The 143,858-nt window shown below is 41.2% G+C and overlaps 1 protein-coding gene across 1 annotated transcript; it reads left to right on the top strand.

The window, feature by feature from the left end:
* Positions 1 to 31,086: 31,086 nt before the first annotated feature.
* unc5cb (unc-5 netrin receptor Cb) lies at positions 31,087 to 132,786 on the top strand. Its single transcript, XM_076086316.1, has 17 exons — positions 31,087 to 31,667; positions 88,697 to 88,927; positions 94,792 to 94,935; positions 99,946 to 100,049; positions 110,331 to 110,511; positions 112,048 to 112,215; positions 112,486 to 112,650; positions 116,342 to 116,398; positions 118,910 to 119,101; positions 120,887 to 121,249; positions 123,482 to 123,569; positions 123,723 to 123,894; positions 127,381 to 127,614; positions 128,247 to 128,396; positions 128,495 to 128,659; positions 129,734 to 129,912; positions 130,942 to 132,786. Exons 1-17 carry the CDS (start codon positions 31,550 to 31,552, stop codon positions 131,099 to 131,101), a joined length of 2,871 nt encoding a protein of 956 aa, XP_075942431.1. The 5' UTR covers positions 31,087 to 31,549; the 3' UTR covers positions 131,102 to 132,786.
* Positions 132,787 to 143,858: the final 11,072 nt, after the last annotated feature.

The raw sequence follows: 143,858 nt of genomic DNA, 5'->3' as shown, positions 1-143,858 counted from the left end.
CTACAGGTCAAGTGAGAAAATGTCGTTATTGTCTTTGTTAAGAAAGGTTGTATGAGATTCAACCTGCTCAGTTTGAAACAGTTTCTAACAGAGCGGACTTTCCAATATCGTACAAACTACAACTGGCTTAAAATGTGTTTTATGTATTTATTATGGTTTTACATGTGCACGCACGCACACATCCACCTTCCAATTGTCATATCAAATATGAGCTCAGGACTGCCCCACAAAATTGCATCTATAAATTATGTTGAAGGTAGTTTCATTTTATCTGCAAAGCTAAATGGTCTTTCTAGCCAATCAAAGTATGCCAATCCCAGGGACACAGTCATATAAAAGCTCTTTCTATTATTAAATAGGTATATCATCTCTGGCCAGCACTGACAGTTTAGATGACAATGGCTGCATCACTCACAAAACACCTTTAATTTCTAAGTGAAGAAGAGTTGCTTACTGCTAGCAGTGATAGAGCTTTGTGATGTTGTTAGACTGGAAGTTGGTTGGTTTTAGGAACCAAGCTGCCCATGGTCTATAGTAAATTAGCATTACCCTCTGAGTATCAATTATTATTCATCATTAGCTGTGATATGGACCAAACGTACATCAGCTGTGCACTAAGAGGATTTTAAAGAGCAACCAAGAGACTGTTAGGAATAAAGTTATGGTTGAGTGATTTTTCTCAACATCTGATTTTGTTCATCTCAAAGCTTTTTGATGCTCATCCGCTTCATTTGAATATCCACTTTACCATATATATACTGCAGTACACCTCAGTGTATTGATTGTAGCCTCGCTACACACCTTCTCGGGCCCTAAATGAAGCACGCCCTCCCCTCTACCATTGTATTAGGCTGTTCTGTAGAGCCTTACAGAATACAGGCATGGTGGACTGTGTCCTCCTCAGGCCATTTAACTCCTCAGGTACCACTCACTCTCCTCAGCCCGGGGGATGTACCAGTGCTCCATGGCTGCCCTCAGCTGAAAGGAGCATACTGTCGCACACACACGAACAATGAAAGGGCTGAAAGCTGATGATAATAATAATAATACATTTTATTTATATAGCGCTTTAAAAGGCACTCAAAGACACTTTACATGTTAAAAACAGAAACAATAGAAGCATTTATAATAAGAACAAAATATACGACATAACAGTAAGAAAAAAATAAATAAAATAAAATAAACATGAAAAGGAAGAACGAAAACATACATGACTGACTTTAGAGGTTAAAAGCAGATTTGAATAGGTGAGTTTTTAGTGCAGTTTTGAAAGTGGCAAGTGACGAAGAATATCTGAGGTGTTGGGGCAGGGAGTTCCAGAGGGAGGGGGCAGCAACGGAGAAGGCCCTGTCCCCCCAGGTTCGATGCTTGGACAGAGTAGGGGGGGTAAGGAGGTTGGCGTCAGCAGATCTGAGGTTGCGGTTGGGAATGTGATGGTACAGGAGGTCCGAAAGGTATGAAGGGGCAAGGTTGTGGAGGGCTTTGTAGGTGATGAGGAGGAGCTTGAACTGGATTCTTTGCTGTATGGGGAGCCAGTGGAGGTTTTGATGACCTATTTCCCTTTATATCTTACATAAATTACCCCATTAACATCTCTATAACAGCACCAGTAAAGACAGAGGATTCAACATCTACTTCTCAGGACTGACCAAGCGCAAAGGTTATGGCCCATCACGCAGCGACTGGGTCCACCTCTGCGTAGACTCTCTTCATTTTAGTATCTCCTCCGTGCCCAAGAGAATAGACTTTGTGCAGTAGCTGTGTGTGTGTGTGTGTGTGTGTGTGTGTGTGTGTGTGAGATAAACTGACTTTCCTTCAGAGAGAAATTAAATGATTCTCCGTCTGAAATGAATGTATATTATTAACACAAACCAAATAGAGCTGAGTTCAACAGAGAGAGATTTTGTCTGGTTTGCACCATAAAAGTCACACACTGCACTTAAGTAAAAGTAATTTATTGAGAGACGGGTTCAAAGTGAGAGGAAAAAGGTTTAGAAGTGAAGAGAACTGTGATGATTAGTATACAAGGCAAAGAGTTGAGAACGGTTGCCATAAACGGTTGAAAATCTAACTATTTGTTTGACTCACAGAGATTAAGAAAAGACCTGATGATACTCATTTAAAATGAATCACAGAGGGTAAACACGCATTTACAGAACTCTCTCTCTCTCTCTCTCTGTCTCTTCAATAATTCACAATAAATTCAGTCTTCATTATTTTGTCAATCAGAACTTTAGTATTTCATACTCATTTTGTATTTCATTGTAAAAATGCAATGTTGTTCTGTGTTTCATTTGAGTGAAAAACTGTAGAACAAAGAACAAAGGAGACAAACAAAAGAAAAGCCTGCCTATACATTTTTCTCCTCGACACTCCAAAGAATTAATCTCTCAAACTGTTTTGACAAGTGACCCTGTGGGGGGCTGCTAATGTTATGGCAAGGGACCCTATTTAAGTAGTCCACATCTACGCTTTTCCCCCCTCCAAACTGAGTGATCTAATTATTGCATGTTAAATGGGCATCTGGTAAATGGTGCATATAATGATGCGCTTCCACAGAATTAAGTGCCTGCCTGTCCTGCTTCTGGGGCTAACACACAAATTGGCCTTCTTCTGTTCTCTCCTCCCTTTTTCTCCTCCTCCTCCCATCCCTCATTTGAGTTCTGGGGGTAACCTCTCGCAGAGACATGCCTCAGGTTCTCCCTGGATTAATGAATGCAGACTGAGGTGATTTTTGGTCTACAAACCCCCATCACTATCTCTCGGGTAGAGGGGAAAAAGTGCAACAAAGTGCTAAAGATGGGTGAATTATAATTAAAAGGTGCATTTATATTTAACGCTTATTTTACAGTAAAAACAATTAGGTTATGATAAAGCCAAAAGAAGCGGCATTGCTTACTATAAACACTTTGGGTTCAGATAATCTTGATTGACATTTTAGGAGATTTGGTTGTCCGTCGCTGGACAAGAATTACTGTGAGATCCAATTTTGTCAGCAGGCCATGCCTTCCCCCATCCTTCAGACCTGGCTCTGCTGTGTAAATATCAGCAGCGAGCATCATGTCTGCTCTGTTTCAGTAAAGCCTCAGCTACGTTGCTGACATTTATCTATATCTGCTGCCAGAGAATAACCTTTCTGAGTTATGAGAGGCTGTCCAACTCTGCCTGTTCAAATGTCGTAACACATAAGTTCATTATCAGGCCTCCAAGGACGAAGCTTAAGGGCCCAATCTGTGATCCAAATGTAAACAAAAGGGTAGTCCCCACCACCGACATTCAAATCACAGGATTGGAACAAAATAGACTGACAATAAGAATATGTATGTTGTTAAAGGATCACTTCGCTAAAATCACAAAGAACATATTTTCACACTTAACCGTAGTGGTAATTTTGGCACCAAATAAATGGACACAGCTGTTTGTAATACTCAGTGAGTGGGTGTGCTGTTCTGTGGCTTTGTGTGGAGACAAGCTTTGTCTTTTTGATTTAGATTCATGATTCATCTTTGTGCCTTCAGAGGGAGCTATTTTACCAATCACTATACTATACAGTCAAAATGATGCCCTCTCCCGACATTTCAGGTTATATAAGTGACTGACAGTCAAACACAACATTTCAAATACCTCAGTAGGAATTTTTCCAAAACTGTTGTTCTCTGGATTATAGTACAATATGTCAGTGTTTCCTTTTGCATGCTCTGTCTGGGCCTCTCAGCTTTTCAGAATCAAATCAAATCACATGACCTTGGTCTTTGTGATTAATGACAGGCACTGAGGGATTTTGCGTATGCTTATTGTCTCATTAATGGACACGACCATTAGTCATAAGTCACACGCTCACATTAGACATCATTAACTATGACAAGATTAGAGGATAAAGAGGTTTTTGTAACGGTGCATAAGAGCATTTATTAACATGTTCAAAACAGATACGGTCTGTGTGCGGTTGATACGATAGATGACAGCTGCGTGCATATTTCAAAAAATGTATTGTATTTGATCTTTATGACAATTTGATATAAAAGGTGAGCAAATAATTCAAGTATATAGACTAAGCAATTACTTTATATTTCAATGAGAGTTTCATACATATCGGTAAATTCAAGCTCTTACAGCTGTGCCCATGGCAGATGGGCAATAAAACCTCCCATAAAACACTAAGCGTACTATAAATGTTTCACAGTTGTGTTTCTTAACCCACAGTATGCGTAGTGTATAACTTGGTGGTCTCATTTGCACAGTAAGCTCCAAACTGACCACTTTATGGACTAATTCGTATTTTGACTCGACGGCATCAATCATTTTCTTGCTCTATGAAACCTTTAGATATACCACTGAAATATCTGCATAGGAACAAGATGATCTCATCAACAGCAAATAGCTTCATTTTTTAGCAAAAGCATGAACATGTTTAGTTTTTGAACAAAAGCGAGAGCCGGGTGACCAAGCCTGAGTCGTGTGGCGCTTGTCTTCAGCCCTGTGCCATGTCTGGTCTGGTTGGCGGGCCCGGGAGCGACTGGGAAACAAGTGAGGCTGAGGATCAGCAGACTGGAGCTGTACACTCCAGTGCCTCTGCATGCTGAGGACAGCTGACACACGCTGGTATTAAGACAGACACACCAACGGTCTAAAGTTACAGAGAGGTGATGCTGCTCCAAAAAACCTGCCTGTCCCCGCTACATGTCTCACCTGTCTCCTGTGTGTGCAGCCAAGTCTCCTGGCAACATGCTGCACATGAGCATGCTTAAGTGCACAAAGACAAAGGATATACAAGCCTCAAACATACACACGAGGACGTATAGTCACCGACAAGCAGGCAGGGAGGCAGACAAACACACACTCTTACGGAATAAAGGGAGGCACACACCAAACAGCCTATCACAAAGTCTGTTAGTCATGGTCCAATAGAACTGTTGTCCTGACCACATGTTTCGACCACATGTATTGACCATATCTGTTGACCTGGAGTGCTGCTTGCACGGGGGTTCACCGACTGTGCTGCCACACTGGAATGGATTAGCAGACAGCAGGCCTAACAGCTTGGTTTGGTGCTATCCTGCCTGGCTGCCATCCTGCCTTGAGCACTGCAGATGCCACCTCACTAGTGGGTACTGGGAATGTGTTTTGAAAGGTGATGATACTTCGCTGCTAGTGGACCCCAGCTTTAGAATAAATTATAGCTATTCACAATAGCCTTTTATGATAATTGTAAAGTCTGAATGATACTGTACAGTTAAGGTTAAACAGGCCGGACAACACGGAGATCATGTGATGAATGTTTTATTATGTCACGGTTCATATGCCCCATGCAAAGAGCCAACTGGTTTAATAGATATAACGCAGGCACTATAGTCCACCAGGGAACGTCTTATGGAGAAATTTGCAGCTCAAGGTCCTTCAGGTTACACACAACAATAACCCACAGTAAACAAACAAAAGTCTGACATGGAAACCAATGCTCCACTCCTGCCTTTGATACTTCCTCATGGGAGTCTGTATGTTTGCACGCACGACCGGTAAAGATGCCTTAGCTGTGAAGGTCACCTTTAGAGGCTTCCCCGGGTTTTTACCTGCACTCTACTAGCGAACATGAAATCCATCACCTGGCACCACCATGGTAATAGACTCATTTCTTTCTGGCGGCTGGTTGTCGGGGAGATTCACGAGGGACACAGGTGTAGTTCCCGCGCAGTGAATAATTGACCCTATGCCGGGGGGGGGGGGGGGGGGGGGGGGAACGTGGAGGTCATAGCTTCCAATGACAAAGAGGACGCCCCTGAACCTGGACCTGCAACTCTTTGTGAATGGGAGGTAGAGACAAGAGGGCATGGGACAATGAGACGGAACGAGACGGAGAGATCATTAAAGTTAGTGAGGAGGGGAGAAATAAAGCTGGACGAAGTGGGATAACAGGAAAAGAGGTGGTTATTTGGAGGAAACCATGAATGGAAATGGAGAGATGACATAAAACAAGCTGAGCAGGAAAAGCGAGAGGCAGAAATGTTTTGGCCAGTTATCATGAACACCGTTTTTTAAATTTGATTGTTATTACAGTGAGCTGACTGCAAAGTCCCAGGCGTGTTACATTTGTGGTTATTTTAGGTATTTAAATGTGTGATGCCAGCATGTATAAAGACAGAAGGCAGAATCACTTGCCAAGCAGCATTACTTTATAATTGCCACTGCTATGAAAACCGAAAAAAAACGACTACTATCTACCATTTATTTTATTTAGCACACTATAGAAAATGGCAAAGGTTCGATTATGTGAAATGAAAACTTTCATCATTTCAATTATCCCTTTTAGCACACCAGTGATAAACATCAAGACCTTAGAATTGGTATTTTATGTTAGAATGTTTATTAAACAAGAATGTAATGGTTAACAGTATGCACCATTTAACCTCGTGCAGTAAAGGAGGGAGGGGGCACAAAGTCACAGCCAACTCCAAAGTAGAGAGTCAACGGTCTTATTTTCCCTGTCGACCAGAGAGCGGATATTACTCGATGTGTTGTGGATATTAACTTGCAGTCTGGTCTTATGGTGTATTTACCCACAGGGCACAGGGTCCTTGCATCTACACATGATGTTTGAGCTCCGGGGCCAGGCAGAAATCTGTGCATGGCAGCAGAGCTGGCACATCATCTGAAAATGATGTCAAAGCCATGGTGCTGTCCTTCTGTTCACATATCATACAGCCATACTTTCTCCTTTCTTCCTGTTCCTTCTGTCCTTAATACGGGTTTAAATAGATACATCCCTGTGACTTTTATGCAGATAAAGTTGCAAATATCAGAGAGTTTATACAATAGAAATGTATGTATTTATTGTAATTTTACTCCTGCAGTTTGTCTGGTTCATGATATAGAGCAAAATGTAATGATAATAACGCAGTTGTAATTACTTTGGAGCTTCAGGTTTATTGTCCTAGAGGGTATTTGTTGAATCATCTCCTTATCTAAGTCAGAGCAGGCCTCTTCTGCCCTTTAAAACCCAAACACCTGAGATGCCCCAGTGTGCACTTCAGCTACTGTAAGTAGATAACTGCTCACTATAAAAGGCCTTTTGGGGATAAATAGGAACTGTTCAAAAATAGGCTAATGACAGCAATTTTCTAAAAATTACCAAAGCCCAGAATTGCCTCTCTTGATTTAGGACCCACAATAAAACCTGTGATTAATTGCACCCCTAAATCCGTCTAGATTTTAAGTATTCTGCGACTATTAATCAGTCTAAGAGCCGAATAAAGAGACTCTCTTCCTTGTTGATCTACACCTTATGCTGCTTCTCCCGAAAGTGTTAAAAACTAACTCGATGTCCTTTCCTCTGTGTATTTTGTAATATGCTTTTAGTTTGTTTTGTCATGAAGAGTTCTGTCTTGGTTAAAGTACCAGTTACATCCCTGCCTTATTCATTCTCAGTGTTAAGTAACATGCTGCCCTAGGTAACAGAAACATTGCCAGGTAATTGCCTTTGATAAGGAACTTGTCTCGCCTGTAAGTATTGAAAGAAGACAGGTGTTTTACATTATAGTGAAGTGTTAGAGAATCACAGCTGAGTCTCAGAGGAAGAGCATGTTACTCATCTCGATATGGAGGAAAAGACTTGCTACGTTTATCTAGCACCGGAAGCCTTCAGGTATCTGAGTTATGATGATTAAAATGACACAGCGTTTGGATGTTTTCTTGTAAAAGCTGTGTTAATAGTGTTTTTTTTTTTTTACATGGTTGAGACCAAGGTCTGCAAAAAGTACGATGTATTCTTACAGAGAAAATGTTCTTCTGTAAAGTCATTGGCAATAATGTAAAACTAGAGAACATCTTGCGATGGGATCATGTCAGCTCCCCACTCCCTACTTCCGATGCCCTTGTTCGATCCACCCGTATCTTTGAATTCGGTCCATTTTAATCTCAACTACACATCTATCAAGTTTTGTGACTGCATCGTACACAGTTGCGACGCTCAGAGTGACAAAACTGCTCCACTTTCTGTGCCCCACTGGTTAGCTCGAACACTGTCCAGACATGGCCTGTTAGCGCTGTTAGCTGCAGGCCACCGGCTCAGCCGTCGCCATTTTGAGAGCCGTTGAGAGGCAATATAGCAATGCCTCCAATTTCGCATTCAGCACCCTTTAAAGGAATAATCTTTTCCCCATTTGAATAAATCTTTTTTTTTTTTTTTACTTTCCAGCAACCTGATTTCATTCCCCCGAGCTCACATGTCGCTGAGAAGATGCGCTACCATCCAGTGACTTTGTAATCCAAACATTCTTCCCATAACATATTTTATGATCTGTCAGGCTGAGCAGTTACAATAAGTCCAAAGCCACGTTTCAAGTCTCATAAATCCAATTAAATAATTACAGCCACATTATGGAGATTTTTCTCCCACTATTATCTATTTGTCACTTAACTGTCCCGGTTTTTGATTGATTAGCAAAGGAAAAATAATGGTTCAAAGGATGCTGAGCAGTTTTATACACATTTTTACACCTTATCACACCCTCCGCTGTCTGTATGATCACCAGCCACCATCTGCACAGATGTGTTGCGACACACACATTTGGCTCTCTTTCTGTGTGGAGCTGCAGCAGGGACCCCACACTGAGACAGCGTATGAAGAGCTCCATCTTAGCTCCCCACTTCCGCTGAGCCACCAGCTGTAGAAATGAGTGAGGCAGGCTCTTCTCAAAGGGTTATTCCACATGATTCTGTCAATCCAAGGCTGATAGTAATGCAATCTTTTTTAGAGGAGGATACTGAGCTGCTGCTCTGTGGGTATGCAGCTCACATGGGACAGACAGAACTGGCGCACTGTAAATTGGTCTGATCCTGGCTGCAGCTTTATCATGTTTGGCCACGAAAGCCGATTAGTGGATTTCACCCCGGTCGGGTAGAGCAGGGGGACAGTGAGGCTGCCTTAGCCCCGTTCCCCAAAGAACTTTCTTGAGGAATCCAAAGAGCCAGCACTCTGTAAAGGAACGGGGAACATGCGTGCAGTATCAATGTGTGTAGTATCAGGGAGAAACGACGAATGAGGGAAATTAATCATTCCAACCAAACGGATGAAAGTGTTACTCCTTCAAAGAGTTAACAATAAAGTGCCACAACTGATAAAAATAATTCGAATTTATAAAATCCAAATAGTGTCGGGGTGTATACAGATATGCACAATGCCACTTTTTTTCCTTTGACAATAGGCAGCCATGTGCCTCATACACATTCAATCACAATCAGTCTTTAGTGTCATGACTATTGATTGTGATAGGGAAGCATCACAGTGAATGTCATAATTACCTTCACTATTGTTACATTATTGCAGTGTAATAATACAGTATATACTTTTCAAATAAATCTACTCCTTTCAACAGTAGTGCCATATGATTTTAACAGGAAACACAGTAAATGTGTTTATGTTATTCCTTGTGATGGATTCCTCTAAGTTGCTGAGCCATTTCCTCACCATTAACATGTAGACTACACGCACACACACACACACACACACACACACACACACACACACACACACACACACACACACACACTTACTTCCCACTGGCGCCTAAGCACTTGCTTAATACCATACTTAATGGAATAAGAAATTAAGTAATTCATTTGTAAACTTTGTGAAATAGAGGTCATAAAACACTATCATAAAATCACTATTGATTTGCATCTTAATGGTAGGATAACAGCTCATGTCTATTTTTAACCTGTCTCCAAATATACAGGCCTCTATGGCCGCTCCGTGGCTCCAAACGCATCTCGGACTGTTACATCCGCACACAGTTTCTGCCCATGCGTTGTAAGTCCACATTATAATGACATTTTGAGTTGTTTATTACTGATTGTCTATGTGCTTAAATGTTCTTTCCTTGATCTAAATTTTAATGGGCAGAGCAGACGGTCTGAATAGTCTCAGACCTCTGTAATGGTGCAGCCTTATCTTGGTTGTGACTCAGACTAACATACCGGCTCTCTCTGCATGAACATGATAGTCAAAACAACAGAAACGACTCTCTAATCAATTGTGGAAATGAATACCAAAGAGAGAGAAAATTAATATTTCAGAGGACAGATAGATAGATATGCAGCTCTCTCATTCATATTGTGCATATTCTGTGAAACAATGAAAATGATATTGTTCACATGATCAGACTTAGTTTTGGGGGGTCTTATGTGTTGTGTACATCACAAGACCTGCGTCTGGCCTTCAGATCTTAATACTAATTAAAAAGATTATTTTCTGACTTTACACAGCTGTATTTCCATCTGCTTGTTCTCCCCAAAGAGGGCCTTTAATTGATAAATGCAATAAACACATTAGCTATTCAGACAGTAATGGCTCATCTGCATAAAGAAGCAATGGGAGTATATTTGACCTCATTATTTGATTGTCCGGACTGATGTCAAAGTCGCATAAACGTTACATTTTCTAGTGACCAGTCAAAGAGGAAAGATCATTTGTGTTTTTACCTTTTCTAATCTATTATAATTTCCAAATAATCTAATCTATTTTCTGTCCCGTACAAAATCTTGATTAAAAACTCCCATTTTCGTTGTTGCGCTTTAACAGAAATCAATATTTTTCTTGTTTACAAGCATCTTGCATTATTATTCCAAAAGGTATGTCAGTGCAGTCAATATAAACGACCATCTTTTACTGTCAGATCTGCCCAGCGAGGCACTTCCTGTCCACAACTCTTCTGCCAACACCTTCATTGGATCTTGCGAGCATCACTTACGGTTTAGCTCCCATCATCCTCATGTCATATCACGGCCATATACAGTAAATGATACTGTCTGTTTTCCTGTGCTGGTGCCACAACAGAGTGGAAAATCTGAAATATTCTCTTCATAACTGAAAAGATAGGAAGCATTCAAAGATGGATGATTTAAATGCAACTATGTGACGTTCACTTTAAAACAAAGATCACCTCCCTTCACGCTGATGCATGGTTACATATTATTTACAGGTCCATAATTGTATTAATTTGTGGTATAGGCAAGTATGATAACTTCAGACTGAAATATCTTATCAATTATTGGATGGACCAGCATGATTCTTATAAAGACATTTCCACAAGATGTTTCTTACTGGCTTTTCCTTTAGCACCATCACAAGGTTGACATTTGTGGTTTAAAGTGAAATATCTTGAGAACTATTCAATGGATTGCCATGAAATTTGGTATAGATGTCGTATAGAAGGTCCATTGAGGATAAATTGTAATTATGTAGTTGTTGCGCTGACTCTTCCTCCACCAGAGACTTTTCTTGATTTAACAACATACAGATTTGTTTTTACAAAATGAATTGTTGTTAATATAAAAATTGTTGCCTGCTATTACAATAAGAATTAGATCTATAGTCAAAGGCTAAAGGGTGTGTAAATTGCTGTGTGTGTGTGTGTGTGTGTGTGTGTGTGTGTGTGTGTGTGTGTGTGTGTGTGTGTGTGTGTGTGTGTGTGTGTGTGTGTGTGTGTGTGTGTGTGTGTTTGGATGCAAAAGGAGTACATCATTTTTACAACTGAAGAAATATACACATCATTTTATTATCAATTTGTCTTCCATAAAGATACAAACAGGCCTGTAGCTTTGAATGCTTTTATATGTTGATGAATTAGACTTTTGTTCAGTAAATAAAGAGAGCTATGGACTACAGTGTGACATGTATATGTGTGCGGTTTGGAGTCACTCTCTAATTTGTTTTTGTTTAAGTATTGATTTTTTCGTACTTTTTCATCTATTAAAGAGATTTACTGAGCAGTAAATGCTTTTATTGAGCCGCAGTGGGCAGCACATTACAATGTATCACATGATGGCCGTTCAGCATTTTGTCATCAACTGGAAATAAACACTTTTTCAAATTCATGTACAGCTAGCGGAGTGAATTATTTCGAACACTAATGCAGAGCGAATCACTAAAGGAGGTTGAGTGTTTCAGCATTGACACGTCCTTGAACTTGTGCACAATTTAATGTTTTGTTGAATATTGTTAAATTATTATTCAGTGCCAAGGTTGAACCTATTGATGTTTTCCAGATCATAGATCAGCCAAGTCCAGGACTGAATATAATGCTCATTGTAGCACATCCATTGACAGTGTACAGTGTAACCCAGGACCCAAGGACAAGTACAACTCCCATACATATCATGTATTTCTTATGTAGCATCTACATTGGTTAAAAAGAACAGAATCTCATTAAGCAAATCTCATTTTATTAAAGTCATAGACCTTTTTGTTTTATGCTAGTGTCTTTTATTTAGACTTTGGCAGGATCTTTTTAAAATATTGACATCATTTATATTTATCTCATTTGGTAGAGCAAAATAAGTTGATACATCTTACTTTGTCTGCATTCATCTCTTTTATTTCGACCCACTTTCTTTGACTTTATGTTGAATCTATTTTTCTTAATGTTCTGTCTCTCTTTTTGTTTTTTCATAAAAAAAAGTTGTACAACATGTTTTCGATCTGTTGAACCTGAGCTTCTTTTGCTTGTACAATAATATATAATATGACATCAATAAAAATAGTTATGTCAAAATAGAAACAACGTCACCATATCATGAAATCATCTTATTATAAAAGACACCTCATATCTCTATCCTCGATGCGTTTCTTCTACAAAATAATTCACCAAATAATTTCATCACCAACGAATTGTCTCTTCGTGCAGAGCAGCTACTTGCTGTTCCAAGAGAACTGTAGAAAAATGTGCACGTTAAAGATTTGTGACACTGGAATAGAGATACAAATCCATCTGATTGCCTTTATTTTTGCTTCACTGACAATTTCCGGAGAATACTCCAATCCCTCTTCTCTAAATCTACTCCATCCTTGCTGCCATTCAAACATATGGGCCACTAATTGATCCCCTCTTGCTTGCTGGTCCAATATCAGGCTGACTGGCAGCATGGGAGATGGGAAGTATTGAGAGGTGCACTGCTGCTTCAGCAGATCTGATTGAAAGCACAAGCTGTATCATCTTCTCCCATGCAGACGTGCAGGAGAGGAGAGCGCGTTTGACAAGGAACTTTTTTTCCTCACACTTTGCAATATTGTGTTACTCACAAAATGGCTTATTGGATGTAACGATTCAATTTACCTCGTCTTGTGTTCATGCTGTCCCATCTGAACTGTGGCCTGCAATTGAAGCCATCTTTCTATGTTGACAAAGATTCACACTAACAATACTTACTATGGAGAGGAAAGAGCATCTTTGGGATATTAATCACACAGCTCTATAGATTTGCAGGCTATCGTATTATGTGACTTTTCTGACCATATTAATGTACAGAAAATCAGCATCATCAAAGCAATCACACTCTTGGTTTTGATTGATTTTTATCTTTAATTTCAAATTAAACTGTTGACAGTTAATTTTCCCTTTAAAAACCACACTCTTGGAGCGCCTTCATAGCTGAGTTGCTGCATCATCCCGGGTTAGATTCCAGCCTTTGGACCTTTGCATGTCATACACCTTTCTCTCCTCCCATTTCCACACAGTGAAAGAAAGGCAAAAATGCCCAAAAAGCACATTCCATTATCTAATTTGGTTCGTAAAATTGGACTAAATGAAATGAGGAAATAAGCAGTAATTAATGTGCAGGAAGGAAAGTTGGTGCAGAACGATAACAGGTGCCTCTTTCTCCATCCTGAAGTTACTATGCAGTGTCACGTCTTGAATTTCCTTTTATATCTCCGTACATTATTTGTGGACAGGTGATTCACAGCAACTCAAGACAGTTCCAGCTCCTCATTGTCCCACACTTCCCAGAGCCTTTGCGTTGTAGCTGATGCACTGCAGAAACAATACAGTAAAGTTGCTATGCAGTCGGCCAAATATATTCTCATTCTGTGAGCTACAGAGCAATAAGCATCTTCAGAAAGCTTTACTGTACAGCCCTGGTGGCAGTAGATAAATTAGCATGAGAACGCAATGTTCACTTTCGGATATTATGCAGAGAAGGCGTCGTGGGCTGTCTCTACCGCCACTGCAGCAACATTACTGTGATTAATGTCGCGTTTCACCCATCCCAAAGAAGAAAAGTCCTGAAACTGCCTCTTGTCCTTCTGCTAATGCACCAGCCAGTTTGACCTAATTGTAGCTCATCTCAAGCTAGAAAGCTGCTCACTGAGACAGTTATTAACTATCCCATTCACCCCATCATGAAATCGCAATTGCATCAGAGCATTTAATGTTTAATACTTCCATAAATTTCCCAGCATGTGTCCTATTCGGTTGGAGGCTGAACCGGCGACGCATTTCCACTGTCTCTAACTGTGACATACAACCAGCCGTCTCCCATCAGCCCTCACTGTGTCTGGTACAGAGGACGGTGCAGTGCATCTATAGTGCATCTGGCCAAAACCATAAAGAGCAAAGTCACAGAGTTATTCAAGTTAGGAACGCTGGCCCCTTCCAAAGGCTTTCCCACTCTAAATGTGTGCAAATGTGAAGTTTAACAGCAAATGTATTCCAATGCAGAAATCTGAATTATTTGAGATGTGACGCGTTTTATCGTGTCTCAGTTTATAATGAAGATGTGCCAAACATGTCTTTTTTCCAGTTATTTCAACAAAATAAATTTAAGTACATCTGTAAACCTCAAGGTGGCAGCTCAGCCACTGCCTTACTGCCCACTGAGTACATCTCATAAACAGTCAAATCCCTATCTGCCATCACACGCTGAATCACTGCTCCTAACAAAACAGTTTGGTTGAGTACACGTCCTGGCCAAGTCTCTTTTGCTTTCCGGTTTGGAACAACAGCGTGTCCTTAAGCATCAGCTAGATTAGCTGTTGTATAATGTAGTCCTCAATGCTCTACACTGGCAATCAGTGGATCAAGTGAAGTGTTTTATTTTTGGACACTTCCTTCTCCGCATCTGAGTTCTCTTCAACGCAACACTCCCAGCCAAATACATCTTAATCTGTCCCCAAATGCAGTCCAGCTGCCTGTTGTCTCCTACACTGTTGTAAGAACTTTGTGATGACAACCTGCGCTGACATCTACATTTAAGATAGTTCAACAAAAACCTTGGTTGACGCTTGAGTGCACACTGAACAAAGACTGTGACTTGGCTCTCTTTAGACCTGTAGCTCAACGAATCATACATAGATTGATGTAAAGCACAGAAGAACATCTCATTTTATATATGCCCATGTCATCATCACATTTTCTCTTTCAAGCTTTGAAATAACATGATATTCTACCGTCTGTGGCTGCACATCCAGTCCAATACAGAGGGTGACAGATAGGCAATACACGCACTCCAAGAAATTTCACACTTTTTCCCCCCCAGAAAATCCAAGCTGGCCTCTCATCTCAATATTCAGGAGGGTCAGACTGCCAAAAAAGAAGAACACACAATGAGCCATCTGGTATATATCGTAGTCTTCTCATCAACTCTGGCCAATCTGGAATCTCTCAAAAAAATTGACATCAATAAGCTACTTTGACCTGAGGGTGAGATCCTGAAGTGATATTGAACAGATTGTAAATTAGATAGCTAGATAGATAAATAAATAACTATGAATATAATATAATAGAGGAATGGCAAAATCATTTAAAATATTAATTGTTGTATTTTTCTTTTGTTGTAATTGTGTGGAGGAAATACAAGCACTCTTTTAAATACTCTCTTAGGAAGCAAAAAAATGGGAAACATTTGACAATAGCTGCTAAACATGAAGCCAGTACGTGCTTGGATTCACTCCAGCGCTCAGATATCCAAACAGTGTGTGTGTGTCTGTCTATCAGTCTGCATTAGTTGGCCACCATCCTGGATTTCTCTGTTCTTGTTTTAGGGTTGGGAGATTTAAACATGACCCATAATTGAATGCAAAGGCTGCAGAACCACTGTTGTTTCCTCCAGCCAGAGCAGGAGGACTGGACAAACGAGGGGAGGGGGTCTTCTCAGTTCACCAGCATCCACAGGGTGGAAAAAGTGGGAGTACGGCGGATGCAGCTGATTTACATTTAGTGCTTTTAATTGCCCCCTTTTGAGTCCTATTACTGGGTGTTTTGTACCTGTTTATGTTGGCACCCCCGTATGTTCCACCAGGATTTGAAATTCATGTACTGTCTAAATTGTCAATCATACTGACAGCTTGAGAGAGAGTGCTCCAGCTGCCATGGAGGCCAAATGCTTTATAGTTCTAACTCTAAATATTGCTTAAATTACAAATAATAGTACGCTCGTAAAGAGGAGTTTATGAGCAAAGTCGATAACAGGAAATACATACAGTAGGGGGGAAAATACTGTATTTTGTATAAATAAATACTTTGTACTATTATTTCAGTTTTATTCACAGCATCAGGACAGGATACTATTTCCTTAACAAGATCACACACACACACACACACACACACACACACTTATTAAATACCCTCAACCGATACACTCAACTGCCTTAAGTCTCTACATGCTGTGTCATGAAATATACAGAAGTTTGGTCTCATAATAAAAATCACAACATTATTCAGATGCTTCTTCAACATAGAAGAACAATCTACCTCTGTGTCCTCTTTGTGACAGGGCCCAGTTATCACAGTGCAGAAGGCTGAGATGCTTCCCTTTGCTGTAGAAATAGTGCCTCAGGAGCTCGAACATGTAATGATCATTATCAAGATCTGCAGTGAATCCACTAAACTATGTAACATGGACAGAATATTCCAAACTACACTCTCGTAATAAAGACATTCACACCTTAACCTAATTTGGGCCATATTGCCAATACGATTTTACCACTGATATATTCTTAAGAAATTTAAAAACATTTACTTTTGACCATGTCATTAAATTAGCTGTTTTTAAACTTATGCATACATGCCTAAATAACCAGGCTGCTCCGTGACCTGATGTTACCTCTCAGGGTTTATGGCTCAGTAACACTGGGTGCATCTATGGGGAACTAAATCCTCCTTTTGACAGACGTTTGACTCCGTTAAGGGGATCAGTGTGTGGAGCTCCTTCCAGAACTCAAAATGGATCATAGAAACAGCTTTGAAAGTGGAACTCCTGAGTTTGCAGGTTGTTTACGGGTCTTTGAAAGTACTAATGTATATCTGAAAAACTACGCAGGGGCATAAATAATAGTAATAGCAATTTGGGGCTCAGTGTCTTGCACTTTGACACACAGTCAGGAGGATCAGGGATTGAGCCGCTGATTTTCTGGTTGGAAGACGACCCGTTGTACCTCTGAGACACAGCCGCCCAACGCCTTGTTGGTCAAATATATATATGCTTAATGGTGTGTGTGTGTGTGTGTGTGTGTGTATGCTTCCTTACTAGTGACTAGCGTACACTATGGTTCCGTCACAATACTGTGCCGGGAGGCCCTTCATAACAACCTAACGCCACTCAGACTACAAGTTTGCAAAGAATATACAGTAAAGAGCGATGTTATCCGCGTTTTGTTGCCCGCTGCTCATCTCTGCTTGAAGCTAGCAGTTCAAGGCTACATTAGCCGCTAGTATCACAACACGACAACAACTCTGACTGAACTGTCTGCGGTCGTGTTGCATTGTGGAGAATGTAGGTGCACGGTTTTGACAAGAAAGAAGAATAAGACATCTTTGGTTCTGCTGCATACATTTTTCTTACAACTACTTATCGTGAGTCCAACAATTGTGTAGGAGTGCAATGCTAAATCAGTGGAGTTGTCTTTCGGAGAGGGTTCAATTGTGTTTGCATGATCTGGTGCTAGTCATATTTTATGGTAACTTTATTGTATCATTGTTGCAGTTTTGTGTGTTTTTTGCTGTTGAGGGGATGATCATAAAGGTCGATTCAGGTCAGTGGTATAACCACAGTATACCAGACACATACATAGGCATGTATCCAGACCTCTTTTCAGTAAAGATCCTTGTGCTTTTGCACCTAAAACAATAGAGAGGAAAAAAGCTTTTTGGCCAAGTTGAGGTCAAACTTAGAGGCTGCTCTTATAAACATGACTGATGTCTCTAAATGCAGACTGCGAACAGCATGAAGGGCTTGGTGACTTTGGAGGTGGTTGTACACGTTGAATGACATACAGCAGATGAAGGGAAAATGTGACTGAACAGCGTTTCCCCCAGGACTTAACATCAAAGCCTCACCAACAGGAAACGTAGTTAATCTCCCTCGTCTTCTTCCCCAGTGGGATACTCACAGCACAATGAGGGAAAATGGGCCAAGTGCATGAGGCCTATAGAAGGATAAACACATGTGCACAAACAAAAGTGCACACTTTTGAATCCAAACACTCACACACCCAGGCCAAAAGTACAGTATTCTTTGATACGTGGATTGTGTTTACAGTGACTACTGCAGCCCAAGCCTTTCACACTGTATCGCTGCCTACGTTTTCTTTTGAAATTTCTACTTCAAAATGCTTGTCTCCATCCTTCGGGATAGTAGATCTCAGACTTACCCTCGAGAAGTGTTTACTGGCCCAGTGAAGAAGGAGAATAAATTTCACCTTTCCATATATCAGTGCAGTATCCAGCCATGACACAGTGCTCTACCCTGAGAGGAGAGAGAGTTAAGGACCCAACCCAGCTTAATGGCCTTCCTCCCCCGAAAGGAAGCTATAATTAAAGTTAAGTGAGCAGATGCTGAAAGAAAAGCTTTTTTTGTGATGATAAATGTGGTTTTGAATTCAACACCTCGGGGTAGAGGAACCCTATCTAAATGACCCTGGGGCCCCTGCCACTTCTACAGTACGGCACAATGCTGTAAAACACCCTCCTCCACTTCCACTCAGCTCTCCTCCCCTCCCTGCCCGCTGGCTAAGGTTGAAACCCTTCTGTTTCAGAAGGGATTAAGTTACTGCACTTAAGTGTAGCAACAATGTCGATGAAATTGAGACCAGTAATGTTTGCATTGTACCTACAAGACAGAAAGCCCCAACAGTAGAAAGAGGTGTGGGAAGAAAAAAAGAGCGTTAAAACTGCAACATGTTCGCTGTTGCTTTATAAAAAAAACATGTTTAGACTGTCAGAAGGCTAATTGTTTATTTGAAATACTTGCAAGTAAGCATAAATTTGCATTTTTAAAAAATGTGCAAAGAAATGGCACATTTTCGGAATGTGTGCTTTCAAATGGAAATAACTAATATCTATTTGCGGTTTAAAAAAGGAATAAATAGATATAATTATCATACTGTATTAGATAAGGCAGGATTTAGGTAGTAGGCCTATACACAATTTAGATGAAATCCAACTACTTTCTATCAGTTCATCTTTACTGTCCTTTTCAGGGCTGATGAGGTGAAGTGTTCAGTTTGACTTCAACCTTTTTTTTAATTGAAGTTCACCCAGAGGGTTAGGAGACCCTTCGGGGACTGGAAGGGGAGGACCCCCTGCTATAACCGGTGTAACCTGGAGCAGAAACAGAGCAGGGGTCCTGGGATATCATCCGCTCCCTGCCCAGGAGGGACCCCATCAGATCCTGTCTCCTCTGTTTCTCAGCCTGAAGTGAAGTCTGCCTGAAAGCCGTGACTCTTTCGCCACAGCCCATCTCAGCAGGGGTCTGGTGGAAAGCTCTCCGGGCTCCAGTCTGGTGGAGAGAAACAACAGAAATGCAATTAAAGCCCTCTTTTGGTTTTTCATCAACACCCCCTCAATGTCTGGTTTCTACTACCAATCAATAACGGGATCTTCTGGTAGCTGTTATTTTCTGTTCAATATAGTCTACAAAGTAATGACTGCAGGTGCAATTCTTCTGCAGCAGTTTGAAATATGCTGCTCTGAAACATTCTGCCTAATGGTTTAGGCATATGGGATTTAGGAACAGTTGCGTTTGATCTTTTATGTCTTTTTTTAATTTGTTCATTGTCACAGTGAGTGTGAGCATTGTGTTTACTCATTGCTGTGCATTAAAGCGCACTACTAAAACTGATTTGTGGCACAATATACTGTGTATACAAAGTGAAAAAATGAATTCCTGCCTAATACATAAGATACAAAATCTTCCATTAACAGTTGCTTACTTTTCCATGAATAGAGCTGCATAAACAGCCATGTGCCAAAGAAATTTGATTAAGTGTGCCTTGTCTCTGTTGTGGTAGCACATGTTTATTTACAAATCAAAATCCTTACCTATCAGGACCGTAAGTGCTTTATGAGCTGAATAATGTAATGCGCTGTGACTGGGAGTGTGATTATCAGTGAGAGTGTGTGACCACGGAGGGCGGAGGGAGAAAATATTTTGATTTCCATTTTTCCTTGGTTTGCATATTGCTCCCCTCCGGCAACAACCTATTAATGAGACAAGCAGGTCATTCCCAGAAAAGGATGCTTACCGTGCGACTACACACAAACACACATGCTTTTTGCCCTCTCTTGTGTTGAGGGCACACACACACACACACACACACACACACACACACACACACACACACACACACACACACACACACACACACACACACACACACAGATGCTCTCACACAACTGTACAAAGACACACATGCAGAGATAACTTTCTCTCCACGCTTCTCTTTGCTCATTAGTGACCTGTAGAGAGTAAATCAGCTGTCCTTCGATTGATTTGACCTTGCGCTGACAGTTTGCATCCATGCCTATGTTGCAGCAGCAAGGAGCAGTAATATCTTGCGAGGAAGTCAAACCCATATCTCCATGTCCTCCCCCTTCTCCCTGAATTCCTCGCTCTTTGTGTTTGTCTTGTGTTTGTCTCCCACCCCCCCCCCCCCCCCCCCTGCTCTGCAGCTGTGCAGATCAGATGGCTGATACATTAATGGGACCTGTGCTGAGTAATGGGGCAGGATTGGAGTTTGACACACTGACCCCACCCATCAGGGCTGCTTGCCACCGGGAACCCCACAGGATGCTCTCTGGGAAATGTCTTTACTGCTTATTGGAATTTCTTTGATGAGTCTGAGTTTCGGGTTACAGACGCAAAGAGGAACACAATCCGAGTCTTCCAACACATTTGAGCTCACTCTGCCATGTTGGTCTCAGCATCATAAAGAGTAGATTTTATATTTTACTATGGCATCATTTTTGTTTTTGCCCATTCAGATAATACTTTTCTTGGATTCCCGCTTCTACCTTGAGGCAGGTCACTCATGCAGTCAGGATTTGTCAGCAGAGCATCTCTAAGATGTTTAAATGAAGTACTTTGGCCCTTTGTTGGCCTGGAATAAGTGCAATACCATAAGAGTGGAATGCAAAAGGGGGTAATGGATTCCTGTGTGAGCCTCCATTAGGTGTCATACACTGTGTTTACAGTAGCTTTCTCAGTCTGACTGCATTACCACAACCCGGCCCTCAAGCGTTCATAAATCATTGTTAACAGACAGACCTGACATCCTGCCCATACATCACCACACAGGCCTTTAGTCCTCCGTAATTCAAACGCTGGATGTACAAACATCTCTGGCTGTGTCATGTCAGTTCAAAACACAGCTGAAACTCACACCCGAACAAAGAACAACAGGCCTGGCTTTCAGACGAGCCAGATGAAAGTGTCTTAAAGAAAGTGGAGAGCTCTCATGCTTCAGAGCATTATTCTGCCCTTTCGTCTGTCATCTACCAGGAATTTGGATTTTTGCATGATCCTGCCAAACTGAGAGTGATTCAGACTACCGTGAAACTATAAATTAGATAGTATTTCTGAATGAAAACCATTTCTGAATGACTGTATGTGTGTACTATTGAATACTATACACATATATATATATAATATTACAATGTATCCTCCAGTGGGTTACTTCCAATATGAGTTTTGTTCTGCATAAAAATTAGAAATGAGTCAAAAATGTTTGACAGCTTTATGGAGCTTTAGGTTATTAAAGACATGAAAGATAAATTTTAGTATCAAATCCTTTTCAATTACATCCAAACATTGCTTGGCAGCCATCTGGCTGATTGTAATCAGTGTTGCTCCTGCTTTGCCAAGACTCCAGTTGTTGCCAAACTGTCACTTCACCTCAAAGCAAAGGACTTTTAATGCTGCTTCCACAGTGATTTTGTGATTTGTGATCTAATAATATATTATACCAATTTCTAATAAGTTCCACTGAATATATAGCAACATAAGTGTGGGGTTTTATTGAGGCTGCATCATTTGAATCCGTCTGAAATGTGTGCAACAACACTTTACTTTGGGAGAGTAGTTTCCGATGGTACAGTTGACCAAAGCGACCAGTTGGCCATCATGACCAAACAGACAGAGAAGTCTCCTCATTGATCTCTTATTGGCTGCTGTTAAACCATCAATACCTTTTAAAGCACCACTTAAGATGAGGAACATATGTCTCCCTGCTGTCTAAGCTGAGTGCTGTGGCTTTAATGAGCTGAAGACCAGCAGAAGCTGTAGTGGCTTTAAGACATGCAATACACTTACTCACAAAACTTAACACACAACATGCAATGTAAATATAATCTAATTCATAATTTAAAAGATAGATTCTTGTTTTTTATAGTCTGTCTTAGAATAACACTCGTATGCCCACATGATCCCTGTAAGGGATCAGCAGTCCAGAGAATGTATCCTAAAATGTAGATGGCAAGACAGTTAAGTGGATATCTTCCAACGTTACAGTTCTTTTAGCATAGTGTTATCATCCCTCATGAAACACACACTAAGGGGGAATTTAACTGGACTATCATTTTGTAACACACCCTCTTTATTTGTCAATCCCAGACTGCTGAGGTCAAATATAAGCTTCAGCTGAACTTTAGCCATTTTTGCACAGAACGAGGGCTGTGGATTTTGTCCCATATTCCAAAGGGATCTCTTCAGGGCCAGTACGGACAGGGGGAAGGATTAAAGTGCCCAAAACCTGTTGCAATGTACAAAGACTGGAAGCATCTCCAGTACTTGTTGTTTTAAGAAAGAATTGAAAGAATTCTAACCAATCCTTTAAAAAGGAAAATTTAAAAGAAACATTCCAGGTGAATCAGACCTCATCAAAAGAGCTGATCAACGGCATAGCATATATATATATATATATATATATATATATATATATATATATATATATATATATATATATATATATATATATATATATATATATACACATATAAGCAAACACATAAGCCTGCACTCGCTTCCAAATAGTGTGCTTGAGGTGCTAAGGTTAATGCAGCACCAAAGTCATTCTGAGAGATGAATGTCTGTGTAGCGCTGGAGGGAAAAGTCAGGGGATCTCTAAAGTCAATATAGAATTCATCTTCTGGGAAGAACATCAATACATGTTCTTTTGTCACTAGCCTTAATTTGTCTAGAATTATCCGCTCATGTACTTTCATCAAGTTTCTCTGAAGCAGTACTTGTGTTTAATTATCACAATGGTCTTACTCAAAAGTCTCTGTAAACCTTGGCAACATCACCGATAATAAGAAATTGAAAGAAAGAAAATTGGTGTTTTATTTCTGCACCATTGTATTTCCCAAAGATCACTGAAAAATCAACCGCTATCTTCTGTAATGTGATGCATTTTTCTCTGGCTTTTCTGTTGATTGCGCTTCATTTTCTGTTGTTAAAGTTGATTCTTTGGCAGTAAAAATGCCACTCTAGACCTACATGAACAAGTCTCACAAAGCTGTCATTGGACTGTAAAATACTGGGTTGCATACAGTAAATCCTGGTTGCCAAACACTGGGGATTTTAATTAAATAAAGATAAATAGATAAAGATGATCATAATGAATGACAATGGTCTGTGGTCATTGAGCAGCATATTTGTGCCACAATGTGTCATAAAACATGTCATGAGTATATACTAGAACTAATTAGTTGAGATTGCTAATGTCAGGTTGTGTCAGAATATACTTGACTTTATAAACCCTTGCTCATATTTTGGCTTTCAATACAAGGCGTGAGCGTAACATGCAATAATACAATGTGTATGGGATAATTCAAATTAAAACACATATGCTATGAGTAATAACATATTGGTTTATAGGCTCATAGAATAGTCTGTAAAACAAAAAACATCATCCCAATTAGCAGTCAACAATATCCTCAGTTTTTTTCATCCATTTGAAATATCAGTTTTTTACGCCATTCATAAAGAACTCTAAAATACTCTTTCAAGATTAAAAAGGCAATTATGCTTGCCATTCATGTTTCATAAACTGCGTTAGATTGTGTTATTCATCTTTTTGAGAGCTAACAATTAGCACAGTACATCAAAAATTCAGAAATCTGAAATATTTGTCCTCAATTTTTTCATAGACGGTTTACATTATTTTGAGGTTAAGTATATAAACCTTCTGCTGAGAGCAGATTTTGGGGTAAATATTAGAGATTTGAAATGTCAAAGAATACAAAATAATACTGCATCCATGTATTAATTTTATGGAGGTTTTTTTCTGGCATTTACCAGTGAAAGTGCGTGATGTTTTTTTTCACTCTCTCATATTCATGACGGATCACTCATTAATTAATACTTTTACCAAATGTGTGAACTACTTGTATTGTTGTAAAAAGGGGAACAAGAGACACGAAAGAAAAACAATGATTTTATTTTGTCCACCCACTGCTCTAGTTTACAGCAGCATATTTCACCCCAAGCCAAAGTGCCACCTCCTCTTCTCACTGTCCTTGACACACTTACCCAAGGTGGACACGCTGACCCCATCAGCTGGTGCGGTAGACATCCCATAGGGGGCCATAACACCCGGCAACCCTACAGCATCTATCTCCTGGTCCCATGTGCATCTGTGTGGCCCCCTTCAAATGCCGTGGGCTGTCCCTCAGACAATTCCCTCTCAAGGAGTGATTAATGCCTGTTTACTTCAGAAAGGCCAAACCGTTTCCCCGGATGGGAGGTGGGGACTGTAGAAAAAGGAAAAAGAACGAGGAGGAAAGTGGAAATGATGGGGAAGGAAACAGATGTGTGGAAAGCATGTAAGATGCTGCAGTGCTGTATATGCTGCGAGAGTCTGGCCTCTGAGCCGAGGTGAGCAAGAGATAATCAGAGGCTTTTACATAATTAGCAAAGGCCATGCAGCAACCTCTATGGATTTGAGTCACAGCATGCTGTGGAAAGAGAGTAAATACTTTTCTTCAAAGATGTACTCAGTGTTTATTCAACAACGAATCACAGACATCCTGTATCTGCCTTGTGGATATTGTTGTTCTGCTCTCATGGTGAAATGCCACTGGTCCAGGCTGCTACTTATGTGTTGTTGAATCTTAAGAGCCTTAATGAGCTTCAGTTTCACAATAAATCCAACAATGGCATCAGAAACTCGAAGCATAGAGGAACAAAAATGAAAGCATCCTCCTGTATAAAAGAATAGTTCATGGAAAAAGTGATAAACAACTAACTTTATTTATTTCTCCAGGAATGAACTTTGCACTAGCATTTTTTTGCATAATATGCAGGATGCTATCTGGAATCAGTAAATTGGCGGTGCATATGTATGAGTGGTTGGTGTGTGTGTGACCTGCTTATGTTTGGCACTGCGTCTCGCTTTTGATGTTTCTGTGATAAAGAATTATGCCCAGGAGGGATTAATGAAGTGTTTCTATACTACTACTACTACTACTACTGTACTTACTGCTACCATATCAGTAGCCGTGAATCTTTTGGTCATATTTCTGCTCAGATTGTGAGATCTGCTTGGCTCAGATCTGATCTTGGAAGGTTTGGACGGATACTAAACAGAGTGGAGCTTCAAACTTTGATTCTGTGGCCACAGCACAGCCAAACCCGGGCAGTGGAGAAGATGTAAGATGTGTTGAAGGGGATGTCTGGTCTGTTGCACAGTGGGGAGCTCATCTTCCTCCAGGCCAAGTGTTCAAATGAGAAGTCTGAACTATCAGTGGCTGGTGCACAGGGTCAAGGTCTGGCTTGTGTCAGCAGTCACACTGGAGCAGCCCTGGCGGTCTAAGGAGCTGCAGCATGCCAATATAATCAACCCTTATTACTCTTTGTACTGTATATGTGGTCAGAACAAACGGCCCCTCCTTCAAGCTTCTCTCATGGAAGAAACAGAAATTTTATTTCAGCTCAAACTGGTAAAACCATTCTCCCAGTAAGACATACCCCATGAAAAATATTTTAAACCCCATGCCTCACTCTATCTGCAACAACAAAATAATGAATAAATAAAACATTCCCCATGTTTACATCATCCCTTGCTGTGTAAAGTTCATTAATTCTGTGAGGCGGGCAAATTATTTCACAGATATTCCCTGACACCAGAAATGAAGTTTTGTGTGGGCATGACACAAAAAACCCCCAAATGAAAACAGATTTCAGCACTGGGACACTGACTAATAATGTAATTTCATCAAATCACTTGCAGATAATGGAGATGGCAATTAAACTCAGTGTGATTATTTTCACTTCAAAAATTGCAATTGATGAATTGCGCTGATATTTTCTTATATGTCTATTTACATTACATAATCATCCACCATGCACAAAAATAGCTTGTGATGATCTAACTGTCATGTTGAAACACACTGCTGGTGGCAGCACTGTCTTTGGAGTTGTGGTTTTACAGGATGACTCACTATTGTGATGGACAGGCAAATCGATATTTTGACTTTGGCCACTGGTTTTTCTCTTACAGGAGGAGCGACTGTAATGGAAGTGGATTGTAAATAAGTGGAAGGTTCTTGACAAATGAATCCATTAACATTTGCCTGTGTCGCCTGGCGAGCAGATTTGCTGTTTTATGGAGCAGGAAAAGGGAGCTAGTAAATCTGAGGGCGCAGTGAGGGTGAGGAGCTGAGAGCAGGCTGGGGAATACATCTCCCATGATGCAGCACTTTATCTCCCTCCCAAATGGCATCTTTATCTGCCTAAATTAAGTTTTGATTCCTTGCCACATACGGAGCTGCAAATCACTTTTAATACTGATATCAAGAGCAGCAGTAAAGTGTGCCCAAAGCGATAGAAAGCAGCTTTATTGTGTGGCACATACTGCCATCACCACCATTCACTGTGTCTCTGTGGCTCACAGTTGTAAAAAAAATAAAAAAAAATCTGCCCCAAACCCTGCTTTGTGTGCAAAACATATTATGCTATTTGTCATCATTCAAATTCTTCTCTATCCTGCAGCTCTGCACACAGAGTAACTTCAGCTACCTGTAACTCTGTGGATGAGGGAGAAGGATACCCCTAAAGGTGACTTAATTTATAGCTGTGATTAATTTCCAATTCCATTTTCACTCAGTGATGTTTATCTTTAAAATTAGAAAGAAGCTCAGGCCTATTTGTGTGCATGTGTGTGATGGTGGGGAAGGGGGATGGGTTGAGGTTGGGGAGTGGGTCCCACATAGACACTGCATTACATTGCCTCGGCATTATCATCATTCTGCCTATATCTCCGTTTGGTTGGCTGCCTATCTATCTGTCTGACTATCTGTCTGTCTAATTGATCAACAGCCCGGCGGGAGAGACAGGGGTCCTGTGATCGCTCAGCAGGAGTAATGGATGTCTGACATTTGTTGAAACATTTACCTCAACAAAGGATAAAGATCATAATTGGTAACTGATGGGAATAGCATTAGTTCGGCAGGTAATTGGTCCTAAGCCATAGCAAGATTTAAAATTTTGACTTAATGGAAAGTAACAACCGAAGTTACAGTTTATCCGGAAAGGGACATGGACGTCTGTATCACATTTGATGGCAATTCATCCATTAATTGTTGAGACATTTCACAAAAAAAACGAAATGAAAACCTCCTGGTGGCATTACAGAGGATTGCCAAAGTTATTAGGATTCATCCTCTGGGAACCATGAACATGAATATAAAATATGTTGTCGATCCATCAAGTAGATATATTTCATATTATGGTTCAGCATGAAGGTATGAACAAAAATAAATGGCAAACCATCTAATAGTTGTGATGGACCGACCAGATAGCCACACAGGAAGCGTGGCTGGAAACAGAGACGCTTTCCCTCCAATATGTCAAGAAAGGTTACTAAGTGTTTTAAAACCATGAGAGGATATGTGTCATCCTGGCTTCTGAGGATGACAGAGCTGACTTACATCCCTGTAGATTTTCTGCTCAACACAGCCACAAAGCGTCTTACTCTTTCCTTTTAAAACTAACAGCCGATAACATAAAATACACACGTTTCACCTGTTCTAGAAAAAGACAGATCATGACACCGAATGATATAATCTAAATGGGGTGAACTTTGGGTTTTTTCACACTTCCCTTTTTGCAGGCAATAAAGATGAAATACATGCACTCAGTATCCATCTTCTGAGGTACCTTCCAATTTAAGCCAACAGCTAAGTGACTCAGACAGTGGGTCACGCATAAATAAGGCAAAGTTATAAAGCATGTAAAGTTCAGGAGCTCAGTTGCTCTTAAACTGAAAGCTAAAATGGGCGTTTGATTCAAGGGACTTTTAGTTTGCTGGGGTTGTTCGCTCTAGACACTCCACTTCCAGCATCTCAGACAGCTTTCCTCCTGGGGTTGTCGGGCACTACAGTATCAAGTTTCCTGCAAGACTAAAACATCCATCTAGCAGCAGAGCTGAGGGCAAAAATTTTTTTTTTCCCGACAAAGGTGTGCATGTGAGTGGAGTTATTTGCTGAAAGGGGTCATGTTAACAATCTGGGGGGCATATACGCCTCAATGTTTTCTTCTGAAGACATCTTGCTTTTTTCTATCACTCCTTCAAGCTGGATACAGTAATTGTCAAATATTGTGCTGCTCAACTGCACTGAGAAGCAGTTAGTAAGAAATGTAAACACAATTTTAAACCTTGATCTAGCCGGCGAGAAAACCTAGAAATATTATTGATTTAGTGCGATTCTTTGGAAAGCAACAGAAAGTGTATTTTTTTTTTTTGTTCTGTGTGATTATGTTTTTAAATTTCACATTGCATTTTTGTTAGTGAGAGTTCAAATGAATTGAAAGACTACATATCAATGCTGATAACTAATTACAATAGTTCAAAATAACACCCTTTAAAGATGATTCTACTGCGTTTCTGCTTCACAGTTCACAACAGATTGAGACAGAAACAATAGAAGGGATCGTTTAAGCAGACTTGACACCTCAAGATTCCACTTGCCGCTTTGAGAATCGGCAACTCGGTGGCTCATGAGAGAAGTCAGAGGAGACTGGCAAAACTTGTTCAAGTTAACAGGCCACAAATAAATGACAGCCCAGTACAACAGCAGTGCGCAGAAGGACATTTTATAAAGCACAGATCATTTAACCTTGAATTGGATGGGCCGCAGCCGCAGAGGGCTATGCCGATTTCTACTCCAGTCAAGAAAATGAGGGTGAGACATCACCAGAGCTGGGTGACTGAGGAGATGGGAAATCCTGGTTTGCAATGTGACGTGCTGGTGACAGGGTCAGGATGTGGCCTTCATGACAATGCACTTTTATTTGTTCAAATGAACACATGCAGCAAGATAAGAATGCCATTTCACATGCACACATCCCTTCAAGATGGTTTTAGGAGCATGGCAGTGACCTCAGTTTTTCTTCCTCAGCTCGTGCACTCGTCATATCTCGACCAAACAGAGCACCTTCGGGATGATGTGGAATGTGTTGATAGGAGCATGAATGCATCACTACGGAGTCAGCATGGACCAACCCTCCCAGAGGAACGTTTACAGCACCTTGTTGAATCCATGCTTCCATGAAATGGCTAAAGGAGCTCCGACAGTACCTCATTAAACACACTCTGCATTATGTTGAATATATACTATGTAGTATCATGTTGGAGACCCAAAACACAGCTATCATTCCCATCCTAGAAGAGTTTGAGTCAAGAATAAAAGCAATTTCCTGCACATCCGACCTGAAATTGAAATGCCAGCAGGATGACAGCTGCTCATTGACATCAGAGTACATAAAAAAATAAAATGATGGAGGGGAGGAGAATACCACGCTTCTTAAATTAGATTCATATTTTAAAAGTTTATCACATTTTATTTTGGTGCAGAGATAGTGTCAAGCTCATATTTCCCATTAATCACAAAGTATCGGGGGCATTGCCTCGACATCTGTCATGCATATGTAATTATTCATGAGGCTTTTATCGGAATCACTGAAACAAATTTCCCCTTGCAAAGCAAATCAAAGCATTGTGTGTGTGTCTCTCTCTCTCTCTCTCTCTCTCTCTCTCTCTCTCTCTCTCTCTCTCTGTTTAAGAGAATGTGTGTTAGGCTGAGGTCATTATTGATCAGGTTTCGTGACAATCTATTACTACTTCTAAATAACAATTAGAGTGACAGAAACAAGGGCGAGTGCAGGCCCCAGTCAGATAAATTATGCCTTCCTGTTGCAGCGCCTGCATACGCTAAATTAATGACGATTTATGTTCTCAAAATACACAGAGACCAGGAAACGGAAGCACCTGTTGACAATACACAGAGGTAGAAAGGTACTCCAGTACTGTAATACCTGTTTGACAAACTTATGGACTTGTACTTTACTTGAGTATTTCCATTTTTTCCTGCTACTTTATACTAAAATGGTTTCATTTGAATAATGTTTTAAAAAATAAAATATTTAAGATTAGAGAGAAGTCCAGAAATTCAATCGAAGTTTGTGTATTGGAACTTTGTTTTTTCTTCTTTCCTTTCACATTAATCATCTCACTTTTATTTTCTGACCCTTTGGAGGGGGCTCGACCCTTAGGTTGGAAACTATAGCTTCAAATGCATCAGTATCCAAAATCGAATGCCATTTATATGTATAAATCAGTGGGATAAAGGGGGTGTCTTACTGCAGAAGCAGTACATTTCACCTTATGGTAGTAGCCTAGCCTATTTTACTTTAGTAAAGGATCTGAGTAGTTCTTCAACCACTAACAATTCAATAAACACCACACTTAACACATTATTTTGCCAGAATGTGGCTCATAAATGGTTTCATACATGTTTGAGATCAAATTACATCACAAAAACGTTTTTGAAAGGCTGCTTTAGAGCTGTAGGCATCACTAACTTCGATGATTGACATGTACATTGAACCCAAAGCTTCCACTAATCATGCATTTGATAAACGCCATCCATTCCTCGCCGCTGTCCGGGCCAGGTTTTGATACAGCGCCGCCACTTGCCGGAGCACTTGGATTGGCTGAAGGAGCAAGGTAGCCCGCAGAGACCGCTCCTTCTCCCGGATCAGTCCCGTCAGTGGAGCGCGAGGCGCGGCAGCACTCACACACACTGGTCGACACGCGTGAGAGAGTGGACTCACCGGAGGACTCAGATTTCTGTGTGTGGGACTAATCGGAGCATGAATTTGTCATCAAGTCATCGATCCGCACCTCTAGACAAACCAAGTGAACCTTTCGAGGGAAAAGCAAACGGGGACAGATTTTAATGCAACATCCTTACTGACGGAGGGCGATGCACCCGCCTCTTGTTCCTTAAACTGTCACAGTTTTACATGACTGCGAAAGCACAGCGCTGGATATATTTTCTGCAAAGACAATTTTTTTTTTTTTTTTTTTTGCGCTCGGGAGTTTTTGAGGGGTGACATTTCGACTGCAGCGCACAACAACGAGCGACACTAGTGCGTGCGTGCTTGAGCGCAATTTCACTGTGACTCGGACTTGCCTCTGAGCGGAGTTTGAGTCCTCATCATGGGGCACGGTGCACAGACTGATGGAGGGAGAGGAAGAGTGCCGAGATCATCGCCTGAGATGCTGACCGTGTCTTGGCTTTTGCTTATTCTCCTGATGGATATCGGAGTGGCTCAAGGTAAAGTCAAAAGTCTTTTCTTGACCTGTGAACTTGGCTTTACTCTCTGTAAAAGTTGTGTAAACTCCTACATGCTATACAGCAGGGGTGAAGTGGACAGGAAGAACCACCTGAAGTTGGTCCACTCACACTGTTAGTTGAAAAAAATACAACAGCCACCTAAGTCACCAAGAAGGCCTAAGTCATGATAATGCGGGCTAAATATGGAGATATGACAAACAAGGTCAAATTAACTATAATATAGAAAACCATGATGGAAAAAAGGTGAAAAAACCACCACAGTTTAAATCAAGAGACTGAATGTTGCTTATTTCAGTTGTGTAAACAACAATTGTCATTTGTAAACAGAAACAGTCACACAATCACATGCGTGTTTATAGGAAAATAAATCAAGAAGTGCTGTTGTGCTCCGACAGAGATATCACAATGAAATCGAGCCCATATTTAGGTTGCTCGTTTTACATCCAATCCAAATTGACCGATAAATATACTTGTGCACAAATGTATTTGCTACAATAAAAATGGCCTGTTCTATATCATATTACAGGAGGTATAATATAATACAAACTGTAATTATTATGAACCAAATTATATTTAAATTCTGACACATGGCCCAGTTCCTACTGCTATGAATTTAGTTTTACTGTGGACATCTGCTCACACTGTGAAAACTCTCTGATGTTCATTTGCTTTCTTTTTCATTTTTATAGTGAACAAAATGATTAATTTTTGGGCCATCTTGTTTTAATGTACATATTAATAGTTTCCTTACAAAGTAAGATGTTCATTCCATATAGATACAAGCTCATCCTTTTATTGATAATTATTGTGGAAGTCCAGTGAAGCTATTACAGCTATCGAATACTCTTGACCGTTGCTAAGAAGACGGGTCTTTATTAGCATTAAATAATCTGTATTAATGTTTCTAAGGACCATTTTCATTTTCACCACACATATAATCAGTTTTAATTTCTCACTGTATTTACCTAAGAACCTTTTTTTTTTTTTTTAAACCTTCAGTGTTTTCTCCAGCTTTTTCCCACAGAGTAGAGTCGTCTGTTGAAAGATGTTTTTCCGTAAATCGTGCTAGATGTCAGTTATGAAGAGCATTGTGATAATGCCACAACACCTGAAGCCATTTACTTAATCTGCTCCCTCCTGAGTGGGGATTGTCTGTCAAACAAAGGGGGCTAGGAGGAAGCCATCTGTGTGAGGGTGACTGTTCAGTATGTGTTTGTGCATGTGTGTCAGATGCCAGATGAAGTGTGCATGCCTCTGGTAGGTGGTCTGCCTGCTCTTCTTGGAATGAACTGTGGCTGAATAACGTGATGAGATGGGAGGAAATGAGCAGATTCTCGGCTTGCAGACAGAGCTCTGTGAGGAAAGGCTTACAGCATCCGATTTTTCAATGATCTCACATATCTTTTGGGAAAGTTGAGGCTGCTCATGCGAGAGCAACACTAGCTTAAATTGGAGGTCCAAGCACATATCCTAGGTATGGGGGTCTGTGAGCAACCTTATCTAGCTGCTCCAGACCTTCATCTCACTCCTACATAGTTAATGAGCAAAAGAGGGAGAGGAGGAATAAAAAACAGCACAGGTCCGGTTTCTGAAGGGCAGGGTGAGATGACATAATACCCATTCCAGCACCCCAGAGAGCCCTGTGTCATTGACTAGATGGGAATACGAACAAGGTCCTTCTCTGTCCATTAAGGAGTCGATACAGCAGGAGAACATTGTTTGAGACTAATTAATGGGCCCCGCTATTTTTGGGCACTGATGAGCTCTACACATTTCCAAATCGCTGGAGAGTCACTTCTTCAGTGTAAAACTACTGGTGATTAAAGTGGCTCACTTACCCGGCCGCTCGTCGTACAACCACCCCGTTTCTGCATATGTTGGTTTGGAGTCATTTGAACACATTTCGATATTTGTATACTTACTTAAGGTACATTTCTTCAGGCTATTGTAGTTTGTTTTTACTTCCTGACTTTGCCTTTGAGAGGACTTGCTCTCACCCCATCTACAGACAGAAGTGAGCGCTGGGAAATGAGAGTGCTCATTAACCTGCTGAACTCTTGACAAAGGAGACAGGTTGAGACAGATATAAGCTGGGAGCTGCCAGAAAGGTAGCTGGGAGCTCTGTGACAGTAGCTTGATTGGAAACCCTTGGTGCAAGAACAGATGTACTCCGGGTATTTCCAGCCCAGCAGCAGCAGAGCTGTACAGTATGTGTGCAGTGTCCATATCCGTGTGCAGTTGTTATGGGAATATGTGGAATACTTCCTCCTGGTGATATGCGGTAAAAAGAACGTAAGATATGTTTCGAAAAAGTTTTTTGTTTTAGGGGGGGGAAGTGAATGTAAAGACAGTTCCTAGTTCTACTGGGTCGATCTGAAATATTATAATTTGTTATCTATCAAACAGAGAGACCAGTGATTCAGGGGGAAAAAGCTGCACTGTCTTTATTGATTTCATATCAAATGTGCTTCAGGGAGGACATATGGGTTCATAGAGGATTTCTAAACCCTCTGCAAATAGAGACAGTCTTGTGTGTTAAATGTATTGTGAGAGAGAGAAAATAACATTTTTAGGTGTTCCTCTTTATGGATTCTTTACAATAATACCTGAACACTGATATGTTTATGTTGTATCTCTGAGTTAGGCACTGGTTACAAATATAAAGTCCCACCCAGGGTAGTGGCCTTCCTGGGATTACTTCAGTTTTTCCATAATGCTGCTCCTCCTATTTCACTATGTTCCTGTCTCTGCCGCTTTCCCACTTTCTGATGATGTGCCCTCTGAGGATTGTTTTTGGGAGGGGAAACGTTAAAGGTACCTCATTATATATGATTTCTAAAATATGGTGACTCAGTGCACAGTAAGTCGTTGCTATTTTCCACACGCGACACTCCCTTTGAGACTGATCTGAGCGTAGCTTTAAGAGTGCAGGTAAACGTGAATGTTATTTCTATCATTATTATTCTAACTGGCTTCCCTGCGGCCCGACAACTGGCTGCTCGGGGGCCACTAACATTACAACCACTGCGGTCATTCTATAAACGGGGCTTGTATGCACAATGAGCACATTGTGCGTAAGGAGCAGTATTTATAAATTACACTCTGTGATAGCTCTTTGCCTGCATGAGCTGGCCATATGACGCACTTACAGTCGAGCAATTTTAGGTAATTGAAGGAAATTGATATTCAGTAGCATACTCCCCTACGTACAGGTGAAGGAAGAGGTTAAAGTAAACAGTGTGTACAGTCTGGTCTGACCGTGCCGAGTGGGGTCAGAGGTGCTTGCCGGCTGCCGGCTGAGCCCACAGGCGGAGCGTGGAAGTGAGCGATAATTACTGTGGAAAGTGTCTGCTGCTGAACTTGCCTCCCTGCTCCACTTGATGTCATATACTATTGTTATGATGGCAGAAAGTATACATGGAGCTATTTTGGGGCTGGGCCCAGTTCTGCAGTCACCTGCTGGAGGAGGATGTTGTGATGTGCTGTCGCTGACATTGTAGGCAGGATTTTAGAACTACTGGGATCAGATCAAACTTCCCTTTAGTGCAACCCCGCACGGCACGCCTCAGAAATCTTTCACCAGCCACCAGAAAAAGCTTTTGAAATGTTCTGAATATTTTACATTTTTACTTTACCAAATCATTCACTTTTTACTTACAATGTCTGTGTGTTTTATCTCCCTTTATAATGCTCTGACTTCAGTTTCAGAGCTTTCCCTAATCTGATATAATAGTGGTAGATACATTCTAAAATCTTGTATTATTATACTTGAGCGTAATTTATTAAATGTAGCCTAAAATGACAAGTTAAAACAGTGTTTAATCTGTGTATAATTACTAAATTTGAATGTTTTTTAAGAAGCTCCCAGGAACCTCAGTTTCAACAATGCTTCTGATGGTTAGGAGCCTTGCTGTCAATGACCATGCACCAGATTTTAGTGGGTCCCTCAAGCAATTAAGTTTATTCTGCATATTTATGCTCTCTGACCAGCCGAGTGGAAGGATGCCTCTTCCAGTAAAATAAACCTGAAAGCTTTGTTTTCCCCTTTTTTCTCTCTCACTGCCATTTTTTATTTGTTGCTCTCATATTTTAGGCATTGTAAAACCAGAGCTTTGCAAAAACAAAAACTTGACTGTTGGGGAGTGTAATACTGAAGTTAGATTCCTAAAATCTCCCCTCCTTCCAGAGAGACCGCAGAAAGGAAAATAACTTCAGTTGTGAGAGTTAGAAGAAGAGGGTGATCGCAAGGACACACAAGAGGCAAATGGGACAGAAAGATTAGTGGCGAGTGGACAGGAAGCTGGAGGAGAAAGAAAGAGAGAGAGAGAGAGAGAGAAGGGTGAAAGCAAGATATGGAGCGAGGACAGGGATGGACAGGGGAGGAGAGGAGAGTGTGTCATTAATCACCCCATGTGACACTCTCAACTACAGGGGAGCTTCACAGTGCAACATTCACTTCTATTAGCAGTCCATTAGCAGAGCCCGGCACAAGTAGCAGCACTTGACAGGCAGGCCTGAGCCAGAATGGCTGACCTGTGTCTTGACACAATGTTTGCTGCACCACCTAGATAGTGTGTGTGTGTGTGTGTGTGTGTGTGTGTGTGTGTGTGTGTGTGTGTGTGTGTGTGTGTGTGTGTGTGTGTGTGTGTGTGTGTGTGTGTGTGTGTGTGTGTGTGTGTGTGTGTGTGTTTGCTAAGAGGTTCTGTGAGAGTAGGGTAAGTCAACGTGCACCACAGGGCCTACATTACTATTGCGGTAAGTTTAGCTTTTTAGGCTTTGGGTGAGAAATTAAAATAATTGTGTAAAAAGGTCCCACTTTCAATTACGCTACTGGATCAGACAGGGCATAATGATTGCAAAGATGATGATGATGGTGGTGGTGGCGGTGACCTGATTTCCTACCTGTGATATCTGCTCTGCCAGAAAATGGCTCTTCAAAGTTGAGATGGCTGATGCATTAGAGGTACAGTCATATCCCATTCAAAGGCTTGTTGGCCTCTTACTAGCCAAGAGCCTGGTGATTACAGGATCTCAGCCAAGGGGGGAAGGGGGTGTGGACCACTGTCCCTGCTCTTGATCTACAGTTCATTTATGATTAAAGATCAGAGCCAACAGTCAGAAAATCAGGGGTTGAGGGTGGGAGGGATAGAGAGGAGGACCAGAGCCAAAGGGGGAGAGAGAAGTGATTACGAGTTAAGTGGCCCTTCCCATGCCATTATAAGCAGCAGGGCTGACAGAGCACATCATGAGTGAGCATAAGTACACACTCCACTTCTGCCCTTTAATTTGGCATCATGGCCTCCCCCCTGGTGCTCAAACCACTAATGTCCTTCTACATTTTTGTGTCCCTAACAGGAAATCAGTCAAGGGCATGTCATTACAAACACAGGTACATAGGAGTATGGATCTCTAAATGATAGTGGGTGGAAGGAACTTTAATCTTCATAGTTTTCTCTAGTCATGCTTATTTAGTAATATAGTCCATTTATATATCTGCTTTTCTTCATGTTTGTTATATAATTGTGTGATAATCATCATCATCATTTTTCTGATGTAATCCTCAGTGGACGCAGCAATAAAGAATGTCCCGTACTGTTGCCATACATGCTATTCTACCCTGCAAAGAGGATTAGTGTACAAAATAGACTCAGGATTCAAGATGGTGCTGGAATGCTGCTACTATGCACACAGAGACAATATAAAAAGCTCAAACTGCTGATGAAAGGCCGAGTCAGTGGGAATGCTGTTATTTCCCCAATGTCCTTTAACAGTGTTCCCCGCAGACTTGGTTCCCCGGCCCAGCGTGGAGCATGGAGCAGTCTTGCAAGCTTCTACATAGCAAGCACAGTCCTAACATGAAACAGCACGATAATAGGAGCTCCAACAGTAGGCCAGAAATTTAGGGCGAACATGCCCTGCATGCAGTTTGAAGGTGTGAGATAATCCTAGCTTATCTCAGTCGTTGCATATCTATGTGGCCAAGAAGTGGCACTGGTCAAAAATTGAGGTATGAATTAAAGAAGAAGTTAAACATTTTGGAAAATGTGCATATTCGCTTTCTTGAGAATTGGATACGAAGTTTGATACCAGTCTCGCATCTGTAAGTTAAATATAAAGCCACTGCCAGCAGTGCTTAGCTTAGCACAAAGACTGGAAACAGAGGGAAACACAAGCCTGGCTCTGTGCAAAGATAACAAACTACCCCTAAGTAGGGAACTTTAGGGGTGCTGGTGGTTGGATTTGATACTTAATATTAGTACTTAATAATAATAATTATTATTATTATAAGTATTGGGGAGAGTGTAACATATTTTCCTACCTTTAACCAAAGCTACTGCCAATCACACAAAAGTCCAGTGACAGTGAAACTAAGATAATCCTACCTACAGTATATACTGTACATAAGTCACATACCTTCAAACTACACACAGAGGCATCTCTGAAAACAGCATCCACAATGTGCTGTTGAGTAAAAAAACCTACATAAAACAAACTATTAGAAATGAAGACATTGACACTTTGATAGGTGACGAGGTCATTCAAAGACAGAAAGAGAAAAAAATCTGCCTTGAGCACGAATATCTCTTCCAATCCTCTGCCGCCGCCGGGGGCACCTTTGATGGTAAAGCCAGGTTATATGTTCAGGTCTGATGAGAAGGTGGAACGTACCACTGAGGCGGTAATGAGTGAGATGATATCATTGGTGACTCATAACACCTGAGTCACACATGCAGCATTGAGGCTTTGGCAATCACCTGAAATTTCACATCTCTATGGAAATCCAGCCTGCTCTCCAGAATGGAAATCCAGCTGCTATCTTTCCCTCTGTTCTGACTCTGATTGACAAAGCTAAACCCTTAATCCTGGCTTTGCCCTGTCTTGTGCTCCGAGCCGGAGCCTCACGAGTGGAATGGGACTAAAGCAAATGTATAAAAGCCCTCATGAAGAATAAGAACGGCATTCATCTGTAATATGTCATTTGTGTTTTGTCAAACTCTCTAGTGGACACATCCATAGACACATTTTATGTACCTGCAGACTGAATCGTTTACTTCATTTTGTTGCTGAATGTGTCACATCTCTGTATTGTGAAGTGCGGTGGTGGTTTCCAGACGCTGCACTAATGTCTGGTTGGGGAGGGTTGTGGTTCATGTATGTCAGCAGAACGGAGAGAGAGAGGGTAAGGAGGGAGGGAGGGAGGGAGGGAGGGAGGGGGGCAGGTATGGGACCACTGGTCCCGACTGAAACATGAGAGCAGGAGACCCACGCTCCCCATTTCCTGTCTCCACTTTATCAGCATCTTGCGCTCTGTTATTTCTGTGCTCTTAAAGCATCCGATGAAAGCCTTGCCACAGATAAATGTTTGTGCCTCCTTGTTTTTTATGGGGCTCAAATGAGGGACTTTATCTGCCTGCCCCCACCCCCTCCTACATACTCTTCTTTCTTTTTTTTTACCCCCATTCCTGTGTCTGCTTTGAGATGCCACAAGAGAAGTTATGGCCTCTGGTTTACATTACGGCTCCTTTGAGATGGGCTTGGGACTTCTAAAAGGACAATGCTTGTTCTTGTTCTTCTAAAGGAATACATTTTTACAAGACATTAGGGAAAGGGCATGACAAAAGACGGATGATGTGACTAAACCACATTTGTGCTTACGAAGAAATAATTATTTCCACCTATAGATTTATTCAGATGTGGCGAATGAGAAGTTGAAAAGAAACTCATGCTTGTCCTCACAGTCTGCACCCTTTCACCTCTTATCACCTCACACAATATTTTCCTTTGGACTCGCATAATTCAGCCTGCTTCTGTTTTCTTAGCTTTCTGTATGAGCACGTGTATGTGCGCGTGTTGTTGTTTGTCCCGATTGGTGGCACAGTGTGTGTGTGTGTGTGTGTGTGTATGCGCGTGTGTGTTTATTCAATAATAACAGAGTCCGGGAAAGTCTGTTTCAAATAAATCTGTGTGAATACCAGACCATTCATCCCCAGGAAATCAATCTTTCTCATAATTCCCCTCATTTTTCTTCCATCTGTTATCTACAGAGCTGCCAAACTGACTTTTAAACAGAGCAGACCATTACCAGAGGGCAGAATTAAATGTGTGTCAGAATGCCAGTCTGTAAAGTTGTTGTTTTTACTGAGTTAAATGAGGTGCTAAATTAAAGCTTCACAATTGGTAAGCACCGTTGTATGATTAAACCCCCACCCTCCACGTACTCCAGTTGTCAAGAGCAGAGAAAAGTCAAAATGTGTGCTAAGAGTCAGGGATGGTTTTTAAAAATGATGCTATTGAAACTCCTGCTTGACTGTTGGAGGCATGTGATAAATGGGTGTTTGTGTCTGTTTTTGTGTAATTACTCTGTACAAGTCTCAACAAACACTGTGGAATTCATCACCAGCATCATGGAAAACATTTTATTTCCGCATTTAGGTCTTAAAGCAAAAGAAGAGTTTCAAAGCGGAGTTAAACCCCCCCCCCCCCCCCCCCCCTAACTCCACCATCATCGCGACCACCAAACACCCACTAACCTGAACCAATCAGGTTAGTGGGTCACTGCGTCGCCTCTTTTCTTCATTTTGGGCTTTGTTACTGTGAGTCCAGTAACGGTTTGCAACTCGAGATTGCTGTTGGGTGTCAGCACTTTCCTGTGTTTGTACAGCGTGTGTTTTCGAGTCCGTGTGTGTGTGTGTGCCGTATCTCCGCGATCAGTCCCCAGTGACCGGAGTACTGGCAGACAGTGTTTAACTGGGGCAGGCTCAATGGGTCTCATTTAAATGGGGCCCAGACAGAAGCCCCACAGTGAAGGGTTACTTTATGACTCCTGATATGTAAAGCACACTGTCAAAGCTGCTACAATTTGCGTAATTGCCAGAGAAGGCAAAACTGTACTGTATTCTTCTACTTCAGGAATCTGTCAGGGATCCAAAAGACGCTGCTTATGTTTAAAATCTGGGTTCCACGTGGAGAATGAGTGACTGTGTGGTCTTTTAGTTTGTATGCATTCTTCAGTTAATGAATACTATGAAGATGAGGTTGATAATGACAGAAAGCAGTCTGCGCAGCTCCTAAAGTTCACTGCTGTAAATGTCAGAATTATTAATGAGCTCAATGTGTCAGTCCCTGCTTGTCCTACATGATGTTCTAACATGAAAAGAATTGAGCAAAGTCAAGTCACATTGACAAAACGCCTGCAGTACAGTGAATGCATGTCCTTATCGGCTGAGAGAGTAGTCTAATACATTAGGAATTATGTACTCTACGATGAATGCAAATTTCCAAGTTGTGTCAGGGATTGGCAGCAGAGGAGAGCTTCCAGCTGTGCATTTGCCCCTTTCAAGGAGCTAACCAAACAGTAGACAGAAGGTGAATAATGGATGTTGTTGTGATGAATGCTCTGAAATGCAGAGAGAGAGAAAAATAAAATAAAAATGCAGGGGTTTTTCCTAAACCAGGTCAAATGTCTGAATTGGCCCTATTTTGTATACGGATGAGCATTCTCGCTCGAAGTTCCCACAGCAAACACAGCTCTCGTTTGTTGTTTAACATCCACGGGCTCCCAATCCGTTCAGGCATGTAGCCCAAAAATATTGGTGAAGACATTTAACGTCGCACGTGTGCTGCTGTCAGACCTCACCTCCAGATTAGAATAAGCCCAAAGTACTATCACAACATGAAGGATCAGTTACTGCATTTACAAATACCCTTTCAAACCAACTGATACGTTTTTTTATGCCCAGTATTACTACTACTGTTATAAAAAGGGATCACTGTAAATTAATTGCGCGCACGTATTTTTTTACGAGTAGTATGTGGAGTCTTTTTGGGGGGTTATGCCGACCTGCCCATCAGCTTGGTGGGGAGTAACGGGGGGTTTTGTTGAACTGCTCTCCCTCAAGTCAAGTTAATGGAGAAATGAGATCTGAAGATTGGAAAAAATGACCGAGCTTACTAAGATGACAGGCCTGTTTCTCTAATTCCAGACCTCAATAAACTATGACCCCATACAGTACACCAGCTGCACTGGAGTCAGCACACCAACTGTAAACTGATACACCATAATGGCTTGCTGCAGATATGCTCGAGCATGTGCTGCGGAAACCGATAATTCAGTGGTGACACACTAGGCATAGGGGTTCCCATGGTTTTAGGCTGACGTGAGGTAAGCTGATCCTTCAGGTAAAACACTGAAGAGACCTGGAGGGGGAGGGCAACGCAGGGTAACCTCTGCTGTGTAAAGGAAGGAGCAGCGCGCTGGTAAATCATACCTCCTGATGAGTTGCTTTCAGGAGCTGCTTGTTTAAATCCTACTGCGCGCATTCCTTAGCCGTCGCATTTACAAAGCTGCACATTACTAAATCATGGTATTTTTGTTTTTACAAGTCTGCAAAGGCTTACTAGCTTTCTGCTAGCCACATTTTTTTTTCTTATCGCTGGTTTTCCATGCCAAATGTTTTATTTAGCAGCCTGCTCTAGCCCGAGACCTCGCCAACAAAAGCAGCGATAGCGGCCAAAGGAAGACGAAGGTGGAGAGGAGGAGGTGGAGACAAGGGATGAAATGAGACAGAGATAGCCACTCCTAAGCTGCATGGCTTTTACCCACAGGATGAACAGGCTGAGAGCATTCAGGATTCAGGCACATTACCCCACAGCTATTCTGGGCTGCTTTGTGTGGCTTTTTGTTCATGGGAAAGAGGTAAAAATCAGGTAAACAAATACAACAATGTTGAACAAACCAACGTGTTGTAAGGATTGGACAGCTTTGAGCATTACCAAAGAACAACATGCATGTTTCCCTCCCCTCGCAATTTATTTTTTGGGAAATTTGACGGGGTAATCTGAGCCTTATTGTGTTGCTTTACTGTGGAAAACCAGATACCAGCGCAACCTGGTTTGGGTTTTGACTGCCATTTTTCTTGTTGGCAGTTGTTTCCACACTGATTGAATTTGAGGGTTGAGTGACATGAGAAACTCAAGCTGGAGTATTTACTCTGTAGCTTCCATTTTGGGTCTTTTGCCATAGTTAGTTTTAATAAGAGCTTGAGAGAATGCAGTATACTGTGCAAGGAATTTCGACGGGGCATGTCAAATTAAAATCCAAGGAGTGTCGGCGGTCACTGTTAACACGGGGCTCTGTCTGAAGCCAGTGGGCATGGACTCAAATGGATTGGTCAACGAGTGGGAGGACAAAAGTGATCAGTGCTTTGACGGATGTGTCACAATGAGGGGATGTAGCTGTCTAACATCAGTCGTTAAAGGTTTTCTCTGCTCAGCCTGTCACATCCAACTTCCTTTTCTACCTATCTTTCCCCTTGGCTCTCTTCTCTTACTCTGTTAGAAGAAGCTGGGTGTTGGATGGGAAAAAAAAGATAACGTCAAAGCCTACGACGAGAGTTTTTTGTAAAGGCTTTAAAGATTATTTGTCACTGCGTGGCCCCAGTTACACGGAGACAAACTATGTCCTTTGTATCGGGGTGGTCTCTTGGGAGTGAAGCAGACATTTTAATTCAATCAGCTGCAAACACCAATAATCCCCCCCCCCCCCCCCCCCCCCCCCCCCCCCCCCCCCCCCTCTCCTAAAACTCACTCATCTCACTTCAGTGATACAATTACGAGCTGAGCTGCATTGGCCATCTTGTTGTGATTATATGTGTTTACATGGGAGGGAGGTGTTTACTGTGGAAATTGTGGCCCTGTCCCGCTGCCCATTTAGCTACTGGAGAAAAAGAGCTGCTGCGAGATTACATTTATTTATCGTCTCTGGGGCAGAGTCATAATTATTCTCTAACTAGCATTACGATTGTGTGTTCCTGAGTCCTTGAGAGTCTTAAGATGAGCAGCTCCAGCTGGACTGAAAAACGGCTGTAATGTCGAGAGACGCAAGGACACATGGATGGATGTGCTCGTATGTGAGGAGAGATCTATAGCATGGACTCTCAAGCAATAACTGAAATTCAGTGTGTACTTACTTTTGCTTTTGATGCTTTGTAAAACGATATGAAATATGGGCCATACGCAGATTTGTGTTTGATTCACAGTATTTTTCACAAATCTATTTGATTCGGACTTGTTTATCTTTTTCATATAATATGCACTATAACTGTACTGAAGTTTAGTAGTGAAGTCTAATCTACAATGTACAAGGAGAGTACTATTAGAATACTAATATTCTATAAATGTCCTTTTTATGTAGCACAATGCAATCCAAAAAGAGTAAAAGGGGAAAGTAGTCTTTGAGTAATTCCACAATCAGTCTCTTAAATTGCACGAGACTTTTGAAAAGAGCAAATCAAATCATTTGTCTTCCATTTCATATTTTGAAGTACCCGTCCACCACTGGCCTTGTGTCGTCCCATTCTGGTGATAACATTGCCTCGCTAATCTTACTGATGGTCACATTGCCTTTTCAGGCCCCAGCACTCTGTTTTATTGGTGTAGCATTATGCACAGTGTTTTGACCATTGTTTATTCCACAACATGTCACTTGTTATCTTCCGCAGCAAATGGCCATGTCTTTACCAATCACGTCTGGCTTTTGTCTACATTCTCTTTTTTCCACTGGATGAGCAGCCATTTAGTGCAAGGGTCAGGGTTGTAATTGACAGCCACCACTAAACAAATCTGCCCGGGCTCGTCGGTAGACCAACCCCACCTCCCGTCCCCTCCCGCTACTCTAATCTAACTAATGCACCCATGTGTGTGCTGGAAAGTGAATTAAGCATAGAAAACTCAATACCTGATCCATCTGACAGAGCTGCCTGCGTGCACATTAGCAGTTTCTCTGCAGCCTCTGTAATTGTATTACACAAGTTGGCCGCTCTAACGATCAGGCCTTACACACACTTACACACTTATACACACTCTCCCCGTTGTCGTTAATCGCTGCCTTCGCTGGCCCCGGAGGCGTGCAGCGGGCCAAGAACAGAGCGATCGAGAAGGAGGACGATGAGGCGAGTAGTTCAGCCCTCCCTCAAGGCTGACATAAAATGAAATCTTGATACGTGTCTATGTGTGCGTGTACATGTGTGTTCTGAAATTGGTGCATTTCACAGCGTCTTCTTTTTTTCAAGCTTTCTTGCTGGACTTTCTGTATCTGCCTCTTTGCCTTCTAATCAGTGCCTTTCTGGGCACTCCTGCTGCATGGCCCTGTTTCTGTTTCTGCCTTCCACATATCCCACCGCCTGCTATCTGTGTACTGTCAGCAGTCCTGCCCCCTGCCAGAGACCACAGCGTGATAAAACGAGCTTACACTCTCCACCCCACTAATTTCCCTTGACCTATGCAGACCTATGCGAGGTTAGAAAATCATCTCTCTGCTTGGTATTTTGTATGCCGCAGCGAGCAGGGGCGAGGACTCAGGAGATGCAGATGTAATGACCAATATATTTGATCACATGATGTAGTAAACATATACCTGTGCTCCTTTACTGGACTTTATCAGTGAGAGCCCAGAGAAGGGAGGAAGAAAGGGGGAGAACAAAAGGACTGAGAGGGTGATTAAAGGGGTTGTTGTGTTGATTTGCTGTGTGTTGCCATGCACGCAACCATCTTCTCTGGCCTCACTAATGGAGACTTCAGTTAGAATCCGGGGAGAAGCTCTTTAAATTTTTATTCCTTCTAACAGGCTGATTTATAATGATGAGCCCCAGACTCTTCCCACCGCAGCAGGGCATCACAAAGAGTCCAGGGAGGCGAGGGAACTATATATAGCGAGACCGTGGAGGGACACGCTACAGGCATGAGAGAAACCAGTAGATAGATGGTGAAAGATGACCTCCCCACATAGCTCAGCCCAAGGCTGACGATGTATAGATGCACTGTGTTGTCCGGGAGACCTCCATGACTTCTACGTACCCACTAAGGTCACCCCCCATTTTTCAAGTTCCCAGGCGTCCAGTGATACCCTACCTGCCAGATGACACCCCATGATCCAGACCAGTTTGTGTGCATGTGTAAAAGTCCCTCGGGGGGGACTTTTCAGAGAGTAGGTCATCAGATATGCCAGTGTGTGTGCGTGTGTGTGTGTGTGTGTGTGTGTGTGTGTGTTTACCGCCGTATGCGTGCACGCTCACATTTGTTTGTGTGTGTCTGTGTGTGGGCACATAACGGGAGGAACAGGGAGGAGCTGGGATGGGCAGATTCATTATGCTTATCTGAAAGGTCACTCCGTCATTGTCGGACTGCACTTTACAGAACCTCCCTGTGGTCACCGCGAGGCACACTGATCCTGGAGAGACAGAAGGTGGGAAGGGTTGAAGGAGATTAGGTTGGCCTGGAAATGTTGCACCAGTTTGAAGGAAATTTCCAAAAGTCGGCAAAGAAAATGCAAATTTCCAACAACTGCCTCAATTTGCACACGATTACATTATCAAAATGGCACCTGGACCTCTTCTGGGACTCTTATTTCATGATATCTCACTGTGTTTTCCCAAAGCATTTATGAAACTAGAAGTAGATCCCACAGCATGGCTTTTACTTATTATTTGTGATTCCTTACAAATCTTTAACATTTCCTTTTATTTTTTTTAAATGTTTATTCACAGTGTATGCAAAACCAGGTCAGTAAAAATCCCCCTATTGTGTAATAATGAGACAAGGAACAAGAAATGAGGGAACAATGTAAAAACAAATCAGCGGGAGCCTATGAAGGGGTTAATTATGTTTGGAAGCACAATTATCACTGGAGTGAAAAAGCTGTAGAGGTAGGAGCTCATCCTCCTGTGCCTGTGTCCAAATTTGTGAGCGACACTAATCCTACTGGTTCTGCTGGTTATCCCTCCTCCTCCCATCATCCCTCAGCAGGTATTCCCTCCCTGCCAAAGTTCCTTCTGTGACACCCATCCCCTGTTTTTCCCCTCCTCACCCGCCTCTCCTCCAGAGCTCTGTTTGTTGTCACTGTTGTGTCTCGGTGACATTAGCCACAGTAATCCAATCGAAAGCTCCTCAGACCCAGAGCCGGATTCTGTGGGGTTGAGGCGTTTCCATGGGGATCTCATGGATTCCTAATTAAGCTCATTAAAGCTTGTTATTAAAGCTCGTTAAATCTCATCCTGACACGGTGGCGCAGCTCCTGGTGTCTAACTTTACTAATTCGTACACTGATAACCCCGTACACACTTACAAACATGCACACTCGCACACAGAAGTCATCAGTATAATGCATTTTGGTGGGTGTAATTAAAGCTCTCAATAAGCCCTGCAGTTTTCCCTACTCCTGGGTTTGAACGGAATGGCGAGAATATCATTTACATACCTGAGCACCATTTATGCTTCGTGCAGTTGATGTGTGGTTACTGTGGGAATTTAAAAAGGAAAAAAAAAGTTCCCTAACGTTACAGCAGACAACGTATCATTCACGAATGACACGTTTGCCTCATGGGAGATATTTCAGTCAAGTGCAAGTCAGGAAAATAAGGAAAATCGTACTTTCTTTTTTTGCTCACACACACACTGAATCATGTCACGGTGTGCCCTTTGACCTCACTCTGAGTTTACACTTGAATTCCAAATATTGTTCTTCTGCTGAGAAGGAACAGTAAACCATGATGTATTTGGGGTCTTCAGGGGGCTGAGTGGAGCAGTGTGTGTGTTGAGTGAGAGAGAGAGAGAGAGAGAAAGGGCGGGCGAGAGAAACTCCTCTCGCAACCTGAATCAGCCCTTTGATGCTGACTGGCCTTGACATCAACAATGTGGCCTTTCACAGCCCTCGCCCACCTCTGAGGAGCTCACTAAGAACACACACGTAACCAGTCTTTTTCTGTCTGCCACTCTCTCTTTAGTTTTCAGCATTTATGTTTTGTAGCATTTTGTGCCCATTCACACAAAGCAACTGTCACTTGAGCTTGAAAGCAAAGGAAGCGTAGAAGGAAGAGGAGGACGCTGTTACATGGACTGAGTTAAGAATTCAGAGCATTAGATTCAGCAGGAGACGATCGTTCTGCATTTTCCCCCCAGCAGAACCAATGAAGCTCAAAGATCTTGTTAAGTCGTCTGCAGAAAACACATTGTAAACACCAGAGAGAAAAGAAGGGATACTGAGCTGAGAATACTGAAGAGTGGAATCGGTCAGGGCTACAGTAAGTGCCCTCTCACTTTTTTTGTTTTTTCATTTGTTCCCGTAAAAATAAACTACTGCTCTTGTCATTCCTTTGACATGAAAGGGATTTCAGCTCTTAGAGTATTTTAAATGTAGCCTGTCCACAATGGCTGCGGTTAAACAGTCAGTCTGTAAATGAAGTCCATTCCAGATGGAAGTTGAAACACTCAAAGGGAGGTTCTGAAGTACGGCCTGCCGAGGGACGTCCATCATTGACATCATTGCTAATTTTGGTGACATACTCTGCAAAACATGCCCAGCTGTGTGTGAAAGAAATACATGAACTCAGTGTTTCCATGTGTTTTTTTTTTTTTTCTTCCTTTGAACTTTTCAACAGCTTACAAAAGCAAACGCTTATATTAAACATGTGTTTCTTTAACGCCCCATGTGTGAAAAGAATCGACTGTGATTGCGGCTGACAAATGACGTTTCCAGTTGTGTGTCAGGCTCGGGAAACATAAATCCTCTGAACTTAATCTGTGTTTAATCTAGGCATGCTCTGATGGACTGTTAGCATTAATTAGCATTAACCCGCCATTAATGCCGCCACATTATGCCGCTGCGGGAAGAGAGACGTTTATAGAGGTTGACATAACTTGACAGAGGTGAAGAACTGTCCCCAGGGCTGTGGCCTTCAGCGCGCTATAATGAGATAATACAAGAGTGCAACGATTACGCTGACCTAGGGTGTGTGCTTCTCAATCATACACCACTTCACTAAATGGAGATACTTATAATAATGTAGATTCATGCTACAAATTCATGTAAAAAAAGTAAGAAAAAATCGTTCCTGTTTTTTGTTTCCACTGACTTCTCTTCAAAACCAACAAGATTCTCGTGGTTAGGACATTAACTCTGTCTCTTCTGTCGCTCTCGAGTTAAACACATCTTACAGAGCATGCTATTGCCTGAAGATGAATAGTTCCCTGTGATGAGGAGAGCTAAATGCATCCAGTCATTTCCCCCACAGCATGAGTGTGTGTTTAGGTGATGGGTCGAACTGAGGATGTGGGCAGTCGCAGTATACGGCCACTTTGGTGCCTCGCTGCCTGCATCCTTGGTCTCTTTGCCACGTGGACGCTGGGCGGTTGAAGCCAGTGTTTGTCTTTTTTCCCTCAATGATTGACTTGTGTGGTTAAGCCTCAGCCAAATGACTAACCTGAGGATGATTGGTGCCAGATGAAGACTTGTGCCCATTGATCTGGAGTTTAGAGTTCTGATAACTCAGCTCTTTTACTTTTTAAAAACCACACTGCACATTGAAATTTGAGAGTGAGAGATGGATCGTGTCTGTATCCCTAGATATAAGAGGCTCCATATAGAGGGCCCTTTTTAGGGTGAATTTAAACCGGTTTTGTCTGAAAGCGTTAAATCTTACTACAGTTGCTGCTCTTCACGAACACCATTCAGCTATTTATAACATATGTATTTATAAATGTTGAAAATATGTGGACAGGATACATAAAAAGTTGTAGCAATATTTCTTTTTAGAACAACAGAATTCGTGAAGAAAAAAAACACTGCAACAATTATATTTTTCCAATGTTTAATCCAGTGCGATTATCAAGTTAGTTAAAGCCACTTCCCACTTGAGGTACAGTGTGATTACAGTAATGGCAACAGTGGACGTACAATCCTTGGGCTGCCCACTGATGATTTAGGGAATCTTGTTTTCTCAGCCAGTAAGCGCTTGGTCAAGCCAAGTGCTGTCAGGAAGCCTTTGAGCTCCACCCAGCTGCCGCCTACCTGCATCCACAGCTTCAGTGGTCAAAGGCTCATATTCCAGTCTTTCTGTCTGAGGTGGTTTGCTTTGATAGTCAGGCCTGTTTACCGCTCCATGTCCTGGGGGCTAACTGGGCTCAGATCACCCTCAAATGAACTGAGGAGTGAGGGAAATATTCAACACAGCTGTGCTTACTCTTAGGGCTGGGGCCAGGAGAGAGACATGCTGCTGCGTTTTCAGGTACAGGGCAGGTCTCGCCTCTGATGCTGTCTTCAGAGAGCCTGCTTGCATTTATAAAAATGTTTGCTTGAATACGAAAATAAAGATTTCCCGGATGGGAACGCAGAGAGAGAGAAAGTCAGCTGGATGTAGATAAAAGATTTTTTTTAACAGGTAGGAAAGCAGCTAACCCAGTGGCTGCTAGGGAATATAGCAGCAACTCCACAGCAAATCAAAGGTAGTGGTACTCCGAAGACTCTAGTGGGCAAACTATCCTTGAGTAAATCTAGCCAGTCTCTCCCTAGAAGCTTAGATTATGAAAGATGGTGTCGTGAATGTCGATACTGTAAATCTTTTTTTTTTGCCTCAGCTTGCCATATGTCATACGCAGGCTTGATGCTCAGTCCCAGTTGAATAACAGTCCCTCATCCTGGATGTCTTCGTCTTTCACTTTAAGATCCATGATGCGATGGGGATACATTCAGTTTCTGCTCTTTTCTCACTCTGTCAAGAGTTCTCTGAGCCAGCGTTGCTGCTTTGACCAATTTAGCATTTCTGTGTGCCTGCACAACAGACCCAAGGCTGGCAGCAGCTATATGAGTGGCACAGAGAGACTGCCGTGTAATGAATAGAGGGCATGGCTGGCTGTTTGGCAGGAGTGGATGGGAGGGGATCACATATGCTGTTAACTTGGGCAGCGTCAAGAATTATGTCAGGTAGTACGTAAACAGCTTTCGCCTGCCAATAATCAAAGCTCATCACGTTTCCTGACCGGTTGTGATTTAGTAATAACGTGGGGCAGTCGTTCTGCATGTGTTTGTTCTGTATGACCATGCGTAGCCTGCTCTAATTATCAACCTATTTTCAATTCATGAGTGTGGCCTCGCAAATTAATGCATATGCGTTCCAATGTTTGTTTGCCAAATGAAGCATTCATAATGTGACTTCGTAGTGTGCCTCCTCTACTCCTACCGTCTTTTCCCTCATTCTGTCTCATACAAATACACAAACCTAAGCTGAAATATACCATACACAATGTAGGCTAATTTATGCTCCTACAATACTACACAAGAGGCTTATATCAGCTTCTGGTGTACAGTATGCTCCTGAGTTATCACCACGATGCATTTACAAGACTTACATCTTGTCTGATTAATGCAAAACACGTTTAACAAATGCAAATCTTCCATTTTTTTCCCTGAGCTTTCCAAAAGTGAATGTACTGCCCAGTAGAATATGGAGCAACTGTCGTCAAGAGAAGTGGAAAGTCATGAGCGAGCAGTGAGCAAAAACATGTTGTGAGTGTATCCTTACTGCCCACTGTGTTGCTGGCGCCCAAGCCGGCCCCATGTTTGCGCGTGCATCCTGCACCCCTCTGCTTCAACGGCCCTCCTCGCGTTTCTCCATATTTCCACTAGTTCTTTCTGTCCAAGCTTTGCCTAGTGTGAGCTCTGGCAGGCCAGCCCTGCCCTGCCCCTCTCCGCTCGGCTCCACTTCCTCCCCCTGGCTCGGTGGCCTGGCTGCCCGGCGGGGGCAGCCTGCTCACCTCCGGGGCAGCTGGCATGCCTGATGGTCCCATTCATCAGGCCTGAGGGTTAGGGTTGGGGGCCACCGGTGGAAGGGGGGGTTGCATCGCAGGCCTTGTTGTTGACTTTATTGGGATAGTTATTAAATAAGATATATTTACCAAGACAGCGACTTTCAGAAAATGAATTAGGAATTGGAACAAAAATGGAGCATTAGGGGAATATGCTGAGTTTTTAGGTTGAAGAGAGAGATCAAAGTTTGTCTTTTATAGACAGATGACTTGCTCTGGGTGAGGGGCCGGCGGCCCACAATGTTGAGGCTGATGACTGAATGACAGAACCCCTCCTGAGATACGCCACACACACACACACACACACACACACACACACACACACACATAGACAGAGTCCATTGAGTGTCCCAGCAGGGGAAAAGACACAGCCTCTGGGCCAGGGGCCAGGGGAGGGATCCAAAGGGCAGCGGAGGTCTCCCCACAGTTTCAAATACAGCCAGGAGTTAACCATTGGCATGGGGAAATCCAGCCCTGTGCCTCCACACCCAGGCATTCAAGCCTAACAGTAGCACATCCTTGTGTGAGAGAGAGAGAGAGAGAGAGATTCCCTTGACCCTAACCCTGCTCCACAGCTGTTGAACAAGGGAGGAAGAAAGCCGTAACACCAGAAAAAAGAGAGCGACAGAGAGAATGGACGGCAGAGATGAGAAAGCTTGAATCTAGTCCCTGGGGGCAAAATGAATCACTTACTGACATCCTCTTGGCTAGTCTCAGAAGTCTGGTTGTTCCAAACAATGCTTGAAAAAAAGTTTCATTCCGTTACATTTTATTGCCACATTTATCTTTCAGTTCTTTGTTCTGGATTTTTATGCTAATTCTCTGAGGACCTTCTTGTACACAACATTACCTGAGCTTTATAGTAAAGTCGTGGGGTATTTTAGGGACCATTGAGTGTGTGTTTTGCAGATGATAAAACACCATTTATCTTTGAAATGCAGAACAGAGCCACATAGTATTTTAAATAATGCACCAACAACATGAACCATGTTAAAATGTGTAAAAAGAGGTTGACTAAAGAGAGAATCTCAATCGCAAATGAAAAATACTCATTTCAGCTCAACCTCCCATCACCATGCTTGTTACTTACTTGTCTACTTAGAGAAGACCTGTCAGCCAATCACAGAGCCCATAACTGTCAATCATCTTAAATGAATCCACAGCAATTAAACCGCAAGTTGTTGAAATGACACTATCTGTCAGGTGCCAACAATTTAGAGGAATAAAAGAAAACCAGGATGCACAAGCCCTAATTCAAGTTCTCCTAATGTTATGGAGCTAAAGAAGACAAATGCAATGCAAGTAATCTTACAATGTTTCCTTATCTTCTTACATAAAGAGTTTGATAGCTGTGTTGCTATTACATGCAACATCACCGAGGGACCTGAAAACGTTCCAAACAAAGCCGCTGACCAAGAGTCACAAAATCAAGTCTAAAACAATGGTAAGCCTTCACCGGCACAGTGTCCTACTGATCAAAGGCCCTCACCACATGGATGAATGTGGGCTGTTTTTAGGCCTGCTGAGTCCGGTTTGAATGTTCTCATTTGAAACTGGACGAGACATGACTATGACTGGTCAACAGTAAAAGATGAAAACACATTTTTTTTAACACCAATTTTATGGTAATTCCTTGAAACTGACAATGGCGGCAGAACATTGTAGCTGTTGTAGGTTTATTACAGTGGATGCGTTTATTGAAATCTATCACTTTATTATTTTGTTTCTTTATATTCTTTCATGTATTTATTTTCCATTCTTTTCATATGGCATTGACACGATACGCACAACTATTAACTTGTCATTTACAAGTTAGCAATTTCCCTTTTCTGGTTGGTTTCTGATCTTTTCAGCTAATTATGTTCTCACAATGTTTTTATGAAACGATTTGGGCAGACGGGCCACTGTGTTAGAGACTGGCATGTTTGTGAGGGAAACTAACAAAAGTAGCTTGGTTGGCGCCAAGTTTCCCATGAAAACGAAATGACACATGTAGTTACTCATTACAAATAAACAAATACAGCTGCCAGCAGAATGAATTGCACTTCAAAACATGTGCACATGTTTAAGAATCCATCTACCCATCTTAAAAATGCACTCACAGGCATGCGTGCGACCCTGACTGCCGGTTTTCATCCTTTCCCTCAGTTTGAATTAACATTCAAACAAATGTTTTACTTTATAAGTGTTTAACAGTTACTGTTGATTTTTGGATCACATAGCTGTTATATGTTATAAACTTTGTAAAAAATATTTTTACACAGTCAAATTTCCATCTCCGAAATATATATTCCCTCTCCCTAGTCTACTTTACTCTCATGTTTTACACCTAGATGAAAGGAGACAACGAAATTCTTGTTTCATCCAGTTCAGTGAATCCGCCAAATGAATATAGACTTTTCACCCTCATTTACTGTAAGTCATGTATGCTTTGTGCTACATCTGCAGCAGTCCATGTCACATCTGCATAGTCTCAGCAGTGTAAATGAGCCTGTCTGTGCTACATTGTATTCCTCGTGCTAGGGACAGTATGCTGTCACATCTGGTCAAGCAAACCACAGTGATTGTTGGATCCGTGCAGGATCCGACTCTCTGGGCAGAATTTCTAACTTCAGCAACGATGACATCCTCCTTATTGAAAACCTAAAAATAGTGAGACAAGGGATGAATAACTGAACAATCTTATTCATTTTTAACAACACATGTGAAATGAAATGACATTGTTTGGGGAATTGGAAAGAAAGGAACTCTGATAGAGTTTTGAATGATGAATGGCACATTGTATCCACCCGTGTCCAACACGTCAAGAAAATCTGGAATTTATAAAATGTTCCACAGGTACTCCAAGGACATCCTGAATACACCGTACCTAAAACTTGGAATTGAACGTTTCAAGCGTGGATGCATTTAGTTCCTCTTGTACTTCAGAACTCATAGAACACATTCTTTTGGATAATTGTGTGTTCACTAACGGTTTCTAATAGAAGTCTTAGAAGAGAGATGCTAAGAAGTGCTTGTATGGTCAGTGGAGGCAGATAGTCGATAAGGAAAGATGGGCTTGGCAGCTTGCTCCCCCCCCCCCCCCCCCCCCCCCCCCCTGCTAACTGACTCATTATTCTGTATCAACTCATTGGATCTCTGCTGTCAAAACATGTTTGTTTACAGACAAGCCAGTGCTGACAGATGTGAGAGGCATTTAATAGGCAATCTAGTTGTCAAAGTTACTCCATCAAGGATAAAGCAAGAAGCACAAAGACATGTTTTAACTTAACATGTATTTACGGTTTAAAAATGACATGCAACCTGTAGTGTATGCTGTTGAGTGAGTGAAGTATGACAGAGTTTGTGTGTTCTTAGAAAATCACTGTTTTACAAAGCAGGTTGGGCTCTGCCCGAGGGCATCATTTCTGCTTCGGGATGGGAGAGGTAAAAAAAAGAAGAAAATAGAGTAGATCAAAACTGTTTATATTGATATCTATCTCTTCCACGTGCTTGTATGTACATTGAGAGCTAAAATAAATCAAATTCCTTGTATGTGTAAATTGTCAATCAAGCTGATTCTGAGATCACAAAATCCTCTTTCTTGATATATTAGGCACGATAATTTCATCATTGCGTGTCATTAGCTAGATTGATGTGAATGTATATAACGCAGGAAATAGGATTAACACAAGGTAGAAGAAACACTGCTTCTGAAACCAAACCTACACAGCCAATGGCTCTGCCAGTGATGCACACTGAGACTCTTGGTAATTGGCATTTTAACAATCACAGATGAAGTACAGACACCTTGCCCCTGCGACCCTGCATAACAACACGTACTCTATACCTCACACTTCACTAAGCACGACCACTGCTGGATGTGTGCCGTTGCGTGGAAGAAGACCGGGAGTAAAAGAAAGAAAAGCAGAGGGAACGAGATATGATCTGTCCACCTGCAGCGTTGTCAATGCATCTGTCCTGTTGGTGTGTATCCGTAGCTGCTCACTCCACTGAGCACTCAATCACCGGGTTTGTGCTGAGTTTTTGTGTCTGACTTTAAGCAAGAGGGATGAGAGCGTGTGTGTGTGTCAGTACGTGTGTTGCAGGGGTGCCCATGCGGAAGCTGACCAACACGCTGAGTGCATTAACACAGCGCTGTGTGTGCGCGTGTTTGAGCCGTGTGTCTGCATGCCCATCCACACTGCACTCTACTCACAAATCCTCCAGGTCATGCCATTTGTGCTCGGAGCGAAGCTTCCGTGAGCTCAGGCTTTTAATTTTTTAGAGGCTTGTGTGCCTGTTAACTTAACCTCCAAGTGACCTGAATGATGTCAGTCTCTCCGGGCCACCAAGCCCCATTTTTTTTTTTTCTCCTTCTCAACCAGCCCACAACATGTCTCAGTGATGAATTCCATGATTGGAAGGGGACTTAATTACAGAAGAAACATGAAAAACCTCTGTCTTTGCATAGCATGATATTCCCAGCAGGGCCGATTAACTTCGATAGAGATGGTTTGGATAATGTATTGTGCCGAGTGTGCTATCCTGGTCTCTAGGAACACCTTTTTACATGTTAACAAGCTTGTAAATATTTTTTAATTTCAAACCGTATTCCTGCTATAATTTACAGTGTTTTGATAATTGATTGATAGTGAATAATTGTGGAAGGTTTGTTGAAGTTAATGAAAACATTTAAACCTCCGCAGCACATCCCATCAACATCCTCTCTTTGTTCTTTTCTCGTCCATTTTGTTGGATATTACAAATGCCTAGATGGATGGAGAGCGTAAGGGAATGAGAGAGCAAGAACAGCGGGAGCCGCTAATGTAAATGCAGATGAAAAGGATCATATAGTCCCCTACACAGAGAACACATGCTGACCTCTGGATCTTGTCTCTGTGGAGGGCCAGCTACAGCTTTCCCCTGAACTCCTCATGTCGCACCGGATCAGAGCAGAAAGGAAAGGAAGGGAGAGGGAAGGAAGGAGGAGTGGAGGGATTGCATTTGACATTCAGCCCCCCCTCTTTCCCCCCAGTCATCCATTTAACCCTGCCACCGCGGCTAGTGCAATATTAATGCCCTTAAACGCAGATGAGGTGAAAATGTGTCTGAAGGAGCGGATCCCTGCAGGGAGGGCAGCTGCAATGCATGCACGGGGTTATGAACACACACACACACACACACACACACACACACATGCTGCACACATGGCACCTTAGATATCTAAAGACACCTGCACAAGTAATACTAATTCATTTAGAGACATTTACATTCAGTTGGTCTTTTCAGCCAGATGTATGTGTCTCTATACTATACATGATCTATCCAGCAGCCAGCCTGCCTGAGTGTTTGAGCAGGCTCTTTTCCTGCTGTTTGAAACTGAAACAGGCTTAGCTGAGATTTAAGGATCAAGGTGTGTTTATGTGAAATCCTAAACTAGCTCAAATGCGGGCTATTCCACCAAATACCCCTGAATACTGGCTCGTGTGGCCGGGCCCTTTGCACTCTGTGTGGAATGTTGATCTGAGAGGAAGAGGAGGCAGGTGAGAGTTTAGGGGTGAGGGCAGGAAATCGATTTAGTCCCATGTTACCTGAATAATGAATAAGGCGCTGTGTCCAGAGATGTGGAAGGTGTACAAAGAGATAGTTGTGTTGTGTGTTTTGGTTCTACATCGCTTTGAGTTTAGTATGTTTTTCTGTTTCTTGTGAACATTTTCCATTTGTGCTCAGTGGGAATACCGGAAAAAACAGTAGTGCTTTGAGCTAAATGCTAACATCAGCATGCTCACAGTGACAATGCTAACATGCTGATGTAGCAAGTAATGTTTACCATGTCAGCCATCTTAGTTTCGGAAGTTAGCATGCTAACATTTCCAAATTAGCAGTAAATACAAACTAGGCCTACAGCTGAGGCTGATGGGAAAATATTTAGTAATATTTAGTATATGGACAATTTCAAATATATAGTTAAAATAATTCATCCTAAGTGGACATGTCTGTTCTATTCAATTTCATTCCATTCAATAGCTTCTGAGATAGTTCAGTCTGTCACCAAAGTGATGGACCAATCGACCAGCCATCTCAAGAGCCAAATCCAAGAGATCCAAGAGCCAAGAGAACAAATCTAATGTGCACTTTCGTCAAACATTTATATGATCCTTCGTATAAAATATTGTCATTGTTATGCATTTTTATATCAAAAAGTATGCATATTCATAAAGAGAAAATGTTTCTCGAACACACCTTGACTTTGAACTCCCCCCCCCCCCAACAGCAACAACAAACAAAAACACCACACTGGATCAGCAGAGACTTTAAAATACAGCATTGAAATGCCATGATGTATCAGAGTTACAACTCATTTGATTAATTGTGTAACTTCCTTTTGAGTATATGATTCTGATTCTGATTTTATTTTGCTGAAATGTCAAACATGACCTCTAGCACAGCACTTCAGGGAGCAGCATAACACAGCACTTCTGTCAAAGTGGGCCACACCTTTTAGCCAACACTCAACCTTTACCTCATCCCTCCCCGAGAACTCTGAGTAAGTGTCCCACATTGCTTTTTAGGATGGACAAAGCGTAGACAAACTGCCGCTGGATGAGCTTTCTGTGTTCTCCAAACCAGATTCAGCTGCTGCAGCAACTGCGAGTGCTCACAGCCTTTTTAAATTCAGCTTTTTATTCTGGGAAAAAGCGTGTTTTGGGCGTCTCGGGGATTGACGGAAGTAGTCGTGGCTGCGGTGGTGAGGGGAGAGGGGAAGTGCCAAACAAGAGAAGAGGGCTTCGGGGAGAGTGAGCACAAGACAACTCTGTAATGCTCTGCAGAGAGAGCAAGAAGTTATTCTGTACCCCGAATACTTACCATTAAGTCCCTCTGAACCTCTGGGAGCATTCTGCTGTCACCACCGCCCTCGACTGGCTTTTATGAGGTGTCTTGCTTGGATGTTTTATTGACATGTGGGTTGGTGAAATCAGTCGTGTGAGTGAAATGTAACAGATTTGAACTTCTGGCACTTCTGGAGTGTGAAGGGAGGGTATGTAAAGACATTCAGATGGGTGGGGTCACTAGTTTTGGTCATGCCACTGTAATGGATGAGGTCAGCTCCTGAAGCTAGGTGCTGCCCACCACACCACCTCTCCCACATCGAGAGCTGAAACCACGCAGGACAAATATTCACTTTCAACCCCAACTCCCAAGAAAAGCACTGCCCTGTGAGTGACCTCTCCATTTTCACAGCTACTGTACTCACACATGCCTCTCTCGCAATTACTTTCACATCACAACACAGAAAAAAACACATGCATGCACACGCATACGCTCTCATGAGGATGTTTCCTGCTCCGACAATGGTGATGGGGTGACGAAGACAGGGCTAATATTGGCTCTTAATATTTAATGTGTGAAGAGGAGCTTAGTGTGTTTTTCATCAGGATGTCTCTGCCTCTCTCACTGTGTCTCAGGTCAGAGATTGTCAAGAGACATTTGATTGCTTAAAGAAATAGATGGTGCCGTGTAATCTACTTACATCATTGATTCATCTTTTATCCAATTGTGTTTCCTTTTGTAACCTTACTCCAGGCTATATCTCTTCATAGAAATAAGAAGTAGCCTCTTAAATGTTTATCGACAAAGTCTCTACATATTCAATTAACAGTCTGCAGGTATTGCAGGACAAGTCTTACTATAAATTTCGTTGCTTGCTATGTTTGCATCTGCAGCAAGGGCTCCCCCTTTTCATGGAAAGTTGTCAAAAATTCAAAGATTGTTTTATTTATTTTTTCAAAGATCCCAGAAGACACAGTATTTGATGTCATTGTTTGTTGCAGGAAGGGAAGCAGTGTGTGCTCTAGCCCAAATAATTGGTGGAGGATTCTCAGCAGGGGAAGGTAAACTGAAAGTGACACCATGGTGGAAAGCTCGGCATGATGCCTTCTTCCTTTCAGCACTTCAGCTAAAAACTACAGACCCTCTACAGTTTCCACAGGAGCACAAGTGAGAGCTCCCTGACTGAAGGAGTGGAGAGCCTTTGGCAGACCCCGACGCTGATTCCCCCCTCTCTTCCCATTAATCTTTTATATCCAGGGCTAAATATGAGCCGAGTTGATGTGACGCTGCGTCTGTGTCGGGGGCAGACTGAGTAGGGGGGAGGCCTGTTGAGGTTAAGTGCTCTGGTGTCTGAGACTCAGGGGACGTGGGGAGAAGAAACAGGGAGGGGTGGTGTTCTGGGCTGAAATTGAGGGTGGAAGAAATGAAGAGGACAACTGAGAGATCATCCCATGATTGGAGACTTCAAAGCCGGGGTAAGGTTTTATGAGTTTGGCCTTTTGTGCCACACGTGTGGATGCTCACACAGATCAATGCGCAGGCACGCACATGTACAGGTGGTGAGCCTCAAACAAAAGCTCGCCTAATTCAGACAGCTCTCATGTCTCTGTTTTTAAAGATCCACGGGCTCCTCTCAGAAGGGGGTACTGGCATAATATTCCAGCTATTGTAATCCAAGAGACATTTGTACATTTTTTTTAAGATTCTCACAGCAGAGGTTTTGATTTCCGGGCTGCTGCAGATCGTCATGGGGTGCTTCTATAGCGCTGCGGCTTTTTCAAAGCTCTGTATGATTCTATTGCTGGTTGAAATCTGAAGGGAGTGCTGAGGATGCAGTGGAGCGCACAGTAATTCTTTCGGTCTCTTATTTTGTCTCTCGCTCTGCACTTCTGCGCACACAAAAAGACACACACGAGACATGGCAAAGGTCCCCGCTGTGATGCTAGATTATAGGTTGCTAGATGCTGATTGAAGCCTGTGTCTGTATCTCCCTGTGTGTATGAGTATGTGCATGAAGCAGAACACACCCTGATCATCATATCAAAACAATAACGAGAAGAAAAGTCAACATTGTTCTCTGCCACGCTCCATTAACAGCAGAATCCATAATCGAATTCATTTTCAAGCAGCTTTATTTAATAAAGTGGGATAGGCCTGGTACCGCCATTACCATAACGCTACTTAACATTAATCTTGGTCATTAAAGAAGACTGACACAATCCCCAAGCAGAGGAATTAGGGAAGAAGTGAGGGAAGAGAAGTGCTTAGAACTGTAATAATGTTTTTGCCCCTGTTTTTCAAATAGGCACTCAATGCAAAAAGATTCTTAATGTATCTGGAAGTATTGATGCTGCTAGCCGTGGTTTGGAGGTGAAGTTTTGATCTACCGCTGTGGATGTAAACAACTCATTAGGAAGTGAGCAGGATGCCTGCTGACTGGCAGGGACAGCAGGGGTTCTGGGGATAGCTGGGAATATATTAACTATATCACTATCTCTCTCGCTTGATCCTCTATTCCCCTTCCATCCGCTCATCAGCCACCAGAGGCTTACTTTGGAGATGTGGTGGTATAATTGTATCTTACTCACAATACACACCCGCTCTTACTCTTTTCTTTACCTGCTGATTGAGTCTGAAGCTGCTTTCAACCCCCCCTTGTTGCGCTTCATCTTGCGCTTTAGTCATCCTTTTTATCCTACCTTCTTACCTCTACCTTTTTCTCCTTTGCTGGGCTGCCTCCTCTCACACATTCTCGCTCTCTTAATCAATAACCCGCCCCACCCTCTTCTCAGCATCCTGCATTTCCTCCTGCTTTCTGTGTCTCACTTCTCCTTTGAAGACGATGTCAGACAGTCTTTCCTCATATGAAGCCATTTTCATTCTGCTCCATCACTCTAGAGACATGACCTCTCCAAGTACCTCTTTTTTTTCCTTTCCACCTACGGTATCGCTTTATCGCTCTTGCACCTCCAATTCTCAATTGAGTCACATCTCCTTCTTACGAGCTTAATAACGAAGAAATTGCGTAGTCTTCCAATTCTCTTGTCTCGGCCAGGGATCAGTAAACAAATATTGTTTGAGGACTTTGATTAATGCAACACCTTTAAGTAGGACGGTTATGAATTTTGCATTGTGGTTTAGTAGCATACAGGAGTAGGTAACATACCAGGCAGCAAATTTATTTAACCTCTTGAGCTGGAGGAACATGGTTTCTTCATGATTTATTCCTGCATTTCTCACAGTTTAGCCCATGAAAAGCAGAGTGTTGATTACCATGGTGCTTCAGATGTGGAGTGAACTTACAAATCTATTTAGAATTTTGCTGTGATCAATAACTAGGGAAGGGAAGGCCCTTTATTTATACAGCGCATTGCAAACTGATCCAATTTAAAGTGCTTTTTGTAGGCAGACTAAATAAAATCAATTAATTAACTAATTAACATAGAATAAAATTATCAGAAAAATAGATGAAATTAATAAAATACTAATAGAAAAAAGTGAAAGTGTAATAGAGAAACCAATACATTTTATTCCTTAAGGAGATCAGAATGTGTTTTTTTAAGAGATGGTTGAGTAATAAACTAGCAGGAGCATTTTAAAATCTATTCTATAAGTAACTTGAAGCCGGTGTAAATATTTAAGAACAGGAGCGACGTGCTTGGTTCTCTTGGTTCTTGTTAGAACTATGGCAGGAGCCTTCTGAATGAACTGAAGTTGTCTAAATCTTGTGTATTCATTAGACCTGTCATTCTTGCTATTTGATTAAGATGATAGAATGCAGATTAAGTTATTGCCTTGATGTGGCTGCTGAAGCTCACATCTGAATCAAACTGACCAAAAACTTTCATTCATTCCTCCAAAATACAATGATTTGTGTATCATCTTTATTCAATTAAAGAAAATGTAACTGCATCAAGCTATTTAATTGCATTTCGAGAATGAGTCTCGGAACCATAGTCACTTGGTGAAGGTAAATCTAAGTATCATCTGCGTAGCTGTGATAAGCACCTTTATCGTCATGTATGATTTGATCAAGAGGGTATACCCGTTGAATAATGGCGGCCCAAGAATGAAGCCCTGGGGGACTCCACATGTCATTGTAATCCGCTTAGATTTATGATCACAACATTGTAGCTTCTGCCTTTGAGATATGATCTGATCCAATTGAGGATACCAGATAATCCCAACTACTTTTCCAGTCTGTCAAGAAGTAGTTTATGGCTAACGGTATCAAAGGTTGCACAAACATCAAGCTGCACCAAAACTGATGTTTCACTTGAATCAGCATTCAGACGAATGTCATTAAACACCTTTATAGGATAAGATAAGAGTTTCTTTAAGAAAGAAGAACAGAAAAACAGCAAAAAAACAATAGAATACAAATATAAACATATATGAGCAATAGAATAACAATTATTAAGTGTAAAGAAATAATACAAACACCATTGCAAAATAGAACACATGGTGTGGTTATTATTGTTGTGAGTGTAATCACTGCAGTCTCAGTGCTGTGATGTTAGAAATCTGTCAAAAATGCCATTTACCTTTTTTAAAAGGTTGCTGAATTGTATCACAACAGCTTTCTCAATATGTTTCCAATAGAAGGAAGATTAGAGATGGGTCGAAAAATAATTTACTTTTGAAAGATCCAGGTTGCCCTTTTCTAGAGGTGGCTTAACAACGGCAGTTTTCAGTGATTTTTGGAAAGATGCCTGATAATTAGTGCTCTCACCAAGCAAAATGAGTTTGCCATTGGCGATGTATTGATTGGAAGTAATAGTTCATGCATTCTAATGAGTTTTCTGATCCATTAAAGGGGAGCTTTAAAATGTGAGTTTAGAATTATGATGTCAATACTGATATCTGGGCTGCCCGAGGAAAACACGAGTTAGGACTCAAAAATTTGTATTCATTAATTGGACTCAACATGACCCAACACTGACAAAGTTCATTGTGCTTTTTAATTCTTTTTTTTTTACTTTGATTTATCGTTTTTCAGCCCTCTAGATCTCTTTTCATTCAAGGCTATGTTTAGTCGAGTTGTCGTCTGCCTTCACTACTTCCAGCCAGTCAGTTAAGCTGGGATTAGTGTCTCTTTGTCCCCCTGACTGGCATCGCAGGGTTTGTGACAGACCTGAGAGGCACCGGAGTCCCATCAGATCAACCACACTAATTAACTGTTTAAAGAAACTCGGGGCGAGAGTCAGGAGAAAAGCTTTCAGCCCCCTTCAAAAAGCCATTAAAAGGGAACAGGGAGGGGAACTAAGTGACACAAGAGGGGTGGTGTGCAGTTTTATCGATGGCATGGAACCTGACTCTTTTGTGTATGTATGTGTGTTTATGTGGCGGGGAGAGGAGATTACGAGGCTCTGTGTTTACGGCGCAGGTCAGTCAGGAATGAGGAGCCTTCTGAAGGATCCCAGACATGGGCAACTTAACCTGTGACCTCTGTGTACTGAGCTCAATCAGAGATCGCAAACACAGATTCTAGGAAGGAAGAATACAGGGAGGATCAAACGGACAACTAAACATACCTAAGGGGAAGTCCTGGACCACAGCTTCGTTGTGAACTCCATTTAGGTTGGTGGTTGACATTCATACCCAGTGATTCAGCCGTTTTGTTTCTGCTCCCAGACCAGGGGGGTTTACTTCTTGCGGCTGTGCACACAGTGATATAATATTATTGTAGCTGGCACTTGGTTTTGCAATAGTGATTAGCTCTGTAGCCTCTGATTGAAACGTCTTTATAAGGTGCCATCCGTCGTGTAGCATGCACTAATGAGCTCAGCTTACTACCGCTGCAACAAACTAGCATAACAACCTTCATAGAGTTGTGTATATGATGCATGTCACCTTTTCCTTCTTCCTTACTCTCTATGCAGTGTGTTATGTGTTATGTGTGTGTGTGTGTGTGTGTGTGTGTGTGTGTGTGTGTGCGTGTGTGTGTGTGTGTGTGTGTTTGTGATTGCTGGCATTGTAATTAGACGAAGGGCTATTATCCAGTAAAGATGTTTTCCCTCACAGACCAGCGGAACACTCGCCTTGAGGATTTTGCGGAGCTGAGAGTTAATAATAGAAGCGTTCAGGTTGAGTAGAGGCAGCATTTCCACAGGGCTTCGTTTAGTAATGAAAAGCCCCCATCACTGTGCAGTGGACAATCGTACGCATATACTGGCACACGCAGGGAGAACATTGCATACCCTGTCAGAAAATGGCAGTGTTTTATCTTGGGCTTTGACATCCTCACCATCAATGACTCTACTTGGTAAAATCCCATCTACATGTAAAACATTTCTGAAATATTCTTTACAAAATTCCCATGCCACCAGATTCTAGTCTGCATCATATACTATAAGTAGCCACATGGTATTATTAATGTGCAGCAAATACACTTAAACAGATGCCCAGAAACAGAGCGGAGACAAAGCCATGTTGAAGTCGCAGGGATGCCTCAGTGTGATGTATGATCTTCATTTCCCCCCCATGGGCCATCTCCAGCTCAGCATCAGCCATAAGACAGACAGAGGAAATGAACGCTGGGGAATTTATCTCCCATGCCGGCATTGTTTCTGCCTGGTGAGCTCTGAATTAACACATTTATTAAAGTGCTTGGTTGAAACCTCCACTTATTACAGGGCAGAACATGCTGAGTGTCATGTGTTTCGTAAAAGTGCAAATTGAAATGAAAGCTGTAGATTAGCGAATTAAAAGGTTGGAAAATGAAAAGGAGGCTATCATTACTCCTATCGTCCTCGTATTTACACTGAGGGCCAAAAAAAAACATTGAAATGCACACACTAAAAGAAATGGTGTGTGAATTTGTACATGTGTGTTGACTCATTTTGACACGGTTTGCAGGTAATGCTATAGAGTCCCAACAAACAGAGAGCTTTTACCCTTTCTCCGTATATATTTTCTGTGTTTTTGCAAAGTTCCTCAGGAAGTCACTGCTGTCAACATTTGTCACTTCAAAGAAAGTCGCACTGACAGACACATGCTGGAGGAGGTAGAGGTCTGAGCTTACAGGATTGTGTATGCATGGAGCATTTCGTGTCATTTCTGTCTTTCTCGCACAAGATTTTGTTTCTCGGCTACATGATGGTTTAGTCAAGCTTCATTTGAAACTGACACATCCGTGTAAATTTGAGCAGAATTTGGCACAAAGAGGGAATACTAAACGAAGAGTCCGTCCAGTTTAAGCAGTTTGAACGTGTGTATTAGATAATCCCCCCAGCAGGTTAGCTGGTATTTGTTGCACAAATGAAGGGTGAACATGGTTGAACACATGGGTGCAGGTTAAAACCCTCGGTCACCCTGGTCAATCACAATCCCCATCGCATACATAGGCCACTAATTTAGGGCGCCTGACTGCCAGAATGTAGTATGTGGCAACAGTCAACATGAAAAACACTCATTCTTTAACTGGATTGGAGAATCCCTCGGTAGCTCCCCACCAAACATGTCAACATCCAGTCAAAGTTTAGACGGGGAGCAGAGCAGGAAATACCCCTGATTAGTGATTGGATTGGTTCATAAACTCAGAAAGTTGAATACCAACTGCACCGATTCTTGATCAGACTCAGATGTGCAGACTGAGAAGCTGTGTTGCCTCAGTGGTATGAAACCCCTTCTTGGACTCACGTTCATTTCCTGTGGTGTTCCCTGCTCTTTTCGAACCACTGTGCTGCTTCTGTCTTTGGGCCGGAAGGTAAAGCAGTAGGTCTGATTTGATGCCTGAGCAACAATCTTTAACTTTGCCCTCCAGTCCTTTTTTCTCCCCTGCCCTGGACTGATATCTCAGGGGCACCTCATCTCCTGTCTCTCTCTCTCCTTCATCCATCCTGCCTCCACTTCTACCCCTACGGCTGCTGCAGTCAGCCGGGCTAATGGAGCCACTTACTACCCCTTTAAATCTTAAAGGTGCTGGTTAACCCTTTATTGATGTTCCGAGACCCCTCAGCTGCCTGCAGGCTGACCAGACTGTAAATCTACTACCTGTGCTTGATCAGCTGCTCACAGGGAAGCTTTGACTGAATGCAGGCCCGGTCATTAGGCAAAAAAGGAAAAAAAACTTAACTAGAACCATTTGTCAAAAACTGAACTGTGATGTGTTTTCCTCCACATTTCGAAATCCTTTGTTCTGCTTCAAATGCGGTTGCCTTCTGGTGCCTGCAGCCACTGGAGATGGGACATACTGAACATTTTGTAGTTTTCCAATTTACACAATAACACAAAAGTTAAAACGAAGAAAAGTACTTGACTATGCTGGTGTGCACCTATATCTGCATCTAATTTAGTTTCAGCTTGAGGCATGTTTTGTTTATTTTTTGTGAGCAAGCTTTCCATGACATGCTGGCAATAATACGTTACAGCTGAATTCAACCGTTGTGTCCCCACATCAGACGGATCAGCCTCAGTGGCAATGGGTAATCTGACAACAAGCAAAGCTAAGACGTATACACATTAGCTGTAATCTTATGAGGCTCATTCACTGCAATATGAGCGAGAGCTAAATGGGGAAAAAGAGGGAGAGTCGGGTGTAAGAGCAGTGGTTGCGAGGGAACAATGACAGCCATCTAGATCATGCTTCTCGGATCATTTCCTCTTCCATATTGGAGTTTATGGTTTGTAGATTCTACTGCAGTAAAGAACGCCGTTTCTGAGGCAGATGTTAGCTTTTGATTGATTTCTTCTTTGCCATAGAATATCTCACAGATGCTCACAGATGCTCACTGTTCATGCTGTGTTCCTTGACTGTTTGCATTACAGAGACATACTTAAGCCTAAAAACCATCAGCAGATCTCCCCTGAGGCACATGGGGCTTTACAAAGTCTGGAGAGCTTGTCCAAATATCTAATAACCTATCTTTGGTCTTTAGGCTACATCCCTCTCTCATCCTACTCATCTCTCCTTTCTCCCTAAGCCCTTCAATGGAAAACCAAAGGAAAATATGCTGGTTCACATGCAATATCGCATCTGACCACCTCCATTGGTATTCATGCCCTGCAAGTATATCCACATGACAGGTGGCCTCAACTGTGGCCCGATAAACTACACGACACTGCTTCTCTTCCTTTTTTTTCCTCCGGCTTCACTCCAGCCCTCCTCTCCAAAGGCCAGCCGTATCCTTTTACCTCAGGCGAGTGTTGGTCTGATGGTCTGGGACATGTTAGCCAGCTGCCAAATGAAAGGGGATAAATCACGCAAATGAAAACAAATAGAACCAGGTCTGCTTAACTCTAATTAATGCCGGCTCCCCTCCTCTGTAAACTCTACTGTGTTCTACATACTTGATGGTGCTGCCGGAAACATGTGTTCCTCCTGAATTCCTCCATCTCTTGAAGCAGAGCCATATGTGGCTGCACAGGGGGCAGGGGTACGACTTTCTGGGCTGCTCACTCTTTCTCTTTCATCAGATGTTCTGCTCTGTTTATGTTCTAGAGAAAAAATAAATCCTCCTAGTTTACAATCAAGATACCAGTTACTACATGTACATGGAGGAAAAGATACTTAATAGAATATGTGCTATTATGTTGTACTTTTTGAATGTACTGCAGTTTATTTGTGTGAATTGTGCTAATTTACATTTCTCTCCCTCTCTCTCTTTTTCTCTCTCTCTCCCGCACTCTTTTTCACCTTTCCCCGTATCTGGTGACTCCACTGCATATAGGTAAGCATATTCTTAAACATGTCTTTTTGCCACTTTATTCCTCATCTGAATAGTAAGAGGCATCTGGAAAGTTCCCCAGTATGAATTATACATGCCTGGAACTAAAAGCCATTGCTTTAGTGGTTGAAGTTGCCCAACTAGAGGGACAGACTAATGAGTGTTGGCTGCCTACTAACTTAATGAGATGTATGGCATGTGTTGCTCTGCATCTCTGACTCTCTCATTCATATTATAATGTCTGTGTCAGGGTGACAATTTTATTTGTAATGGGTCTATTCAGGGAGATAGGAATGTTAGCTGTGACTGGTTTGTTTGTGTGTGTGGAAGGAAGAATATATCAAGGATGTTTTCAACTTCCTTATTTGCCCAATGTAAATGAGACATACATTAAGCTATAGGGATCTGGCGATATACAACTTTATATATACAGTAGATGTCTGTTCACCAGTACATCCTTATGTGTAGCCCACTGGTTGGTCGAAAGACAACACCAAGTTGCCATTCTCCGTAATCCTCATCATCACAGGGCTCAGAGGTTCCTCTCCACTTAACTGTAAAGCCTAAGAGTAGCTCAATTGTCGTACAGTGGGAGGCAGAAGTGCCCTCCAGCAACGACGATGTCTGCTCTGCCAGAATGTATCTCTGCACTTCTGCACAGGGAAAACAGGAAGGCTCACTGACCCATGGACCAGTTCAATTAGCATTCGCCAACGACACCTGCTCTCACCAGCAGCACACAGTGCCGATGTGAGCGTGCTCGAGTGTGTGTGTGTGTGTGTCTGTGTTTTGCTGGTATTACTGCACATTCCCATTAAATATTAAAACACAAGGCTGGGAGTGCGCTGGGGTAGACCTCCTGTTCCCCTCTCTCATCAAAAATAAAAGGACAGCAACTGTAAAGTATTTGGAAAATGGAAAAAGGAGAGGGGTGGTTAAAGAAAGGATTTCACAGTAGCTAGAAGAAAGCAGCAGGGGAAATATGGGCAAAACACAAAACAAGTGAATTAAAGTAATTATTGAAATAAAAATATTGTGGACAAATTATGAAAATGTATGTTTTTTGTTTACCGAACAAGAGCTGTAGACTTTATAACACCTGCTGCCAAACCAGGTCAGCTTTAACTTGAAGTGTTGAGAAGAAAAGACAGACTGTGGTGAAGTGAGGGTTAAAGGTCAGAAAGTGGAGCCACCCAGCTCGTAATGGCTTTAACCTCTGACTCTCCACCGTGTCCTGAGTTGTCTCTTAATGCAGCATGACTGACAGCTCGGCGGCGCTTCACATTCTTACATCTGTGTCTCCAGCAGACTGAAGAGAAACTCAAATTTAAACTCCAAATTAAAACAGCAACACTGAGTATCAGTATTCTTTTGTACCTTTGTACGTTCTGCCTTCTCCCACAATCTTATGATTTAAAATGCGTTGTCAGCATGATGCAAAATGCTGAAAGTTTTACTTCCAGGAAGCCCCCTACTGTAGGATGCCATTTGTGCTTCCTTAGAGTTAACAGTCCCAGTTTTCTCTCTAATGGAGCAGAGGACTTCAAACGTGACTAATTGTTATCTGTTTGTTTGTTAATGTGCCTCTTGTTCGATGCTGTTGGGAACAGATGTGCGTGATGAGCTTTGTGAAGTGGCGGAGATATGCAGTGAGATGAGCCTAATCAGTAGCACAATTATAAGTTGTGGAGTACATCATCTGCATGAGCCGAGGAGGAAAATAAAGTTGTTGTTCTTGTTTTTAAACTTGCCGTACATGCTGCATCTTGAGTGTGAATAGCAAGAGATCTATCAGAAGACGAAAAAAAAAGAGGCTATGTGCCCGGCCCAGCAGAGGAATAACTGATGTGGGTGTGTTAAAGAACATCTGGCCTATAGTCTGACCAGCCTGTAAAAACACAGGAGAGGAAGAAGGAGCGATGTGTAGTGAGATAGGACTGAAATGAGGTTGGATCTGCTGCTGAGGGATGAAGGGAGGTGACATACCTCCTAACCTCCTGACTGACCCTGTGTGGTGATGCCTGAGGACTTCTGTGAAGGACACGACCTCAGAAATCAGTGTGATAGGTGCCTCGGGCTTCTAAACACCTGGGTCTATGAAGTGTCGTGTAGATGCTATAATCATGAGGCTTATTATTTTATTCAGTGATAATTTCAGATTTTTACCGTATGACACACGCAATCACGTATGGAGCCCCAGATTTCTTATTTTTTCAGTTGAAAAAGCTGTTAAATTAGGCCATGTAGACTTTGTAGTTGACTTTGTTGAGTAATTACACATGGATTTCAGACCATAACCTCTTAAATTCACAGAAAGACTTTTACTTTGATTCCTGGGCGACCTCACATTAGCCCTTTAGCTGTTCAATGTGTTATGAATATGTTACCAATAAATACAGTCTTCCTTAAAAAGATGTTTTTCATGTTCACAGCAGATTGCAGATCTTATCATGCTCAGGGGAAGCAGCATGTGCATGTGTGAGTTTAGATTCCTGGCCAGCGGATCACACAGATTTCTTTATTTTTCGAGTACTCTGGCCTTTGGGACACTGCATTCTGGCATCAGGTCCTGGATGGCACCTGAAATGCACAGGGGTCTTAAGGTTATGTTAAGAGTGGCACACAGCTTGGCAGTAGAGGACACAAGCTCCTCTGTCACTGCGGCAGCATAGCAACACATTAAACTGTGGGGTCTCAAATAGAAAAGCATCAAGCATCATCCAGTTTAACACAATTAACAGTATTTGTCAAGTACATCTCCCCGAAAGCATAAGTGCATTGGGATGAAGTCACATTAATAGCATAATATTCAATGCATTTTCTTTGCTTAGCTTAATACTCTGTGAACTTATAATGCTTATGCCTCTTGCTGAAAAGAGTGAATGTTATACTTCAGTTCCTGGGTGGGAAGGTTAATGCTTATTTGGCGTTTAAATTCCTCTAATTACAAATGCGAACAACAGGACTTAAATGGAGATGTTTGCAATTGTGTCTTTCCTGCGAATCCTTTTTCTTTTCTTTGTCCACCTCCACCTTCTCTCTCTTTAGCTTATGTTTTATCACCCTCCGTTCTTACTTCCTTGTCCCCTATCAACCTCTGAAAAGGAGAGTCTTTACTGCTTATAAAGGTAGATTTACGCCTTTATGCTGATGTGCACCTTCACTATAGTTGTCTGCCATGTCTGCTTCCCTTTAATTAGACACAGGGCCTTTGCATGCCACAAGAGCGTTTAATTGGTCTGCCTGGTCTTCATTATGTTTCCTCACAAAATGGTAGAGGTCATAATTTTTCCTTTTGTAGGGTTCAACTGAATTTGCTTTTTCTCATCTAGAAAAGTAAGCGCAAACTTTCTCTTCTCCATTATAGTTACCACCCTGTATCAACAAAGTGAATACAAAAAAAATGTAAATGCTATTACTTTTCACAAGACGTGAATGCATAACGCATAACAGTTGGAATAGAATGGTGAAGGCTACCCAGAACTATAAATCATTTGCTACTTGGCACCTACAGCATTGCCATATCAATACAGACGCACAATTCGGGCTTAAAATGAAGCTTTCCTTATGTAAGGAAATAGTGCTCATTCTTCCTCTGCCTTCCCTGATTAGAGGAATGGAAAACCCAAACTAAATCTCAGCAGAGACCAAGTCCATTCCTCCAATGAAACTCAAATCTCTGTGGGCTGTCTTGGAAAGGCCACACATTCAAATGTAATTTTTTTTTCTTCACCACACAACACATTGGAGCTCAACACACTTCACACCACTTTTGTGTTCCGAATGCAGAAAGGACTCTCTGCCGTCTGTAATGGAGATTTTGAAGTGTGTGTGTGTGTATCATGCGTTCTTCTCTGTTTGTGTATCTGTGCTCATTCCCTACCTCTCTCTCTCAATGTGTGTGCATTGCGTGCATGCTTTTTGTTTGCATGTCCTCACACAGTGTGGAAAAGCTCTCTTTGTGGAGCGCGATATGCTGAGTGTGTCCCCGGCAGTGTGTAGGAGATAATGGCAGCAGACAGAGGCTAATGTAAAGTCCTATAAACAGTAATAGATCCTATGGGGATACAGCGCTGATATGAAACTTGTAGGCCACTCTCATGTTATATTGCCTTTAATATGGTGCTGTTGACACACTGCACAGCACATTATGGGCAAGGATGTTGAGAAGAACAGCAGGAATGTGACATTACTGTATTAAAAAGACATTAGGAAAATATGACCCAGGCACTGGGAGGCGCTCAGTGCTGAGCTGCGGTTCCCCTTGTCAGGACATGGAAGATCATTTTGGGATTTTAATAGTTTTAGATTATTCCAGTGTGTAGGGAGATTGGATGTGATATGATGCTGATTTTATCAGAATTGCGTCGTTAATCTGAGTGCACATTCTTTATTACTCCTATTATTAACACAATGACAGACAAATAGATACAATCCAAAGCCTCTGGTATTCTGTTTATCATGGACGTTGGGCTCTTCCGAGCCTCAGTGATTATAGCGAAGTTATGATAATGTTTAGTGTAGTCAGGGACAGTGGTGCTCGCATGACCAGATACACCATTAATCATTCTGTCGAGAACGGAGGGAGGCAGGGCTGGGGAGGGGGTGGTTTGGAAGGGGGTCGGCGTAGGGGGCAGTGACAGTTTGGCAAGGTGATGTGAGCGGAACTACTAGCCTATGGAGAAGTCCCCCCCCCCCCCCCCCCCCCCATCTTCCCCCATATCACCCCATCTCTCCCTCTGTACCACTCCCTGTCGCTCTGTCATCTTCTTTTCTCTTACCAGCCATGTTTTCATCCCCTCTATTCAGGCACTGTTTACCGCCTGGTGTGTATCTCCTGTGCCTGACTGTCACTCACACAACTGAATCTTAGAATCTGTCACGATGAGATATAGGTTGAATTGTTCAGATGTGTGTGTAACAATTGGAATGTGGGTACACACACCGTGTATTTATGTGTATTTATTACCGGCATTATGGATCTCTTACCGATCTAAATTTACTCATACAGCAATTTTAATAAATGTCTATAAGCTATAATACCAAAGTATTGGACAAAGTAAAATTTCGACCTGCTGATGATGCTTGATGAAAAGTCAGCGCATCTCCATCCTCCAGGGACCATGAACGTCTATATATTTCATTTTTATTCGACTGACATTGCCATCCTGTATAGATGCACACTGCTAGCATGACCAAAAAGTAATTATTGTTGTTTTTTAAGGTAATAATCTTGTTACTGATTTTAGGTCATATCATCCACAAATACATACGTCTGTTTATGCATTTGTACATGTGCGTTTATCTTTGTGTGCATGTGAGTATGCTGTACAGGCAGCACTTGTAACTTAATCGCAATAAGTTCACAGTGTAGTTTTTTTTGTGATTACTGACTAATATGATCCGACAGTAAATGTCACTGTAGAAGCTCTTCGTGTTAGCTGTCAAGTAAAAACCTTTCATGTCTTAAATTTAGTTCAAGGATTACATGCTCTTTAATGGGATGAGAAGGACGTACACACCCCTTGATTCATGAAACCATTTCAAAACCTGAGTAGATAAATTCAAAAACACATGGTCATCGAACTAAAAATGAATAAAAACAATACTGTAAACTCACGCCTTACATGGCAAGTTGTCATGTAATTTACTCACACAGCTTCTGACGGCTGAAAACAATAGAAAATGTATTTTTGAAATTGTTGCTTTCTTTGGTAAATGGTGCTTTGAATGTCAAGTGCACTGCTTTTAACTCCCATAGGCCGGGGGAAAAACATTGTGTGGAATCCTGATATGAGCTGGAAACAGCAGTGGTCATTCCTTAACACAACCGCAGGGATAATTGGTTTATAGGAAAACATCCTTTGGTAGATTTTCAAACATTCTGAAAGGTTCATCCCTGTGTGTGTACTCTTTGATCTGTCAGCTTGATTTCCCTGTGAAGTTTCTTCGTGTATATTGTGTGTGTCTGCATTTGTGTGAGCTATTGAATGCATGCTCCTGGGTGGAATTGCATGTCGAGTATGCGTGTGTGTGTTTGCGTGTGTATTATTTCATGACTAAAGGCCATGTGTGTAGGAGTGTGTAGCAGTGACATCAAGGGCTCGCCATAGACAGGAACCTCGGGGAGTTGCATGAGCATCACAGACAGACATACTCCTATCTGATGTGGTCGTCATGTCTAATTTAACCTTTGAGCCTAGCCTTATTCATATAATCAAATATATAATGGTTATAAGTTGAATTTTTCTCCATCCATTTCATCTTCTCTGTCATTTTTTTCGCATTCTGGTTTACTAGTGAGGCTTCTGTGTCAGTTGTGTTTTAAACACCTGCTTTGAGAACAGAGATCAGTCGTGTGGAAAAGCCCAACAGAAGCCTTCAAGGGCTGCGGATCACAGGCAAAGTCAAATATTTGGGCATGGAGCGGCAGGGAGGTGCACAGAAGAAATCTTTTCATCCCTCCTCCCTAGATGAGGATTTCTGCAGCTGTCAGAATGCATCTTAGGGTTTTGGGGGAATGAGTCCCGGCAGGTGACAGGGTGAGATACGTTCACAAAAGAAGCTGATTACAATATCCATCTGTTTGGCCAAGCTGCTCACCAATGTTGTCCTAAAGGGATATACGACTTAATTTAGAGCTTCAGCTATCATATTCCTTCTGTACATCATCCTACTGCAGGGATGTTTAGCTTGTAACAGCAAACATCTCTCTCCTCTCTGTGAGTGCCAGAGAGAAGAAAGACCAGCTTCTACACCAATCTACTGTACAATATTGAAAACCAAATGCTTTGAAAAACCTCATTGGAGACGAGCTTAAAAAGCAATCGTAAGAAGTTACTTCTGGTAGGGCAACTATCGGATGCCAAACAAGCAATCCAGTGGCTCGCTCTGTATTCTAACAATATTCTTTATATTGGCATCAATTTGAAAGTAATGACATGAATACTAGTACATTTTCAGCCAAATTCACTTTTGAATGTCTGTAAAACCACAAACCTGTTGCTCTAAATTGTGCTCCGTCTTAAAGATCACTGATGGGACTTTTATAGGCCTCGGAAGAGGAGAGTTTCAAAATGGCCACCCGAGGGCCTGGTAGATTTTTGGGAGAGTAGAGGCACTTCAATTGTCATTATGATACTGTAGTGCAATTGCCTTTTAATCCAAACCATTTAAAAGCAGCACAGGTGGAGGATACAATAACTTAGAACTGAATGTCACACAGTGACATGAACAGCTTCAGTTTGAGGCAGCACTTCTAACTGCTCTTTAAGTGCTTGATGCCTGAAGTAGAAGAGTTCAGGCATCTTGAACAATGAGGCAACAGATCAGATTGTTTCTGTGAAGCGAGAGCTAAACTCGACGTATAGTCTTAAGCCTTAGGTAGTCACCACTGATGCAAGAAGACAAGATGTTGCATAATGATCCCTGTCTGGTCAGGCTTATTCTGGTCTTGAGAACAGATTTGGCCCCCCCAAAACAGGGTGGAAACACAAAGGGCTTTTGTAACCAATAAAGCTACATTAGGATGAACTCTTGCGCTTCTAGCGTTTGCCAGAAGAGCAATTTGGGGATCTTTCAGGAAGAGCTGCGTTATTATATTCTGGGAAAAGGACATCAGGTATAGCTTAAAAATAGTGGATACATGCATTAAATGGTGGATGAATGCATTTTAGCTCTTATTATCATAGTTTGTATTAAATGCTGATAAACAGAAGGTATGAAAGAGAATCATTTGCATTGCTACCCCATGGACAAACCTCATTTCAGCTGCTCGTGTCTGCAGTGAGGTTCAGTATGAAACCAGGATAATTGGCTGAGTTTCTTTATGTCTGTTGCCTGCTGTCATCTCTCTGCTGCAGTATTTTAGATATCTGCCATTGGGGAGTGTCAAAGAGATGTATGCAGTAGAGATGAGAAGGGGCAGCATCCACTTTTTAGACTGCGGAGCTATCGCTATCTGTGGCTATTTATCTGCATTTCCCTGTGGGTGACAGGGAATGTGGCTGAGCTCGGCTCTGGCTGAGCTCCGTCCTTGGAAGTGGGTGAGCAGCGGACAGGCTGAGAGTCAGACTGATGCCCTCAGCTTACCGCAGATCATTAATGCATGAGGAAGATGGAGATGGGCAGTATCCTGTTCCACTGGAGAAAAGGTCATAGCCAGTAGAGACTGCGGAGAAAAGACAACACGAGTTGAGAGTGCAGGGAGATGCAAAGTAGAGAAGTAAGATAAGTAGAAGAGAGGGAGGATAGGCCAGGCCAACATATTTTGACTTCAATCGAAAAATACTGGAACGTACACTTCCCATAATGCAAATCCATTAGATAGATCAAGTTGAGATACCCCGGTGATGTCACTTGAGTAATCTTCTCTATAGAAGACTTTATGCAGCTGTTTTCATAGGCTGTGTTGTACTCCTTATGACTATTAAATTGACTTTGACATGCACATTTGGTGGATTGCCCATTTAATGTTTTCTTTGCAAGCCTCCACCTCTCCCCTCCGCCATCTCACGCTCCCTATAGTGAGTGATAAACCATTTGGTGATTGCAAACAGTTCCACACAATACACACAGTATCCATTATTCAATTTTTCCAATTTTTCGTTCTCATATAATTTTGCAGAGATGAGCATTTTAAGCCATTTATTTTTTTTTTGTCTGGTGAATGTGCTCATTCCTTATGAAAGCCTGGAACCCGCTCTGTTCAAGCGTGGCTGTGTAAATGTCTGTTGTGGCTGGGAGGTTGGCATGTTGTGGCTGGCTGTGCCTGTCTCCCCTCAGCCATCCTCTGTGTGTCCATGGGGGGGGGGGACCATAGCTTGTTTTCTGTCGCTAGATGGTAGAGGTAACGGGTGGGGGAGTGCTGAGGGGTCGGGTGGGGTGGAGGGGGAGGCGGGGTGCACAGACTTACTCCTCATTGCCCTTCCATTATATGTGGTTGACCTATTTCAGTAGTGAGCAGCAGAGGAGTGGAGAGAGCTGGGAGGGGTACATGGCAAAATCACAGGCTGACAGAAGTCCCCCGGTGAGTGGAGCTGGGTGTGTGATTCCCTAATGCAGTCCCCCCTCCCCTCCCTTAATACTCACACAAAACAAACACACACTAACTGCCCTCCATCCCACCAAGTGTTTTTGCTCCTTAACACATCCATTAACAGGTGTGAGGTCTGTGCGTGCTTACGTCTTTCTGTGTGTCTGTGTGCATGCATGTGTGCGCATGTGAAACGAATGTGAGGGAGTGTTTCTCTGTGTCTGTCTTGGACAATGAATCACTATGTCAATATAGTGTATATGTTATAATATAATAGGTTTCTCTGGACATATTGGCACTAATATCTGAGCTATTGTGCCCTTTGTGGAAGCATTTGCATTTGTTATATATTTCCACCCATTTATTCTGTTTTTTTTCTTTGACACTTGTCTGTACGTGTGAATGTTGAGTCTGTGTGTCTCTAAATACAAATATGAATGCACCGAAATGCAATGACAACACGCCAGGATCTGATTACTCAGGGTTTATTCTGACGTGGTTGGGGCTTCATGGGACCTCTAATGAAGAAAGGCCTTCTCTCTGCAGTATTTGCACACCAAGACAAAGCACACAAACACAAAAACCAAAGTCTTTACCGGAGGCCAATTCCCATCTTGTTACTCCCTCTCTCTGTCGCTCCCATATGTGGCAGCATACTTACATTTTCAACTCCATCTTTTGTTGTTTTGGTGTTTTTTTGTAGTTTAAACCAGTATATGATTTGTCTCCCCACAGAAAAGATTTAAGTGGTCACTCAAGATGTATTTGAGATGCACTTTTGCTCCAGGTGTGATCTGCCATCCATCTCAGCCAGATATAGAAACAGTCCGGATATATCTGATGCTCTGATACCGTGTTTGAACAGGGTCCCAGTGACAATCTGTGTTCATGTGTGTGTAGGCATGGCCCTCATATGTCCACTTGTGTCGGTGTTTATTATACCATAAAGAAGCGGCACAATTACTGTTCATTTGTGATCTTTTCTGGAAGCTCTCCTCTTATCAAAACAACCATGCATGGGAGCCGAGGGCAGTGGTATCAGACAGAAGTGGCTATTTGGCTTTGCAAGAATGGAATCGATGATCCAAACTGGATATGGTGTAGTGTACATTATAAGAGCCAATGGGAATATGATACCCTATCCAATGTGTAATAGCGGCTATGTTGTCATTCCTCTACGAGCCAATATTACAAGGGAAAAGAACTGTGTGAAATGGGCTGAGACAACAGCTTTATTGTTGTTCCCGTTATAGCCAGTATAACGAGCCTAATATGTTGATTTGCCAAAACCCCACTCAAAGTATTTTGTGCTACAGGACTGGGTTTATATTCTACAATACGAAAAAAAAGGGCTTTGCATGTCAGGGAGACCCCAAATGAACCAAGTGCATGCAAACTCCCTTCATAAAGTGTTCGCAGGTAGAGTCTTGGTACTGTACAAAACAACAAAGCCAGCAGCCTTCTGCAGTTGTACTGTAGTCTATGTGCAGCAACCAGCATGTTGCAATTCCTCCCGAACGCTTACAAAGATTTTTTTTCATTGTAGGAATAAGCCCAGCAAGCATCCTGGCTACCCTTGAATAGACATGCAGGAGGAAACAATGAGCAAATTCTACGGCACAAGACTATTGTGAGACAGCTAAACATGTTGTGATTCCCGCTGAATACCTGGACTGCCCTTCTCATTTGAGTGTGATGATGACTCATGCTCTTCACCAGCAGCATCAAAGCCTTATAAATCCCAAGCAATCCACAGAAACCCCATTGAATCCATTAGAAATTAAGGTAAATGTACATAGATCAGCTTTTATAGTATATGACAATCGTGATTAGAAGCAACAATCAGGTCTATGGGGGCACAATAAAAATGCATCAGTAGTGCATTTACAGTGAGAGACCATCTGATTTGCTAGGGACAGCTGTCAGAGTTTGCTGAGCAGTCTGTTTAGAAACTGGGTCTGACTGCTGATCAGCTGGTCAGAGTGCTTTTGACAGCGAGGCTTGTTAATTTACAGTAACGCTGGTTAGCTTTCATCTGTGTTTTTGCAACAGTATTCTCAACAGAAATGCTGTCATGTGTTTTCGGAGCCCCGTCCCATGCGGTCTACACAGTAAGTAAAGAATTTGCATGTTGTACAACAGCAAGCTTGTGTAACAGCATTAAGATTTTAACAGTATTACAACCATATCTAACACTTGAGCTGTTGGGCTCAAAGCAGCATAATAAATTGCTGGAAAAGCGGATAGAGTTTGTGTATTGTGTGTAATTCTGTGGTTGTGTGTGTGTGTGTGTGCGTGCATGTCATAACCCTCAGGGCCAGATATAGAGTCATGTCTATTAGCAGGCTATTGCGGCTGGGGTCTTGTTTTTATTATCAGCATCATAACGGCGGTGTGTGTGTGTGTGCCCTTTAATATATCACCTCCTGCTCTGCCTCTACTGATCCCGGGGCTAAGATTTATGATTCTGCATTACATCTGCCTTGTCACATTAATTCAGCCATCACACATAGACACATGTACACGCACGCAAACACGTAGGCTACACCCCCCCCCTCTCACCCACAGTTACACCATTAAAGCCTGCATTAGGGCACAGACCCAAGTTTGGTGTATTACGGCATACAGTAAATCCTGATCTTCTCATTTCCCATCACATCTGAGGTCTTTAGTAGATGGCTGCAGGTTCCTATATTCAGCTCAGCAGAGGGGTTGGGGACACAAGAGAGGACACAGTTCTCGAGAGAGAGAACATTTAAAGATAAAGGAGAATTTCTTATAGCGCAAGCATATGTCTTTTTGAGGTTTCCCACCATGCAATTTGATTGACGAGATGGTGAGAATGAGATTTAGGAGGTTGATGTGAGTATGGAGGCTCTGTGTGTGTCTGTGTGTGTGTGTGTGTGTGTGTGTGTGTGTGTGTGTGTGTGTGTGTGTGTGTGTGTGTGTGTGTGTGTGTGAGTCTCTCAGGGGATTAAGCAGGCAGCCAGATCCAGTGACAGACATGGAGAATAGACTGTGCTCTGGGGACTGTGTCTCACACATTCTGACACACTTCCATTCTGTAATGTCCTTCAGATAAAGTTCTGCCAAGGATGTTTTGTGTGAGGAGGGTTGGACATTTGAGTGCTTCAGGGTATATATGTGTGAAGTGTGTATACATATGTAGGGGATGGCACATATTCCTCTGCAAAATGGCATTTTTATATTGAGAACACATTATGAAGGTCTGACTGGATAATTGTCTTTTCTTGCTGTCAATATGGACCGACAATTATCCGAGTCATAATCCATATCTATACGTGTATGTCCTCTCTAGCCTGGCCTTGGTGTATGAAAATATGTATTAGCCTATTAAACATACTATATGTGTTTCTGCCTCTGCTTGTGTCACTGCTTTGTGCCTATCAATATTATAAAAGAATAATGGTCTATTAAATTCAAAAGTCCGGCATTCAAACTTTTAGTTGAAAGTAAAGGTATTGCCATGAAGTTACACCATGTTACAGAGTACATGTAAGAACATGATTCCTCAGTTGTTAGCAGTGCAGTGCAGGAGCAATGCAATTCAAAGCAGCTGAGTTTCAAAAGGCGAAGGTATTCGAAATTAGGATGAAAGGTCAGAAGATGATCACTCTCTTACAGGATAGGTTCACATTTTTTAATCGATCTTAATACAACAGAGGAATACATTTGTCTTAATTATCAATTATCACATTGGAAAATTCTTGCGCATTGGTATGATTTGCATGCTATCTATTACTGTCAAACTATTTCTGTAAACTAGTTAGTAGAAATTAGTAGTAGTAGAGTGTAAGTAAAATATAAATGTAGGTATACACAATGGAAATACTTTAAATTTGGAAGATGAGCCACAGAAAATGAATTTGTTGTTGATTTTGTCTGTTATTGTATTTAAAAAATATATATTTAGCAATTCACTCTACAAAGTGCTTGCTGTATTTGTGAATGGCGCTAGATCAGGCAAACCATTTTGAGTTTTCGTGTCACCATGTAATGCTTGTTCCTTGATTCTTAGGACCACTTTTTCTGCCAGGAGATGTGATTTTTATGTTATATTAAAGGGAACCTTTCTCAGACCTCACTGTCTCTTTTGTGACTTCTGGTATGATGTCAAGTTGACCCTTCTTTACATTCACCATTTGTTTTCCAGAGTTCATCCATGATGTTCCTGTGTTCCTATTGTCATCCGTCTCTTTGTGTGTTTTGCATTCTGATCTTTTGGCCTTTTTCTTGGCGGCAGAATGGGGCTGCCCGCTGCTCTGGGCCAATTAGCCAACGTAGAGGCATCAAACCATTGGGCACAGTGAGGGGTCAGAGAGTGCGACATGTCTGCTCTGACAAGAACCACTCCAGTCCACCAGTCAGTATTGGGTATAGGGTGATGGCCCTGTCTGGCTTTGTGGCACCCAGGGGTGTGACATGTGACAAGTGAATGGGCATGCCAGTTTGTGCTAAAAGGACCAGTCGTTATGACTGCAAGGGAAGTCAAGCAAGAGGCTTCTGTATGCAGTGGCTGCTTTAAAAGTGTATTAAAGTGTTTGTGCATCAGTGAATGTGTGTTTTTGGCAAGCAGTGGGTGGGCCGGGAGGCACAGGGGCATAACACATATTCATATTGACACCTGTCATTGAGGCCTTGAAGCAGAAAGGCAGCAAACAGAAAGCCTGCATGACGTTAATTGTGGTTTGTATTGGGACTGTTTGCGTTTGACGCCCTGTTCTACCTCTTTGGAAGGTGTTAGGTCGGACCCCCCACTCCTTCCTTACACCCCTTTACCCCGCTTGTCTCTCCCGCGGACTCCACTCAGAGAGCGATGTCTGTGCCGCACTGCACTGCACCGTAAATTAGTCCCGGGTGGTGACATGGTGCTTGCTGGGTAATTTGGACAATGGGGCGTTTGACAGCTCACCCATCACAGCTACAGCGCCCCAGGGAGTCACTACTCCTCCTGAGCTTTTCTCTTTCTCTCCTTTCTCTCTCCTCCCTCGGTGCTGATGGAGTGACTCTCTAAGTAGCAGCATCATTCTCCAATCAACCACCAAAATGGCTTTTCATCCAGGAGGGAGCAAATGGGTAGAGGGCAGAGGAGAGAGAGTGGGAATATACAGTGCAGAGAGAGCGCTGATAAACCATCTCTACTGGAGAGAGAGCAGGAAAACGTTCAGACAAGCGGCAGAATAACAGAGATTGTGAGATTGTGAATAAGAGCGATAAAATAACCAGATCCCAAAATGACAATGAATAGATGGTCATGCATTAAAAAGCTGTTAATTGATAGCCACTTTCAGGATGTACAACTAATCAGTGTGTACACAAACACATAATCTTAGTATAAAAGATTAACAGCAGGGAAAACATGCAGCTAAATGCTTTGTAATTGCCAGTGATAATTACTTGTTTGTGCTTCCAAGCAATGTGACCTTTTCTCGTCTAAGATGAGAGACCTACACTGGTCCTCACACGCATATTTCAAATGTCTTGCTCTGGTACATTCTTACCTGTTGAACAGACAGTATTGATGTCAATTCCACTTTGGCACTATCGTACTTGTGCATTTTACAGAGATCGCTTACCCATCCATCTCAACATCTCGACGGAATTCTCTTACTCTCTTTTAGTCATGAATTAAAGAAGGTGTCTGCTCACTTCTGCTTATCCCACTGCGAATAGGACTCACTATTTCCCTTTAATTTAAAGAATGCAGATTAGTCTGTGTTCATTCGGAACATCAGTTGACAACATCTGCCTTTAAAAATACCGTTAATAAAAAAAAAAGAAGAAGTAAACGATGAGCCTTGATTATCGTGATGTTTTGACCTTGCCTTTCCTGGCTCTGTGATGTGAATAGATAGACAGTGGCCAAGGCCTAGCATGACCCTGGCAACCACCAGCTGCCTCCTGCCAGAGTGCAGCCAGAGAGGACCAAGTGAAGGTCAGGGATAAGGACCAGAGAGAACGTGTAAACACCTCCAATGAGAAAGACATAACTGGCTGCAGGAAGACAGGAAGAGAGGGATGGTTCTGTGCTCTGAAGTCAATTCACTTTATGACTGTGTTTACAATATATTACTTTTATATGACCTTCTCCTCTTCTCTGTCTTTTTAACAACTTATGGTCACCACTGGATATGGATGAAAAGGGGGGGGGGGGGGGAGGGCCCATAGTGTACTGTTTATCACTTATATGCCCATTTCTTAGTAGATAGATTCGAAATGCTTATCTTCAGGCCCACTCTTCAGTTCTGCGACTGCTTTCTTTTTTGTGTGTGTTTGTGTGAGTGTTTACTGCTTTACTGCATTGGGCTAAATCAATTTGTGCAGATTCATTTTTCCAATTACATCACATACTCTGGTAAAGATAAGACCCATGAATTGGACCGCTTTATAATGCCCTGATTGAATTATTCATTTGGTTTATTTGGCGGTTTTAGTGTGCGAGGGTTCTCTCCAGGTCGCTGTCTGGCCTGCAATGGAACGACTATGAGCTGTGAACCGATTTGGAGGTCAGTGTTGGAGCCACCTGACTTTTAACTTTAAGGACTGTCGGCTTGTTTTTTTTCACGATTTCTTCTCTCTTGCGATAGATTGTGTGATGGCAGGATTCCCCAGAGATGAAATATGAGTGTACTTAGCATGCCCCAGCACAACAGGCTCAGATAGGACAGGGCGAGGGAGGGAGTCACTGGCCCCCAACAGTAATCAATAAATACCTGCTGCAGCCAAGCGTTAGATGGGGCCCTGCAGACAATGTGTGTAGACACATTAGTGTTTATAAAGCACTTGGCTGGAAAGAGACATTAGAGTGGAAGTAAGCTTCTGCTCACTTTGCCTGTTTCTCATGGAGCTTCGAAAGGATTTTGCTTTAAAAAAACAACAGCCATACATATTGATTTAAGCCGCTGGGATGTATGGCTCCAATACTAACAAGTATTGACTGGAAGAGGTCGTTACCATTGATTTATGTTCACTCAATATAATGGGTAGGTGTGCTCAAAGTACATTTATAGGTAGATCTGATTGACAGTCTGTTTATCCTGCTTCAATTGACATGACAGCTGAGTGGTTTATTATTCTGCTTGACCACTCAGCTGCAAACCACCTCTTGTCCTTCCCCATTGCGGCATGGCAAAACATTGGCTAGTAAAACTCCCCGTTGTCTATCTGGCCAACCACTTACCGATCTTTTTCTCTATCTGAAGCGGGAATGTATAGACGAATGATGAGAAGGGTGAGTGGAAAGACAAGTGACAGGGAGAAGGCAAGTGGGACAGAGCAGAGGGTGAAGAGGATAAATAGGAATAAAACAGGAATGAGGAGGGGGAAGATTTATGCCAGTGTTCATCCTCGTTCATGCTCGACTCTCTCCTGATTGAAGGGAAACATTGGCCCCACTGATACAGTGCTTTCCTTGGGACAATAAATCTACGTGAGTACAGAGAGAATATAGAGAGCTTATCTTGCACAGTGGTGTCAGAGCCCTCAAAAGCTGTTATCGTAGACACTCACATATATATGGTTTAAGAAATACAATCTTGCAATTATTCAGCACAGACATACAGGAAAACAGGTGATGTATCAACTATATATACGGTCTATAGGGCATACATGGTGTATATGTGGGAAGGCATTTTTGTTTGTATCAGTATCACATCTAACTGTCTCTATTTGTCTCCATCTCTATTCAACTTTAGTTATTGCTTGATTTGGATTTGAATTGGTGACCTTATCTCCAGTGTACCAACATAGATGGACTCACATTGTTGGTGAATTGGTTCATAATAATCTCGTGTGAACTCTGCCTTGAAATGCTACTTTTGCTCACTCTACAGAAATCTGTCCAGGTCTTGAGTTGGCAAATTTCCAGAGCATCTTTCGTGTAAAATCGACTTTGGCCTCCTGTCGACACGTGATGTCGAAATGTAAAATTACCAGAGCATTTACGGTCTGAAGTGCATTTGTGAAAAGGCAATAGAGCGGCAGCTGAAGCCCAGGACAAATTCATCGCAGCCTGAACACTGGCTCGATCTCTAATGTGTTGTGGATGCCTTGTCATCCGTTTACACTGTTCTCAGCACAATAGACCTCATTAATGTGACTAAGGTATTGATGGTCCAGTAAAAGTGGTGTACTGATAGCAGTGGTTAGGAGTAATAATGCTTCAGGAGGCATTGCTGTAGCTCATTTTAAAGAATACTTGAACTGCAATCACTGGATGATTCTTTTTATAGCCAGCCAGTGCTCATTTCTAATGGAAACTATTGATATAAGCTAGTCATTAAGCCCTTGTTGTGTCTAAGATTCAGAGAGATGATAGTCAGCCAGACGACGTTAAACGAAAACACTGTCAACATGAACGTGTAGAAGAAATGAGGAGCGCACTGTCGGAAACTCGGACTTTGGCCAATCTGACAGGTCGTTTGGGTCTTGGCGAGCTGTTTACCACCTACTGAATGGGCCAAAGTGCTACAGGGTGCATACTCAAACTTCAAATATTGAATGTGAATTTCTGCGTGCTTGTGTTTGGTGTGGGTGTTGTGCAATTCTTTATGCAACAGTTTATTTATGCTACACAGATACTCTTTTTTTAGCTCAAGAAGTGCCTCTTTGTGCAAATTTATTTTACAGCTCGCTGTGTCTTATCTGTGAGACTGCTTTGATATGCAGCTGTGCCAGCGTTGAGGTTTGCCTTTAATTTACTCGTGTCCATACTGTAATCATCCCTTAATATTGCTAGACTCCCACAGTTATTGGAGTTGACTCAAGCCAAAGAGGGGCTGACTGCACACCCTCTCATCCCTCCCCCACTTGCTAATCTTGGATTCATTTGATTCCTTCTTATCCTTCTTTACATTTTTTTTTTTTTTCTTCAAACCATTTTGCCCTCTACCTGATAAATTCAGCAACAATGCACATTTCATTAATTCATTATCTGTATTTTGAGGGCAACATGCAGCTCATTTATCTTCAAAACTTTTTGCAGTTGGGATGTGGAGCCGATATAAAATTCAACTAATATTCAATTTGAGTCTTAAGATATTCACTAATAAGACTTACAATATGAGTTAGGAAAACTCACCCCAATTACAGAGCAAAATACAATTTGAATAAAAGTGCTTTGAGGACATATTTCATTAAATTTTAAACACTCAATATGGAGGCAAATTGTCTGATTAAAATCAAGCCACAGAATTACAAATGCTCTGAAAAATCCACATTGCATATCAAACAGTGGAGGCATGCCATATTAATGTTCCCATTAAAGGGATATGACACTTAAAAAAAAAGAGAGGGAACATTTTTTCACAATGCATATTTGATTCGTATGAGTATTGTAATGTGTTCTTGGCTATTAGGTTTGCGATTATACATGCCGCAGCTGTGCGTATCCACAAAGATTGCATCAACCTCCAAAGTATTGTCTGTTTGGAACTGTTTAGTCATTGTATATGAATGGAGACAGTGCGAGAAGGAGCCAGAACATTATTTTTCTCTTGTTGCTCTCAGTATTCTGTTCACCAGGGAGGGAGGAGGGAGATGCTGGGTGTTGGGTTTTAGGGGGTGTGGTTGTGTGTGAGTGTGTGTGTGTGTGTGTTTGAGGGGGGGGGGGGGAGTGTGATTGGAAGGAGTCGGGGTCTTTCATTTAGTCACGTGGTGTCTTTTTTCATTTCGAGGCAGATTTTTCACTAGAGGGCTAGTTCCATTCACTTGAATTTATTATTTCTCGCACTGAGGAAGTTGATGAATTCGAATATCTGTGAGCAAGTTTGTGTGTGCCTCTGTGCGCATTAATGCCCGAGCGGGTGTATATGTGCGAGCGTGTGAGGCGCTCGTCTCGCAGTGTGTAAGGGAGCGACGCTTTCATGGCTGTTTCAGATCTCTCTGCCTCACAGTTCGACAGAACGAGGGAGCCAGGAGGGAGAGAGAGATGGAGAGATAATGGGAATGGAGGGTGAAAGAAGGCTAACACAATCTTTAATGAGTTTCCTTGGCTCTCTTTGCCTGTTTCTGGGTCAGGGTCCCCTAGCTGAGGATGTGGGTGGACTATGGAGCAGACAAGAACAGACTAACCCAAGGTCTGCCGAAATAGACTTCTACATTAAAGAGTCATCACCTTCATAAAGACATAACTGATGAAAAGCTTGACAATGTTTTTTTTCTTGGTTAGACGGCAAAAGATGAAAGTTGATCAAAACGGCTATAATCTTGTTCCAGCTCTTCATTGCACCCGCACGAACACAAACAGTGTAAGGAGGCGGCTGCTTTTAAAGGTCAGAGGTCACTTGAGGTTGTACTGCCTCTGCTTAATTAGCAGCCGATTAGGAGCCAAGGAAAAAGAGAAGTTAGAACGCTTTTTTTCTCTGATGTGACGCACTCACACACTCACAAACGTACTAAAAGAGAACTCCCCAGCATCATACCACACATGCACAAACACTTTCATAACAGTACACAGACCAACTAGCGTGGTGAGGATGGCTTTGGCCATTTTCCGATTGGCTCCCCCTGCCCTTTCATTTCCTAGCAATCAACTGCAATCTGTGGCAGGTATGGAGGGAGAGATAACATTAGAGAGACATGGTGAGGAGATATCTGCTCGGCCGAGACATTATTTAGTGCTCCCAAAGCATCCAGGAGACAAACTCTGTCAGACAACAAGGCTCCAGCGTGTCCACACAGAACATGGAGGCGGGTAGATTGAAGGACATGGAAGAATTACTGATGGGCTGATAAACTCTTTTGTTATCCGAACAGTCTGCTTTCCTGTTTCTGTTCTCCCGTGCTGTGTTTCTGTCTGTCTGCCCAACTCCATTTCAATGTCTCAATCTATGTCTGTCTGGCTGAGTTACTTTCACCGTCTCTCCCTGTTCCCCTTCCTCTCTCTCTCTCTCTCCCTCACCTTCTGTTTCCCACTGTATCTCTGTCTCTATTACTCTGCCTCCTTTCCTTCACACTTGTGAATAATTGATGTCTACCGGTTTCGATGGTAAGAATAGAACAGTTCTGGAGGTGACAAATGGGGTGGCGAATAGGCTTCATCCTCCTCCTGTGTTCAAAGAGTTAGAAAGTTAGCTGTGCTCGCTCGTGGGCGTGTGTGCCCATATATTTGTGTGCTTGCGATGTTTTGTGGCACTGTGAGCATGTGTTCATGTTTGTGTGCGAGCGAGCGAGTGCGCATACACATGCAGTTGTGTGTATGTGATTTAAGACAGGGAGATGAAAGGGAGTTGTAATTACAGGGAAGCGTATCTGTCTACTGCAGAAGTATCCGAGGAATGGCACAAACTGGGCCAAAAGCCTGAGGTCATTAGATCTGCTGCGTGTGTGTGTGTGTGTGTGTGTGTGTGTGTGAGAATGTGTGTGTGTGTGTGTGTGTGTGTGTGTGAGTATGTGTGTGTGTGTGTGTGTGTGTGAGAGAGAGACAAAAGCAAAGAGAGAGAGCAAGAGAGAAAATGGGAGACAGAGAGAGATCAGCTTATAACTTCAGTTCCTCAGAGTCAACCTCTGAACTCTGCTTCTCATTATTGGCTCTGCCTCTCTCTTGTTTCTCAGCAGTAGCCGTTTGTGGTTAGACCAAGCGAGGCCCTGTTTCTGTGAAGCCATTGCCTGAGAGGAATCCCAGAATTTCCTGCGCTCTAAAATACACTTGTGTAAACATTCCAAAATATCAAATGATAGGGATTTCACTATGTGCTGCGCGGATGGATAATCCCATGCAAAGACTGTGGTTATAATACACTGTCCCACTGTCTCTTGTCTGCGTCCCTTTCTCTCTCTTTCTGGGGCTCTCTCCCTCTGTTCTGCCCTCCTCCCTCACTTCATCTTCTTCTTCACAGTTGAGGATGACTTCATCGGTCTCGGTGATCTGCCGGAAACCTTCCCTTCGGATCCGCCCGAGCCGCTGCCTGTGTTTCTGATGGAACCGGAGGAGGCCTACATTGTCAAGAACAAGCCGGTCAACCTGTACTGCAAGGCCACGCCCGCCACCCAGATCTACTTCAAGTGCAACAGCGAGTGGGTTCACCAGAAGGAGCACACTGTGGAGGAGCGGGTTGACGAAAACTCTGGTCAGTGAAACAGATCAGCTACATGCGCATTTAAGTGCACATCTAAATCAATGATCAATGAGTGCATCACCTTATCTGTAGAAAAGGCTTGGCAAGCACCACAACTTGTGGTGTGTGTGTGTCTTTTGGGCGTGTAGCTGTGTGTCTATGTACATGTTTGTACGCATCCAGAGGAGGTAACGGTATAGTGAAGCTCCAGCGGGGTTGTTTTTTTAGCTGAATTCAGCCTCCAACGGCACCAGAGCCATTACACACAACAAGTTCAGCACTGATTGGCTGCATTCAGCTGCTGTATTGGAAATTGAGTTCTTTCTGTCGCCCACAGGTAACAATCACATCGCATTTACCCTTTTCATCCCAGTGTTTTGCCACACACACACACACACACGTCTGTATGCTCAGACACACTGACAGCTGCTCCTTCACTTAAATTAGAATGTTTAGGCACGTAAGCACACACTTACATACACTTCAAGGATCGGCAAGCGTTTTGTTTTTAGGGTATTTTGTAAAAATACAACAATCAAGTGCTGTTTTACTGAACTATATGAAACACACAGCATTGTTGCAAGCTGTTGCAAACTATAAAAGCAGATACAGAAGAGTGTTGTAGCCCGAACAAATATAAAATGAGTATTGTAAAAACAACCTCAGTCGCTACCTGAAATCCTTTCATTTTGACCTGGTGTACTTTTGTAAGAATACACAGATCTGAGGATGTGTTTCATGGTTATGATTATAACAAAGAAGAGGGTGAAGGTATCAGTGGCCCTTAGCCTTTGTGTCAGAAGGCTTTGTGCTAAAAGCATCAACATGGAAAACAACCCACACACAACACACGCACCCACTCTACACAACCATATCCACAGGCTATTTACTGCACAAATATTCATTCATTTATGCCCTTGCACCCCACACACACACACACACAACACCACAAGAGCCCAATGGATGTTTGTAGCCTCTCTCAACCCACTCCATTGCTCTCTGATTTCCCCAGATTGACAGAAAAGGAGCACCGATAGAAACTGGCCAGCCTGGTCAATACCACTGATAGTTTAGCCTGAAGAAATTGGACCTCTCCCTCTTTACCCTCCTCTCTCCCCACACCCCCGTGTTTATGTCTCTCTCTCGTCCTGTCTTTATGTCTCACTTTCATGTTAGAAAGAACTTAGACGAAAAGAGAGATAATGAGATTAAGAGAGTGCAAGAGACTTAAGCTACAGGCTGCATCCATTGCATCTTCATCCAGATGTTCACACTCCTATGACAACAAGGTGCTACACAGGAACAAGAGACACAATTTGTGTGGCATCAGTAGTTGCAATGTAATCAGCAATAGGGGGCTTGATTCGCTGGTAGCATTTCCCTGCACAATGTTTTTCACAGCATGACACAATTTACCTCCAGTTCTCCACTGCGACTTTTCAAGAGAGCTCACGCAGGTCTATTTCCTGGCTAAATGCTTTTTAATCCAACGGATGTGACACACATGTAGCGCACGTGACACACAAGCTCTTGAGGGAAAACCACCGGCAAAAAAAGTTCAGCTAGGGAGCAGTATGGATGGCAAGTTTTATTTTTGTGAACATATGACCATGAACCAATCTGATTTGAACTGAGACCAGTTTTGTGTGAAATAATGAGGATGCACATGAAAAGAAACCATAGATTTAGGTCACATGTACAAAATGTGACTCGGCACGAGGCAAGAGTAAAAAAAGGGGCTCAGAAGGAACAAAGTGTGATGGCAATTTTTTACGATTGGCCTTCCCCACAGTGATGATTTAGCTTCAGATACTCACCCTCCTGTCACCTGAACACCAATGCATTTACCTCCCAGTGGTGAGGGCAGGTTAGAGTCCGTTGTCAGCAAAAGGAGAATTGATATGAGTGAATGAGAAGCAAATTAATTATAAGTAGGCACAGCTACAGTAGTGTAATATACACTGGAGACACCTTGTCACACTCTCTGAGATACGAGTCAGGAGATCAAACGAGTACTCTTCATCTGGGCGGATAATCAGAGCACTTACCCCCTTCCTCCTCCTTCAGTGCTCCTTCAATGACCAATGCCTCCTTTTCTGCCCGACTGGTCTGATCAATAATGTTAGCCAGTGCTAACACTAAGGAGCTAGACTAGCTCATTTTAATGACCACATTAATAATAAATCATCTCCAATGAGGCACCCTACTTCAGCCTATTAATGGGACCTGTTGTAGAATCATTTCTACTGCTAATGGCCACATTGACATGTGTGAAGTAGCCCCTCAACACTGGTCCTGACATGGACCATGCTCGCTTGCCCCTCTCGATTGCAAATTGAGTCTGTGTCTGTGTGTGTTTTGTTGTTATCATTGTAATGTTATACAGTGTACTGAGAGCTGCTTGATGAGCAAACAAATGAGGTCACTGGATGAGGTCAGCAGGCCGATCAGAGCCCTGCTCATCGCTAGAGTGATCCTTCTGATGTGTTTCAAGTGCAACACGTTCAGGAAGAGTTTAATCCTGCTTGAATGAAGTCATGAATTACTCTTAAAGTAGACTTATAGCTGGTCATCACCGTCACTTGAGGCTATCTTATGGTGCAGAGGGTTCATTCTAACATTAGACGGATATTTCCCCGCTATATAGAACCTTCTTCAGAAACAGTCTGGAACACAGATGGAAAAGAATTAACTGATTCTGGCGCATGCTTTACACCCTTGGAGAATCTTCTCATTGTTTCCACTATTGATTTTACCTCTACTACTCTGTGATGTTCTAACATCCATCACATCCATCCTTGAAATTCTCAAACTAACAATCCACATCCTCTCAGACACATTGGCATCCAGTACAGACAACCACAGACACACGCGCCCTTGGACTCACACGTGCATGTGGACACATACATGTAGTAGCGAATGTGCACACAACAGACGCGGCTGTTCTCCTGCCTGTCGGCACACTGTGTAAATTTTACATGAGCGCTTAGCTGGTGTGTGGGATGTCACTCTGCCTGGTGTGTGTGCCAGAACAAGGAGGCTGTGTGAATGCTCTGAACCTGAAGTAAAATGGCATGTTAATTTGTTCAACCACCCGGTCCCTTTTCATTTTTCATTCAACCAGAAATTCAGACACATACTGTGTAAACCTAGTCGAACTGTAAAACAGATCCTGAACTTTTGTACAAATTGTGATCATCCAGAGGAGGAGAATAAAGGTGGGCTTATTAATATATGCATAAAAAGACTGAGACAAATATATCGACTGCTAAGATACTTTGCTTTAAAGTATTCAGTGAGATTTCCATTCCATTGTAGCGATATCTACAACAGCAGTTATGAACATGTGTATGCCTTTTTACTGGCACAATAAACTGAAAGCAATGTTTGGGAAATTAAAGGAACACAACGGTTGTCACTTTTCCAAATCAAACAATCAATGTAAAAGGTCAAAATTGCCCAACAGATTATAATAATAGATTTGATAATAAGATTTGTCTTGATAAATCTATTGCATTATGAGCGAGCTTTCACACTCAATTTTCAATTTTAGATTACTGGCAAAGGTTCGCAGTGTGTCACAAAAAGGTCCATTTTATGTCTAGTTCAGCAGGAAGCCGAGTGAATCACAATATAATGAATTAGATTTAAGGCAAAGATTGGGTTACTGATTGAATGAACATTGGGACACAATGAGTCACTGATTTGTGACACAAGGCAGCGCATGATAATGATGTCACGGCATCTCTTGGGTAAGCTCAGTAAAAAACACACACACACACATAACGTGAATGGTAACTTATTAAATATACAGTAGGAGCAATAGTTTTAATTTGTTAGCAATGAGGCCATTACAGAAGTTATTTAATCAGTGTTAAAAACACACGTTTAATTCAGTTAAAGCAGGCGTAATTTATTTTATTAGCTGCTGTCACTGCAAAAAACAACGTGCTCCAGCTCTAGTAGCTTAGTTTAGCACACAGCCTTTAAAGTTACTTTAAAGTTATCAGCCTAATCCAGTTTAGTACCTTAACGTTACATCTGACAGATCGTGTCTGCTAAATAAAGGCAAGTCGAACTGTTGGCTGGCTAACTATTAACACCCAATACTAGTTTAAGTTACCTCACTAGCTAAAACATAACACCTTTGTTTGGACAAGCTCCAGTTAAGTACTTAGCTAGCGTTGTTACAACAAGGCCGCATCATTAATTCTGCAACTGCCCCCTGTTTGCACTCTGTGCAGCCCTTTTAATTTGTGTCTCTTCGAGAGACATCAGCCTCCCCATTGTTTTTGAATTAGCAGGCAACGGTGTGCACTAAGGACAGAGAGTCGGGGATGTTTGAGAAAACGATATAAATGTTTTTTGTTTTTTTTAATTAACGTAAGCCATTAAAATGTGCAAAAGTACAATATCTGTTACAAGAATACGATGTACACACCCCTGTTCATGTAAACAGATTGGTCATGGGTGTGAGTCTGGAGACACTGACTCAAAGCTTCCAGACAGTAGCAGTTTTGTAAGAAATGTCAATACATGGTCAATACCATACAATGACTAAATGACTACCGGTAACCACATAAGTGCTCAGTACAAGAACAGCGTGCAGAACTCATCAATCTCCTTATTGGTTGTTCTACAACTGCAACAGAAGACTCAGTTTCTGTCGTAATGTCAGCTAACAATAAGACACAGCTACAGACCGAGTCATCTCTAAAACAGAGTAACTAAAGAGTCGGGGAAAGAAAGCTGCCGGGGTAGTGGTTTGTAATGCCGATGACACGATCTGATTCATGGTGGACAAAAAAAAAAAATGTGTATAGATGCATCCATCCTGGTGGTAATGGTGTAGAGAATGTTTCCAGGGCACACAAAAGGCCCTTCAACAGGGCACAATTTGAATGCCACAGTCCATTTTCACATTATTGCTGACCAGGTACTTGAGCATGACAGTTCCGGGAAAATGACATCAACTTAACTTTTTTTCCAGTGGGCTGAACACCCCCCCCACATTTATACCTAACGGAGCAGCACTTTGATGATGAGGTGGCATTGGCTATTCACAGCGTGGTCTCAGCATGTTCTTGTGAAAAATCCACAGTACTGTCGCAGTCATTCATGTCCCCTGACCACATGACAGGTATCAACACATAGAATAATTGTCCTTTTTTTGTGTCAGTCCTGCTCATTATGGGTTCAGATACTATAAATCAAAGTGTTAATTGTCTCCTAATGTTTTAAATACAGTACAGTGAGTTACTATAGCACATTTCTCATTTTTACAAGGACCTCATGAGACCACCATTGTCCTCACAGATATCTCATTCAATCAAAACGGGATGATGGATTGAGCTGCAATAAGGCACGATATTGCATGTGAAGTATCCGTAGCTTCAGTGAATGCTCGTGCACCACATAACCCATTCATTTATATACACACACAATTCCTATGCATGCTCGACATACACACACTGTAGTGGCAGCGTAATCTGCTCGAGAGGGGCAGCTGTGGGTAGAGGCATTTGTTTTGAGGATGAGTTGTTTGTTTGGGTCCTGGCACCCAGATGAGCAGTAATCAGAGGAGTTAGCAAACAGGATTGTGGTAGCCATGACGCCGAGAATCCTCCCCCACAGGGCCCGGACCCAAACAGCTCAGCTCTCTGGCTCTGGAATCGGGGCCAGACTGACACAAATACCCAGTGTCAAAGCATGTGATGCGACTGATTTTAAATTGTACTGATTTGTGATTACAAGGTAGTGTATATTGTATGTGTATAAACCAATTAATTTTGGTCTGTTTCAGTTCATTGGAGCTCTTCGTTCCCTGTCGATATGTGCTAATACTGCCTTTCAATCCTGTCTGTCTTTCCTCCCAGGACTGGTAGTGAGAGAGGCCAGCATAGAGATCACTCGGCAGCAGGTGGAGGAGTTGTTTGGGCCGGAGGACTTCTGGTGTCAGTGTGTTGCCTGGAGCTCTGCGGGGACCACCAAGAGCCGCAAAGCCCACGTCCGCATCGCCTGTGAGTATTCTCCCCTCCCTTCATCCTGCTCTTCATCCCATTATTCAGTCTTTATCTTCTCTCTAATCTTTGTATTCCTCTCCAAACAAAATGTCTTGGCTGCCAAGGAAATGCATCTCAAAGACTGACTTGTGTATCAGGACAGATTTACAGATTCTGGAGATAGAAGCAGTGAAAAATGGGACCCAAGTGTCCCTTTGAACTTGAGTTGGTAAAAAGCCGACAGGATCTGAATCCCTCTCCTTGTGTACAGTATAAACCAGTGCAGAGGATGGGGAGAGCCTCAGCAGTGTATACACATTAGAGAGGCTACGGCACATGTTTATGCCAGTTTTACCTCTTTTTTTCTGTAGGTGGTCCTCATTTGTTCACTGGCTTTGTGTTTGTCCTCCGACTGAGATGCATAACACAAGTCCTTTCCAAGTAAAGAGAAACATTCTGTTGCCTCTAAAGTTTGGGCTAATTTTTTCACAACTGTTTCCCAAAGGATGTGCCAATCAAAATCTGAAAAGTAATGAAACCCCAGAGGGCATGGTGAGGAAAGCAGAGATGTAAGAGTAGTTCGAGTTGTGACATGAAGGCATTGCTTCTGCAACACAACACACATATTACATAACACAACCGCTTCCACGGTGTTGTCAAAATTCCCCCCGAAGGGACTTCTTTTGTAGTATCAAGCTAGATCACGCTGCACACTTTCAACTCCTGACTAAGTCATTTCAATTGTCACTTCATTGTGACTGACATGTGGCAACCAGACACAGAATGCAACACACACTTGCAGCGTGTATTGTAGTCTGCATCAAATGTATTGTTATCACTGCTGGAGAGGGCGTGATGGGGATATCGCTGTTTGGCCGGCAACTCTGCGCCACTGTCGGAATGATTTCATTTTCACTATACAGTTCTGCAGAGTAGCACAGTACGGAGTCAATATCCATGGTTTTCACTTGGTAACGTCATATACAGTATCTGTCTCTCTCGATTTTGATCCCACCTAATTCTCATTTTCTTTCCCTGCATCTACATATTGCTGTGTCTCTCGCTCTTTTATGGTTTCCCCCTGTTTTCTGTACAGTTGCTCTTTGAATTCAGTGTAATCCCTCTTTTTCAAACACCAGCAGCTCGTCTCATTACCACTTGCTGCTGTTATACTAGCCCGGTGAATCAGAATCATGCCTCTCAGTCTCCCCCGCTGAGCCCACTCCCGCTGCTCCACCTCCTATAATCACCCATGATGAGCAGCCTTCCAGCACTAACCTATCCCTCAAATCACAATGGACCCCTCTTCCCCTCCCATTAGCTTCTGCTGAATGGATTAGCTCCTCTGCTGTGCTCTCTCTTCAGGCAGCCTTCTTCAGAGCCGGGCTCGATCCTGTTAGGCTAATGGAAACTGGGCTTGTTTTCCTTTCCTCTCCCATCATCTAAACATATACAGTTTAATCAGACGGTGAGTCAGCGCCAGCGCTGGCAAGTTAAGGGGTTGTTGTGTTGAAGAGCTGGCTTTTCAGACCTTAAAAAAAAGGCTGGTCTGGCTAAAAGTATTGTCAGAGATTCTGTGTGCCTGCCGGAGGATGAATGTGTAAATTCCCCGTGATTGCCTTTTCTTCTTGTGACCTCCACAAAACCGTTTTGATTGGCCTCCATAGTTGGGGAGCAGTGATTGCTTGCCAAAAAGAGAGGCAATAAAAGCATGTGCATACAACCAAATTAAATAAATGAATCAAATCAACTGAAATGCGTTTCAAAAGATTGTCGAAGGGTGAAGTTTACTGAGAAAGCTGGAAATTGATTTTCTTGTTTGTTTGTTTGTTTGTAGCATTATAATTTTACGAGTACAAGTCGAGTCTCCATGGTCATTCCTAATCTCGGTCCGCATCAGTACCTTATGATTCACTCAGCGAGGAAGCCTCTGAAGTGTAAGGCTGGTGTAATTTAGCATGAAAAGCAGCCAAACTTACTGTACCCACTTAAGGTAATGTTGTCATATGTGAATCCTTCTGAGGGCGAGCGAGGCTGGAAGTGTTTATCTGCTGAGGAGGGAATAGTGCGACTCCCACAGGAATGTCGACTCAGCTGGCCCCCACACCCTTCAGTGTCCCACAGTACTGTTCAGGGTTACGATGAGTGAGGAGAAGAGAGGCTCTAGAGGGGGAGCATAATTTAAACCCACAACCAATAAAATATGCAGAGCAAAAATAATCACTTACATGCTACTTACTGTGTTTCATCAAGAGGAATGTCAAAGGTTTGCAAAGGATGATGGAATTAACAAAACAAGCACTGGGTGTTCAATTCTGGTTGAACAAGCTGTAGTTGATCTGCTACAACAAGCGAATAAAAAAAAATAAAAAGCATGAATATTTTACATATACTCACAAACACTGGCCAATGCAATTAATTCTAATCATTTAATTCAGGCTATTCTGTGGTGTTTATGTTTTGTACAATAATTGGAGGTAGTTGTGGGAGTAACAGACACTGAAAGAATGAAATACAGACGAGGTGGGTTTTCTGGAAACAAAAACAGAAATATCCAAAACAAGCTTATTATGTGGCAACAAAACATTTTTGTTTCGATTGCTTGGGTTTAAGGAGGTTATTAAGTATTTACTCCTTCTCATGATCAACACACCAAACCAAACCAAAACCTGCTATGCACCGTACCATGGACGCCACCTCCAGTATGGCTGCTACAATACGACACACTGAGCAGCCAGGGAAGACTGACTGACTCTTCATAGGTTTATGGAGAATTCATATTTTATTTATTGGATTTGTCTGCAGTGCATATACTGTGTAGCATGAAGTGTGTTCCTGTGTAGGATGACAGTGTGCCTGCTTCTTCTTCTCCTCACCTGTCATATTGTGACTACATCTTCTTTTATCTTGTGGAGGCAGTTTGAACTCGCATTCATCTCCACATTGTCGTTCTGACATCAGAGCAGCAGTAGAATGACTCTTACAACTTCAAACAGCAGTGCCCCTTTGAGATATAGTTTTGCTGCCTCTTTTCCTTTCCTTACCTTTCCATCTTAATAAAAACAAACTGTTGGTCCTCGGATCAAATTCCATAAAGCTTTATACGTCACACAATATGCCCCTCCAGTCATTCCTTCTTTTAATTTCATACCAGACTTTTACAGAAATTGCTTTCAATTCAACACTCACGCTTTTTTGGCTTTTATAATACATTGAAATTGTGGAGTTAGGGTTATTATTCCCCTGAAGACATGCATACTCACAGGTGGAATTGGGACATGGATTGAATTTGTTATTTTTTAAGGTTAATTTTTCCAAATAAAAAAAATGAACCTTAAAATGACTATATGTATTCTTTGGGGCCTCCAGGTGTAGCCTGATCATGTAGTCTGTAATAAGAACATGATCTAGTTTCTCCTGCAGGGAAAGTGGAACCGTTAGCTGAACAGTGAAATGTCTCTATTTAAGTATGTGTGCTCATGTAATAGCTATTGAACAAAGTGATGAAATCAGTAAATTGAACCTCTCTTTTGATCATGTTTTAGGGCTGTCTTCTTTATATTCTATAGTAGTGATGAATACGTAACATCTATCCTTACTATATCCATTCACACACGTACCGCAATCTCCCCACACATTGAGGAACAGTTATTTACGTTTATAGACGTGGGTACTGTAGCCTATTACATTGTACTTATTATGTGCAGTCTGCTTCAACTTCTGAAGTACAAATTCTGCCATGTGCCACTGCTCATCTGAAGGTGCTTTTAATCTACACTCAACTCAAACCTTGAATTCCCAACCAATGTGCTATTGTACAGTTCTCTATTGTAAAATACTTCTCTTTTTTTTTATCCTAACACACAATGTCAGTAGCAGTCCATTACTGTAATAATAGTGTTCTGTGTATAAGATCTGCCATATCGTTTGCTGAATTGCTTTACCGGGGTTATTTCTGGGTTTGTTTCCATGGACACAGTTGGGTGTCAGTAGAGGAGGAACAGAAGAAATGTGTCGGTATCAGAAACCTGGATATTAAAAGTGAAGTAAACGCAGACCCCCAACACGCATCTTACTGTTGCAGCCTTTTTGCAGTATTATTAGAGCTGCATCTCAGTCTTTTAACATGTATGTTTCCTGCTTAGTTCAACCCTTCAAGGTCTGAGCTTGATTTAATGCTTCACTATAACCTCTCAGCTTGTAGTCTTTGCACAGATATCATTTCCAACTTGGTTTGTCTCACTCTTCCGTCATGCTTGCCTTTCTTAGCAGGACTGGCCTCGGTTTAAGGTTGGCATAGTTGCAGAATTCAGCTCGTGCCTGCTTCTGTATGTATAATTGTTGTATAGGAAAGACATGTTAGAGCATGCTGTATTGGATGTCGTTACTGCTTTTGATTAAATGTGTCCGTAAAAAGGCTTTTAAAACTGTTTCTGCCAAGACTATTGGAAAGGCTGTGGAAATGTTATCAGTGGAGTTTGGAGGTTTGATTGTAGATTTGATGCTTCAGTAACTCCAAAGTTCCCAAATGGTGCTGTAAGTCCTCCATTAAGCCCTCTTCTCTCCCCCCTCCCCTCTGTTGTTGTGTATGATGCCCACTGCGCCTGTCTCAGTCTGTGCAGCAGGTTATGATATATGTCTAATGGGCTTTGGGTTCCAGTGTAGCATGACACCTTCAGTAATCCTGCCCTGTCAGCTCCACTATCCTTGCCCAGCACTACTCCGTCAGGGCTCTCACGCCACAAAAATATTAGTTTTTCATTGGAGGGTGAGAGATCCCCTTCTATCCATCTTCTCTACATCTTACTTCAGGGAGGTTTGTCTGTTAGCTGAAGGAGAGAGGGAGATAGAAATGAAGCAGTTAATGTTTCTAACATTCAAACACACATTTATTGCTAGTATACCAATACTATATTATTGATTTAATCAGTATTTAATATTTAACATAGCTTTTAAATAGCCCTTACATTTACCTGTCAATGAGATATAAGTAAATATTGATACACAATGTGCTTCTGTCCATTGTAGACCTCAGAAAGACATTTGACCAGGAACCTCTTGGGAAGGAAGTGTCCCTCGAACAGGAAGTGTTGCTCCAATGTCGCCCACCTGAAGGCATCCCAGCTGCTGAGGTAAGGTTCAAAATACATTTCATTGGGCCACTGAATTGTAGTTGTTAGGATCGTTATATTTTGTAGTTTGAAAAGATAGGTTCTAATATGCACTTCTACATGTTCGCCATAGAAATGCACTTCTACATGTTCGCCATAGAAATGCGGGCAGTTGTGATTATCCAGACTAAGCCCAGCCAAAAGTTCTCATCTCAAATCCAATAAACTGGCTGCTCTGCAAAGAGGTTTATGTGAAGCGCTTCACTGACAGTTTTTCGTTTCAGCTGAAATGTGGCCATCGTTTCTGGTGTGATTACGTTGTTTTTGTTGTATATAATGGGGAGCTAAAATGTCCAACTCCCCCATCATTGTATATTTAGCATATGTATTTATTAAGATGTATTCTATGTTTTCATAATACCAGTCAATGGTTCTGTTATTTCATGACACATAGAAACTGTGTTGATAGCAGAATTTTCCTTAGTTTTGAACTCTGCTCATTTCAGAAGTTGTAATAATATAACACTGAATAAATGCGACACGGTCCAGCGCTCAGATAAGGACATTTTTCCACCACTGCCTGAGCTAGTTAGACTGTTTGGGTATTTCCTGAACATCAGCCAGTCCCTGCAATTTGGTCAGAGGAGAAAAGAAATTCTAATTATCTGCAGCGGGGAAAAAAGAATAAAACCAGTTGTGTCCCCGTGTTGCCTTAGCTCAGCCAATATCACCTCCCTGCTCTGCTTCCTCCCTACCCTACAGTAGAGCACTGTTACCGCTGCATTTGAAAAGGCTCAGTAGTGATTGCAGGAACATAAATAGAGGATGAAAGAGTGGTTTGATATTTTTTTTTGAGTTGGGGGTGTTGGGCCTGAACTCTGTAAAGGCTTGTGATTGACCAGGAAAAGCCGAGTTAAGTGAGTGGAACTGCACAGCATTTATCCCCGCTGAAAGCGCTGACAGGCTAAATGGACGAAAGTTTGGGACTGCCACTCCGCAGACTCTCCTTATACAATCCAGGCTTCAGTCTGATAGTGTTGCTATAACAGCCATATAGCACTGGTGATTTTTGCTGCCTGTCTGAGGTCTCTCTGTCAATCCTGGATTGGCTCTGTGCAGCTATTAAAGACTCAGCTGGGGTTCAATCATGACACATCTATGCTTTCTGAGATATGGAGTTGCTGTGGCAACATAGATTTTCAATGAAGGGTAAATAAGAGGCTTGCCAACATTTACTGTGTGTTCAGTCTGGGTAAAAGTGTGTGTGATCAAGTAGAATCAGTGTTGTTTTAATATAGTTGCCCATCACCAAACCAGCCATCTATTCAACAAACGAGAGGAAAAGTAAAATTCTACTCGGAACATTTTATTTAAACTTTTTATATTATGAGGTCAACATTTAGGATATGATGTTCAGCATTTGTAGCAGGCAGTTCACATCTTTAAAAAAATAAAAATAAAGAAGAAAGAACAGATTGTTTGAAATTCTCCCAGCGTGCATCATTTTCTGTATCCTGACTAAGAGCAGTGATTGTTTACGGTTTACTTTTCCTTCTATGATCAAGTTGGATTTTGTGTGTGTACAGAGGCCCTTTTTTAGCTTCTTTAATTACTTACACTTACCTCATGGGTACAAAAGAAAGACAACAGTTCTGTTCCACAAGTTGTTTTTCCGAACTCAAACACAGCTGCCTCAGTGGGAAAAAGGACAAAACCGAATGCTGCTTTTTCATCTGTGTTTTTCAGGGCTTTTCTCACACAAGCCCGCCGGAGAAAAAGCCTCGGAGAAAAAAGCAGATGGGCTAAGACTGTGGTTACATATGACTCTGCAGAAATGTGTAGCAGCCGTTGTGAAGGAGGGATATGTCATATTTCACCCACTCTAAGACAAAAAAAATAATATCGAGGGGATGAGAGAGGCTGAGGGAGAGGAGCTGTTGAGGTTTGTCGGGGTTGGATCCGGTGGGTTGTTTGTCAGGCCTCCAGTGGGCTGTCAGTTCGCTCTGGGCTTCCTTTCCAGGGCTTTGCCTTGCGAGGGAGAAGCTAGCGGAATGGCAGGCTTTGACTGAGCCACAAACCCATACTCTTAGAGCACTTTTGTTAAATCATGTGGACTGTATGTGATGGACATTGTGCTGTGTGGCACACACACACACACACACACACACACTGTGCTGACTGCACATGAACTGTCACATCCCCGCTTTTCCACATGTCGGGGCACCAGCAAGGACATTAACACGACTGTGTGCCCAGGCACACATGATGCCATGCTGCCAACAACTCAGCTGAGCACTGAACGTCTACTCTCTGGAGTGAACAGTGTGATTGTGGCTGACCTGCTGGCAGAAAAAAAGATTCACTGCTGATGTACTGCTTCCCCTTTTCAAACTAGAATAAAAGAGCTTTGTGAGGATTTTAGGTTCAAACACACAACTAACATTATAATAGTTGCGAGCACTGACACTTTTACTTCAGTTTTAATGAAGATATTTTGTTGAGATCAGCTATAATGCCACATTGTTGCAGCTGTTTTAGACGAAGAGTTAGCAAAGTAACTCACCCCCCACACACAGATACATCCTCAGAGCTACAAAGCCCACGTTCTCAAAAATCAAAGTAAGTCGTTCACAATTAGTTTTGATCTCAGATTACAAAGTGGAACTGAGCTATTTGATGTTATCCAGCATCGGTCTTGTGTTCCCTCTTCGACTTCCCACTTTACAGATGATTTACATTATAGGTTTTCACGACGGTTTACCACAGTAATGACGTTCTGTTATTCTATTTAAGTGGTTTTGAGTCTTTGTTGGCTTCCTGCAGCGGCTGTTGCCCCGAAAATTAAACATTATGCTGAATAATCAGCTTTGCTCCTGTGATGGTGCAGCAACTTTTCGTAAAAAGAAGATATGAAACAGTTCCCATCTGACATCTCAGAGGTTTTTTCATATTCGGAGTTGAGTTTGAGGCATCCTGGCCCTTTTGTTTTGACAGGTTATTCAAACTTCATACATCGATTTTCTGGTGTACAGATAGTCCCGGAGTTGTGGAATACACACACACACACACACACACACACACACACACACACACACACACACACAAAGAAAACAAGCAGCCGACATTTATTTTGGCTCTCCTTGCGACCATTACCAATGGAACTTTGGCCTCAAAAGACTGAAATACTGCGAGTGAGGTTTCTGAAATAGCACAAGGATTCAGTCATCTGAACGTCTTGTATAGTCTGAATATATTAGACACTCACCAGGCCCCCTAAAAGTCATTGTTACACATTTCTATTGCCATGAATATTTGATATATACTTAATCAAAAGCAGAAGGAAAATGTAACTGTCGAGACTATTATTGGATGGAAGGGAGAGGGAGTGATTTGGCAGGAAAGGCTTGGTTTCTGTATTACGTGCGCTCACATGCTGAGCGCTGGCCATAGATAGAGTAAAGGTAAAGATGGGGATGGAAAACTTTCCCTCAGCTTAACACTGATCATTCTCTTTTAATACCTCCATGAAGCCCTTTCTTCGACATCTTAAGGGCCTCTACAGAAGTAACAATAGCCTCTTTTCATACTCGAGAACATGTGGCAGGCTCATATAATTGACTTAAATCTCCTTGTGAAAGAATGCAGCGTTATTGTTCCTTTCTCTTTTCTTCTCCCATGCCCTCCATCTCCATCTCCACTTCAGAGCACTTGTCACAGCCCTGAGAGAAAGACAAGAGTTCAGAGGTGATGCAGCACTGTGAGCTGCTGAGCCTGTTTCCATGGAAGCGGCTTTTTAATTCAGGCATCTCCTCAGTCAGCCGGGGTCCTGCCGTGTTATCATGGGTAACGAGTCATTGATGCTCTGCAGGGAAGAGGCCCTGCTGCCATGATTAAGTCCACTGGCTTTACTGAGAAGAAAGCTAGGAAACGTAAAGATCTTTACTTCATACTCCCTCATCCAGAGAAGTCTGATGAATTTAGACAGCTGGGACAGCAGCCAGAGCCAAATTCAAGGGTTTCACATGTATTATGTGAATCCATAGAGACAGTAGATTTTGTTATTTAGCTCAAATGATGTTTTCTTACCTTTTTCTTATTCACTAAATGCGCCTGTAATGAATCACAGCATTGACTGTTACGTTATTAAATCTAATCTGGTTCGAAAAACTTGACTGTTGCCCTTTATGGAGATCCAGCGTTCACCTTTTCCACACATCAGACCATGTAAATGGCAGTGATTACTGTTGATGTTAGGTCCAGTTCCACTTAATGGGCGTAGCGCAGACTGCCGCTCATCGGTCACCTTGTCAAAAAAATGTCTGAGTGCTTCATCCCAGTCAAAATGCTGTATAGTGTAGTGTATGAGGGGGGCCAGGAATGTCAAGAGTAACAACACTTCAGTGCCCAGTGAAACAGGAAGTGTGTTTTCATTTAGGTTACCCATGGGAGAGAATGTGTCAGGAGGGCAGACCAAATCCCCCCCCCCCCCCCCAGCAACCAACCAATTGCCCTTTAGGCACCCACCTGTCAATCACTGTAGTTTCCCTTTGCAAAGGCTGTGATTTACTCCAATAGCCCAACATGTGTGAGTGCTGCTGTCCTCTGTACGTCCCTGCACCTTTCTACTGTTACCTCCGCTGGGTCAGGCCTTAACAAACATTTATATGTACAGCTTTGGACCCCAGGGTTTTATTCTGTGCATGCATTCCATCAGACCACCTATGAGAAAGAAAAGAAGATATAATTCATGACAGGGCAAAGACAAGAAGCACTGCTTGGGGCTCGAGAATGATGCAAAGATAAACTGATACTAGAAAACAAATTCAAGACACTACTACATGTTTGGGCTACAAGAGCGGCGTGTGTATTGAAACCCCCCTTGCCAATCTTTGTATTTTGAATCACTGGTTCACCTACCATCACGGCTTTCTCCCAAGCCCTCGAGGTAAACACAGCTTCTTTGTTTACAGTTCCAAAAAGGGCTTAAAATGATAGAAATCACCCTTCTCTACGCAACCTGGACTCGTAGGGAAGGTGAATTGCTGGATGCCTCGTGGTATTTTCTGTTAACATGGCAATGAGACGTAAATGAGGGAGTTCTCATTCTGAGATGAAACCGTTTCTTTATCACTTTAAAATAATTTTCAAACTGTTTACGCTGAACTTGTGACTCGGTTCCAGCTTTTATTTTATCCTTACTCCTGAAGGTTGTATTGCATACAAAGAGAGTTCTGACCTCTCAGTGCACAAAGACCCTCTCCCACGGTGGAGTTATCAACTGAGCTTTTCTAAAGGCTAGAAGAGACTTGGGGAGACCAAGGACTGCATGCACAGAGTGTATCGCACAGCTCTCCACCTTGCAAAGCTACAGCCTTAGTAATATTTATTCTAGTATATTTAATATTTCACATAATATGGCATTAATGTGCCATGTCTCTCTGCAGCCAACTACTTGTCCACCCACACTCAAACGTAGCACAATTTTGGCTTAAAAACAAAATGTGCAGTATAATGGCAGATATCCCATAGTCACATCATCACCATCAAAATATAATCAACCGTTTCGTCAACCAAGGATGATTCATATGCCAATTTTTGAACAAATGTTTATTTATTTATTTATTTTTTATGCCTCCCTAATAAACGGAGAAAAAGAGAGTGGTGAAAACATAAACTCCCCCCCCCCCCAACTTCATGTTGCTTGCACTGTAGGCAGTGAGTGTTTAGGAATCATATTTGAAGAGGCATACGAACTGTGCAAGAGAAAACGGAGAGAGTTGTGTTGCAGCAGTGAAGTGTCTGGCTGTCCTTGGAGCGGGTTTAAGAAATGGCTGTTCTCCTTCAGCAGAATGTGGAGCGCTTTAGGCAGGACTGAGCTGGAGGAGGCCATTACTCCTGGCTCAAGTCTCAGTTATCTGTCTTCTGTATGATCACCGGAACCACTCCAACTCCATCTCTGTTACCTCATCCTCTCTCCTCCACATACACCCTCACAAACACCAGTAATACAGGCGCACACACACAAACAAACATTCACACCCATCACACCTCAATATATCACATCTTGGTGCATTTCAGCTTCTTAATATTTACACAGCTCACATTTCCATTCTTGTCATGTAGGCAGATGCAGAGCATATGGCTTGTTGTCTCATAGTAAGTGATTGAATAATCAGTTTGTAACCTTTTGTGGTCCATTCTCCAGGTGTGTCATTCAAGCCTGTGGCGGGTATATGCTGTGAAAAAAGGGAAATGAATAAATTACATCAGATGGATAGTTAGGCTTCACGTGGAGGAGCAGGGGAGCTCAAAATGACTTCTCTGAAGAGGAGTCTCACACAGGAGTCTTTTTTTCTCTCCCTGTTCTTCCTTTTCACACCCCTCTCCACCCTCACACTCTGCTGTACGTTCTATTTCTGACACAACAGAGATGAGTAGTGAACGGTGTTGCCTTGCACTGGTTCTTAACAAGTGAGTGGATTGTGTACTGGTGCTTAACAAGTGAGTGGATTGTGTACAGTGTGTTTTGTTTATTGGGTAAATTGGTGATGTGCTGGCACAGAGCACAGACGCATCCCACTCGATGGTTACAGTCTGGTCTGCAGCCAGTTGTGCTTTGCTAGTGGGAGAAGAAGTGACAGTGGAAGGACGCTGAAGCTGTGTCCCAAGCGACGTATTGAGGCTGTAGACCCCAATGGTGGGTCCCTCAAAAGACCTGAACATGTGCACCCGTTACAACAGGCATGCATTCCCTTTAATTCCACTGGAAAGTTTATACCTTGAATATTCCAGGAATTTTGCACTTTCTTTTTCTAACCTGTCTTTATTATTTTTCCTTAATCGCACCAGATACATTCTGGTCTGTGAAGTTTCCAGAGATGAAAAAGATGTCTCTCTTTTGTTTAGCTCTCTAGTCTTTCCCTTTCATTACTCACTCACACAGTCAACACCTCTTCAAGACAAAGTCACCTCTTTGTAACCTTTTCGCCGTTCCCTGTCTTTATTCCGTCTTGTGCTCCTTGCCTCTCGGTGATGATGACTACTGGCCATCCTCCCACTCATCTATCTCTTCCTCTCTGTCTTGTGCCTACCTGTCTTACTTTCTGTTCGTCTCCTTCACGTCTTCTCTAGGTTCAGGTATCTTTCTTGCTGTCTCTCTCTTTCTCTCTCTCCTGCTCTGTCACTTGGCTGTCGCCGACCAGATAGGAAGACTCCCTCTCTTTAAGACAGCTGACATGTGGCAATTTCCCTTCGTTAATGACAAGAAATGTGCCAATTACCTCTCCGGATGTTTCACTGCCAATCAGATGCTAACGAGCTGCAAGTGTGTGTGCGTTCGTGTGTGTGTGTGTGTGTGGGTGATTGAGTCTGTTGGCTTGCGAGAAAGTTGGACAAATGCTATATGAGATGTAATCTTCTGCAGATTTTTTATCATTTGAAAGCTTTACACAAGTGTGGTGTAGATTGGCTTACCTTTTCATCTCCGGTTTTATTAATGAGTCCTAATTATAATCGGTACAGAATAAATGATGGGTGAACTGTTGCTCACTTTTGCTCCCGCACAACCGTTCCCACTTCTGACGTACGGTTCTTCCACTTTCTATCTCTCTTCCCTCGGCCTCCCTCCCACCCCTCCATCTGTGTGGAAAAGCGCTTTTGTTAAATTTTTAATTATCTTCTCATATAAAAGTGCTCTTGACATCTCAGAGCAGCACGTTGGGAGACGCTGCCTCTGCGATTGGTGCAAAATTGGATAACCACCTCTTTGTATCAGCTGTCCGTCTCGATTCGAAGAATAGGCCTTTTACTTACTAATATCCTGTGCTCTGCACACACTGATGTGAGCTCTAAATAGCAAAATATTTATGATGTCAACAAAAATCCATCGTTTCTCTTGTTTGCATCATCTTTATTTGTTTTATTGGGCTTTTCAACATGACACAGGGAACGAAGGACACAAAATGGCAATCGTCTTTGTTCCCTAAACGCAAGGGTCCTTCTCTTTGGTCATGTTTGTCATTTTTGTTAGTGTCATTCAGTTTTAAAATGAGTGGTGGTATTGTAACAATACATACAAAAATCTACATAAACCTTGTTCAATGAATACACTGATGCATTCACTCTAATCACTGTAGCCTCCCTGTTAATGATGGAGTGGTAATAGTGCGTTATGCTTTCATTATAACGATTGCAGGTTTGAGATCAAGATAATGCACAGGAGTTATTTACCTTGTTTCTAATGTGTATTATAAGATGACTTTTATAAAGGATATCTCAGCGTTGAAACCTCAGGGAGGTTTTGTGAGTTATTATTGAATTCCTGAAAGTCAAGACAGATGTCTAATTGCCACCTCAGCAGATGTCAAGACACATTTGTTGCAGTGAAATTAAAACTGAAGCCAACTAAACAGCAATATACTGAAACGCCTAAATATATACACCTAACACATATGTACAGGCTTTGCTATAAATTCGTGGAATAACCATTATAAAGCGTTCTGAGTCATTTGCACCATCACGCTTACTGAATAGTTTAAGTTCACAAAAAATGCGAAAGACTGACACCTCAGAATTGACATTGTCAACAGCATGATAATGACACATCTATTACCATAGATTCAATATTTTGTGTCTTATGTCTAAGTCCACACTGCAGTACTCATTGATTTGTGTGATAATAAAGCTGCTTTCATTAAACATCTAGTTGTGAATTAATTGAAATTAGCATCTGCTAATATAAAGACATGTTTTCATGTGGGAAGTGTCGCTCATAATGCTGTACCATTATGTTGAGGAATTAAGATGAGGTATAAGATATATCTACGACTGAGTGACCGATACATCGCATCTTATGTTATGCAGCACTTTGTTTCAATGCGCTCTCGTGAGAGAGATTTAATTTCAGCTAGTAGATGGCTTGTGAGGGAATCCTATCCTGCCTTTCTCCACGAGATTGAGTCAGCTAATATATGTTTATGGAGAAAAACACTTATAAGCATCAAATTAGCATATACTATACATCACACTTACGGAGGTTTACTGTAAAGCTCTGCTGATATTAAGTAGTACTATATGTCTTGCTGGATATTAAGCATCCAGTGTTTGGTCAGATGTAAGTTTGTCTTGGTGATAGGTGTTTTATGGGCTGCACAATGTAAGTGTTGTGTGCATATGATATGTGAAGGAGGACCTGGTAGGCAGAGTTTGACTGTGAGATAATTGTGTAGTATTGAACATACCTTCGTCTCAGCCTCTCCAATGTGTTCCCACTGGATAACGGAGCAGGCAGCTGAGGTGTGACGCTGATGGCGTCTTTGATATCCGTCATGTCAAGCAAACACAGATACTAGTGAAGCTGGTGATGCATGTAACTGATGCATGTCACAATCAGCACATCTTCTCTTCTGAGAAAGTTCTAACAATGCTGGTCTTACAACATCGCCCAATGTTTTGTACATCCCGGCACCGCTCCATGCCATGTGTGTGTTTCTTATGAAATCAAACAACATCATTTTGTCGTGGCGGCCCTTATATCAGGTCATTGTCCCACTTTTTTGAGATACTTTATCTCTCAAGAGCACAATCTTTTATAAACATCCTACTTATCTTCGCCTGTACGGCTCCTTAGGGTCTTATCTCTTATCAGGCCCCGCTCCTCATGGGCTATCACAATACACAGGAAGTTAGCTATTTGCCAGGTCTCCCCATCGCTGGACAGCTCCTTTTGAAGAAAACCAGAGAACCAGCAAATATTGTTGAATCGAAGTGGCTTCAGAGGGTGAGGCGGCACATGCTATTCTTTTTGAAGCCTTCCAAACCTTTACACCTCTTGAAGAGAAAAAGGATCTCGGTGATTTACTGCCGTATAAAGGCTCTAAATGGTTGTGATAGTGCCAGGAGTTCAATACCCGTATCATTTAGAGAAATGAAACTCATAAGGAAAGGTCAGAGAGACTCTCAGATTCAGGAATGTTCTCTACTGCCTGACCATCCTGCTGTTACTGTAGTGCTGTGTTCTATGGGGAGAGTAAAAGGAGCATGATAGCTATTGACTTTTTGTAGCAGGACCTTCAGAGACGTAAACAATTGTGCTCTACTCGTGGCACTCACTGCTATTTGAGAGGTTAGTCGGAGACGAGAAAAACTACAGCTGTTTAAACACTTTGCTGTGATTGTTCTACAATTTAATGAGGTCAACCTGTCACATGTTCTCACAGCGTCTGTTTAAAAGACGTTTCTGTTGTCTCCGAGCTCTTTGTCCTTTCTCTTTTTTTTCAAGTTGTGCTCTCTCCTTCCCCTTAGGTGGAGTGGTTGAAGAACGAGGAAGTTATTGATCCTGCGGATGACAGAAACTTCTACATCACCATCGATCACAACCTGATCATCAAACAGGCCCGCCTCTCTGACACTGCCAACTACACTTGTGTCGCTAAGAACATTGTGGCCAAGAGACGCAGCACCACAGCCACAGTTATTGTCTATGGTAAACGAGCACCGTCTTAACACTGGACAACATGGTCAATGAGATATAACGATAGTCTTTCATCTCCTGACCGACAAACTCTTTCTCGTTATTGTCCACATGAGGGATGACTAAAGTCAGACACTAGCGCAGAAGAAAAGTGTTGAATTCCTATAAGAAGGCAGCTGAACTCCAAAAAACAAAATTCAAAGTCACTCTGCATAAAGCAGAATCCTTCTCTCTCCTGGGGCGTGTAACATTTGCTCATTTTGTTCATGCCGGAAGGTGTGCAAGGAATGGAAGATAAGTGATTTTTCTGAACTGTCAGCGAGGTGCTGATGTGGCTGAGCCATACTTAAAGAGACCCCTGCTGTGGTTTCACACAAGACCCACCCACTGTTTCCCCAACATCAGCTAACGTGACTGTTATTGCACAGCACGGCTGTGAAGTTGAACAAAGTGTGCTCGAGGCTGTGCACTTTCAGAGTGAATAAAGAGGTAATGTTGCATGCATGCGGATGGATACGGACACGAGACAAACGTGAACAGATGCTTGAAACTGATACTTTCACCAGGGTCGAGTTTAAAATCTATAATTCCCTCATCACTGGCTCATGAACATTAAGAACAATGTGGCTAGTGGGGGGTCAGTGTAAGGGCGATAAAGAAACACAAATTGTGAATCCAAGAGAGACGGTTTCAGGGACAAGGGTTGCTGTCTGCGCAAGGCTTTCCTGTCACTAGCGTTGAATAACTGCTTTGATGTCAGCTCATCCTTGACTGAAAGTACAACAAACCACTGCGTCTGTTAGTGCTGTCCTTTCTTTTTAATCAAAATTGGGTACTTGCACCTTTATGCACAGTTGTGCTGTATGTGAAAGTACACATAAAGCAGTTTTGGAAACCCAAAGCATAAGAGAGAGTTGCACTAGAACATGCACTGTGTTTCCAGCCCAGTGGTTTCCAGCCCAACTCGCGACAAGGACACTGGGAACAGGAGCACGAGCAATGGAGAAAAAGAAGGAGAGAAGAGATAGATCCATAATCCATGGAGGAAAGAGAGCAGACAATAAAGAAATGTGGGGCTTTGGCAGTCTTCCCCTAGAGTCCAATATTTTGGGCTTCACTCATAAGCATGTCACATTTGAAAGTCGGAGGCTCCAAGGGGCCCAGTTCCACCATCTCAAATGCCACGGACTTGTTCTCAGACACAAGCCCTGGTGTCACTCCGCACTGGATTTAGTCGCTGACAGAGATGGATGAGAGAGGGAAAAGAGGCATTAGGAGGAATCAGTGAATGGAAAATGCAGCAATGTGACCAGTATTCACTGTCTGGCTGCATGGCAAAGTAACAACCAGAGAAAGCTCTTTTTATACATTTTACAATGTGCAATGATAAATGATGTATTGATAGAAGAATTAAATCCAAATGTAATGTTTTTAATTTTGTGTCTCTCTGTGCTTTTACTTATTTTTATTTCATTTGTTAAATTGTCTTTTTATTTAGTCAAGTAGTGTGAGCGATGTTTTAACACGTTTCGTTCCCATGTATACCAGTGAATGGTGGTTGGTCGACATGGACAGAGTGGTCGGTGTGTAACAGCCGCTGTGGCCGCGGTTACCAGAAACGCACACGCAGCTGTACCAACCCAGCCCCACTCAACGGCGGCGCCATCTGTGAAGGGCAAGGCATTCAGAAGCTGCCGTGCAATCCTCTCTGCCCAGGTATGGCATCAAATTACAATAAACCCACTCGGTAGTGGGTGGAAAAGGGTATAGGTGCACAAAAACGGTATTCATAAAATATGATACAACTCTGTGTTTGCATATTTCGCTCTGTTTGTGCCTCCACCCTTACTTGTGTGTCTCTCTCCCACATATCCCGCTGTCTCAATCACGCACACGTTCACCCACTCACGTACTTGTTTGTCTTCATCTTCTCATTTGACCATTTCGTTCACTCTACCCCCGTCTGTCCTGTCTGTTGTGTGGTAGTGGATGGCGTGTGGACAGAGTGGATTAAGTGGTCCACCTGTGGGACAGAGTGCACCCACTGGAGGAGGAGAGAATGCAGCGTTCCAGCACCCAAAAACGGGGGAAAGGACTGTGAGGGCATGGTGCTCCAGTCCAAGAACTGCACCGATGGGATGTGCATGCAGAGTGAGTACCCGACTAATCCTCTGCTACTCTCTCTGACCTGCCAACCAAAGAAATCTCTTCACCCTTTGACCATGAGTTTCACTTTGCTCTTTCATTGACACGCTGTGTTTCACATGCCGACATAACACTGTCACCCTGTCTCTCACTCACTCTGTTTCGCTTCACTCATACATAAACAAAACGACATGCTAAAACTCCTTTCTCTGTGTCTTCTGCACTCAATCTCTTTATTTGCACATTCATACGACACAAAAGCTGTTGGATAAAAGTGACAAAAAAGAAGAAACCACAGCACGTCTTTTCTTGTGTCAGCTCTGCTGCAGATTTAAGTACATGCTAAAAAAAAGGACTAGGCCACATGGGGAAGTGCTCTAAGTAATTATCCTTGTCACAGGCTAAGCATTTAAGAGTTATATTTAAAATAATAATATATTGTAATTACATAAAGGGGGTCACATCTACACGACTGCTTTAATTACTACCTTCATTTAAAAACAGAGGAAACACGTGGCCACAAAGTGGCACAACTGTAGACTTGCTCCTTTTCCTGCTGACAATTACATGTGTTGCAAAGTGAGCAAGTATTGCGGACGACATAATAATCTGGTCTTATAATGATTTCAAAGTCTCCCAAGATGCACCAGCATTTCTTTCTCATCAATCACAATCCTTCGATTGCTTTTACTGTTTTGTTTGCTAGCAAAAAAAGGCCAACGCCAGTTTGTGGTGCAGCCACAAAAAAAATGTTTTCTGCTTCTCTTTCTTCCAGCAAGTTGAAAACAGCCACGCAGTTTAGTGCTCCCTCTCCCTTATAATACATTCACAGATTGGAGTCATGCTGCAATTGCTCTGATACAGTTGTGTGTTTACTGCAGTGTTAAGAAGCTACTCGGATAAGTATTTAATACCTTGAACTACTCAAACAGTCTTTGCCTTCTTTTCTTTGCCTGTAATAATAATAAGAGGAAGTGGAAGAGAATGAGGTAGCTGGAAAGACTGCACAGTAACTGAGTTAAATTCTGTGTCGCGTTTAATAAAACAATCCTCTCCAATGAACATCTTTGAAGGTGTTAGACCCCCACACACGGTCACAGATGCCTCCATTATGTGTATAACCTCCTACAGATGGTGATTGTGACACTAATAATATAACAAAGGCTCTGCTGCTGGATGTCTAGAATTTGATACAGCTGGCCGTCACTGTGTGCAGCTGATGTGAGATTTTTCCAGCACTGAAGGGTTGTTAACCGCTACAGCAGTATGGTGTCGACATGATGTGCTATATGTTACGGTTGACGTCACATTGGCGGCAAATATGCATCTTTAGGCGCGGATGGCTGATGGATTTGCATGCGTCTGTCCAAAGTAAACACGTACTGTCTGTCCATATGTATGGAGGACCAACAGGAAACTATGACTTCAGTGCTCAATGATTTCATTTTGCGTCAGCATCAGAGGAATGCATTAGCGGATTTTATAGCCAGGGTCATATGTCTACAGTGTAGAGAAACATCAGGGGAAAAATCTATAAAAACTCTCATAAGTACTCTTATTTGTCTTATTCATCTTATTTTATTTCTGCGACTCAGCCTATCACAGAAGCGTTAGTTCTCGGTAGATTGATGGGCAGCTTGCAGAGAGTATAAAGCCATAATGATATAGATTTAGGATCGTTTCAGGGATTGATTTTTTTTGGAAGCTAAGAGGGTGAAGCCACTTATGTCAATGCTAATGACCATTTCCACTAGCATTTAGAAGAACGGCCCATTATCTAAAAGCTCACATTATGGCAAATATGATTGGGAATGGAAGTTGTGTGCAATCTGAACTCACCTCGGACTGCTGATCTGCTCCCTCCAGTGCAGGGCTGGGATCTGAGCAAACACGTGTCTGTGGATTCCATTGCAGCTTGATCTTATTTTCTGTTGTTTGACTTTATTTAAATCATTTCAATTGCAATCCATCGCGGAAATCTGGCGAAGGAATTTGATATACAAGCTGGAAATAGAACTCGAGATGCTCTGTCTCCATCGCTGCACAAAAACACAACTGACCTGACTCAAAAAGGAGATAGTTGTATTATAATTTACTTTGCAGCTTGTTCATCACATTTAGACTGTCGGTGAGTTTGGGGTTAGGAGTTAACAAAGTTATGTATCTACAGATTGATCGAGAGAGGTTTGCACTCTGCCTGTTCAGATAGAACTTCCCAACTCTTAACACAAGCGTGTAGTTTTCACAGTTCACTGAGGCTGACCTGTCTAAATCTCTTGTTTTTGCACTCCCTCTGTGGTCGGCCTTCCCTGATTCTAAGCCTTTGGTAACCCTCCTCTCAGACATGACATTTTCTTGACATATTGATGTAGAGAAAGGGGAGCGAACACTCCAGGCAGGGCTAATGCTTTATTGCTATCAAACACCAGAGACGGGGGAAATCATCATTCTAAGGTTCACTTCAGGCATCCAAGAACATCAGGTTATTTACAGTTTATAGTGGTTGAAAAGTTTTGATTAGATGTAAATGTCTTTGGCGTATAATCATGAATTCCATTGAGTGTAGATTCATAACCAAGAAGTAGGATGACATCAGTTTTGCCACATGATAGTATTCTTCTCCGAGGATGAAAATCTGCCACATTCAAGGAAGTAATGTCTGAAAGCCAGACAGTGATTTCCTGTACTACGAGTCCCCTTTTCCTCCTCAGCTTTATTTTGTCAGTAAGGAATAATCTGTGTCTCTCTGGGGCTCTGAGGTTTCCTTTGGAGGCCACCCACTGAAGCATGCTTTTACTCTCGCTATACTGTAGACTGACGGATGAATAGAAAGTCTACAGGATGGGTTCAAATGGGCCATCCGTTAGACTGACCCTGACAGTCCCCCCCCCCCCCCCCCCCCCTGCTCCGTCCTGGCCTTCCCTTTGCCTGATTACATGAACACACCAGCTCCATCTATCAAGTTATTGATTTTCCTGTCGGTCCACTTGTCTGCCCGTGGCTCTCTCCCTCTCCAATAAGGACTTCATTGTTTGTATAGTTGTTTATGGATGTCCCAGGGAGACTGAATATTATGTGCACTAGTGCACTATCCCTGGCTGCCATTCTGCGCTGCTTCTCCTTCGTGTCAACAAACAACGAAGCCAACCAAAAGCCCCGTTACCGCCCAAAAACCATCTATGTGGAAGATTTTGCGTTCTTCTTCAACCTTTTTCCATTTCCTGCTTTCCTAACACACGCAATCCTTTTATTTCTTGCACTAACCTCTCCATCCACCTTCCAGTGACATATGCAAGGCTGTTGGTTCTATTGACTCTGTTGTTGGAGCCCACACTTTATCAGTCCCTCCATTCCCCTCACCTGCCAGCATCAGTCCTGCTGCTGCTAAGGCACTAAGCCCAGTTGATGGATCACACCACTCCCTCACCGAACCGCCATGTCCCCCCCCCCCGTTCCTCCCATCCATCTTTATACTCTGTACACCGATCTGGAGAGGAGGGGCCAAATCAAGAAAGATCGCTTCCCTGTGTCATCACTCCTACTCATGAGTTTGTTGCTGTCTCATTTGTTGAGTTTGTTTTTCTGTTGGCTTAAATTTGATTTTCATCATCCCTCTCCCGCCATCTCCCCTCCCACCCTCCCCCATCCTTACCTTCCCTACTCTTTCTGCTACCCACAATCTCTACCTCTCTTCAAGGTTCCTTATATCAGAAGTCCTCTGAGGCAAAAGACAAGAGTGATTTTGGAAATTCATGTGAGTTATTGTTTGTTTTTTTATCATTTGTTTTTTTTAACATTATTTCTACATTCATGCTCATGTCTGTCTCTAATCTTTGTTGAAAGGTTTTACAATAAGTTTACAGTAAAAAAAACAAAAACCTTTCTTATATTGCAAACAGCAACGTTTTACATGTGGTATTTTTTCCCATTAACGTAAAACAAATGTTTGCCATTGTCCTTTTATGTCCATCTCTGTTTCATTACTGCTCTTCTGTTATTTTACTTGCAGATAACCACCTCAGGGCATTTCCTTTTTTGATTTCCGCTCTGCCCTATCTCATAATGTGTCTCTACCTGTTTACCAACTATTGTCTAACTCAGAGCTGACAATGCCTTTTACCCTCTTGCCCCTCAAGAACTTCAGCCTTGACACTTTGCCTCGTCGGGAGCTCAGGCACTCAGGCAAAGAATTTAACCCACTGTGTCTTTGGCAGTGCATATCTCTAATATTTTTCTCTCTGTATTTCACCCTCCCTCTGTAAATCTCTGCGTCCTCCTAGAGAATGAAGTGTTCAATAATCCCTTTCATTTCCATTTCTTGTACTTTTCCCTCTCCGACAATGGCTCATGTTCAAAGGGATGTATTAATCTAAGTGATACATTTTAATGCGTACACTGAGCAGGTTGCTGCCTTTATCATCAAAGCGGGGATGGGAGATTGTTCGACTGAGGGAATATATGTTAAATAACTGCAGGGAAGCTTGCAGAAGAAGCACAGTGAAATTACATTTTCAGACTTTCATCAGTGGCTCCCTGCTCTGTTTTCTGTTCGTGTCTGTGCTAGAAGAAGGATAAGAGGCCTAACATATATAAGGATATATCTTGACACTCTTCTTTAATGTGATGTCTCAGTTAGGGTTGCATGAAGAGAGCGAGGCCACACGCATCCTGGGACCGAGGGAAATGAAGTCTTCCCGTGGCCATTCAGTACATCTTAGCTGAAAGAAACTATCTACTTTTATTCTATCACTATGTTAATACAGCGAGCAAAAATTAAGGTCATACCCAATTTAAATTCAATAGATATTCTCTAAGAGCATTGAATATAATGGATTTTAAACTGAGTGTTGAATGACGTACTTGTTTAGTTGGATTTAATACCTATTCATCCAGCTAAAAAAACATCAAATCATAACTAGAGAAAACGAAGCTGCACGCGTTTACTCTTGGAGACCAAGGATGTGCTAAAAAACACAACTTATGGCTTTCGATTGTCAGAAAAACACTCCCTTCTCTTGCTTTTCTCCTTCTTTGTACAAGAGAACACTGGAGACACAGATTGAGTGCCATCTGTATCCCTGAGACACATGAGGCTAATTTACACAAATGCTCAGCATCATGCATGTCCTGAAAGTGCTGTGTATGGATCTATGGTTGATGCTGCCCTCTGCTGGTGCAGATTCTGTTGCATTTGCATACTTAAATGATCTTATCAGACATTTTTCTCTGATTTTTTACATTTATTTTTACATTTCGCTACCTCTAAAGAAGAGTTTCTCCTCTATCGTCAACATGGTGACAGTGGAGAACATTCTTTAGCAAACACTACAGAGAGTTCAGACTGTCAGTAGGCATCCATTAAAAGGTCTGATCGGTAATGAGTGTCTGTCTGAGTCTGCGTTTCCAAGAGCCACCATGTCCATGCCAGGCCCGCTAATCACAGAGGTTACTCCAGCTGGAAAGAGGACAGAAAGACTCTGGGAAGGGAGACAGAGATGAAAGACAGTTTGAGAAATGCAAGCTATGTCTAGATCTTATCTTCAGTGTGTAAGAACAAAGACAGAAGCAGACTCTGAACTCCAACACATAGCACGGTAATTTGAAGATGAAAACGTCTTCAGGACTTTTGATCTCGCTTCTGAGTCTGCTTGTTAGGACAGTGTGTCATTGGGTTGCACTGGAGCAGCCGTCCTTATTAATTGCGTCGTTGTGCGCAGAGTTCATCATCATTATATTTATGTTCGTGTTTTTCTAGTTATCTGTATGATGTATGGTATACAAGCCCCTCTAACGCACAACACATCATGACTCTTGCATATGTTTAGCAGATATCTTTGTGAGGAAGAGCTATTTGTGTGCCCTTTAGTGTGTAACATCAGCCAACATTGAGTGTAAGATGGCCAAGCTGAAAGGAGAAAAAGATAAAGTTGTGTGTGACTCTCTACAGTACATGCATCATTATCCCGTTTCACTTTTTACAATTAAGAGTGTCCTCTATTATTTAATCAACACCCAGATTATTTGCCACAGCGGGGCAGCATTAACCACAGTCAAAAAAAAAAAAAAGACAGGAGAACTGTATGCATTTATTTCCCAGTAGATGGTTATTAATATCCGGCTCAATCTTAAAGCAGGATATTAGTCTGCTGATAATGGCTTCATCACAACCCCTGCATACTGAGAAAGAAAGCTGTTGATGTGAACTCATGAGATCTTAAAAGACTGTTTTTCTTTTTGTCTTCTGTCTCTCCCACTCCTCCTCCAGTGGCCCCCAGTACAGATGATGTAGCTCTGTATGTGGGCATTGTCATCGCGGTGATCATGTGCCTGGTTATCTCGGTCGTCGTGGCGCTCTTCATCTACAGGAAGAACCACCGCGACTTTGACTCTGACATCATCGATTCCTCCGCCCTCAATGGAGGTTTCCAGCCAGTCAGCATCAAGACCACCCGCAAAGGTGGGGTTCAGTATTGATATATGTTTATTTTGTGTGTGTGTTTGCCTGCATGTATTAGTGTGCACATGCTTTATGTCTTGTTTTCACATGCATACATGATTTCCTTTATACCACCTGTGAGTTACTTAGTGAACATCAGATGGAATTAAGGCTGTTCATCTTTCGATCGTTGCTTTTGGTACCGACAGTTTTCGATACTCCGTGTTGTTACAGACACATTTCAGTCAGTTTCAATACGCCGATGATTGCATAACTGTAATGTCAGGCGTTAGCAACCCATAGCATTAACCTGGTGAGATAAGTTTGACTCAGCTGCTCTGGCGCCACGTGTGTGTTAGTGATGGTGTGAATGTAAATGTGCCCTTTTGACTGTAGATGAGCAGGAAGCTTGTGAGAGAAATACAGACGACATGTTTTTGCGAGCAAGGCGATGAAACTATTAAATTGCTCGTCGCTGTGACGGCAGACCGAACTATGCCCCTTCATTAAGGCATAATAAGGCCAGTCTGCATGTCGCATATTAAACTCTTAATTAGATTTGGGCTGGTGACGCATGACTTGTATAAGATAAGATGCAGAGTTGAGGACAGGTGGCAGTGAGCTTGACAATAACACAGCAGTTTGTAAATGTAAAAGTCAGTCTGAGGTTTTAGGAACTAGAAAATTAAAAGCTGGAAAAAAAGAGAAAATAATACACAGGAAAAGAAGATTTGGGTATTTAAAACCAAAATCTTTGCTAAATGTAGGATTGTTGTCCCTGTTAAACACACATCAAAGACATCTGCTAATCCACCAGAAGAAGAAACATTTGCAAACAACAGCAACAGGTACACACAAACAGTATAGTAAACCATAGTGTTAATGCGACAGATTTTCCTTTGATTAAATAGCTTTAAGAATATTTGTAAAAGAAAAAGTATATTTCATAACTATATGGATAACCTCTGGCAGTCCAAATCAGTAGATGTCTGAACCAGATAACTGAAGAGAGGACCTGATGGTGGCAGATAAACAAATCAAGACCAGTCTATATGTCTGTACTGACCGTCAATGTCAGCTAAATAATGTTAGGTTATTTATATTGAGCCATTTATTAACTAGTGTAGAACTCTAACATTTAGGCTTACTTATTTAAAAACAAAAAAGAACAGGCTTAAGACATAATGAGTATACTGCAATAATTCTGACCACACCTTAACTACTACTGTTCATATTTTATATAGCATTTATAATAATGACACAAACATGAATACTACTACAACTATTGTACTACTACAAAAAATGGTAATGAGAATAGGCATAGATCCTTATTTTACCCGTCTCTTGTTTTAGTTGAACACTTTGTGACCTACGTTGACATCTGCACCATGCAGAAAGTTGGTGTTGTTGGAGAGCAGAGAGGGGTCGGAGGTAGTGGAAAAGCTGGAGAGAGCGCTCCCACTGCTATCACTCCACCCACTCAGCTATTGAACATTAATCCTTGTACCTATTGGGTAAACCGAGCGTTAGTGATGCCATCTGTTACTCATGAATCACAGCTGCGCCTATAACTTCTCTGACTGAGTAATGTTTCTTGGCGGTGAGGTGGACCTCCCTAATGAGCGAAAAAACAAATGAGTAAAGTCAAGCAGCAGTCTTGCTGATTGCCGCCAACACTTTAGTTCCTGGTGGCTGTATTGGTTTGAAGTTGGCTTCCTACCAGTTGGAAAGAGTATGCGGTGACCACAAAACTTCTCTCAAGACATTTACTCTGCGTGACCGATGTCACTTTCTTTTCTTTTCCAGCTGATCTCCTAACATCACCTCCCGACTTGACCTCAGCGGCCGCCATGTACCGCGGCCCCGTCTACGCCCTCCACGATGTGGCTGACAAAATCCCCATGACTAATTCCCCTCTGCTGGACCCTCTTCCCAACCTGAAGATTAAGGTGTACAACTCCTCAGGTTTAGTGACCCCACAAGATGACCTAGGGGGTGAATTTTCCTCTAAACTATCGCCTAAGCTACCACACTGCCTCCTGGACAACAACGATTGCACGATGGGCCGTCGCACACAGACCCAGACGTTACTCCGTACTAGGGATCCGTCCTGCACCGCGTTGGGCTCCTTCAGCTCCCAGGGGGGGCACCTCATTGTGCCCAACTCAGGTACTGTACCAGACAAATGAGACACATTTGTGTGTGTTGATCTGTGATTCATTGAGTATTCATATGTTTAACCAGGCTGAAATGTGTGCCTATTTCAAAATATGCAGAGATAAGCATAGTATAAGAAAGGAATAAATGCGCTCTCATTCATGAAAGAGGGATCTCCAAGTTCCAGCAAATTCACAGTTCATCTTAAAACTCCTTAGCTGTCTTTTGTCTGTGTTAATTGGAGCAGCATGCTTTCATCTACCCGTGGCTCTCCTTTCAGGTGCTTTTAAAGCTTTTATTCAGCATTTAGTAAAATTGTGTACGTGCATGCGAGAATATGTGTGGGTGTGCGTGTGCATATATTTTCCTTCTGGTCGGGTTAACTCCTCTCCATAGTCTAGTCTGGAGATAGATTATCCATCAGCTCTTCCTCTGTGGTACCATTCGTTTTTTTTATTCATAATAGGTGATGATATTCTTGGCCCGAAATGTTTCCCTTAAAGATTACATGAAATGGGCACTTGAAACCCCAGACCTTTTCTTGGCTTTGTGCAGTAACTTCCTGGTACCTCTTAAACAAACAAGATATAAAGCGTTGAGTAGTGTTTAGAGGTGCTGGTAGGCAGATTTAGTTACTTTCGGACAGTCGGGCTAGGTGTTTCCCCCTGGGTTCAGTCTTTATGCTAAGCTAAGCTAGCTGGCTGCTAGCTGTAGCTTTATATTTAGCCGACAGATGAGAGTGGGATTGCTCTTTTCTTTAAGTCTCTGTAACAAAGCAGATAATCACATTTCTCATTACACATGGTGAAATGTGCCAAAACAAATAATGAGTACTGGTATGATTGTTTCTACCTTTAAGAGACGGGTACATTTTTGTTAAATGCGGACTAAACTGGGCTGAAATACGATATAAATGATGTTCCAGATGTATGAGATCTGAGCTGTTTCTTTACCACCTTGCAGGATCAGGGTCACATCACACAGATGTGACCTTTAAATAATACGCCAAACCATATGCAACCTATCAGTGTGTTAACTGCACACAGTATGACGAGGGTTGATGGATACCTAAGGTGTGTGCACTGGAAGTACTGATGTAGAGGCATACTGTTTCCATGCTGTCCTCACTTCAAACACATGTGGGCTGTTTGTAACATGCCAGAGATGCATGTTGACAGGCAAAGACAAACTAGCAGAGACATTAAAGGATACACCGACTCCTCAAGTTTCTTAAGTTTTCCCTTTTTCGTTTTTTTTTTTGATTCCTGTAAAAAATGTTCTGAGCTGCTAGTTGTGCTCAGCCACCTCATCAAGTTACATAGGCAGAGGGAGAGGAAAGAGCACATTTGATATTTGATCTGTTCGTGAGTCTGGGTAATGAAATATTTTGTGGCACCGTCAGTGTGGCTGTTTGTTATTTTGCATCTTAAAATGCGTTTCCTATCTCTTTTGAAGCTTTGCTGTGAGGGAGAGTGGCAGTGTGCGAGACGTCCCCGTGGCAGAGTTGTGATTGCCTAGCTAGCAAGAGAAGCTGTCTGTCACCTTTTGAAAAGTTCAGTACAAGGACATGGGAAATCAATGAGCTATCTGAGAAACCCCTCCAGAGAGAAAGTGTGTGTGTTCGTTTCTGTGTGTATGTTTGTACATTAGGGAATGTGGGGGGGTAGGGTCCTAAGAAACGCATTGGACAGGACATCATATCAAATCAATCTGAGATGGAAAAATGTAAATCATGCTGGCTGCAACATTATGAGAACGCTATGAAGAGCAGAGAGATCATTGATTTTAGAAATGAAATGTCACACCATTTCCTGGTGCTGTAGGAGAAGGCAATAAACTGCAATAGTTTTTTATAAGGGGCGCTGAGGGGAATTGCGATAATTATTATACTTCTGTTATTAAAATAATTATCACTTTTCTCTGGGTCTTTAACTCTTTAGTGGTACAGTAATACACATCCAAATAGTATATCCATTATAAGTAATTGGTTTATATTTGTGAGTGTTAGGGACCTTGGATTCACAGTGTAAATATACATATGTAATATTCATATTTTGTAGTTTTTTATGCTGGTCTGATGTTTCTGTGCTCTCACTGACTTTACGTTTAACAGAAGAAGCCTATAAAACACATTCATGGCATTGGCATGGGCAGCAAAACACGTTGTAAAGTCTCCTCTGATCTACCTGACAACTCACAACTCTTATGTGTGCCTTTTTGTTTGTCTGTGTTTGTGCTCCCCAGGTGTGAGTCTGCTTATTCCAGCAGGGGCCATTCCCCAGGGCAGAGTGTATGAGATGTATGTGACGGTTCAGAGGAAGGACAACATGAGGTATGCAGTGCCGCCAGCCACATCAATGCCCCCAGAGCTGTGTTTACCCCTGTCAATTCCACCATGTCACAAATACACCGAGACTGCTGTCACATTGCCACTAAACAGCATTTGTGTGTACTTGTATGCGTGTTATTCTCTGTGCACCTCCAGGCCCTCGGTGGAAGATGGCCAAACAGTGCTGAGCCCTGTGGTGAGCTGTGGACCCCCCGGGGCCTTGTTGACTCGGCCCCTCATCATCACCATGCACCACTGTGCTGTGTTTGACGGCCAACAGGATTGGCTGATCCAGCTCAAGAGCCAGTCACAGCAGAACCACTGGGAGGTGAGATGTGGGATGAAAACTGTGCAGCAGACTCCTGTGTCTGTCACCACAGTCCAAGTTTGAAAATGTGCTTTTGGCAGTCATGTGAAGTATTAAAATGATATGATCTGTTTGCCAACTAAAATAAGATTCAAAGATGTGATTTATCCACATCCACACTGCATTTGGTTGTTTAAAAAGTCTACCTAGCAAAGAGCAAAGGGAAAGGTATCGGGAATAACACAATAATGTAATGGCAATAGTGCCATAGATAGCATGGAGGAGGTGAAGGGGATCAACTTCCCATGCTTGGTTTTGCAGCTCAGCACTCGGAGCGAACCCCTGATGCAACCAGGTGCTGAAATAGAAAAGCTCTGATAGCATGGAACAGGCTGGGACACATTTTTCCCCTTGTACCTTTCATGAATGACTATTTTTGTGTGTGTGCTGTTTGTGTTTTTGGAAGCCCTGTGCCTGCAGGCTCCATCATTAACGGTGCTGATGACGATAAGTTGGGTTGCTGAGGGCAGCAGTGTGAATGTGTTCTGCCTATCCTGTCTCTCCTTCTCTTCTTCACTTTCTCTGCCTCACACACACACACACACACACACACACGCACATAGACACACAAAAAGTACACTTACCACAAACATCATTTGTAGAGAAACTATGCTTCCGACCTGATCCCAAAAACTGCTTTAAATTTGGTCCAGTTTTCATCTTTCTCCCCAAAAAGGAGTCGTACACCTCAGATGATAATAATAATATTAAAGATCTCGTTTAAGGCAGTTATTAGCATAATTTTCTTACCTGCCAGGAGAGCGTTTCTGAGTAAGCTCTCCTTCCATGTGGTTTTTAATGAACTCTCACAGGCAGGAGTGTGCGGGAACATTTTTTAAGTGGAAGATGCTCAAAGTGTAAAAACAATCCATAGGCTCATCAATTGTGTAACAGCAGGTTCTAACACGAGCAGAATGAAAAGCAGTAGAAAAACACCCAAATGTTTAATTTTCTTAATAATTTGGATTTTAGTCTATAAAGGCTTAGGGCCTAAATTAATAATACATACATTTGAAGAGGATACTACTCTTAGGGAGGGTATTTAGGTAAATGTTGAAGCAGACTGTGAAGGCCAGTCACATTTGGAAAAGCCCACTACTCAGCACCATCCTATATCTAATATATATCTGTCAGCATATTGAGTAGTGGCTTGAATAGCATCACTTTTAAGAAGTCTTTGCACAATCTCCACTGCTGATGTGATGATATGACTTATGAAGCAGAGAAAAACTGCCAGACTGGCCCCACATGCCTCTGTGACATTGATGAATCACTTCGAGGCAGCTAATATAGCTCAGGGTAAACTGAGTATTTTTAAGGAGGAATAATATTGATCAAGGGCAACACTGGGGGGGGGGACCAAGTGTGTGTGTGTGTGTGTGTGTGTGTGTGTGTGTGTGTGTGTGTGTGTGTGTACAGTCTAATGCAATCTGGAAGTAACCAATTGTCTCACTGGTCAGTCTGGCTCCTGTTTATAACAAAATGTCCTCATACCTCGAACAAAGTCTGGAGTTTGGAGTATCCAATGACGTGTCTGGTCATTGAAAATATTGGGGTGGACATTTATCCTTATTTCATATATTGGAGGGGACGTGTTCCCCCGTCCCTCGTGGTGATTACACACTTCCTATTGAATATATCTCTGACCTGTCAGAAATGCAGATGGTAATATCCAAGGCGACAGCAGCAGCTTCCTTATATGAGCTTGTCTTCTCACTGAGGCCAGCCTCCATGCTGCATGTGTGAAATATTGCTTTATATGACACGATATTGCTTTTTATGATATGCTCTGTCACAATGTGTATTCATAAATGTAGAAATGAGAGAGATGAGCTCCTCTGAAGTGATTCCCATATATATATATACAGTACATACAAACACCCCATCCCCGTCAAAACACACACACAGAGCATCATTGAGGGAACATGGTGTTGTGATGATGATGATGATGAAGACAGCAGGTCATATAATGAGGAACATGCGAGGCTTTCTGCTTCAGTAACTCTCCTACAAAGATTCATCCTCCCACGCCTCTAAGACAGAAAATCTCTGCTGATGAATGCAGTCGCAAATTTGTGAATTATGTATGCTGTATGAATATGTGTGTGTGTGTGTTTCATGTTTGCGCCTGCACACATATGTAAGAAGCAAAAGCCTACATTTCCACTGTGTGTTCTAATTATCCCCCAATAAGGAGCCCCAGTGCCATCCCTCAGGAGCAGTTAAAGAGTCTAATGATCAGCCATAATGCTGCTGTTAAACAGCCTCACTCACAATAAAATACTGTAATTCCTCTTCTGTCTCTCATAATAGGCTGAGTTAAAGCCAGTGTGCTGCTCACAGGAGTGTTTGGATTAGAGAGAGAGAGAGAGAGAGAGAGAGAGAGAGAGAGAGAGAGAGAGAGAGAGAGAGAGAGAGAGAGAGCCTCCCCTGACCACACCGTCTTATTGGAAAATAAATATGTCCTGGCATTAGTGCCATTACAGGGGTCAACTACAAATGTTCCAGAAACTCAGTCTTTTATTACCTGACATACACAATGACAGTGTGTCGGATATAAGTAATACACACTTGCCAAGTGTAATATTTTAAGGTCACAGCTTATGTGAAAACCCTAACCCCCAGTTGTGCTCTCTCCCTTAAATTGAAACTTTTTTTAACTCAGTGTCAACTAACCCATTTGTGCCCACAGCTGAAGTTTTAAATTTCCCTTGATTAAATTATTCTCCTGGCTTGCCTATATTTTCAAAATCGGTCTTATGTGAATTACTATGTAAGATCAGTGTGTTCAAATTTCAATTCCTGCTTCAAAGAAACAAAGTGTGATGTTTCATGTGATTTAGAAATGTCAAAGTACTTTACTGTTGGCTCAAAGTATGTCCGTACCGGATTTCGAAACTCGACCAATCAGAGTCAATCTTGTGGCACTTTTCCGAATACTCAGTGTCGTCTTTGGGCACAAACGGAATTGACATGTTTTGTAAAATCAACTAGAGAAGTCAGTTCTTCACATCTCTGCTTCGCTTAGCTGTAAAACATGTCATACAAGCGAAAGTTTGAGAATGACCACTGTGCCACAGACAAGTTTAAAAATGTGATAATTAATAGTAAATAGTGTAATGTACAATGTACAAAGAAATCATTTAATTAGATTTAGAAGAACATTAACTTGATAATGTATCTTTTTTCTCTGATATTAATTAATGGCTATACTTGCCAACAAATGAGCAGAAAAGAAGAGAGCCAGAGTGACGGCATTATAAATGCTTTTGATTATGTCTTCTTTTGTTCTTTTTTGCCCCTCTATATAATGTTATTTTTTCCGACTGCAGATACTACCACATGTAACAAAATTATGAAGCCTGGTCTATTTCTGTTTTGTTTTTTTTGTAGCTTATTATCTCCCACACTTGTGTCACTTTTTTTGGTCTTCCTGTCCTCGTGTAGGATGTGGTGGTGGTCGGAGAGGAAAACTTCACCACGCCGTGCTATATCCAAATGGACGATGAGTCCTGCCACATCCTGACAGAGACACTGGGTACCTCCTGCTTAGTGGGCCAATCTCTCAGCGCTGCAACCACCAAGCGCCTCAAACTAGCCATCTTCGGCCCCGTCACCTGCCCCGCCATGGAATATCACATCAGGGTCTACTGCCTGGACGACACACAGGACGCATTCAAGGTAAATATACAGCAGGTTGCATGTGTGGATCCGTTCTTTTGTTCCCTGTGTTTGCAAAAGATTATGTAGCATAAATTAAATGTGTTTGTGAACATTAATGATGTTTGTGAGTGTGTCATTTCGACTAAATTGTTGATTTGTGTGTGTGTGTGTGTGTGTGTAGGCACAGCCAGCAGATGAGCTTAGGGAGGCAGAATGAGAAATCATTGTGTTGGTTTGTCATAATAAGGGGAGACAAGCACTTGCATTTGTAAAGTGTTGCTGTTCCTAGAAAGATGTAGCTGCTGCGCCAATACAAAATAAGCCACCTTTATCCCTCTACTATTGTCTCCCTCTGTTTAATACCTCCATCTACCTACATGGAGGAAAGATAAGGACGGATTATTACACTGAGCAGAGATATTAAACACGGTTATTAAGTTTGGGAATGGGTAATGAGAAGTGATAGTGATCCTGCTGCAAAGGCACTGAAGTTTGTTTCAGATGGCTGGACCAGATTCAGGTTCTTGCATTTGCAAGAAACTGCTGCAGCAAACAACAACAGCTCACAGCAGCACAATAGTAGACCCATTTGTGGCGAGGTCAGTAGACATGGTTACAAAACTAAACAAGTGTGTGTCTTGTGTATTCAGGAAGTCTTACAGATGGAGAAGCAGATGGGTGGGAAGTTGTTGGATGAACCAAAGACTCTCAGCTTTAAAGACAGCACCCACAACCTGAGACTTTCCATCCACGATGTCCCCCACACGCTGTGGAAGAGCAAACTACTAGCCAAGTACCAGGTAAACTCGTCGTACGCCTTCTCAGAGAGACAACAAAACATTTTCACCCGCTCGCTGACAGCTGAGTAAACCTTCTACTCTCTGCACCTCCTCTGCAGGAGCTCTCCTTTCAGCAAGTGTGGTGCGGCTCACAGAGAAACCTCCACTGTTGCTTTACCCTGGAGCGCTTCTCTTCCAGCACTGTGGACCTGGCCTGTAAGATATGTGTGCGCCAGGTGGAGGGAGAAGGACAGATTTTTCAGCTGGACACTACACTGTCAGAGGTAGGCTTTATACTGACATAAATTTCACCTGTAAAACTATTGTGCCGTCAACCTTCCTGTCTGTCCTTGACTGTGTTGTCATGCTGCTCCATCACTTGAGCTGTTTAAACGCTGTGTATCAAAGTGCATTACGCTTTATCGTAAACACATTTCATACTGTTCATTGTTCTCCGTATCACACGGTTGGCTGGACCTCCTTAAAGTTGAGAAGAAAATAGCGATCTCATTCTCATCTCGCTATTCATTTATAACACTGTTATACTGTTAAATCTAGTAACTACAGTACACAATCGGATAACTACTTACCCTAAACACTTGTTTAAAAGAAGGACTCTTAGTTTAGATACGAGCAATGCATCACAAAAAAAGATTTGAAAACGTCTGATTTTTATAATGGAGATTATGCATTTCCTCCACCACATTGCTTTCCTTCTCTCTTTGTTGTGAGAGATACTTGAGTGAATTTACCCTCTCTCCCATGTCCTCTTCCCTTCTTTTGCAATGTTCGTAAAAACACCGACAGAGTGGAAGATGGGGAGTCTCGACCCTACGGCCTTCATATAGTCCTGACAGGCCAATTCAGAGCAGAGGGGGAATAATCACCCTCCAGTCGTGCTGCACTTGTTTCACAAAGGCCATCTGGCCGGGAGGATAGAGCTTGAGGGATGGCGGAGCACTCAAGCTTTGTGCTCAGTAATGAGATGAATTACAGTACATGCAGTCCAGAGCTGCGGCCCTGCCTGACCTTGCTTTCATTTGTCTCTGGTTCTTGCTCTGGTTTCTGTAGCCAGGAACTCCAGCACTTAATCCTCCAGATGCAATATATTTCAAAATCAGTCACTCGCATCGATAAATTAACGACAATAACATAAAAAAATTACCTGGAAACAGAAATTTTCTGTGCAATGGATCAATTTCGAGGCACATTATGGTTCATTTTGTGAGATGTTGTTCGATTATGTACATGCTGAAAAAATGTCACTGCTACATTCTGTGTCCCTCCTCTCTCTCTCTCATTCTCTGTCTCTCTCTCTCTCATTCTGTCTCTCTGTCTCTGTCTCTGTCTCTCTGCAGGATTCCCAGAGTATTGACACGTCTCTGCTGGACCCTGCAAGTAACATCACCACACTGGTGGGGCCCAATGCCTTCCGCATCCCTGTCTCCATCCGACAAAAGTTGTGTGGCAGTCTGGATGCGCCACAGACCAGGGGAAATGACTGGAGGATGTTGGCCCACAAACTTAACCTTGCCAGGTGGGTGGAGGAAAAGGGCTGTCTGAGAGTAGATTTAGGCTCTTAGTGGTCACAGTCTGGCCAAAAGAACATCAGGTTGAACATCACCTGTCATCAGGTTTTGCTCATTTTTCAAGGGAAAATGAAAGAGATCAAGTGAATAAATAAGAGTGACTTGTTTTACAAATATAGTCAATCTCCCTATTCTTCAACAAGTTGCTGATGTGCAATTTTAGCTGCCAAATTCTATTTTCACAAGAATTAGGCTTCAAGATAAAAGCAGGGATCAAAACTGAAGTCTGTTTTTATTTGATTAAGATTTTTGGGAGGTAGTGTGACTCATTTCGATAAGCATCTGCTGAATTGAGATTAATTGAGTTTGACTAAACCGAGACAGACACAGAGAGAGACAAAGATATAACGACGCTTCTCTTTTGAAAACGTTACCCGTGTGTGTGTGTGTGTGTGTGTGTGTTGTGTGTGTGTGTGTGTGTGTGTGTGTGTGTGTGTGTGTGTGTGTGTGTGTGTGTGTGTGTGTGTGTGTGTGTGATGGAGATACAGTGTGTGTCCAGTTATAAGGTCCCAGCTCAGCGGGGGGGGCGCCTTATCACAGGCAGCAGCTGCATATTGACGAGACTGCTGACAGAGTGTGAAGGAAGGAGAGACTTGAACCAACCTCTCATTCACAGTGATGATTCATACAGAACCGCAGTGTATACACGGGGCTCATTAGTTTCCACTTACATTTTTTCACATGAGAATCCAGCACCATGCAAAATACTAACTTTACATGGCTTTGCTAATCATTGTTAATCTTTACCTTTGAAGAGTTTCACAAGGCCTCATAAACGCCTTATAATGTCTGATGAATGTGCTTATCGTGCATTCTAGACATGACCTTCATATAAAGTCTTTCCAAAGGTAGACATCATTTTTAAAACCGTGTCAGCGCACACAGCCAAGTCCTGTGTTGTAATTCAAGAAAACAAACATTTGTCTCTTACTTCCTTTTTCTTCCATCCATGTGTTTTGCCACAATCCTTTACCCAGGTATCTTAACTACTTTGCCACCAAATCCACTCCTACGGGAGTGATCCTGGACTTGTGGGAGGCCCAGCATTTTCCCGACGGCAACCTCGGTCGCCTGGCCCAGGTGCTGGAGGAGATGGGACGCCACGACGGCCTCGTTCCTGCGGCAACTGAACACTGACATCTGCCCACCGGGGAGTGTGACATTCCAGGGAGGAAGAAGGCATAAAAAGAAAATAAGAGACGTGGACGCCTGAAAAGCAGGCGAAGTCATTTGGCATCACGATGACAAATGCAGATACACACTCACAGGTACCGTGTGTGGGTGTGTAATAAAAAAAGAAACCGCGAGGTCTACTCAGCCATGACCCAGTTAAACAGTGGCAACAAAGGGTGTAAAAAGTTGGAGGGGTAAACAAGAATCTCTGTCATTTCTCTCTGGCTGTTCCTCTCTCTCTCTCTCTCTCTCTCTCTCTCTCTCTCTCTCTCTCTCTCTCTGGTACAACGACTTGATATTTTTGGCTCTTGTTTCCTTGGAAACAGCTGTCCGGTTATTTGGATAGACTGCGTATTAGTGGATGAGGCCCTTGCCATAGACAACAGTCTGAGAAGTGAGACACTATCAAAGGTCAAAGGAGCAAAGGAACACTGCTTGAATCAGAGGAAACTTCTCCATAGCATCTCCATGGATGAGTATGTGTCCTGTGTTAACATAGTATTTAATAATATGCCTATTTATACATATCTTTTTGGTATTTTACGCTGTCTGTTAAGGAATATGTTTTTTTGTTCCTGTTCCATTATGTTTGACTGTATCATAGCACCTCCAGCTGGACTCGTGCAGTAATGACTCCTTTACGTGTACAGAGGAGGGAAATCAATGATGTAACCATTTTACAACTTAAGTCTTGTTGTCGTAACTACTTTTAATACTTTTTATTCATGTCATGTATAAGTAATGATTTTCAATTATGTGTGCTTATTTTACGTGATTATTGTTTCGGTCTTTGAAATACTTTTGATAAGTTGCATTGGTTATGATTTTTCTTTATTTTCTTTGCATGTTTATTATCAGGTCATTTGGCTAATTACATCAATTTATCGCCCCTAAATATAGGGCGGTCGAGACAATATTACCATACTGAATAAAACTCATGACTGATGCTGATGATTTGTATGTTGTTCCAAGATTATACATTAAAGAGACTAGTCAGAGAGGAGAGGTAGATACTGGAGAAAGGGAATCAAATAAGTATATTTTTGTAGGACCAATGCAACTGAATACAACTGCTTTGTACCAAATAATTGACATACAGTGTCTGAGATCAAACAGAGGGCGGTCATCTTAACTATCGCACATCATTCAAAAAGTGTCATTCATTGTGTTCAGAACTGAATGACTTTCATCTGTCGTTTTGGAGAACAGACTCAGACGTCTGTTTGTACATTAATGACAGAAGCCATCAGCGTTCTGATGACACTGAATGTGTGCATAAAAATATCTGATATTTGAAAATGCAACGTTCCCTTGATGCAGCAGTACTTGTGACTGTTTCAAAGTGTTCTTGGTTTTATTTTGGTTTTTTTAACGGCAGTTGTCCCAGTTTTCGTAAAGCCGTCTATGCAAACGTTGCGTCTTTCTGAAACAATCTTTACATTCTCAGTGGGCTAGCCTTTTGCATTCCCTCGTTGTTCTTCAGCTTCATGATTTTTATTGTGTGTAGTGAGAATGTAGCCTTGTCTGTTTCTGGCACTCATGATGTTCCTCGCAAACTGCTTGCATTTCATCTGTCAAGTTATTGTACAAAGTGTAAGAAAGAATTTTTAAGACTAATAATAAATTATATTTATATGCAACATTGAAAACGGAGCATGACGATCTCATTTGTTTTGCATTTGCGAGATTAATAACGTGAATCTTACAGCAGCGTTCAACATAAATAGGCAGAAGCATAGTAGTTTTATATACTCATACACTCATTAATCACATATTTACAGATTAAATAAGAAACATGCCATAGGTGTAGAGTTGCCAGGACAATTTGATTTATCAGATAAATCATTAAAACACATTTTGACATTCACCAAGTCAATAATTATTAATAGATTTCAGCAAAATGATGAACAAATGAACTCTGAGTGAAAAGAAGAGACAATAAAGGAGAGCAGAGCTTCAGCCTCAGCTCTGAAGGTCAACCAAAATTCACCAATTCATCAATGATGAGTGTTTTATGCAGAGGTCCTTTTTTAATATTTAATAACATAAGAATACTATAAAATGAATACAGAAAGCAACCTGAATACTTTTGGTCTCAGACAATGGGAGGCGGCTCCCCCGTGACATCATAAACCTTTTGCCGCTAATTTTTCAGACTCCCTGTAGACTGTCTCCATCGGTCATCCTCGCTGTTGGTTTCCCTAGTCCTATCTTTCACAGTCTCTTTTTTTGGCCAGTGTAAGTGCCAGTGTAAGTGCCAGTGGCGCTGTGCCAGTGGCAGTGACAAGTCTCTGGTGATGAGAGCTTCTCTCTTAACTCTCTGTCACAGTTTGATGTCTTGGGTCTCTAACATCTTCGCTCGGGTCTTCTTCACCCTCAGGGCTGTGAGGCGACAGGTCGGGTTGCAAGTTCTGACAAATTGATTATTGACGATAAATAATTAGGCATTTTTATTAAGAATGAACACATATTCTTTACCTAGCTCTTTAAATAGACAGATGACCACTTCAATTAATCTATTTACATCTTATTACCATTTAAAGTATAGCTGAACAACTCCTGGCTTTTTGTTATGGGAGGAACTCATGACTGATTCACTTTCTAATAGAACACTTGCCATGCAGTGAGGAGAATATATATCAACCTGGCAACCCCAAGTCTCTTTTTGATGGCTTATTATTGCTCTAAAAAAACATGTATAGATAATTAAACATAAAAAAAGTAACAAAAAGTTACCTTTTTAGTTACTTTATTTTAAAAGTTACTTTTAATGAGATTTGAATGAGATTTGAATAAGATCCTGAAATGTTGAAAAGGATGATAAAAGTCAGCCAAGCACATCGAAAAATATCATAAAAAGTCATAGTATAGCATGTCAAAAAACATATAGTATGTCGAAAAAGATCATACATTTTATCAAAAACAAGTCCCTATAGTCTAGCGGTCAGGATTCCTGGTTTTCACCCAGGCGGCCCGGGTTCGACTCCTGGTATGGGAATGAGATTTTAATAAGATCCTGAAATACATCCTGAAATACATGTTGAAAAAGATGATATAAAAGTCACAGTCATGTCAAAAAAGACAATCTAAATGTCAGTTTAGCACGTCGAAAAGGATTACAAAAAGAGTCATAGTATAGCATGTCGAAAAAGATAAAAACGTCATAGTATAGCATGTCGAAAAAAAGTAACTTTAAATATAAAGTAACTAAAAAAGTAACTTTAAATATAAAGTAACTAAAAAAGTAACTTTAAAAATAAAGTAACTAAAAAAGTAACTTTAAATATAAAGTAACTAAAAAAGTAACTTTAAAAATAAAGTAACTAAAAAAGTAACTTTAAATATAAAGTAACTAAAAAAGTAACTTTAAATATAAAGTAACTAAAAAAGTAACTTTAAAAATAAAGTAACTAAAAAAGTAACTTTAAATATAAAGTAACTAAAAAAGTAACTTTAAATATAAAGTAACTAAAAAAGTAACTTTAAATATAAAGTAACTAAAAAAGTAACTTTAAATATAAAGTAACTAAAAAAGTAACTTTCAAAATAAAGTAACTAAAAAAGTAACTTTAAATATAAAGTAACTAAAAAAGTAACTTTAAATATAAAGTAACTAAATAAGTAACTTTACAAATAAAGTACCTAAAAAAGTAACTTTAAAAATAAAGTAACTAAAAAAGTAACTTTAAATATAAAGTAACTAAAAAAGTAACTTTTAAAATAAAGTAACTAAATAAGTAACTTTAAATATAAAGTAACTAAAAAAGTAACTTTAAAAATAAAGTAACTAAAAAAGTAACTTTAAATATAAAGTAACTAAAATAGTAACTTTAAATATAAAGTAACTAAAATAGTAACTTTAAATATAAAGTAACTAAAAAAGTAACTTTAAATATAAAGTAACTAAATAAGTCACTTTAAATATAAAGTAACTAAAAAAGTAACTTCAAATATAAAGTAACTAAAAAAGTCACTTTAAAAATTAAGTAACTAAAAAAGTCACTTTAAATATAAAGTAACTATCCGTCTATGCAAACGTTGCGTCTTTCTGAAACAATCTTTACATTCTCAGTGGGCTAGCCTTTTGCATTCCCTCGTTGTTCTTCAGCTTCATGATTTTTATTGTGTGTAGTGAGAATGTAGCCTTGTCTGTTTCTGGCACTCATGATGTTCCTCGCAAACTGCTTGCATTTCATCTGTCAAGTTATTGTACAAAGTGTAAGAAAGAATTTTTAAGACTAATAATAAATTATATTTATATGCAACATTGAAAACGGAGCATGACGATCTCATTTGTTTTGCATTTGCGAGATTAATAACGTGAATCTTACAGCAGCGTTCAACATAAATAGGCAGAAGCATAGTAGTTTTATATACTCATACACTCATTAATCACATATTTACAGATTAAATAAGAAACATGCCATAGGTGTAGAGTTGCCAGGACAATTTGATTTATCAGATAAATCATTAAAACACATTTTGACATTCACCAAGTCAATAATTATTAATAGATTTCAGCAAAATGATGAACAAATGAACTCTGAGTGAAAAGAAGAGACAATAAAGGAGAGCAGAGCTTCAGCCTCAGCTCTGAAGGTCAACCAAAATTCACCAATTCATCAATGATGAGTGTTTTATGCAGAGGTCCTTTTTTAATATTTAATAACATAAGAATACTATAAAATGAATACAGAAAGCAACCTGAATACTTTTGGTCTCAGACAATGGGAGGCGGCTCCCCCGTGACATCATAAACCTTTTGCCGCTAATTTTTCAGACTCCCTGTAGACTGTCTCCATCGGTCATCCTCGCTGTTGGTTTCCCTAGTCCTATCTTTCACAGTCTCTTTTTTTGGCCAGTGTAAGTGCCAGTGTAAGTGCCAGTGGCGCTGTGCCAGTGGCAGTGACAAGTCTCTGGTGATGAGAGCTTCTCTCTTAACTCTCTGTCACAGTTTGATGTCTTGGGTCTCTAACATCTTCGCTCGGGTCTTCTTCACCCTCAGGGCTGTGAGGCGACAGGTCGGGTTGCAAGTTCTGACAAATTGATTATTGACGATAAATAATTAGGCATTTTTATTAAGAATGAACACATATTCTTTACCTAGCTCTTTAAATAGACAGATGACCACTTCAATTAATCTATTTACATCTTATTACCATTTAAAGTATAGCTGAACAACTCCTGGCTTTTTGTTATGGGAGGAACTCATGACTGATTCACTTTCTAATAGAACACTTGCCATGCAGTGAGGAGAATATATATCAACCTGGCAACCCCAAGTCTCTTTTTGATGGCTTATTATTGCTCTAAAAAAACATGTATAGATAATTAAACATAAAAAAAGTAACAAAAAGTTACCTTTTTAGTTACTTTATTTTAAAAGTTACTTTTAATGAGATTTGAATGAGATTTGAATAAGATCCTGAAATGTTGAAAAGGATGATAAAAGTCAGCCAAGCACATCGAAAAATATCATAAAAAGTCATAGTATAGCATGTCAAAAAACATATAGTATGTCGAAAAAGATCATACATTTTATCAAAAACAAGTCCCTATAGTCTAGCGGTCAGGATTCCTGGTTTTCACCCAGGCGGCCCGGGTTCGACTCCTGGTATGGGAATGAGATTTTAATAAGATCCTGAAATACATCCTGAAATACATGTTGAAAAAGATGATATAAAAGTCACAGTCATGTCAAAAAAGACAATCTAAATGTCAGTTTAGCACGTCGAAAAGGATTACAAAAAGAGTCATAGTATAGCATGTCGAAAAAGATAAAAACGTCATAGTATAGCATGTCGAAAAAAAGTAACTTTAAATATAAAGTAACTAAAAAAGTAACTTTAAATATAAAGTAACTAAAAAAGTAACTTTAAATATAAAGTAACTAAAAAAGTAACTTTAAAAATAAAGTAACTAAAAAAGTAACTTTAAATATAAAGTAACTAAAAAAGTAACTTTAAAAATAAAGTAACTAAAAAAGTAACTTTAAATATAAAGTAACTAAAAAAGTAACTTTAAAAATAAAGTAACTAAAAAAGTAACTTTAAATATAAAGTAACTAAAAAAGTAACTTTAAATATAAAGTAACTAAAAAAGTAACTTTAAATATAAAGTAACTAAAAAAGTAACTTTAAATATAAAGTAACTACAAAAGTAACTTTAAATATAAAGTAACTAAAAAAGTAACTTTAAATATAAAGTAACTAAATAAGTCACTTTAAATATAAAGTAACTAAATAAGTAACTTCAAATATAAAGTAACTAAAAAAGTCACTTTAAAAATTAAGTAATTAAAAAAGTCACTTTAAATATAAAGTAACTATCCGTCTATGCAAACGTTGCGTCTTTCTGAAACAATCTTTACATTCTCAGTGGGCTAGCCTTTTGCATTCCCTCGTTGTTCTTCAGCTTCATGATTTTTATTGTGTGTAGTGAGAATGTAGCCTTGTCTGTTTCTGGCACTCATGATGTTCCTCGCAAACTGCTTGCATTTCATCTGTCAAGTTATTGTACAAAGTGTAAGAAAGAATTTTTAAGACTAATAATAAATTATATTTATATGCAACATTGAAAACGGAGCATGACGATCTCATTTGTTTTGCATTTGCGAGATTAATAACGTGAATCTTACAGCAGCGTTCAACATAAATAGGCAGAAGCATAGTAGTTTTATATACTCATACACTCATTAATCACATATTTACAGATTAAATAAGAAACATGCCATAGGTGTAGAGTTGCCAGGACAATTTGATTTATCAGATAAATCATTAAAACACATTTTGACATTCACCAAGTCAATAATTATTAATAGATTTCAGCAAAATGATGAACAAATGAACTCTGAGTGAAAAGAAGAGACAATAAAGGAGAGCAGAGCTTCAGCCTCAGCTCTGAAGGTCAACCAAAATTCACCAATTCATCAATGATGAGTGTTTTATGCAGAGGTCCTTTTTTAATATTTAATAACATAAGAATACTATAAAATGAATACAGAAAGCAACCTGAATACTTTTGGTCTCAGACAATGGGAGGCGGCTCCCCCGTGACATCATAAACCTTTTGCCGCTAATTTTTCAGACTCCCTGTAGACTGTCTCCATCGGTCATCCTCGCTGTTGGTTTCCCTAGTCCTATCTTTCACAGTCTCTTTTTTTGGCCAGTGTAAGTGCCAGTGTAAGTGCCAGTGGCGCTGTGCCAGTGGCAGTGACAAGTCTCTGGTGATGAGAGCTTCTCTCTTAACTCTCTGTCACAGTTTGATGTCTTGGGTCTCTAACATCTTCGCTCGGGTCTTCTTCACCCTCAGGGCTGTGAGGCGACAGGTCGGGTTGCAAGTTCTGACAAATTGATTATTGACGATAAATAATTAGGCATTTTTATTAAGAATGAACACATATTCTTTACCTAGCTCTTTAAATAGACAGATGACCACTTCAATTAATCTATTTACATCTTATTACCATTTAAAGTATAGCTGAACAACTCCTGGCTTTTTGTTATGGGAGGAACTCATGACTGATTCACTTTCTAATAGAACACTTGCCATGCAGTGAGGAGAATATATATCAACCTGGCAACCCCAAGTCTCTTTTTGATGGCTTATTATTGCTCTAAAAAAACATGTATAGATAATTAAACATAAAAAAAGTAACAAAAAGTTACCTTTTTAGTTACTTTATTTTAAAAGTTACTTTTAATGAGATTTGAATGAGATTTGAATAAGATCCTGAAATGTTGAAAAGGATGATAAAAGTCAGCCAAGCACATCGAAAAATATCATAAAAAGTCATAGTATAGCATGTCAAAAAACATATAGTATGTCGAAAAAGATCATACATTTTATCAAAAACAAGTCCCTATAGTCTAGCGGTCAGGATTCCTGGTTTTCACCCAGGCGGCCCGGGTTCGACTCCTGGTATGGGAATGAGATTTTAATAAGATCCTGAAATACATCCTGAAATACATGTTGAAAAAGATGATATAAAAGTCACAGTCATGTCAAAAAAGACAATCTAAATGTCAGTTTAGCACGTCGAAAAGGATTACAAAAAGAGTCATAGTATAGCATGTCGAAAAAGATAAAAACGTCATAGTATAGCATGTCGAAAAAAAGTAACTTTAAATATAAAGTAACTAAAAAAGTAACTTTAAATATAAAGTAACTAAAAAAGTAACTTTAAATATAAAGTAACTTTAAAAATAAAGTAACTAAAAAAGTAACTTTAAATATAAAGTAACTAAAAAAGTAACTTTAAAAATAAAGTAACTAAAAAAGTAACTTTAAATATAAAGTAACTAAAAAAGTAACTTTAAATATAAAGTAACTAAAAAAGTAACTTTAAAAATAAAGTAACTAAAAAAGTAACTTTAAATATAAAGTAACTAAAAAAGTAACTTTAAATATAAAGTAACTAAAAAAGTAACTTTAAATATAAAGTAACTAAAAAAGTAACTTTAAATATAAAGTAACTAAAAATGTAACTTTCAAAATAAAGTAACTAAAAAAGTAACTTTAAATATAAAGTAACTAAAAAAGTAACTTTAAATATAAAGTAACTAAATAAGTAACTTTACAAATAAAGTACCTAAAAAAGTAACTTTAAAAATAAAGTAACTAAAAAAGTAACTTTAAATATAAAGTAACTAAAAAAGTAACTTTTAAAATAAAGTAACTAAATAAGTAACTTTAAATATAAAGTAACTAAAAAAGTAACTTTAAAAATAAAGTAACTAAAAAAGTAACTTTAAATATAAAGTAACTAAAATAGTAACTTTAAATATAAAGTAACTAAAATAGTAACTTTAAATATAAAGTAACTAAAAAAGTAACTTTAAATATAAAGTAACTAAATAAGTCACTTTAAATATAAAGTAACTAAAAAAGTAACTTCAAATATAAAGTAACTAAAAAAGTCACTTTAAAAATTAAGTAACTAAAAAAGTCACTTTAAATATAAAGTAACTATCCGTCTATGCAAACGTTGCGTCTTTCTGAAACAATCTTTACATTCTCAGTGGGCTAGCCTTTTGCATTCCCTCGTTGTTCTTCAGCTTCATGATTTTTATTGTGTGTAGTGAGAATGTAGCCTTGTCTGTTTCTGGCACTCATGATGTTCCTCGCAAACTGCTTGCATTTCATCTGTCAAGTTATTGTACAAAGTGTAAGAAAGAATTTTTAAGACTAATAATAAATTATATTTATATGCAACATTGAAAACGGAGCATGACGATCTCATTTGTTTTGCATTTGCGAGATTAATAACGTGAATCTTACAGCAGCGTTCAACATAAATAGGCAGAAGCATAGTAGTTTTATATACTCATACACTCATTAATCACATATTTACAGATTAAATAAGAAACATGCCATAGGTGTAGAGTTGCCAGGACAATTTGATTTATCAGATAAATCATTAAAACACATTTTGACATTCACCAAGTCAATAATTATTAATAGATTTCAGCAAAATGATGAACAAATGAACTCTGAGTGAAAAGAAGAGACAATAAAGGAGAGCAGAGCTTCAGCCTCAGCTCTGAAGGTCAACCAAAATTCACCAATTCATCAATGATGAGTGTTTTATGCAGAGGTCCTTTTTTAATATTTAATAACATAAGAATACTATAAAATGAATACAGAAAGCAACCTGAATACTTTTGGTCTCAGACAATGGGAGGCGGCTCCCCCGTGACATCATAAACCTTTTGCCGCTAATTTTTCAGACTCCCTGTAGACTGTCTCCATCGGTCATCCTCGCTGTTGGTTTCCCTAGTCCTATCTTTCACAGTCTCTTTTTTTGGCCAGTGTAAGTGCCAGTGTAAGTGCCAGTGGCGCTGTGCCAGTGGCAGTGACAAGTCTCTGGTGATGAGAGCTTCTCTCTTAACTCTCTGTCACAGTTTGATGTCTTGGGTCTCTAACATCTTCGCTCGGGTCTTCTTCACCCTCAGGGCTGTGAGGCGACAGGTCGGGTTGCAAGTTCTGACAAATTGATTATTGACGATAAATAATTAGGCATTTTTATTAAGAATGAACACATATTCTTTACCTAGCTCTTTAAATAGACAGATGACCACTTCAATTAATCTATTTACATCTTATTACCATTTAAAGTATAGCTGAACAACTCCTGGCTTTTTGTTATGGGAGGAACTCATGACTGATTCACTTTCTAATAGAACACTTGCCATGCAGTGAGGAGAATATATATCAACCTGGCAACCCCAAGTCTCTTTTTGATGGCTTATTATTGCTCTAAAAAAACATGTATAGATAATTAAACATAAAAAAAGTAACAAAAAGTTACCTTTTTAGTTACTTTATTTTAAAAGTTACTTTTAATGAGATTTGAATGAGATTTGAATAAGATCCTGAAATGTTGAAAAGGATGATAAAAGTCAGCCAAGCACATCGAAAAATATCATAAAAAGTCATAGTATAGCATGTCAAAAAACATATAGTATGTCGAAAAAGATCATACATTTTATCAAAAACAAGTCCCTATAGTCTAGCGGTCAGGATTCCTGGTTTTCACCCAGGCGGCCCGGGTTCGACTCCTGGTATGGGAATGAGATTTTAATAAGATCCTGAAATACATCCTGAAATACATGTTGAAAAAGATGATATAAAAGTCACAGTCATGTCAAAAAAGACAATCTAAATGTCAGTTTAGCACGTCGAAAAGGATTACAAAAAGAGTCATAGTATAGCATGTCTAAAAAGATAAAAACGTCATAGTATAGCATGTCGAAAAAAAGTAACTTTAAATATAAAGTAACTAAAAAAGTAACTTTAAATATAAAGTAACTAAAAAAGTAACTTTAAATATAAAGTAACTAAAAAAGTAACTTTAAAAATAAAGTAACTAAAAAAGTAACTTTAAATATAAAGTAACTAAAAAAGTAACTTTAAAAATAAAGTAACTAAAAAAGTAACTTTAAATATAAAGTAACTAAAAAAGTAACTTTAAAAATAAAGTAACTAAAAAAGTAACTTTAAATATAAAGTAACTAAAAAAGTAACTTTAAATATAAAGTAACTAAAAAAGTAACTTTAAATATAAAGTAACTAAAAAAGTAACTTTAAATATAAAGTAACTACAAAAGTAACTTTAAATATAAAGTAACTAAATAAGTAACTTTCAAAATAAAGTAACTAAAAAAGTAACTTTAAATATAAAGTAACTAAAAAAGTAACTTTAAATATAAAGTAACTAAATAAGTAACTTTAAAAATAAAGTACCTAAAAAAGTAACTTTAAAAATAAAGTAACTAAAAAAGTAACTTTAAATATAAAGTAACTAAAAAAGTAACTTTTAAAATAAAGTAACTAAATAAGTAACTTTAAATATAAAGTAACTAAAAAAGTAACTTTAAAAATAAAGTAACTAAAAAAGTAACTTTAAATATAAAGTAACTAAAATAGTAACTTTAAATATAAAGTAACTAAAATAGTAACTTTAAATATAAAGTAACTAAAAAAGTAACTTTAAATATAAAGTAACTAAATAAGTCACTTTAAATATAAAGTAACTAAATAAGTAACTTCAAATATAAAGTAACTAAAAAAGTCACTTTAAAAATTAAGTAATTAAAAAAGTCACTTTAAATATAAAGTAACTATCCGTCTATGCAAACGTTGCGTCTTTCTGAAACAATCTTTACATTCTCAGTGGGCTAGCCTTTTGCATTCCCTCGTTGTTCTTCAGCTTCATGATTTTTATTGTGTGTAGTGAGAATGTAGCCTTGTCTGTTTCTGGCACTCATGATGTTCCTCGCAAACTGCTTGCATTTCATCTGTCAAGTTATTGTACAAAGTGTAAGAAAGAATTTTTAAGACTAATAATAAATTATATTTATATGCAACATTGAAAACGGAGCATGACGATCTCATTTGTTTTGCATTTGCGAGATTAATAACGTGAATCTTACAGCAGCGTTCAACATAAATAGGCAGAAGCATAGTAGTTTTATATACTCATACACTCATTAATCACATATTTACAGATTAAATAAGAAACATGCCATTGGTGTAGAGTTGCCAGGACAATTTGATTTATCAGATAAATCATTAAAACACATTTTGACATTCACCAAGTCAATAATTATTAATAGATTTCAGCAAAATGATGAACAAATGAACTCTGAGTGAAAAGAAGAGACAATAAAGGAGAGCAGAGCTTCAGCCTCAGCTCTGAAGGTCAACCAAAATTCACCAATTCATCAATGATGAGTGTTTTATGCAGAGGTCCTTTTTTAATATTTAATAACATAAGAATACTATAAAATGAATACAGAAAGCAACCTGAATACTTTTGGTCTCAGACAATGGGAGGCGGCTCCCCCGTGACATCATAAACCTTTTGCCGCTAATTTTTCAGACTCCCTGTAGACTGTCTCCATCGGTCATCCTCGCTGTTGGTTAAAACAGTAACCAACCAAAAAAGTAACTTTAAATATAAAGTAACTAAAAAAGTAACTTTAAATATAAAGTAACTAAAAAAGTAACTTTAAAAATAAAGTAACTAAAAAAGTAACTTTAAAAATAAAGTAACTAAAAAAGTAACTACTTTTTAAGTTATTTCATTTTTAAAGTTACTATTTTAGTTACTTTATTTTAAAAGTTACTATTTTTGTTACTTTATTTTAAAAGTTACTTTTTTATTACTTTATTTTAAGTTACCTTTTTTAGTTACTTTATTTTAAAAGTTACTTTTTAT

Source organism: Anarhichas minor, unplaced genomic scaffold (assembly GCF_050575085.1).
Source record: "Anarhichas minor isolate MPS153535 unplaced genomic scaffold, ASM5057508v1 ptg000002l, whole genome shotgun sequence".
NCBI lineage: Eukaryota > Metazoa > Chordata > Actinopteri > Perciformes > Anarhichadidae > Anarhichas > Anarhichas minor.
Note: the sequence above shows the minus strand (reverse complement) of the source record. Positions and strands in the feature narration are given on the sequence as shown.

Coding starts and splice junctions, on each gene's coding strand:
- unc5cb (XM_076086316.1), top strand. CDS start 31,550: ATGGGGCACGGTGCACAGACTGATGGAGGGAGAGGAAGAGTGCCGAGA. Junction 31,668..88,696: donor GGATATCGGAGTGGCTCAAG/GTAAAGTCAAAA, acceptor TCTTCTTCACAG/TTGAGGATGACTTCATCGGT. Junction 88,928..94,791: donor GCGGGTTGACGAAAACTCTG/GTCAGTGAAACA, acceptor CTTTCCTCCCAG/GACTGGTAGTGAGAGAGGCC.